Below are 144,179 nucleotides of genomic sequence, written 5' to 3'. Positions count from 1 at the left end.
GGTCGGCGGAAGGTGCACGTGCCCGTCGACCAGGGACCGGACCGCAGCGACGCACGGATGCACGCCAAGACCGTAGGATCATACGCAGTGCCGTAGGGGACCGCACCGCCACTTCCCAGCAAATTAGGGACACTGTTGCTCCTGGGGTATCGGCGAGGACCATTCGCAACCGTCTCCATGAAGCTGGGCTACGGTCCCGCACACCGTTAGGCCGTCTTCCGCTCACGCCCCAACGTCGTGCAGCCCGCCTCCAGTGGTGTCGCGACAGGCGTGAATGGAGGGACGAATGGAGACGTGTCGTCTTCAGCGATGAGAGTCGCTTCTGCCTTGGTGCCAATGATGGTCGTATGCGTGTTTGGCGCCGTGCAGGTGAGCGCCACAATCAGGACATGTATACGACCGAGGCAATCAGGGCCAACACCCGGCATCATGGTGTGGGGAGCGATCTCCTACACTGGCCGTACACCACTGGTGATCGTCGAGGGGCCACTGAATAGTGCACGGTACATCCAAACCGTCATCGAACCCATCGTTCTTCCATTCCTAGACCGGCAAGGGAACTTGCTGTTCCAACAGGACAATGCACGTCCGCATGTATCCCGTGCCAACCAACGTGCTCTAGAAGGTGTAAGTCAACTACCCTGGCCAGCAAGATCTCCGGATCTGTCCCCCATTGAGCATGTTTGGGACTGGATGAAGCGTCGTCTCACGCGGTCTGCACGTCCAGCACGAACGCTGGTCCAACTGAGGCGCCAGGTGGAAATGGCATGGCAAGCCGTTCCACAGGACTACATCCAGCATCTCTACGATCGTCTCCATGGGAGAATAGCAGCCTGCATTGCTGCGAAAGGTGGATATACACTGTACTAGTGCCGACATTGTGCATGCTCTGTTGCCTGTGTCTATGTGCCTGTGGTTCTGTCAGTGTGATCATGTGATGTATCTGACCCCAGGAATGTGTCAATAAAGTTTCCCCTTCCTGGGACAATGAATTCACGGTGTTCTTATTTCAATTTCCAGGTGTGTATATACAATGACTAACATTTCGTCACAGCTAGCTAATGTGCGAGGCGACGATTATCACTGTGGAAGACTAGAGCACAGTCCGATATATTATGGTGCAATGTGAACTGAGTCCCGATTCGACGTACTGAGACACTGAGATTGCGAGATTGAGCGATTGAGACAGCTCAGTCGGCGGCGGAGGCCTCTATGCACACCGCCCAGGGGGCGTTGTCAGCGCATAGCCTGGGGACGGGGGGCGTGTCCTGGTCTTCTCTTGTCATAGGCGCGCCTAGTTCAACGCCTGCTACACAATGTTTCCTAGTGCCGACCGGTGTACTGGCGAAAGCGTACGACAGCACATTCTTCTTCCCCCCACACCCCCACCCCCACCCTCCCATATGACGCACCATTGTTATGCAGTGCAGATGCGAGGGAGAGGGAGGCAGGAAGCTGAACGTAGAGATGAACCGGAAGGCATAGCTGTGAAGGACAGCGTACTGAGCAGAGGAATGTCTTCCAGAAAACACTACTGAGGATACACGTCCAGTCCTGAGGGCGTCTCCTTGGGCGATGACGGCGACGGTGGTTCAAATGGTTCAAATGGCTCTGAGCACTATGGGACTTAACATCTGAGGTCATCAGGCCCCTAGGACTTAGAACTACACTACTGGCCATTAAAACCGCTACAGTAAGAAGAAATGAAGCTAATAAACGGGTATTCGTTGGACAAATATATTATACAACAACTGACATGTGATTACATTTTCACGCAATTTGGGTACATAGATCCTGAGAAATCAGAAGAACCACCTCCGGCCGTAATAACGACCTTGATACGCCTTGGCATTGAGTCAAACAGAGCTTGGATGGCGTGTACAGGTACAGCTGCCCATGCTGCTTCAACACGATTCCACTGTTCATCAATATTAGTGACTGTCATATTGACCGAACCAGTTGCTCGGTCACCATTGACCAGACGTTTTCAGTTGGTGAGAGATCTGGAGAATGTGCTGGCCAGGGCAGCAGTCGAACATTTTCTGTATCCAGAAAGGCCCGTACAGGACCTGCAACATGCAGTCGAGCATTATCCTACTGAAATGTAGGGTTTCGCAGGGATCGAATGAAGGGTAGAGCCACGGGTCTTAACACATCTGAAATGTAACGTCCACTGTTCATAGTGCCGTCAATGCGAACAAGAGGTGACCGAGACGTGTAACCAATGGCATCCCATACCATCACGCCGGGTGATACTCCTGTATGGCGATGACGAATACGCGCTTCCAATGTGCGTTCACCGTGATGTCGCCAAACAAAAAAAATGACGTGTTGCCATTCGTGCATCCAGGTTCGTCGTTGAGTACACCATCGCAGGCGCTCCTGTCTGTGATGCAGCGTCAAGGGTAACCGCAGCTATGGTCTCCGAGCTGATACTCCATGCTGCTGCAAACGTCGTCGAACTGTGCGTGCAGATGGTTGTTGTCTTGCAAACGTCCCCGTCTGTTGACTCAGGGACCGAGACGCGGCTGCAGGATCCGATACAGCCATGCGGATAAGATGCCTGTCATCTCGACTGCTAGTGATACAAGGCCGTTGGGATCCAGCACGGCGTTCCGTATTACTGTCCTGAACCCACCGATTCCATGCTCTGCTAACAGTCATTGGATCTCGACCAACGCGAGCAGCAATGTCGCGATACGATAAACCGCAACCGCGGTAGGATACAATCCGACCTTTATCAAAGTCGGAAACGTAATGGTACGCATTTCTCCTCCTTACACGAGGCATCACAACAACGTTTCACCAGGCAACGCCGGTCAACTGCTGTTTGTGTATGAGAAATCGGTTGGAAACTTTCCTCACGTCAGCACATTGTAGGTGTCGCCACCGGCGGTAACCTTGTGTGAATACTCTGAAAAGCTTATCATTTGCATATCACAGCATCTTCTTCCTGTCGGTTAAATTTCGCATCTGTAGCACGTCATTTTCGTGGTGTAGCAATTTTAATGGCCAGTAGTGTACTTAAACCTAAGTAACCTAAGGACGTCACACACATCCATGCCCGAGGCAGGATTCAAGCCTGCGACCGTAGCGGTCGCGCGGGTACAGACTGAAGCGCCTAGAACCGCTCGATGGTGGGTCCAGCTCCATTGGGTCGGAGAGAGGCGACGGCGGAGGCGAGGGCGCGACGCCCATTGCCTCGTCCTGGGGTTCCGTGGTGGCACCGGCGGGCAGCTGCGAAGGCCGCTTGGTCCATTGTGGCCGTGAATCTGGGGGAAGAAAAGCGGAAGAATCATGGTGCAAATGATAAATGCGAATTTGATTCTGGTGATGGCGCTGCAAACCATCGGGACCTGCAATTAGATACACATATGCGCCAATGCGTTCCTGGATCTCGCCTCGCTCCCAGCCCTGACGTCTGCCAAAAACCCTGTAAAGAACAAGATCACGCGGCGCAAAGCGATACTTGCGGATCATCGGCGGCGCCGGATGCTGCGGTGGGTGGAGCAGTGGAGCAAGTGAAGCAGCGTCCGATGGCGGCGGCCATGCAGAAGTTCCGCCGGTTTTAGTCGGTCGCGTGGGTGTTAGCGATAGGAGGCGAGAAAGATTTGCAGCGTCTCTTCCCGTGTGTGGGAGCTGCGAAGCTTAGCCATCTGTTGTTTAAAAGCGCGTACGAAGTGTTCTGCTTTTCCGCTGAATTTGGAGTGGAGAGGAGCACTTGTTAGATGACGAATACCATTTCGTTCACAAAACTGTTCAAAGTCATGTGTCGTGAACAGAGGTACGTTGTCCGTAACAATGAATTCAGGCAATCCTTCAAAGCAAAAAATTGAGGACAACACTTGAATGGTGCTACAGGACATGGCAGAGTTTACAGGCACATCGACCGATGACATCAGCAGTTTGGTCCCTTAGGAACTTACCTACCACAGGCACATCAAATGGGAACTTCCTAAAAGAGTCTATCACAATGAGCCAACGAGTGTTCCAAAATGGTCCTGCAAAATCAGTGTGCACTCCTTGCCATGGCATTTGAGCCTTAGACCAAGCTGCGAATGTCTGTAGCGGAGCTGACTGGTTGTCCTCGCATGCGTGACACTGTGATATCATCTGTTCAATGTGGGCGTCCATGCCCTTTCAAGTACAGTGCCGGCACGCTAACTGTTTAGTGCGAACAATTCCCAAATGTCCTTGGTGAAACAGTTGTAACACCTCATTTTGCAACACTGTGGAAATGAGCACACGCGATTGTCCATTGTCAGATTGTACAGATTGTACTAAGATCACAACTTATTGAACTGAAAGGTTATGCCGACGTGCAAAATATCGGCGCACAGCTGACTTCTGGATGCTGTTCAATGAACGAGGCCAAGACGTGCGAATGTAATGCAACAAAATCTTCAGATCTGGGTCCACTTCCGTGACCTGTGCAATTTTTCTGTAGCTCAATGGAGAAGAATGCAGTAATTCAGTGTCCTGCGCATCGATTTGGCAACAAGATGCGTCAGAGGAATCAAAATCAAGAGTCGGAGCCGATCAGAAGGAGAGAAAGGGGCATCAGCATTGCCACGCTTTGCCACAGGTCTGTACACTGTTTCGTACAGATACTGGGATAGAAGCAAAGCCCATCGCTGCAATTTTTGAACAGGAACCGGCTTTGACGGATAAAACAAGGACAGCAAATGCTTGTGGTCCGTCGCTAAACAGAACTTGCGACCAAACAGATAGTGATGGAATTTTGTCACACCAGATATAATAGCGAGAGCTTCTTTTTCAATTTGTGAATAATTGCATTGAGTTGGAGTAAACAGCTTTGAGGCAAAAGCAACAGGTCTGTCTTGTGCACCAGTTCTGTGCGAAAGCACAACGCCGATTCCGTAAGAGGTAGCGTCTACTTGAAAAATCACTGGTTTGGCAGGATCAAAATGTACTAATGTCTGTCACAGAGCAAGGAATTTTTGACTTTCTGAAATGCATCGTAACACTCTTTGGTCTACACGAAAGGCACAGTTTTTCGACACAAGCACTGCAATGGGCCGCGATCTGTGAAGAGTTCGGAATGGAACGAATGTAGTATGTCAACTTGCCAAGCACTGACCGCATTTCAGATACATTGCGAGGAACAGGAGGTCATGGATTGCAAACAAATGAGATTGGAGGGGGTGCACACCCTTACTGTTTATCACATGACCTAAGTACTGTAGTTCTGTCTGAAAAAAAAAATCACACTTTATGAGACGACACTTGAGTCCTGCATCTGATCCTGCTCAAGAGACAACTTATTTACCTCGTTAGTGAACTTCGAGACTTAGTCTCAATTTCGGATTACTTGAGTTTCATTTTTGTGACATCATCTGGTGATTTATTCATGATATCGGATACCTCGCGGTACGTCTTAGTTAAATTTAAAACTTCTGTTTTGACTTCATCCATTGTTGTTGTGATCCGTGTATTTATATCTTCCTCTACGGCATCGAGCAATCTTATGCACCAATGATACGCGATTGCGGTATTTTGCTGTTTTAAATTTTCGGATTCTTATCTGAATTTATTTTCAATGCTTTCAGATTGTTGTCTGAATTCATTTTCAGTGCTTTCGGATGGTTGTCTGAATTTATTAACAATTTCGTCAGATGGTTGTTTTTTGTTTTTGATTCTCTCCGATTCTTTCACAATAACTGAACTTCGTTGCCAAACATATTCCTGTTGTTTTTGGCAATATCTAAACTTTGTTCTCTGACAATGTGATTCGCGCAATCAAATCGTCTAATGGGTAAACTGACCTTTCTGCCTGCATGACTGGTTCGCACATTTACTATTGTACATCCCCTCCCGCGAACAAGGCATTTACATTTTCTACTCCAGATTCTGAAATTCCTGTATGAGAATCTTCCTTCTGCTTAGTCGGCTTGACTGCATTGTCGCCATCTGCTGGTGTCTGATTTTGTTTTTCCTGATTTGCATCCGTGCTTTCAGGCTTTCCGATTTTTGTTGTAATCTCATAATAAATCACAGAAGTTAAAATTATTTGCACAAATCTAAATAATTACACACTTGCAAAAACAACAAAGAAACACATAAACACTGCAGAAAAATGATATACAATTACGAAAGATAAGATGGATGCTTAAGTAGAGAGACAGCAGAATAGATAACTGTCCATTTTCCCCACACGCTGTGCAAAGGCATCCATTTTGGTAACTTCTGATACAACAATGCTTTGTAAAACAATCTAGTACATGAACGATAGTGAAAGTAACTCTTTACAAATCTTACGAGAAGGAAAGTTGCTACTCACCATATAGCGTAGATGCTGAGTCGCAGATAGACACAACAAAAAGATTTTCACACTTAAAGCTTCCAACGAATGGTCTTTGTCAGCAATAGACACACGTACGCACACACACACACTCACGCAAACGCAACTCACACACACGCCTGCAGTCTCAGGCAACTGAAACTACACTGCGCGAGTGTGTGTGTGTGTGTGTGTGTGTGTGTGTGTGTGTGTGTGTGTATGTGTGTCTATTGTTGATAAAGGCCATTGGTCGAAAGATTTAAGTCTGAAAATCTTTTTGTTGTGCCTATCTGCGACTCAGCATCTCCGCTATATGGCGAGTAGCAACTCTCTTTCTCATAATATTGTTACATTCCATCCTGAATTTTCCATTGTTTGATCTTTACAAATCTTGTATTTCATGAGCCAGAATAATTATGAAAGAAGTAGCCGAAATACAAAGGCAGGTTAGCAACGGTGGCGTCTTAAATTTTTTACAGCGTGGTGTTTGAGGACTGGAATAATTCTCTTGTTTCCGGGATAAGCCCCGGTTAACATTAAAATTCTATCCTTACGCAGTATCTCCAGATTTGTAAATTAGTTCGTCCTCTCACAGACTGGATACGTGAAGAAAAGAACAAACATATAATTCACGTAAAATGATTTTTCCGCGCCCTACGCTGGGAACCAAAATGACGCGTCTGCTCACGCAAGATTACTAGTTGACTTTAAATGAAAATTGAAATTAAACACCAGAAAGAAAACTGTTAAAGCTAATTGGAGCAGACGGCCATTGTCGATGGTGGATGCATCTTTGTTAGTGCCCAAATTGATTTGTAGAAGAATGCTATTAAATTTAGAAATACTGTACCAGCATCAGTTTTGAAGGGTCAGTATTTGTTATTTACGGGCGAAATGAAATTGTAGCTTGGAGACTGTCGCCAGATAATTTAAGGTTCTGCTCTTCCATTCAAGTTTGCTAAACGCTTTGTGATTATTGACAATTAATGTCAGGGTCGCTGTAGAGAGTTTCAAATGAATACTTGATAGAATACTAATTATTTTTGGTCATTGCGCCTCCATACTAAGATCCATTAAGCTCGTATTGGTCGTTGGCTGGAACAATAAAGCATTAAAACATTTGGTGTATCATATATCTATTGGGAGAACTGTTAAAATGAAAGCTCGTAAGACTTAACTAGTATACATTAATTTTGGAGAAAATGACATTTTGTCTATGGACAGTGCGATTGATTATTTTGTAAAAATTGGCAACGCATGAACCAGTGTTCAGTGTATGCCGCCTTTAGAATATGAAGATTGTCATTATATGGCCGAAACCGGTTATGACTGTGTCATAGACATGTGATTGGGTCTATAAATAAAAACATTTACATTAATTGAATTGCAGTACATCCTATCAGTATAAAAGCTATAAATTATGTGGGTCTGTCCATATAATGCTTCACATGTACATAGTTAATGTCCATAAAAAAGATTAATCCTTAAAAAGTTAATCAAACTTCGAATTAAGGTGCAGGTTTGATTTCTGATGACAAAATAACGACAGAGTGCTTATGGTGCTTGATCATTGCATCACCATGCAAATCACTAACAACTCTCTGTAAATGCTCAGAAATTACTCGCATGATATAATTATAACAGGAAACCTGAAAGATTGGTCATTTTTCAAATTAAAATAAGATTTTAAACATAATGGTTCACTTATTATTGGCAAAAATGGTACAAATAAGACAAGTAGATGTATATTGTTTTGCTATCAGAAACGTAAGAAGGAAACAATTTAATATCGCTCTTTCATAGAGAAAATAATAACAACTTCATAGAACAAAGATTAGCATCACCTAAGTGGTTTGCATATGTTAATTTCCTGTAGATTTGTTTTCCTATAAGTACAATTAAAATAAATAGTTTTTCTACTTCTTCACTTCAGTTGCATAGATCTGCAAACAATCTTAAGTCAAATAGCGTTATGAATTATTACATAGGAGTCCATAGCCAGGAATATCTCTTGGCATTATTGTCATGCCCCCTAATGTCCATTCAGGCAGGCATAAGACTTCACCTTTGTGATTTTATTAAAGATATGTTACACAGCCCCTTCAAATATTGACACCAGTCTTCATCATTGTAACCTGGCATCCACCATTCACATACATGTATGTATTGAATTGGGAACCCAGAAACGACAGAGAGGCTTCATCACGTTTATAGCCCTCAGTGGTGCACAACCCCACAACAGGCTACAGCAGTCCACTCACCCCACCACCGCCCCACACCAAACCCAGGGTTATTGTGCGGTTCGGCCCACAGTGAACCCTCCTGGGAACATCTCATTCCAGACGAGTGTAACCCCAATGTTTGCATGGCAGAGTAATTATGGTGTATGCGTATTTGGAGACAGTGTTCGCGCAGCAGTCCCCAACATAATGTAACTGAGGCGAAATAAGAAGAAGCAGCCTGCATTTGTGGAGGCAGACGGAAAACCGCCTTAAAAACCATCCACAGGCTGGCTGGAACACCAGACCTCGACACTAACCTGCCAAGTGTATTCGTGCCGGGGACCGGCACACCTTCCCTCTCGGGAGGCAGTGCCTTAGACCACACGGCTAGCTGGGCGGGCTATTCACCTACATGCTATTCATACCAACTGTTACGAAAAACTTTAGAAAGATGCAGTAAATATTAGTCACTTGAATATTGTAAGAAAATTATTTGATTGAACAGTATTGCTTGTCATTTGAACATGGCTTTGCAAAACACATATTATTAATAGAGTCTTTCTGTGACATGATATTTATCTCATTAATTAGTCACCGATCTAATCTAGTTTGTGCTAGATAATTAGAGATAATAGCATAGTGTTGAAGTCTTTATTACTCTGTCAGTGCTTAGGATCATATTTAAGGGGAGTGGTATAGGAATGGGTGTCAAAATGTCACTTTTTAAATTTCTATCTTAAAAATCCTCTGCAGCTTTCTAAACAAGAAAATGTTTACTATAAGGAATTTGTACCAAAGAAAACCCCAAAATTAGAGGAATCCAAAAGTGGTTGCACACATGACAATGCTCTCATGTCATGCAGACAGTGGTTTGAAGAACAGAATTTGGTTCTCACTTGTTTGTTTTTTATTAATTTTTAGTTGCTGGTATTGACGAACCTATGAGAACATCATGGTTGCTTCAATTTTTTCTATACAGACAGTATAGTCATTATTTTTCCTCTAACATTTGTGGAATCTAACTAAGCTTATGGCATAATGATACATCTTGAAATTAGTTAAGGAATCAGATATTTGCTGTTTGACAAGTAAGAGCTCCTTCTAAATTTCTGAGTACAGTAGGGGGAAAATATTCAACAATTTCAATTCATGAACAACTTCACATAGATCGACAAAGCAGCTACAACAACTTTTTTAAAAAAGAAAGAAACACATAAATGTTATACCCAGAAAAGGCAGCAATTTGTACAGAATGGTAGTGCTCTGAGCTTGAAACACAAGTTCCAGATTGTGCACAATAAAATACATGATTTGATAAAGCTGTCAACAGAAAGACGCCACAGTCACTTCTTTTCAGATGCAACATTTCTAAGCAAGATAATCTACCTTCGAATGAAGCTGTATCATAGGTGATGAATAGTAAGTAGACACATAATATAGAAGCAATTGCGAAATGCCGTCTGCTTTATGAAACAGCTGGTCTTTTTAGAGTTTCCAACAACAATTCATAAGTTGTAAAGCTCAAAATTAGAATGAGAAACAAAAAATTAAAACAAATGATTTCAGAATAAAAATATATGAATCCACACACAGTTGTTTATTTCCTTTTATTCATATAATTCCAAAATAGAACTGAAATCATTAAGAAAACTGTTTCTCATGCATGTTGCCCATTGTCAGACACATCCTCTTAATAACCCTGCCGGCTGTACCCTTGTCATGACAGTTCAAGAGAAATATAAAAACATAGCTTGCCAACCACTCCTTCCACATAGTCCATAGGTTCAATAACTAAACATTCCTATTATCTGAATGACAAGTATTGCTCTTGTAACACACAGATGACTGTTATTTTGTGATAAACACAGATGTGCTTTGTGCATAACATATAACTGAGAAACACAACAGCTACATTCTATAGCTGAGAAAGCTCAGCTTTCTCCTTTAAAAAACTGTTAATCTTTCTGTGTTAAGCTTAACTTGAGTAAGTACAAATAATTTACATGCTTATGAGGGTAATACTAGATGGGAAACAATTTTTAATTATTTTCACTAAAAGATGGAAAGTTTTTATCCCAAAGAGAGATAAGAGTAAACAATATTTTCTGCTATAGGCATAGTATGGACGAGTGTACTCAGGACATAAATGTTCTATCAGACGTTTTGTCACATGAAAATTCATAATGTTGTTACCTAACACTAAAAAAGGTGTTATACAAACAGCGCCCAAGACTGGTGACTGGTGTGGTTTTTCGATCTGATTAGGTCTATTTTGGCACTGTATGCTAAATAAAACAAAATAGATGCTTCTAGTACTGCAGCAATACTAACACATGTCAGCTAAACAAGACAATTTTGACATGAATTATCATTTTCATGCACCTAGCTTATATAAACAACATGACAGTATAACATTCACGAAGCACTGGTATCAAATGCATATTATTACAAGCAAGCAGTGTATGTTAGGAAGCACAGAAATAGTCTCATCTGTCAATCACATGTTCCAGTTTCTCATTTACAAGATCTTAAAGATGAAGTATAACTTCCCTTGACAGACGAAATCTAGATATAAATTCAGAAACATTGTATGCTTCAAAATAACTGGGGCGCCGCCACAGTTTCTTTTCCTTTTCCCCGTACCCATCCCCCCCTTAAACCAACCAATTAACCAACCACTCTTCAGGTAAACCCGCTAATGCGACCCGAAATCGCCAATTCATAAGTCATCCCGAGTTTACACTCTGGTTAGGCGTTGGACAAAACATTTCCAGGGCTCTTCCTGGAATAGAGTTTAACCAGCTGTTAACCAGAGTTTGTACAACATACAACAAAAACCTAATGTATAAGGCAAATAAGCCTTAACCATTCTTTCATAAATATTGTTTAATGATTTTGTAAGTATATATTTTTGCAAGCAAATAAATAACGATCTTTTGAAATGTTGTTCTACTTCGCACCAGTTTACCACTCAAAATGATCAAGAATACCCGTGATGAAGTTGCTTTGTCCATTAAAGGCCGATTAGCACTGGCTGTTACATCATGTCGTCAAAAAATTTCACAGTGCATTTCAAGTGGCGGTTTCCACACAGACCATCAATGGACTGTCACGTCACTAAACCTCAAGGTTTCTCCACAGTTCAACGTAACAGTTGCGATATTCTATCTATTTTTTGTTACTCAGTGAGGTAGCAGCACAACAAGCAACCACCAAATTATACTGTTGAGTTTAGCATAATATTGTTAAAGCGAAAGCGAATCGTAATTGTTTACATTGGTTTCTACAATTGTTTCACAAACAGGAGTATGTGTAAGACAATAGATTGCAGCAACAAGAAGAAGTAGGCGTCACGTGGGTCTTTCATAGTTTTCCAAGGACCCTGGGGAGGCATGTATTGGCACGTTGCAGGACAATTTATTTACGATTCTCCTGTAGCCTAGAGATACGAGGTGTGGCTAGAAAAAAACCGGACTAGTACTGGTGAAACAATAAAACGAAAGCAATAAGGCTGAAAGTCGCGTGGCCTGTCACGTGACTCTCGCTCCGCCTACTGCTCGAGTTTCATCTGCCTCCTGCACTCAGTCTGCCCATGGCGTCAGTTTTAAGTAGTTGACGTTTTGTCTGTGCGTCGGAAAATGTTGAGTGTACAGAAAGAACAGCGTGTTAACATCAAATTTTGTTTCAAACTAGGAAAATCTGCAAGTGAAACGTTTGTAATGTAACAACAAGTGTACGGCGATGATTGTTTATCGCGAACACAAGTGTTTGAGTGGTTTAAACGATTTAAAGATGGCCGCGAAGACACCAGTGATGACACTCGCACTGGCAGACCATTGTCAGCAAAAACTGATGCAAACATTGAAAAAATCGGTAAACTTGTTCGACAAGATCGCCGTTTAACAATCAGAGCAGTGTCTGAGTTAACAGGAGTTGACAAGGAAAGTGTTAGGCAGATTCTTCATGAAAGTTTCAACATGAACAAAGTGTGTTCAAAAATGGTTCCAAAGTGTCTCACAATTGAACAGAAGGAACGCCGAAGAATGATTTGTTCTGACACCCTGGAAAACATTGAAAGTGATCCCACCTTCTTACAAAATCGATGCATTGGAAAACTCCTGGTTCTCCACGACAAAAAAAAGCACGAATGTCAAAATCGAAATTCAAGGCAATGATGATTGTTTTTTTTGACATCAAAGGGATTGTGCACATTGATTGGGTACCAGAGGGACAAACAGTGAATCAGCATTACTACATTAGCGTCCTGGCTACCCTACGTGAGCGAGTACGGAGAAAACGGAACGATTTGTGGAGAAAAAAAGTCATGGATCCTTCACCAAGACAATGCCCCAGCTCAGTGAAGACGTTTTTGGCAAAACACAACATTCCCATCTTAGATCATCCACCCTACTCACCTGATTTGGCCCCCTGTGACTCTTTTCTCTTCCCTAAATTCAAGTCAGCTTTGAAAGGAACTAGATTTGAGACTGTTGAAGCAGTAAAAGAAAAAGCGAAGGAAGTAACGTATGGACTTACCGAAAATGATCTGCAGCATTGCTATGAACAGTGGAAAATTCGTATGGAGCGGTGTGGAGACCGAGGAGGAGAGTACATTGAAGGAGATAACATGAAATTGTAAATAATTGTAAATAAATGTTTTTTCCGGCATCAGTCGGGTTTTTTTCTAGCCGCACCTCGTATTTACTGAAGACTGTCGTTTTCTTTTAAGAACCGAAAATGGCTGGTAAACGGCAGGAGACATGACCTTTTGCAGGATGATATCTTACATCTACTCAACAGTCCGCCTGCTTAGCTGAGTGGTAACGTGTTTGCCTATCATACAACGGGACCGGATTCGGTTCCCTGCCGGATTAGAGATTTTCTCCTCTCGTGGACTAGATGTTGTGTTGTTCCAATCGTGATTTCATCATCACGCAAGTCGCCCATTAACTTTCCAGGATGGGGCCTCCCAGCCATCAATTCCATGTGATCATTTTATTTCTACTCAACAATGTGGAGCTTTGTTGACTACACTTCCAGTCATATCGGTAAATTTGGAATGTAGGAAACTTGTGTGGGATGCAATGACATATTATGTAACACACTAAAAAACCTGAAGGTAAAATGACACAGATGCGATAACAATATGTCAAAAACAATAGGACTGCTATTATTTTCTATATATGTAAATGATGTAGTGAACAGGGTGAGCAGCAGCCTGCAGTTGTTTGCTGATGATGCTGTGATGTACCGGAAAGTGTTGAAGATAAGTGATTGTAGGATGATAGAAGATGACTCATACAAAATTCATAAGTGGTGTGACGAATGGCAGATGGCTCTAAATGTAGAAAGAAGTAAGTTAATGCAGATGAGTAGGAAAAACAAACCCAAAATGTTTGGATACTGTGTTATTAGTGTCCTGCTTGACGCAATCAAGTTATTTTTAAATATCTGAGTGTAACGTTTACAATGAAATATGAAATGGAATGAGCCTGTTAGGATTGTGGAACAGCAGGCGAATGGTCGACTTTGGTTTATTGGAATAATTTTGGAAAACCGTGGTTCATCTGTAAACCAGACCGCATGTAGAACGCTAATGCGCCCTATTCTTGAGTACAGCTCGAGTGTTTCGCATACATTCCAGGTCGGATTAAAGAAAGACATCGAAGTAATTCAGATGTGAACTGCTAGATTTAGTAGGGTCGAACAACATGCAACTGTTATGCATATGGTTCGGAAATTCAAATGGGAATCCCTAGAGGGAAAGCGACGTTCTTTTCGAGGAACACTGTTGAGAAAATCTGGAGAACCTACATTTGGAGCTGACTGTAGAATCATCCTGCTGCCACGTTTTTCGCTAGGATCACAAGGATAAGAAACGAACAATTAGGGCTCATGCAGAGGCATGTAGATAGTCGTTTTTCCCTCTCTCTATCTGCAAGTGGAACAGGGAAGGAAACGACCAGTAGTAGTACAGGGCACCCTCCACTACGCACTGTATGGTGGCTTGCGGAATATGTATGTAGATGTAGATAAAACTGTCTACAAACACAGAAGAAACCAATTCCATAATCGTTACTACATCTGAGTAGCATGACGAGCATCTTTAACATATTCGTTTTTGAAGCAAAACTAATTTACCAAAATATTCGTGTATTAGAAAGTCGAGTGATATAAAAGTAAGTGCGAATCAGTAGACACCACACAAAATTGGTATGCGTCAAGAAAAGCGCCTGCCATAATAAGAACAGGTAGCAACAGAAATATATGCTTCTCATGTGTGAAATATTGTTTTTATACATTTTTGCTTTCAGTAGATTAAGCTACAATTATACATATATTTACAAGGATTTCACCATGAATGTCATTGAAGTAGTCAGGTTTGGCTCCTTTTAAATTTATTTCAAGATCATTAATGTCACTTGACAATTTACTGGTGCTTGGTACATAAAAATATAATCACTATTTAAATATTATTCCATTCCGTTGTAGTAGGGTTTCGAATTGCTTTAGAATAAAAACAGTATTGGTTGTGAAGTTATTTAATGTCAGTGATACGTTTCACTCTGGGGAATCACCAGATTGTCTAGAAAAAACAAGAAACCAGTCAGTTAGTAACAGAGAGAGGAAAGGAAATGGTCCTGTCTTCCATGAATATTCAGGTAAAATGAATCAAAAGTAATAAAAAAACTTACATAAAAATCGTTGGGTACGAAACCCACCTGTCATATAGCCTTATAAAATGAAACGAGGGCGCAACTGCATATGTGAACCCTAGAATACAAGAGGTTAAAGCGAAATTTTAATAGTTTTGAGTAAATCAAAGTTGAAGTTTGAAAAATTATTTTTATTTGGGATAAAAAGATTAATTATATTTTTGTATTTCAAACTATTATTCAGCTCTTAGACATTCAATACCACTTGAAACCTTTCTTGATTTTCTTGATATTGGGTTTTTTTTCAAAATAATTTTTAAGAAACAATGTTTGCACTTCCTTCAAGAGGACATCACTTAGATCCCTTTACTTCTAAAGAAACAGAAAGGAAAAATGACTGCAGTCGCTTACCGAAATTCTTTTATTATTATAAAAAATTGTGAAAACACACTTTAACTGGTACAACGAAAAGTTCTTATGTGTATCACAACCTAATTTTCAATGTCTATATGATAAACGTTATCAGGTTCTGATTCTTCTTCTTCTTCAACAACTGGTGTGGTTGCTTCCATTGTCATATTATGGAGCATACCAATATGGAATTGATGGTGGACTAGTGGGGCAAATTGGAGAAGTTCCGTAAGACTGTCATATTTTTTCTTCTTCAGGGTAGGTTTCACACCCGCCAGCTGAAGAACTGGAAGCTGTACAGGAAGGCGACCTCGTCTGGAAATGCTTTGAATGACTCAATGTGTTCTTGTAAAACAGAGTGGTGGGACTTGACATTTTGAAATGAAGAACTTGCATTCCTTGGATTCCTTTTACTACTTTCAGAAAGAAAGTGTTGAGTTGCAGGATATTAATGAAATCCTCATCTTCCATAGGTTTTACAATAAATTTGCAAGTTGAAGATGCAACCAAGTCCATCCAGTCTTTTGGGACATACATGTATCTCTGGATTTTTTCACTTTAACTTCTATGAGCCTGAAATCTTGGCCATAGTCACTGTATGAATGGCCTGACACCAAAAAATGGTGTGTCATTGTTTCAAGTTGGGTGTTTCTCACGACATAAAGGCAAAATTTGACTATCAAATAGCTTTTGTTCTGCCTTTCACCGTCATAACTAAATGCTATTAAGTGTTTCACATTGGGAGGCAGATTAGTGATATACTTAAGAATGCAGCAAGCTATCTCTTGGCATTCTCTTCCAGCTTGCCCCTCATCCCATCATCCCACATGCACATATGTCCCATTTCGGTTTTAAGACCATGAATATCCAGGTTATATGTCCGTAACTGCCGCATGTATTAAGCTTTTGAATTTCCTACTTTTGGAGTTGGTATCGTGTTTTGAAGGTCGATACAGATACAGATACAATTTGTATCGTTATCATCTGTTTCTTTTTTTATATCTTTAACAGCTTACACTTTTCAAAGATGTAATTGTTTTTTGTTTCTGTAGCTTTTTTTCTCCATTGGAACTATTCTCTGTCACAGCTTGCAGCCCGTCACAAGCTACACTGGTGCCACTTTGGGGCCTGTGAAAAATTAGTTTGAATTCAGTGTGAAAAATTTTTCTGTAAAAACTTTGTTTCTCAGGCTTGATGTTTTTTCTTCTCCACAGAACTTTGTGTACAAATCACACATTTCAGATAAATTTAAGTCAATGTTAAGATATCTCACATTTGGAGACCTTTCCCAACTACAATGGCTTTGATAACAAGGGAAGTTTCTGATATGTTCCTTGATTATTTCGATCCTGTGGTAAGAAATTTTATTTGCTGGTTCCTTCCTTAGATCCTATAAAGGCACTCCACTAGCTGTTCCCTTTTCTTTACAATTACATTTCTCGCTCTTTTCTTTATCCGTCTAGAGTTTCGCGAAAAAATGTTTTGCATACTCTCTATCCACCTAGCTTATATATACATGAAACACCTTTTTCTTTTCCAGCTGTTTCTTTGCTCCTCTTCGCTGGCTCTAACACAATGGCTCCATCCAAAAATGCTGTTTGCTACTCCCAACTTCGAAGTTTCCAATATGAGTCAAAAATGCTTTCTCTTTTTTTGTGTTCCTACTTACATATTGGGTACGCTATTATTGTGTCACTGTAAATGAAACCTTAAGCTATTCATATGTATTGACAGCTGTCAACGTTTTTCGTACTCATTCTTTAACCATGCAGTTTTTATTTAAAAACTCATGTACAGTTGCAGTCTCTGTAAACACTAGTTGTGCTCTGACAGTAGTGCTGCTAATGTGTACTACTTCTTTTCCCTTAGCTAAACACACACATGGAATACCATTGAAAAATGACGAGAGACAAGTTGTTCTTAATGTTGTTCTCAAGCTTACACAGAAAAGTTGACTTTGGAATTTCCCAAAATTTGGGGGGGGGGGGGGGGTAGTAATGAGACATGTGGCTTTATTGCACATAAAATTCAAGTTATCATTGCACATATAAAATCTTAATTATCGATATTTTGCAAAAGATTGTTTATTAAAAGTTGCTTAAATTGAGAAAACGGTACAAATTAAATCTTTTGGAAAAAAGTAAACTATCAAATCGTCTTTAATTGGACTACATGGATTGTTTTCTTCCAGAGATGTGATATGACACGAGCCAAACTGTAAGCATTGTAGATCTATGGAAAAAATAATTTTCATGGCATCAAGCACACTGCACAAGTGCTGACTTTTTATGGTTGTAGCATATCACTGTAATCTGAAGGACTCAGTTCTTGCACCCCCCTTCTTCATCATCTCTATCAATGACATACCTCATTACATAAATCGTACTGTCATATGGTACACTGATGACACAACTCTGTTCACCTCACATCAGAATATCTCAGCTTTGGATAATAGTACACACAAAACACTTCAGCCTGCCCTCCACTGGTTCTTATTAAATAAAGTACTCTGTAATTCAGGGGAAACACAATAGCTTCTTTTAGGATTGCCCAAAGACATAAAAAAAAACAAATCTGCAAAACTGATAGGAATGCATTTTGGTCCCAAACTTAACTGTTGAGAACATGAATGTCAGGTGTGTAAAAAGATTTCAAGTGTCTCCTATCTCCTTCGGAAGCTTAGAGACATTATCATATGTATTTTCTTAGAGTAATACACTTTGGACTCTCCCAGTCACACACTACTTATGGCCTTCTAATTCAAGGATGCTCCTCTTGTGTTATCAAAATTATAAAAATACAAAAAGGAAAGTTATACATAATGTGTAAAACTGGTCTCAGAGAGCACTCTTTACTAGTCTAAGGCTACTGACAGTTGTAAACCTGCACATATACATCTGTATACCATTTGTAAAGAGCTGTGGTATGAAAGGTGTTGTCAGGGATTAAATTCGTGACTAGAACACTATAAAGAAGGCAGATTACGACATACCAAAGTACAGGCTAACAAAAGTGTAATTCACACAAAGCGAACACTTCAAAAAATCTTCAATAATGTATCACAAATCGCTCAGGCCATACCATTAATAATTCTTACAGAAAGACTGTACAACTGGTTATCAGATCAATTAGTACAAGCAAGTATGCTCACTGTTTATTCTGCTTATTTAGGTCTATCAATTAACAAGTACATTATGGTTACTAGCTCAAAAAATAACAGCTGCAGTTACTATCTAAAGAAAGTTGTTGTGCATCATTTGTATTAATTTATCAATTTTTTAATCAATGTATTCACAATTGCAATATACTTCGTATTTAGTAGCTTTGTATGTCAACTGTGTTCACTAAGTTAGTAACTACAATCACTGCATTCTCTATTTGAATATATTTTGTACTTTGTAGCTTTTTATGCTGTTAGTAACTATAACATCTATTAACACTGCATTACTGTATTAATATTTATGGTATTTACAAATTTCTTATATATTAATTCTAGGTTAGCCATCTATTCACAGTATATAGTGACAGAAATTTTTATTGTGGCATCTGCCACAGATGAAGCCTATTTCATCTCATATGATCACTGGTCAGTAAAGATTCTAAGTTCCTGAACTGCTGCTACATTTTGTACAGACTGAGTAGGAAAGAAAATACAGTTGCTTGTCATCATGTGTTGACAGGAAAAAGAGGAAGGCGGTGTTGAGCAAAACATCTGGCAGTGGTGTGGACACTGTATACAAAATAAACTGGTTTTGCTAGCCATTTCTACAGTTCCTTAATGATATTCATGTGCTACAGGAAACTAGAGATACTGTGCAAAAAAAAGTACAAAAATTATGCTTCCTTTTTTGTATTTCATACTGTACAGTAAAATTCATACATAGTTATTTCGCCACATTGCACTTGATTGTGCCTGGGATCAGCTCACTTGTCTGTAAATCATACCACTGGAATTTTCCTTGTGTGTTGTATTGGTTCCTTGTATTATCATTTTGTCTTCAGAAATTGTGGAGACACATGGCTGTAAAGGTTACAGTTCCTACCTCCTCTGGTTCCAACAACATAGTTTATAGAAGGACATGAAAAACTAAAGCAATAATAGTAAATGTGTTCGTGTGGTTCTGGGCGCTACAGTCTGGAACTGAGCGACCGCTACGGTCGCAGGTACGAATCCTGCCTCAGGCATTGATGTGTGTGATGTCCTTAGGTTAATTAGGTTTAATTAGTTCTAAGTTCTAGGCGACTGATGACCTCAGAAGTTAAGTCGCATAGTGCTCAGGGCCATTTGAACACCTAAATGTGTTCTCTACAACCAGTCGGTGATTGAAAATTCTTTCTTTTGAATCTTGAACATTCCTTGCTGGATATGGTTTCATAACGTTTTCCTGTGATGGAAAAGTGTCGTCTGCTGTGGTAACGTATGGTAGGGCCCTTGTCCATCCAGGCAAGCATTCAGCTTGTGGTAAGTTCAGTTTATTATTTTTTTAATTAGTTCACTTACAGGCCCATTCTTGTATACACCATCACGTGAAATTCTTCCATGGCAGCCAATCTCTGCATACAAAAAGCTGTAGCTGGCATCAACAACAGTAAGCTGCATGATGCTAAATGACACCTATGTCATTTTAAAATTCGCTCCTACTAGGAACAGGCCACTGTAGGACCATGGACTTCTGGTCAATTGCTCCCACACAATAGGGAAAGTGAAATATTTGTGAGAACGCTTATGCTATTCCACGCCAGTCGTTTTCAGTCAGCAGCATCTGAAAAAAAAAAATTTGATTTCAGGTTTTGTAACTTTTCCAGAGGGACGACTCGATAGACCACCAAGATGGCCACCGAGCGAGATCACAGGTATTTTCTTCGTCCGCTAAAAGAAATTATTTAAGAGTAAATAGTGTCAAGTTTCAATTTACTTTGTTTTGTATACTTGCTGTAGTGTCCTTTCTTGTCACACAAGTGAATACTTGCGTCCCAGCAGAGCTTGTTCCTGAAAAAAACTTTTTCTTTAGCTGAAGTCCCGATAAGCGCGACATAACCAAAACTTTTGCGTGACATAAACGCAAGAAATTCTATTCACGTTTTCTCGATATTACAAAATTCGTTTAAAAAAGACAGCTACTAATTTTATCAGTGTCTATTCTGGCAATAAAAGTGTAATTAAACGTTTCTAAACTGTATTTAACTAACACATTTCGTGTTGTTTACTAGTTAGATAGACGCGATCTAGGCCTAAATTTTCCAAGTTATAAACGTTTAAAAAAAACACATCATAACGTAAATTCTCTAAATCCAAAGTAATTACAAATTCATTCTTCTGTCATTGTATCTATTATTCAATACAAAAACAACAACCACCGCACATAAGACCTTTGTGTCGTTTTTTGCTTACACACAGCCAATCTTGCGTCCTTGATAAATTTAAAACATTCTTTAAACTTAATTATTCTTTCGAAACTGACCATGTGTGAGAAATGTGAGAGCTGTTATAGGGTAGTGAGTAGAGGGATTTATTGCCAATCTTGTAAGAAATATTTTCACAGGGGAGGGGGGGGGGTGATGCAGTGGGGAGAATGTTGGGAGAACAGAACAGGCTCTCTCTTGGAACTGCAGAGTATGCAGTAGGAACATTTTGATTGGGGAACAGGAAAGGAAAATCTGTACCCTTCAGGCACAGTTGGAGGAAGCAAGGAAGGAACTGATAAGGATCAAGGAAGATATGGGGGAGGAGGGTTGTTGGGAACTGGCAGCTGGTAGGAGGATAGGAAGAAAGAGAACGTGATCTGACAGTTTTATCATCAACACCAAAAACAGGTATCTACCACTGCCAGACTTAAGTGGAGAAGAGCTGCAGGTAGAACGAGGAACAAGAAATGTGCAGCACACTTCAACACAGGCCAAGAAGCCTAGGAATGTAGAAAGTGTTAGGAAGAAGAAAGCGCTGCTGCTAGGCTGTAGCCATAGGCGAGGTGTAGGCAAGGAAAGTTTAGGGGCAGTGTACCAGGCCACCAGTATCTTCAAGCCCAATGCAGGGCTAAGTCATGTCATAGAGGACCTAGGGTCTTTATGTAAGGACTTTACAAAAGAGGACCATGTAGTGATAGTGGGTGGGGTGGCAAGCAGTTTGGACAGGGATGGGGCATATGACATAGGTGGTGACCTGGACAAGATAGCTTCCCTGACTCATGGCACCAACATACACTTTGTTGAGCTGTCCCACCATCATGATCGACCACACCTTGATGGAGCTGTAAGGTGAATCAATGTGGGGTTAGGGATGGCTCCGAGGACAGCCTACTTTGCTTATGTTTCTCTGGTGCCCATTGGGACTATCTACAGATGGGGTTTCACTAGGCATGGAATACACCTAAATGGGATTGGGAAGGGAAGATTGGTACAGTTGATTCATGAAAGTATAAGGGGTGCATATCGGGCACATATGGCCAAATTCCTGTTGTCATAGGTAGGAAAATTAGGTCTTTTTTAGGATAAATCCAGACAACAGGTCCCCCGGCCTAAAGTGTATCTCCAGCACTTTAAAAAATACTGCAACAATCACTCACAAGACAGATTTTAACACTTCATATATAGCACATACCAGATGTCACAAAGAAAAACAAACCATTGGAAAGAGTAACATGGGGCATTTCACAGACTTAACAATCCTTCACCAAAACATGCAATCAATAAAAAATAAAATACAACTATTAGAAGTTGAGCTCCAATCTTTGAAATGCACAGTAGTTTGTATTACTGAGCACTGGTGTAGAGACACAGAAATCCCACATGTAGTATTATCACTGTATGAAAGGGCAAACTCTTACTGCAGAACTACTTCAAGGGGTGGAGGATCATGCGTTTATATCAGAAAAGGAACACAGTTCAAACCAAGACATGACCTCAGTACAGTAAGTGAAGACAAACACTTTGAAATATCAGCTATTGAATTAACAGGGCTTGATATCACCAAGAAATTAATCATTTTGTGTGTGTATAGATCTCTCAGTGGTAGTGTGGACACTTTTTTCAGTAAATTAACAGAAGTTCTAGATAAAGTCTCAAGTACAAAGATCAACATAATTCTGTGCAGGGACATTATCATCAACACTAATATCATAAATGAAATCGGCAGCGCCTTCAAAAACATACTTCAAAGTTTTGGCACATCCCTATTGGTCAATAGTGCAACAAGGGTTACTACAATGGCTGCATCAGTAATTGACCATGTGGCCACAAATATGAACAAGGAAAAATGTGATGTAGCTGTAAAAGATCTCAGACTATCAGACCAGCTCTGTCAAATAACAAGAGTAAAATCAGGCATCAAATCATTCCCTAAACTACAAGCCTACAAACGACATCTATCAGAAATCAAAATAAAAGATTTTTCAAAAGAACTAGAAAAACAAAGATTGGATGAAGTGCAAAGGGGAACCAATGTGAATATCAAATTCTCTAAATTCTCCACATTGTTTAAATTGAAATTTGAAAGGCATTTCCAAAAGTATGCATGTCTGTATCAACATCTCACAAAAACAGATGGATAACAGCAGGTATTAAGAATGAGATTTTCACTCTGCAGTGGAATGTGCGCTGATATGAAACTTCCTGGCAGATTAAAACTGCATGCCAGACCAAGACTCGAACTCGGAACCTTTGCCTTTGGCGGGCAAGTGCTCTGCTATCTGAGCTACCCAAGCACGACTCACAGCCTGTCCTCACAGCTTTACTTCCGCCAGTACCTCGTCTCCTACTTTCCAAATTTCACAGAAGCTCTCCTGCAAACCTTGCAGAACTAGCACTCCTGGAGGAAAGAATATTGTGGAGACAAGGCTTAGTTACAGCCTGGGGGATGTTTCTAGAATGAGATTTTCACTCTGCAGTGGAGTGTGCACTGATATGAAACTTCCTGGCAGGTTAAAACTGTGTGCCAGACGGAGACTCTGTGAGGACGGGGCGTGAGTCGTGCTTGGGTAGCTCAGATAGCAGAGCACTTGGCCACGAATTGCGGAAGTCCCGAGTTTGGGTCTAGGTCTAGCACACAGTTTTAATCTGCCATGAAGTTTCAGGTATTAAGAAGTCCTCGTCATAGACACAAAAAGATCTATAGGAAGATGGTGACTGCTGCAAAAAAGTCATTTAATGACAAAATAATATATAATACAGAGAATAAAAGAAAAGTAGTCTAAGATGTTATAAAAAAGGAAATGGGGAGAGGCAAACAAACGCTGAATAACATACTGCTAAGGGAGGGGAATAAGGCAATAAATGATCCGCAACACTTAGCAAACTATTTAAACGAGCATTTTTCAAGTATTGCAGAGAAGTTACAACAAAAATTCCCCACAACAAACATAAAATCTGTAAATAAAGTTGCACTAAATTCAATGATGTTGCTTCCAACCACAGAGAATGAAGCCAATAAAACTGTTTAAAAACTAAAAAATAAAAAGTAAGTAGGCTTAGATGAAGTATCAATGTGTGTACTGAAACAATGCATAGGGATTATAAAACGACCCTTAACAAATATAATTAGGGAATTTCCAGAGCAGCTGAAAAGGCAAGAGCTGTGCCTTTGCTTAAGAAAGGTAATGCAGAAGACATAGAAAATTACCAGTCCATTTCCCTGCTGTCAGCATTCTCAAAGATAATACAAGCAAATATGAAAGACAGATTAATGAATTACCTGAATAAATACAATCTTTTAAGCGAATCACAGTTTGGTTTCTTAAGTGGCAAAAATACGAAGTCAGCCATAGTAGAATTCACAAAAGGTGTACTTGATGCTCTTCACAAAGATGAGTGTGTCACAGGCATACTTTTTGGATCTTTCTAAGGCGTTTGATACAATCGACCACAAGGTTCTATTAAATAAATTAGAAGCATTAGGAATAAGAGAGGTACTAATGACTGGTTTCGATCATACCTAGCAAATAGGGTACAAAGAGTAGAGATAACACAGATTTCAAATAGATCTAAACATTTAGTAAAACACTTATCAGAACCAAAATACGTTAATATAGGGGATCCACAATGTAGCAAACTAGAACCAATACTATTCCTGATATACATCAATGACTTTCCCATTAGTGTTACTCACGGTGAAAAAATTTTCTTTGTTGATGACAGCAGTATTATAGTCACTGAGAAAATAAGAGAACTCCTTGCTGAGAAAGCAAATGAAACTCTCAAGGAAATTTATGATTGGTCAATAAGCAATAAAGTGACATTGAACATAAAGAAAACCAATGCCATGAATTTCACTTTGAAGAGGAAAAATGATAATGATAAATTAAATCGAGATGGCAGATAGACTGTGTAACAAATGCTCAGATTTCTAGGAATCAATATTGATTCTCAGTTGAAGTGGTGTGAACACACAAAGGTACTTCCAAACAGAATGTCTTCAGCATGTTATGCCCTTAGAATCGTATCATCAGTGTGTAACATGCAGTGTCTTTTAGTTACATATTATTCATATGTACACTCAATTCTTAGCTATGGCATTCTTTTTTGGGGAACAAATGCACAAAATATGAACACAGTTTTCAAACTCCATAAAAAATCCATTAGAATAATAACCAAAAATACTAGTTGAAGTCATTGTAAACATCTGTTCAAAATACTGGGGATTTTAACTGCTCCACATAAATATATTTATCAGTCTGTTGTACACACAAAAAATAACATTGATAATTACTGCACAAACAGCTCATTCCATGACCATGCAACAAGAGATAGACTCAACTTACATTTACCAACAAAAAATAAACATAAAACTCAAAACAGCATTTTCTACCAAGGAATAAAACTGAACGATAAATTAATAAAGGAGATTAAAGAAATTGCAAAAATACACTTATTTAAAAAGGCAGCTAAAAAGTACTTCTTATGCAATACATTTTATATATGGAAGGATTACTTAGATAAAACAGAGTAAGGGTTTGATAAAAAATCTTATGCAAATAAATAATAATAATAATGATTACAAAACATCCAACATTCCACATAACACCTTCACTTTATGGTTTTTTCCTTCTTTTTTTCCTTTCTAGAAACACTCTCCCCTCAAGCTATGCACAGCATAATACTAACACCTCTTCCTCTTTCTGAGCTCAACAACTCACCCATTATGGAGGGATGCTGTCTCAGTTTTTCAGGATAGCAAATGGGAAGTTGTGATACAGAAAATGGCCCAGAGATCACCTGTATGTGTGTGTGTGTGTGTGTGTGTGTGTGTGTGTGTGTGTGTGTAGTGAGTGACTGAGTGAAGTGTTGAGAAACAGTGTGTGTATAGTGTGTGCAGTGACTGATAGTGAGATATGATTGAACAGTGTGGCATTACATTATTTAATACATTATTTGTAAAAAAAAAGTATTGTATACCAGGAGGAAAATCTAATGATTGTCTCCTACTAGAAGTCTGTAAATATATGCATATATGAATTAGCTTATTTTAAATTGCTCTAAACTTGTAAATACTTTAACATGTCCTATATCCTTGTAAAAAGAGATATACAGATGAATAAACGACTGCAACTACTAATACTATGACAAAGAGGAAATTTTTGGCTCTTCTACGACGACTCCTCCACCGAGAAAATTAAGATGAGTGGGTCGGAAGCAAGCAGTTGCTTCCCAATTATAAGCAGAAGTGCTGAAAACACAGGAAAAAGAGTTTAGTGACGAATGCAGCGTCTACAGCCAGCATATGGCATCTATGCTGTGGAAACTGCCACAGGTGCACAGAACAAAACCTATAGCAAAGTTCAATGATGTGGCAATAAGACAGCAGCTAGCCTGTTTTCAGAGTTTGGAGTCTTCATTGGGTGTGGATGTGTCTGGCACATCAACAAGTACATTGATTCTCCTGGCACATTCATTACCAATCCTGACACCTACAACATTGTAGAAGAAGTGATTTTTGGTGATTTCTGTTGTAACATACAAAACAAAAATGACATGTTTCATTTACTTACCTTTGTATAATCTTTCACTACTTCCGCCAGTGTTCCAAAAATTTTAGGCACTATTTCCTTAGAAATGTGAAATAAAAATGCAAGGCTCTGAGATGCCAAAAAAATAAGAGTAACTCCAGTTCTTTGATTGGCTGTAAATGCTTTTCTAAAATGTGTGTGTTTTTTAACAAATTGCACAACCATGTTTGCCAGAAATTCAAAATTGCTAGATGACATCTGTGTGAAATTAGGGAAACCAGAGACATCTTCTCATTCACCTCCTGCAGCAAGTTATTCACGTCAGTTCTTCTATAACGTATTTTCGTCCACCAACGATGACGACACCTTTCACTTTCTTGGCGTGAATCTAGTAGCATAATTTGTATTAATAATGCAGCACGGCATACCATTACAGTTTCCTCCACATCAGACATAATGTAACAGACACGTAGCATTGCAGGCGATGCGAATACACAACGAGAAATGTTTGCCACCACTGTGGATGGAGACAGAAATATAGTCAGAAACATATTGTGGGAACACTATAGGAATTTCCAGTGGAATTGTTTACGCGCCATCGGTAAACTTCTTCACTTTTGCGGAAGTCCATAGTACCACAGTCATGTTGAAGGCCCACTAACATGCAGAGATCTGTCTGCACAAAAGCCTGTGTACATAACATATGCGCAGATCGATCGTTGCATGTGAATAGAAGAATTGCGCAGGTATGAAATGTGCGTAAACCTGTAAATAGGAGTTGGAAGTTTGACCGATATTGCGCAAATTTGAATGCACGTGTCAACTAACAAGTAAGTTCTGCAAGAATTTGCTTACATATTTACATTATAACAAAAAGTTGTGCAAGTTTTCTTTTGCAATTTGCTTGGGCATTTTAATTTCAGCGAATTGCTTCAATAAATTGTAAAAGTGTTTCCACAAGAGACGCACCGTGAAATTGACAAGTTGATGTTTAGAGTGTTGCACTGAGAAACCAAGGCAGCCACCACCTTTGTTCCATTATTATTATTATTATTGCTCTAGAACATAAATAGTGACGAAAATGAATATGTTAAGATAAAAAGAAATGTTTGGGAGATGAGCGAATATAGAGGTATACAAATTTAGCGAGAAACACTAATAGATGAAGTACAATCACACAACTTCACTCTGATTAAAAACTAGAATATATACACAGTTTTAAAAAATCTATTGTCTATTGCACAACAGAATATTCTAAACCAGGATACAAAATGCTGCAAGCTACCACACGTATTAATTGTTCTTCGGCTTTTGGAAACAATATTTATTACTGATATTAAAAAACTAATTCCTTCAAAAACAGGATACAAAAATGCTACAGACTAGATCATCACGAAATTTCATTTTAATTTCTCTTCGATATTTGCAAACATTATTTATAACAAACATAATGCATTTATGTTTCCGCTAAAATTAAAATTCAGCTACTATTTAAAGGCATCTCTACAGCCATTCAATTTTCCCTTTTGGTGAAACAACATAATTGGTTAATTTTTTTGCAATTCTTTCACTGGAAGTGGCCAAGTATATATGTTTATGTTTTCCCCCAATACATTTGTTTCGGATCATCTGTCTTTGTATCATTCTTCTATTCCACACAGACACTGTTACACTGTATTGAACACACAAAACTATGTGCTGGGACAAAATGATTTCACACGTTTTGGCGATGGAATTTTTTTAGGGTTTGTTTCACTCTGTTGAAAAAAACAGAAGACAAATTAAATATGGGAAACGAATATATATAAACATTTTTAGCTTTCTGTATGTAATTTATACATATTTTTGTGCAAATAGATGAGTACCTTGTACAGCATATTCGGGAGATGGCGGCAAAGATCATCTGTCAGCCTGGAGACAACCACAGAATGCTAGAGCCTGAGATCATCGCCCAACAGATGGCTGGTAGAAGAACGACCAGCAGCTACATATTGCTCATTGATAATTGTTAAGGAGTAACTGTGGCGCTATACATTTGTCAGCGAAATGGTTCAGCTATGTTTTTATGCATGAGGAAAATCAGGTACTGTCAAGGAGCAGTGAGAAATGCTTAAGAGGAAATAAGTTTGTATGTAGAGGGCTGGAAGATTGGGTTATGTACTTGGTGTTTGTTAGGTAACTTCAGCTGATGTCGTTAGCTTTGAATATTAATTAATCGAATGGTTGTATCGATTTATGGTGTAGGTGGGAAATTTCAGGAAATTTAGAAGTATGATTGAAAGTGTCTGTATTTCGGTGAAAGATTACAGCACAGGTATACAGCAGGATATTAAAAACTGAAAATAATTTAAAATGATTGCGCTCCTCGATTTATTTTGAAGAATTATCACAGTGATGCATTTTCAATTAGCAGACTGTGGCTTTAAGTTTGTTACTTGCAGTGTGGTTACAAGTTTTCTGACGATTTGAATCATGAATGAAAGAAGTACTGTTTAACTTCAACAATCAGACTGAACCTATTTGACTAAGAATTCCAGTTATGGCATATTCGTAGCACACCTAAAAGTGGGTATTGTGATTAATTGTTAAAGTTGACAAGGAGTTCTCTGAGGCATAGAGTAACGGCCATGCATGTATTGAATGGATTTAGTATTTAGGGCGATACATGAGTAGAATTTTGTGAATACTGAATTATTTTATTGTCAAGTGAAGTTCTCGATTTTTTGTAGAGGTTTGAAGGTTGTTACTAGAACACCCAGACCAGTGTGTTTTTTTTTTATTTTTGATAAAGTATACCTCACTCAGGGTTGCAACGGTAACATTTCGTGTTGGTCCAAACCCTAGCTGAACCATATGCAAGAGGAATTCCACTGCAACCAATATTCCTGTAGTTAATAGTGACAAGTGATATTCTCATTGCGTCTTGTTACCAGAATCGAGGATCTTTAATACCTGAAGTGGCTGAGAATTTTGCAGTTTATGTTTTAGATTGAGTTAAAAGTGGTGGTAGCACCTAGGATTTTCGTTTGATTTTTTTTTTACTTCACTTCCTTTAGAGTGGGTATTTACTTTTATTTGTCACACGATCACTCGTGGACGTTTGTGCCAGTATGTGGTCATTAAAGAGACTGGAATAAAGTGTTATTTTGTTTAAAAGACAAAATCTAGCACTTGCGTTCTCATTTAGCCTAATGTTACTAAATAATTGCTGTTTGAGACAAATCATTCCTTATGACAGAAACAAGCCAGATCTAATATGTGGAATATTCACAGGTAGAAGAGAATTGTCAAAATCAGAGCTTCTTGAGTGACAAATGAAAGCAGGATACATAATCCAAATACTATGAGTTAAAGAATTTTAACTTCAGAATCATTAAACTTATAAAATCACAGGAATTAAGAGTGAGCTACATATTTAAAAGTACAGAAAACACTAAGGACTGGATTATTTTTGTTCTGAAGTTGAAAGCTTATAAACATAGTTCTGTAACGTAAAGATAGAGTTTCTATCTATATCATCTATGGGCGCTACCATAGCAATAAAATAGATCACTGAATCTTCTGTTAAAATTAATAAATTTGAAACATTTTGAATTTTTGGTGAAGGTTGTACATGTCACTAAGAAGGTAGCAAAATGTATCACCTTTATTGTGATTTTATTAAAAGCTCAATAGGGAAGTGAGTGCTTTTAAGACCTGTCACGTATGTTACAGAACGGTCAGATGTATGTGTTGCTAGTAGTAACACTGGTCTTCAAATGATCAAACAACATTGAAGGTGGAATTATTTAGTCTGAGAATGTATATGGACAGTTGGGGTGGACTTTGGAATTTTGTGGAGTACCATCTTAACTAAGTATTGTGCTTGGATAAACCTTTGAATGAAGTACGTTTAATTGAATTATTGTTCATGAGACCTGACAGTTCGAGAATGTTTAACAGTGGGAAGATGTGTACAAGCACAACCTCTATTAGAATTATTAGACTGGTTGGATCATTTAAATAAATCGAGGGATAGAACTGAGACAAGGTTTTCCAGCTGTGTTGTAGTTAAGGATAATGTTTATGCTCCTAGGAAGGACAGTGAAATTTTTAGGAAAGAAACTGGGTATCATTACACTTATGATAAAGAGAATGATTATAATAATAACAGTAACTGCCGATCAGATGGTAAGGTAAAGCAAATATGTAGGAACAGAATGGATTGAACCGTTACAGTAATAACTGTCATAACCCAGCAAGGAATGTTTATCAGGTGTGCTGATATTATTGACTGAATATCGTACATTTTTTACTGATCATCCCTGCCTTCCTGCTGTTCGATGTATGATCTTGCAGTAACAATACTATAATGTATGAAGTACCATGTAGTTAATGAGGTTCGTAGTTAATACTTACAAATATAATAGGTTAAAGTTATGTAAAAGATGTACTTTGTGTAGTGTTTTTTGTCTTCTTATATTCCATGTGTTTGAAGACACTGAAACAACGATGGCAGACTGGCAGCACCATGGTAACATCAGCTTTGGAAGTTGGTTGCTGTATGCACTGACCCGACAGCCATGCCACACCAGAGAACGACGTCACTGGACTAGCATTTTTGACACAGAATAAATTATAACATTGTTAATACGAAAAAGAACTTATTACTATTGTAATTTAGCTCAGTTCATGTCTGTATTCAATTGAAGTCAGTCGTTGTATACCGTACTCTGTATATTGGCAAGAATTATTAATAAACCAATGGAGAATATAATTGTTATGAAAAGAAAAAAACCTGCTGTTAGAAATTTTCATTTTGGAAGTGTGCATTCTTCAAGTTGGTTATCAAAACTGAATCAAGATCCTAATCAGCTAAAAAGGAGAGATAAAGAGTTAAATAATACGCAACCAAGAAACATTGGAAATTCATATGACTGATCAGTTGGATTTGGTTTTTTCTTAAATATGTGATTAATTTCTTCTCATGCTAGAGAGTGAGTTTTTCTGAAAAGACTGGGAAAAGTTAAAGTTAATCTGAAAATTCTTGACAGTTTTTAAAGTTTATTGAAAGTTAATAGTGAAAAGCGAAATATTTTGACAGTTACATAACGCGAATTAGAGATATGCTTAATGCTATTGCACAGTTGACTGTTTACTAATATCTCTCATCGTCTTGACAACAGAAACTAATTGTAATATATCCAGACGCGAAAAGCAGCTTTAAACTGATGTTTTAAACATGAATCTTTATGAGATAAAAAGCTATTAGTGCCCGTTCGTGAATTTTGAAAATACGTAACTGTAAAATATTTAGAATAATTCTTCAGGAGAGACGACACTAAATATCGTCCCATTCAATATAATTGATAGCATGGTCGGGCTGATCTGTGGATACATTTATCATTTATGTGGCAAGCACATGTCCATGTGTCATACAGGGAAATAATCAAAGGAAACCCAATGGAAAGAATCGATATAGAAACGTTAGTATGAACAATTATCATTGCAATGATAATTGTTAAATAGAGTCATGTAATGAAACCAACAGAGAACAAGTTAGTAACTAGAACAATGGGCAATCTCGAAGAGGTATTTTGATTGAACATGTAACTAAAGTCATCAACCCATTCTAATGGCAGGACTGACAAGGGGGACTGAAGCGGTCAGTAATGCATTTCTCAGGTACAGTGACCAGCAATTATTAAGTGAAGAACTGACATTAGAAAAGGAAGGTACAAAAGGAGTCTTCACTTGTAGCACAAGATGTAGTTAACGATCAGTTAGCAGATTTTATGATAGATACTGATAGCCAAGTTAGTTTGATATCAAAGGACATCTGGGAAAAGAACAAAGATGGTTGGAATTGTTCATCCTTCCCTAAAATCAATGTCCAGGTCATAGGATTAATACAGACAAAATGTAAAAGGATAGATGAAGAGGTTTTATTATTATTCAATAATCAGGCTTGATTTTGCAATAGTCTGTATTGGTTGTAGTAGCTATACGCTTACCAGCACTATTGGGGAAGGACTGGTTAAAAATGCATGGTATAACATTGGATTTACTTACAGAAAGAGCACAAATGGGTAAAACTGAAGAAAAATGATGAACAGGATTGGTATACAGAAAATCTGAATAGCTGGAATGTCTATATTAATCAGGGTGTAGTTGATGGAATGAGGGATGGTTAAGAACGAAACAAAAATAAAGTTTAATGTAAATTGGAAAAGCAAGTAGATAAAAAGTGTGTAACTAGTTCTGGTTCAACCAAAGAGCAAACAGGTGAGTTAAAAACGCTCTTGATAGGAATGAGTTGGCTTCCAGCGAGAGACCTCGAGTTATTGCTGGCTATGTATGTCAGCTCAAAATTAAAAGGTATTAAATAATTTTAAATCTCCTTACCCTGTAGCTTTGAGTGTTCATGAAGCAGTTAGAGCTGAAATAAATCGAATGCTAGACTGGGGGATAATAGAAAGATCGGACAGTCTGTATAACAATCCTGTAGTGGCGGTACAGAAACCTAATGGAGATATTCGGTTAGTGCTAGATGCACAGACAGTAAACCAAATAATAGAAATTAAATGAGATCGGCCAATACCTATGGAAGAGATGTTGGTGAACGTCTGTGGTGTGAAGTGTTTAAGTTTGATCGATTTGACTTCCAGTTATTGACAGGTGAAGTTAGAGAGGGAATCTAGGAAATATACAGCGGTTTTACACAGACAGTAAACAAAATAATAGAAATCAAATGAGATCGACTAATACCTATTGAAGAGATGTTGGTGAGCTTCCATGGTGTGAAGTGTTTGATCGATTTGACTTCCAGTTATTGACAGGTGAAATTAGCAAGGGAATCTAGGAAATGTACAGCGGCTTTACACAGACAGTGAAGAAAATAACAGAAATCAAATGCAAACGACCAATACCTATGGAAGAGATGTTGGTGAGTTTCCATGATGTGAAGTATTTAAGTTTAATCGATTTGACATCCAGTTATTGGCAGGCCAAGTTACCAAGGGAATCTAGGAAATGTACAGTGTTTTTATTCGGTTGGAGGTCCTACCAATTTGAAGTTTTACCTTGCAGCAGATTGAAAGTCTCGGTGGCAGAATTAAGAGTCTTGGATTTGGCAATGGGAGACAAGTTATTATAAAAGGTATCTGTCTATGTTGACGACATTTTAATGGCGTCGAAATCATAGGAGGAATATGTTCAGTCAATAGAAGAAGTGTTACAAAGGTGATTGGCGTGTGGAGCAGCATCAAGTTTGAAAAATCACATTTTGGACGCAGTAAGATAAAGTTCTTAGGTCATATTGTTATCCCAATAGGTACACATCATGAAAAAAAAAGTTTATGCTACTCGAAAATTTCCAGAGCCTAGGAATAAGAAACAGCTGAAATCGTTTCTATAGACATAATATTTCAGGTCATGTTATGGACTGTGTCAATTTCAGTGTTTTGTTGATGTTAAAGATGCAGTGGTTGTGGAATGTCAGAGCGAGTGGGAAGCTCTTAAGAATGAATTATGTAATGCTAAGCTGTCAGGACACCCAGATTTATATAAAGAGTTTTGTATAGCGGTACATGCTTCAGATTAAGGCATTGGTTGTGAAGTGTTTCAAGGACAGCAGGGAAAAAATGGTGAAAAAAGTCACATAACCTTAATGTTTGCAAGTAGGATGTTATTCTACAACCAAAAAAGAGACGTTAGCTCTCGTTTGGACAGAAAATAAGTTCGAATATTTATTGTATGGTCGTAAGGTTATAATATACTAACACTATTTAGGTCTGAAGTTTTTGGTGTCCAGGAAATTATTGCATTCTCTTTTGATAAGGTGGGCATTGATCTTACAGGAGTATGGTCTGGAAATAAGATGCATGAAGGGAGAGGAAAATAAAGTACCAGATGCATTATCCCACCAGCCATTATGTATGGAGGGAGATATTATTTGTTTAGCAAGTGGGAGTCATTTTAAAGTGTGTAAGGTAGAATGTCTGGCAAAAGAAAAAGAATTGAGAATGAAGATGCACACAATAAAGGCATATCACCAGAAATATGAATGATTAGGAAGAGTGTGCAAATTTATTTATGTAAAAATATATAATTAAACAAATTAATTGTACTATGGACATATTTGATTTTTATAAACTTTGCAGTGAATAAATTGTCTTTTCTTTTAATTCACAAATTTCGTTAATTGTGAGCCAGTGGTGTCATGAACTTACGTCGAATCTGGTATCCTTGGTTATATTCATCTTCTTCTGCCATAAGTTTTTCTCTTTCTTGACTGTGTGTATAATATTAGTTCCTAATTAGACTTCCTCTTCTGATGCAGGCAGCTTGCTGACATGGCATTGGGATAATGCACGGAAGAAAAGAAAACTTTCGTGGTTTTGCAAAAAAGCGAACTCTCAGACTTCATATTTTCATAGGATTATTATTCAGCCAACACATTGTATCACAAGAAGTACGTCTTCTCGCTATGAGAACTAAAGACAGAGTCTATGTAATAACTGACAAAATAATTGAATGGAGTTTTTATCATTTCTTATTCGCCTTCTGGCGTAGCAAAATATATCTTCATCGACGCTTACAGCGGTCATGCTAATGATTATTATCATTGGATTTAAATTTTTGTCATAGGTTGTTGGGGCTTTTCCTTACGTACCGATACAAGGATCAGAAAAAAGCTATCCCTGGGGCTTGATAAGTGTAAATTGAAACAACAATGTCTAGGCCAAAATGGGGCTTTATTCAGTCAGAACAAGCATGGTTTAACTTGATGAAGGGTTTGTATTCTGAGATCGCATGTTAAGCAGTTAATATGGTACATTCATGAAAAGTATGATCAATTTGGGGTAAAGAAGTGTCTAGCTCATATTCAGAACTATTGCTACTTTAAGGGGATAGGTAGGAAGATCAGAAAATAACTGAAGTCTTCCAAAGTTTGTCAATAGCAAAGTATGCAAATGGAAGGTATAAGATTCAGGAATACCCATAACACCAGAACGTGTCTGGAACATGGTGGCCATAGACATCTACCAGCTACTCAATGGTCGTGGGGGAGTGAAATTGTAATTGTGATTTTGGGAATTTGGTCCAAGTTAGTAAAGTGAAAGCAGCAAGTAGGAAAGCTATTATACATATTCTACACAAAGACTATTTACCTAAGTTAGGAACACCAGACAATTTGATATACAATAATGGTGCTCGATTTGTATCAGATGAATTTAAAATTTTTATGCAAAAGAAGGATTTACAACATTTGTTAATAGCATTCTTCTACCCACCAAGCTAATCCGAGCAAGAAAGTATGAAAGAGTTAGGTCGTTTGGGAAGGACGTATTGTGCACTAAGGCACATGAAGTGACCTTTGCTTGTTAATAAATTCGAAACAATCTTAAACGAGCTTTCATATGACAGTACTGGGGTAGCACCCAATGAAAGAACTTCAGGAAATATCTAAGGCGATCGTTTAATGAATTTAACCCATTATCCATCTAAGGGGTTACAATGGAAAAATGAAATGGAAAGGTTTGTAAATGGCAATCTATGTAAAAATGTGGAATTCGTTCTGAGAGGCTTAATGAGAATTAAGAATGAGTAACTTCAAAGTTGGGGATTTAATAACGATGAAATCCCATTTGGAAAGGTGCAACAAAAACTGGAGCATCAAAAAGTTTTACCATTTCCATAATGTCATTTAAGATAAAAGCAGTGCTCCATCCCACAACAGTAATAGTAACTGAGTTTGGCTCTGATAAAGAGGTTGGGAAATATCATCTGACTGAGATAAAATGGTATGTGGTATCCTGTGTTCAGGCATTCCATGTCGAGAAACAGGACACCACAACAGAAACTAAGAATTGTGAGGAAGTCGATTTATTTAAAACTTTTTTTGTGTCTACTCAAGAAAATGTGAGAGATGATTGTTGTAATGGTATTAGTTTACAGGGTGAAATATGCAGAGAACTATTTTCGTTTGTAATGAAAGAACTAAATATATGAGAATTAGAATATTTCTTAATCATAGTATCCAAGAATAACAAGTAAGAGCAAAACTTAAATGTAATGAGGGTGTAATTAAAAGGATTAAGAAGCCAAGAACTATTGGAAATGATTGCAAGCTTTTGGACAAGCAGTGTAACAACATCCAAAAGAATAAATTCAAAGAATTTGAAATAGAAGCACAAACGCCTCGAGAATATTAGAAAGAGATTGATTACAATGGGTCAGTGGGAGGTTGTCCTCCTCACTGACGCCATGGGGCACCACTATGATTACTAAGTGCCAGGTTTTAGAACATTTATTTTTAGTACTAGTCTGTTTTGATTGTTGATTAATTAATCGGAATACTGGGAATTGTGTGTGGGGGGGAGGGGTGTAGATAGATAGTTGTGGTGCTTGTGTACAAGTTATGTACGTTCAAGTTAAACTCCAATCATAGTTATAGGGTAGTACACCTTCTCCTACAAGGAGTAATGACTAACATGATTTCACTGCACAGAAAAATCTGCGAGGAGGCAGTATACCTCACCAAGGTTATCTATTAGCTGTATATGAAGGTAGTATCTCTTCCCGAAAGAACAGATACCATTGATGACTGTGCAGCTTCTGTATGGTGAAATGATAATTAAATCGATATCCTAGCTGCAAACAGGCGTTGATATACATCATTTGGGACATGTGTTCGAGTCCTGATTGGGGCACACATTTTCAACATGTCCGCAGTGATGTATATCAACGCTTGTTTGCAGTTAGTGTGTCGATTTAATAATCATTTCATTATCTATTAGAATGAAAAAAATTAAATAATTGTGTGGCACTGTTGGCCGGGAGGCCCAAACCGGGAAAGTTCGGCCACCGAGTGCAAGTCTTATTTCAGTCGACGACACATTTGGCGACTTTCGCGCCGTGATGAGGGTGAAATGACGATGAGGGCAACACAACACCCAGTCCACGAGTGGAGAAAATCTCCAACCCACTCAGGAATTAAACCTGGGCTAGCCGCATGGTAAGCAAGCTAAGCAGGTGGACTATTAGAATGATAAGTGTAGAATAATGCATAACTGGAAAGTTTAAAATTTAGACTGATATTACATGTATGGTACACATGCTTTACAATAGAATGAAATGAGTGCTGCGAGTTAATAATTTCACACGTTTTAGCGATGTAATTTTTTAGGTTTCGTTTCACTTTATTGAAACAGCACAAGATAAAATGTGGAAAAGGAGTATATAAAACTTTGTAACTTTATGTATGAAATGTATGTCTTATGTGTTTGTGCAGATAGTGGAGTACCTTGCACACCATATTCGGGAGGTAGCAGCAAAGATCACCTGTCAGTCCAGTAACAACTGCAGAGTGCTAGAGCCAGAGATCATCGTCACCAGCTGGCCACTAGAAGAACGACCAATGGCTGTAAATTGCTCATTGATAACTGTTAAGTAATAATGATGATGCTGTACATTTGTCAATGAAATGGTTCAGCTACAGTTTTATGCCCAAGAAAAGGCAATTACTATCAAAGAGCAGTGAGAAACACCTGAGAGGAACTAAGTTTGTGAGTACTTGGTGTTTGTTAGCTAACTTGATCTGATGTGGCTAGCTATCGATATTAAATAGTTGAACAGTTGTATCCATTATGGTGTAGGTTGGAAGTTCCCAGAATTTTGGAAGTATGACTGAAAGTGTCTCTATTTTGGAGTAAGACTGCAGCAACGGCTATACAATGCTTTCAAATTATTGCACTCCTCGATTTATTTTGAAGAATTATCACAGTGATGCATTTTCAATTAGCAGAGTGTCAATTTAATTTTGATACTTGCAACATGGTTATGTGTTTTCTGAGGACTGTGAATTGTGAATCAAAGGAGTATTGGTTTACTTCAGCAATTGGACTGAAGCTATAACAGTTGGGGTTCCAGTTATGGTGTATTTGTAGCATTCCCATAAAATGGGTGCAAGGGTTGATAAAGGCATTCTCTGAAGCATAGAGTAATGGCTGTGAATGTGTTGGATGAGTCTTGTCCTAACTAGGATGTTGTGGATACTGAATTATTTTATTTTCAAGGGGAGTTTTCGATTTTTTGTAGAGATTTGAAGATTGTTAGCGGAACACCAAGACTGGTATTTTTTTAAATTTTGATATAGTTTACCTCAATTAGAGTTGAAATAGTAACATTTCGTGTTGGTCCAGACCCTAGCTGAATCATATTTAAGAGGAATTCCACTGCAACCAATATTCCTGTAGTTAATAGTGACAAGTGACTTTTCATTGAGTTTTGTTAACGGAATAGCGGATTGTTAATGCCTGAAGTGGCTGAGAATTTTGCAATTTATGTTTTAAATTCAGTTAAAAAGTGGTAGTGCCACCTAGGATTTTTGTTTGATTTTTTTTTATTGCTTCACTTCATTTAGGTTGGGTATTTACTTTTGTTTGTCACTTGATCACTCGTGAGCATTTGTCCCTGTATGTAGTCATTAAAGAGAATTAAATAAACTGTTATTCTGTTTACAAATCAAAATCTACTCCTCGCATTCTCATGTAGCCCAATGTTACTAAACAATTACTGTTTGAGTGAAATCATTCCTTTTGACAGAAACAAGCAGATCTTATATACTGAATATTAACAAGTACGCAAGAACTGTCAAAATCAGAGATTCTTGAGTGACAAATGAACACAAGGTAGGTAATCAAAGTATTGCGAGTTAAAGAATTTTAAATTCAAAATCATTAAACTGACGAAATCATAATACAATAATTAGTGCTATAGTTTGTGTTTAAAAGGAATTAAGAATCAGCTCTCTACTGAAAAGTACAGAAAATACGAGGGATTGGATTATTTTTGTTCTAAAGTTGAAAGTTTACAAACATAGTTTTGTAACATAAAGACAGAGTCATTGTCTATATTACTGATGGGCGTTGCTGTAGCAACAAAACAGATCGCTGAGTGTTTCTTTCAAAATTCATACATTTGAAACATTTTTCGATTTTTGGTGGAGGTAGTACACATAAGTAAGAAGATTGCAAAATATATCAACCTTTACTGTGATTTTACTGAAAGCTCAATAGTGAAATGAGTGTCTTTAAGGTCTGTGACTTACATTGAAGAGCGGCCTGATATGTGTACTGCTAGTACTGATTTTTGGCTACTCTATAAATTTACAAATAAATAAATTAAATTATTTCTGTTACAGGAACAGTTCTGGAATGCTACCTCTTACATACATATTTAGACAAAATAATTTCAGATCAAATTTGATCAAATTGTGGTATCTAATCTGCGGTATTACTGGACTATGTACAATACACAATTGCATTTGTTCCGTTAACGTGTTGATGTCAATATAGGAGGAACTACCTCGTTAAGATCAGTGCTGTTTACCTTAACGTAATAATAACACATAACAGAAATATATTTAAAAATTATATCGATAATAATCTCTGCAAATAGCTGCCATTTGTATGCTCAATTGCAGTTCCCCAGAATTTGAACTTCTGTGTAGCGAGAATGTTACCACTGCGTTCCTTAACATTACAAATCATAATCCTTAAGGCTGTTTAAAGAAAATCTCAGTTTCTTCTCTTAGTAAGGCTGGGTTCTATCTGCTAGCAACATGTCAGGTTACATGACGTTGTAGGCAGCAGTTCCGGACAGTGCAACCGCTGAAAGTTTGAAAAAAACTTCCAGCAGTTCGCAAGTTTGGCAAGTACTTGCAACAAGATGCAAGAATGCTTCCACTAACTTGCACAAGTGTTGCTGCAAGTAGATAGAAATTGCACAAGTCGACTAGCTGAGAGTGTTTCCACACAAAATAACCTGCAGAAGTGGGTTCGACTTACATAATTTCGCTTGCTAGTGGACATGGACCTTGACAGTTCAAATCACATTTGTCCAGAGAAATTAGAGCGTGTCAACAGGAGATCGCTGCAAATCGGGAACGCGAACCATGTTTGAATCAGCTGTTTGTTCAGTCTTGTGTTTCTCATCTGCGCACAGAGAATTTTATAATGGGAGATACTCTGAGTGATCTAGAGAGTTTGTTGCTCAATTTACTGGAATGTGTAGGAGGCACACAATGTTGTGGAAACTTAAGGGCAAGGAATACAGCGATCTAAATAAGAAAGCAGTTCCTCTTTGACAGAGAAATTATGAGGAATTGATCCTATGGAAAACAGAAAAATGGAAATAAAAAAAAAACCGTTACGGACTGTTTACCGCAAAGAGCAAAGAAAAGTAGCGAAATCTATTCGATCTGCTGTCTGGGACGACGATCTTATATAAGTTTGTGGTTTTTTCATCTCCTCTGCTTTCGGATGATTCCAATAAAGATGGATCTTATGAAACATAGTTTAGAACAGAACATCTTCAAGTTAACAGTAACTGACACTTGTCTTTTACAACTCTATTCACATATGTAGCATACAGGTAACAACTAAGAGAGGTAACTGCAAATAATTACACAGTGCTTTACCCACTACCTCTATTAGGTGCTACTGATAAAAATTATTGTCCGCCCCTGGTAGCTTAGTGGTCAGCGCGACAGAATGTCAATCCAAAGGGCCTGGGTTCGATTCCCGGCTGGGTCGGAGACTTTCTCTGCTCAGGGACTGGGTGTGTGTTGTCTTAATCATCATCATTTCATCCCCATCGACGCGCAGGTCGCCGAAGTGGCGACAAATCGAAGACTTGCACCAGGCGAACTGTCTACCCGACAGGAGGCCCTCGTCACATGACATTATATTATTATTATAGAAATTATTTCATAAACTGAGGTGCCACTAGCATGTGAATAACTAACCTAAATTTTCTCTCATTATGTTGACTACAACATGCATTGCTAGCATACATTCACTCAGTACTGTCCTTTGCCATAATCTTACATGGCACTGAAAAATTTGTTGCAAGGTTCTATGGAACCAAACTGCTGAGATCATCGGTCCCTAGGCTTACATACTAACTTACGCTAAGAACAACACACACATCCATGGCCAAAGGTGGACTCGAACCTCCGACGGGGAGAGCCGCGCGAACCGTGACAAGGCTATAGCTATCGCACATGGCATGGCATTGTAGTAAAAAGAAGTAGACACTATTAGGTCTAAAGAAAAGTGCAGTCAGAATATTGTGTTAAGCTGATAATGAAAGATATTTCAGCAATGCCTTCAGGAACCAGGGATTCTTGTTTTACTTCTTACAAGGAACCCCCTTGAATGTGAGGTCGCAATAGGCCAATGATGTTTACAGCTTTCGATACCCTACATCCTGCCTACCATGTAACCACAACATTGGTTGCTAAAGGCAACAAGAGGTTGGATTGGAGTTATTCAATGGTCAGCACAGCATGAGGCTAAGGAGTGTCGCTGAACTGCTTAGTTGACTAGAGACAAACAACAGTGCTAGCAGTTTTGATACAAAGCAAAGCTACAGCAATGATAAACAGCGCAAAGATTTAATTATATCTACAGCAACAGTTGCCAAAGATGACATTTTGACAGAAAGGAACTAAAGTAATTTCGTGGAGTGAGAAAGAAGTAGCAAATGAAATACTAGTGTTTCTGCAGTATGAGTCACTAGAATGCATGGTGTCACATATGCTCGTCATTGTGGACAATGTACATGAAGAGTACAATGATGACGATACATGCTTAACAACTGAAAGTTATACTAAAACAGGTGTCCAGCCATGCTGTTCATCATTCTTCTCAGACAGGGAGCCACAAATCCCGTCTCCAGTGAAACGAAGAAAAGGACAATTGTTGTCCAAGGAGTGGGTACTAAACACAATCGCGTACATGAAAGATTGTCCACAGTACAGTAAACAAATAATTATGAACAGATTGCTAATTTGTCCACAGCAATATGATCATGTAGCACATTAGAAAAACTATGGATATTCAAGAGAGGACAAGGGGCACTTTTTACAAAAACTGGTGTTTGCATGCTTCAAGGATGGTCGATATAGTTTACAGGATGTGCTAGCAGTTTTGATACAAAGCAAAGCTACAGCAATGATAAACAGCGCAAAGATTTAATTATATCTACAGCAACAGTTGCCAAAGATGACATTTTGACAGAAAGGAACCAAAGTAATTTCGTGGAGTGAGAAAGAAGTAGCAAATGAAATACTAGTGTTTCTGCAGTATGAGTCACTAGAATGCATGGTGTCACATATGCTCGTCATTGTGGACAATGTACATGAAGAGTACAATGATGACGATACATGCTTAACAACTGAAAGTTATACTAAAACAGGTGTCCAGCCATGCTGTTCATCATTCTTCTCAGATAGAGAGCCACAAATCCCGTCTCCAGTGAAACGAAGAAAAGGACAATTGTTGTCCAAGGAGTGGGTGCTAAACACAATCGCATACATGAAAGATTGTCCACAGTACAGTAAACAAATAATTATGAACAGATTGCTAATTTGTCCACAGCAATATGATCTTGTAGCACATTACAAAAACTATGGACATTCAAGAGAGGACAAGGGGCACTTTTTACAAAAACTGGGGTTTGCATGCTTCAAGGATAGTCGATATAATTTACAGGATGTGCTAGCAGTTTTGATACAAAGCAAAGCTACAGCAATGATAAACAGCGCAAAGATTTAATTATATCTACAGCAACAGTTGCCAAAGATGACATTTTGACAGAAAGGAACCAAAGTAATTTCGCGGAGTGAGAAAGAAGTAGCAAATGAAATACTAGTGTTTCTGCAGTATGAGTCACTAGAATGCATGGTGTCACATATGCTCGTCATTGTGGACAATGTACATGAAGAGTACAATGATGACGATACATGCTTAACAACTGAAAGTTATACTAAAACAGGTGTCCAGCCATGCTGTTCATCATTCTTCTCAGACAGGGAGCCACAAATCCCGTCTCCAGTGAAACGAAGAAAAGGACAATTGTTGTCCAAGGAGTGGGTACTAAACACAATCGCGTACATGAAAGATTGTCCACAGTACAGTAAACAAATAATTATGAACAGATTACTAATACGTCCACAGCAATATGATCATGTAGCACATTAGAAAAACTATGGATATTCAAGAGAGGACAAGGGGCACTTTTTACAAAAACTAGTGTTTGCATGCTTCAAGGATAGTCGATATAATTTACAGGATGTGCATGATAGTGACCTACTAAGTTATGAACATAAAATTGTGCACAACATAGATTACAATGATTTCAAGTGAAGTGGTATATGGTTGCATAACTTCAAACAACGCTATAGAATTGGAAGACGTGAGGTACGGAAATTCCAAAAAAAAAAAAAATAAAAGGTCAACCTGACGATGCACAGCAAGCTGCAGAATTGGTAGAAAAATTAAAATTTTTATATGAGATAAACAAACGTATCGCTTCGATCAGGAAGGAACTTGTTTTCAACTCTGACCAATTGGGATTTGAAGAGGAAATGCATATTGAAAGAAACGCTGGAACTTAGATGTACCAAGAGAGTAGAACGTTCTTCATTGTGTGTAGCTCCCAAGGAGTTCACCCTCGATCTCTTTAGTGTGAACCTTTGTGATCACTGTGGCTTGCCATTTCCTTTTCGGTGTTCATGGTGTAAGTTAATGGTTTGTTTTGAATTTTCTTGAATGTCGCCGATGTCCATTTTTTGAGGTGCATCTCTGCACCTCCGGGACACTTATTTTGCTGTCGTTTTCCTGATGCACAATGTGAGTCATTAGCGGTTAATATTTTTCCTGTCGTAATTATTACAGGTAGCACCCATGGTCTAGGGGTAGCACCTTCGATTACTAATCAAACCATCCTTGGTCCCGGGTTTGAAACCCACTGCTTAAATTTTGATTAATAACCAGCATTTACACCCAAAGACTTCAAGCAGAAGAAATCATCCTGATTCTGCCAACGGCCTTGTCAAAGAGGGCAAAGGAGCGGATAGAGGTTCAGGGCACTCTCTTGTCTTTGGGGTGGGAAACTGCCCCTAAAGGCAGAAGAATCAGTAATGATCAACAGTATGGGGATGCAGAAGGCAATGGAAACCACTGCATTAAATACACACAAAGTGTGTCCACAGGACATGTGGCCTGTAATTGAAAAGTGTCATGATGATCTCTACAATGGCAAGAGATTCCAGAACAGTCCCCTATTCGGATCTCTGTGAGGGGAATAGCAAGGAAGAGGTGACCAAGAGAAAAAGAATGAATAACCAACCAAAGTAGTTGTAGCATCGCGTTTTAGTACCTGAATAGTGTAAATGGAGTAGTTGTCTGTCTTCTGTTTTTGTTTTGAACGGCCAGTGTCGGTTGGTCTCAGCCAGTGTGCTCCCTGCCACCGTTGGATAAGCAGCTGCCAGCAGCCAGTCGTATACTCTTAGCTCACTTATTTGTTACATAGTTTAATTCTTAATTTCTTTGCGTGTTTTTGGGTACTTGCATTGTTTAATTCATAAATTTCGGGCCTATTATAGTATTTGAGAGTTGTAGCATCGCGTTTTAGTACCTGAATAGTGTAAAATCGCGTAGTCTCCTTCTTCCGCCGAGCAGTGTGTCAGCAGTGCGCAAGTAGCAGCATTACTGCATTTACTAGGCAATCTTGAATTTTAGTAACCGTTTAAATTTTGTGTCGAATTGTTTGTGCTCTCTGTAGATTAGTTCAGACGTTCTTTGCACAACAGTATTTAACATGGATAGGAACTGCTACTGCTGTGTTCGGATGCAGGCTGAGTTGGCGTCCCTTCGCTCCCAGCTTCGGGCAGTGTTGATTCGGTCACACAGCTTGAGGCTGTTGCCAATGGGCATCACTGTGGGGGCCCGGATGGGGGTTTGTCGGGAACGGCCAGCTTGTCCCATGCATCCCCCGATCGGACTACGGCTGTGGCTGCCTAGGATACTGCCCACATTGAGGCTGACCCCTCACCCGTGGTAGAGTGGGAGGTCGTCTCGAGATGTGGCAGGGGGCGAAAGACATTCCAGAGGGCTGAACGGAAGGCCTCTCCAGTTTGTCTGACAAACTGGTTTCAGGCCCTGTCTCTGGCTGATACTGATCTTCGGCCGGACATGGCTGCTTGTCCTGTTCCAGAAGTTGCCCCTCAGTCTGCAAGATCTGGGCAGTTGCAGAGGGTGGGCTTACTGGTAGTTAGGAGCTCCAATGTCAGGCGCGTAATGGGGCCCCTTAGGGATATGGCAGCAAGAGAGGGGAAGAAAACCAATGCGCACTACGTGTGCATACCGGGGGAAGTAATTCCAGATGTGGAAAGGGTCCTTCCGGATGCCATGAAAGGTAGAGGGTGCACCTGTCTGCAGGTGGTCGCTCATGTTGGCACCAATGATGTGTGTCGCTATGGATCAAAGGAAATCCTCTCTGGCTTCCAGCGGCTATCTGATTTGGTGAAGACTGCCAGTCTCTCTAGCAGCATCGTTGACAGGACTGACTGCGGACCTTTGGTGCACAGCCGAGTGGAGGGTCTGAATCAGAGGCTGAGACAGTTCTGCGACCGTGTGGGCTGCAGATTCCTCGACTTGCTCCATAGGGTGGTGAGGTTTCGGGTTCTGCTGGATAGGTCAGGCGTCCACTACACACAGCAGGCGGCTACACGGGTAGCAGGGGTGGTGTGGCGTGGACTGGGCGGTTTTTTAGGTTAGATGCCCTCGGGCAAGTACAGAAAGGGCAACAGCCTCAAAGGGTGTGGGGCAAAGTCAGGACATGCGGGGACCAAGCAGCAATCGGTATTGTAATTGCTAACTTCCGAAGCTGCGTTGGTAAAGTACCAGAACTTCAAGCACTGATAGAAAGCACCGAAGCTGAAATCGTTATAGGTACGGAAAGCTGGCTGAAGCCAGAGATAAATTATGCCGAAATTTTTACAAAGGCACAGACGGTGTTTAGAAAGGAAAGATTGCATGCAACCGGTGGTGGCGTGTTTGTCGCTGTTAGTAGTAGTTTATCCTGTAGTGAAGTAGAAGTGGATAGTTCCTGTAAATTATTATGGGTGGAGGTTACACCTAACAACCGAGCTAGGTTAATAATTGGCTCCTTTTACCGACCTCCCGACTCAGCAGCATTAGTGGCAGAACAACTGAGAGAAAATCTGGAACACATTTCACATAAATTTTCTCAGCATGTTGTAGTCTTAGGTGGAGATTTCAAGTTACCACATATAGACTAGGACACTCAGATGTTTAGGACGGGTGGTAGGGACAGAGCATCGAGTGACATTATACTGAGTGCACATCCGAAAATTACCTCAAGCAATTAAACAGAGAACCGACTCGTGGAGATAACATCTTGGACCTACTGATAACAATCAGACCCGAACTTTTCGACTCTGTAAGCGCAGAACAGGGAATCAATGATCATAAGGCCGTTGCAGCATCCCTGAATATGGAAGTAAATAGGAATATAAAAAAAGGCAGGAAGGTTTATCTGTTTAGCGAGAGTAATAGAAGGCTGATTTCAGACTACCTAACAAATCAAAACGAAAATTTCTGTTCCGACACTGACAATGTTGAGTGTTTATGGAAAAAGTTCAAGGCAATGGTAAAATGCGCTTTAGACAGGTACGTGCCAAGTAAAACTGTAAGGGATGGGAAAAACCCACCGTGGTTCAACAACAAAGTTAGGAAACTACTGCGAAAGCAAAGAGAGCTTCACTGCAAGTTTAAATGCAGCCAAAACCTCTCAGACAAACAGAAGCTAAACGATGTAAAAGTTAGCGTAAGGAGGGCTATGCGTGAAGTGTTCAGTGAATTCGAAAGTAAAATTCAATGTACCGATTTGACAGAAAATCATAGGAAGTACTGGTCTTACGTTAAATCAGTAAGTGGCTCGAAACAGCATATCCAGACACTCTGGGATGATGATGGCATTGAAACAGAGGATGACATGCATAAAGCTGAAATACTAAACATCTTTTTCCAAAGCTGTTTCACAGAGGAAGACCGCACTGCAGTTCCTTCTCTAAATCCTCGCACAAACGAAAAAATGGGTGACATCGAAATAAGCGTCCAAGGAATAGAAAAGCAACGGAAATCACTCAACAGAGGAAAGTCCACTGGACCTGAAGGGAGACCAATTCGATTCTACTCGAAGTATGCAAAAGAACTTGCCCCCCTTCTAACAGCCATGTACCGCAAGTCTCTAGAGGAACAGAAGGTTCCAAATGATTGGAAAAGAGCACAGGTAGTCCCAGTCTTCAAGAAGGGTCGTCGAACAGATGCGCAAAACTATAGACGTATATCTCTGACATCGATCTGCTGTAGAATTTTAGAACATGTTTTTTTCTCTTGTATCATGTCATTTCTGGAAACCCAGAATTTACTCTGTAGGAAGCAACATGGATTCCGGAAACAGCGATCGTATGAGACCCAACTTGCCTTATTTGTTCATGAGACACAGAAAATATTAGATACAGGCTCCCAGGTAGATGCCATTTTCCTTGACTTCGGGAAGGCGTTCGATACAGTTCCGCACTGCCGCCTGATAGACAGAGTAAGAGCTTACGGAATATCAGACCAGCTGTGTGGCTGGATTGAAGAGTTTTTAGCATACAGAACACAGCAAGTTGTTCACAATGGAGAGACGTCTACAGACGTTAAAGTAACCTCTGGCACGCCACAGGGGATTGTTATGGGACCATTGCTTTTCACAATATATATAAATGACCTAGTAGATAGTGTAGGAAGTTCCATGCGGCTTTTCGCGGATGATGCTGTAGTATACAGAAAAGTTGCAGTATTAGAAAATTGCAGCGAGATACAGGATCTGCAGTGGATAGGCACTTGGTGCTGGTAGTGGCAATTGACCTTTGACATAGACAAATGTAATGTATTGCGAATACATAGAAAGAAGGATCCTTTATTGTATGATTATATGATAGTGGAACAAACACTGGTAGCAGTTACTTCTGTAAAATATCTGGGACTATGCGTGCTGAACGATTTGAAATGGAATGATCATATAAAATTAATTGTTAGTTAGGCGGGTGCCAGGTTGAGACTCATTGGGAGAGTCCTTAAAAAATGTAGTCCAGCAACAAAGGAGGGGGCTTACAAAACACTTGTTCGACCTATTCTTGAGTATTGCTCATCAGTGTGGGATCCATACCAAGTCAGGTTGACAGAGGAGATAGAGAAGATCGAAAGAAGAGCGGCGTGTTTCGTCACAGGGTTATTTGGTAAGCGTGATAGCGTTACAGAGATGTTTAGCAAACTCAAGTGGCAGACTCTGCAAGAGAGGCGCTCTGCATCGCGGTGTAGCTTGCTGTCCGGGTTTCGGGAGGGTGCGTTTCTGGATGAGGTATCGAATATATTGCTTCCCCCTATTTATACATCCCGAGGAGATCACGAATATAAAATTAGAGAGATTCGAGCGCGCACAGAGGCTTTCCAGCAGTCGTTCTTCCCACGAACCATACGCGACTGGAACAGAAAAGGGAGGTAATGACAGTGGCACTTAAAGTGCCCTCCGCCACACACCGTTGGGTGGCTTGCGGAGTAAAAATGTATATGTAGATGTGAAAGGATAACGTTCTATCAGTTGGGGCGCTGAGTGTCAGAAGCTTGAATGTGGTATGGAAGCAAGAAAATCTGAAAAGGGAAATGCAAAGGCTCAATCTAGAAATAGTAGGAGTCAGTGAGGAAAAATGGAAATAAGACAAGGATTTCTGGTCAGATGAGTAAAGGGTAATTTCAACAGCAGCTGAAAAATGGAAGGATGGAAGTAGGATTCGTTATGAATAGGAAGGTAGGGCAAAGAGTGTGTTACTGTGAACAGCCCAGTGATTTGGGTTGTTCTTATTAGAATGGACAGTAAGTCAACACCGACAATGATAGTTGAGGTATACATGCCGAATGCTGCAAGCTGAAGATGAAAAGAGAGAGAAAGTGTATGAGGATATTGAAAGGATAACACATTACGTAAAGGGAAATGAAAATTTAGTAGTCATGGGGGACTGGAATGCAGTTGCAGGGGAAGGAGTAGCAGAGAAGGTTACGGGAGAATATGAAACGGGGCGAGAAATGACAGAGGATAATGTTCTGTAATAAATTCCAGCTAGCAAGATCGAATGCTCTGTTCAAGAATCGCAGGAGGAGGAGGTATACTTGGAAAAGGCTGGGTGATACGGGAAGATTTCAGTTAGCTTACATCATGGTCAGACAGAAATTACAGAATCAGATACTGAATTGTGAGGTGTATTCAAGAACAAATATAGATTCAGATCACGATGTAGTAGTGATGAAGAGTAGGCTGTTAAGTTCCAGAGATTAGTCAGGAAGAATCTATATCCAAAGAAGTGGGATAGAGCAGTACTAAAGAATGATGAGATACACTTGAAGTTCTCTAAGGCTATAGATACAGCAATAAGGAATAGCTGAGTAGGCAGTACAGTTGAAGCGAACAGACATCTCTAAAAACGACAATCACAAAATTTGGAAAGAAAAACATAGGTACAAAGAAAGTAACTGCAAAGAAACTGTTGGTAACAGAAGAAATACGTCAGCTGATCGACGAAAGAAGAAAGTTCAAAAATGTTCAGGGAAATTCAGGAATACAGAAATAGAAGTCTCTGAGGAATGAAATAAATAGGAAGTGCAGGGAAGCTAAGATGAAATGGCTCCATGAAAAATGTGAAGAAATCGTAAAAGAAATCATTGTCAGGATTGACTGAGCATATAGAAAAGTCAAAACTCCCTTCAGTTAAATTAAAAGCAAGGGTGCGAACATTAAGAGTGCAACGAGAATTCCACTGTTAAAAGCAGATGAGAGAGCAGATAGGCGGAAAGATTACATTGAAGGCTCCTATGAGGGAGAATACTTGTCAGATTTGATAGAAGAAGAAACAGGAGTCAATTTAGAAAAGGAAGGGGATGCAGTATTAGAATCAGAATTTAAGAGATCTTCGGAGGACTTATGACCAAATAAAGTAGAAGGGATAGATGAAATGCCATCAGAATTTATGGAATCACTGGGGGAAGTGGCAGTAAAACTACTATTCACTTTGCTGTGTAGAATGCACGAGTCTGGCGACATACTATCTGACTTGGAAAAAATATCATGAATATAATTCCAAAGACTGCAAGAGCTGACAAGTGCGAGAGTTATCGCACAATCACCTAAACAGCTCATACATCCAAGTTGCTGACAAGAATAATACACAGAAGAATGCAAAAGAAAATTGAGGATGTCTTAGATGACGATCAGTTTGGCTTTAGAAATGGTAAATGCACCAGAGAGGCAATTCTCACTTTGGTGCTGATAATGGAAGCAAGACTAGAGAAAAATCAAGACACATTCATAGTGTTGGTCGGCCTGGAAAAAGCGTTCGATAATGTAAAATGGTACAAGATGTTCAAAATTCTGAAAAAAACAGGGGTAAGCTATAATGAAGGATGGGTAACATACAATATGTACAAGAACCAAGAGGGAATAATAACCATGAACGACCAAGAACGAAGTGCTCGGATTAAAAAGGGTGTAAGATAGGGATGTAGTCTTTCGCCCCTACTGTTCAATCTGTACACCGAAGGAGCAGTGATGAAAATAAAAGAAAGGTTCAGGAGTGGAATTAAAATTCAAGGTGAAAGGATATCAATGACACGATTCACTGTTGATATTTCTTCCCTGAGTAAAAGTGAAGAAGAGTTACATGATCTGATGGAATGAACAGTCTAATGAGTACAGAATATGGATTGAGATAAATCGAAGAAAGACCAAAGTAATGAGAAGTAGCAGAAATGGAACAGAGAGAAATTTAACATCAGGACTGATGGTCACGAAGTTAAGGGATCCTACTACCTAAACAGCAAAATAACAAATGACAGACAGAGCAAGGAGGACATCAAAAACAGAGTAGCACTGGCAAAAAGGACATTCCTGGCCAAGAGATGTCTAGTAGCATCGAACATAGATCTTAATTTGAGGTAGAAATTCCTGAGGATGTACATCTGGAGCACAGCATTCTATGGCAGTGAAACATGGACTGTCGGAAAGCTGGAACAGAAGAGAAGCGAAGCATTTGAAATGTGATGCTACAGACGAATGTTGAAAATTATGTGGACTTATAACGTAAGGAAAGAGGAGGTTCTGCACAGAATGGCAGAGGAAAAGAATATGTGGGTAACACTGACAAGGAAAAGAGACATCTATTAAGACGTCAGGGAATGACTTCCATGGTACTAGAGGGGGCTGTAGAGGGCAAAATCTGTAGAGGAACACAAGAGATTGGAATACATCCAGCAAATAATTGAGGACGTAGGTTACAAGTGCTAGTCTGAGATGAAGAGGTTGGCACAGGAGACGAATTCGTGGCGGGCCGCAGCATACTAGTCAGAAGACTGATGACTCAAAAAAAAAATTGTTGACAACTTTCAAATTAGCCTTACGAAAGACTGACTTGCGACCTTGCACTCAAGGGCTGCCTTGTTTGCACAACGAGAGTGAATTAGGGGTGAACTGTAGAATGCACTACCACAATACTAGAAGCAAGACTTTTTGGGTAGATTACAAATCCACGTCTAGAATTCAGAATGGAGTTACATTTTGGCGCAAAAGCCTGCAAGTTGTTGGTAGTCTTCAGGCAGTGAAAATTCCTGCTAAGAAACAAACTAAACTACAGCTCATTGGCCACACCTATAATTTCTAAGAATATACTGAGTTTTACAAACGCCTAACTATAAAAATGTTATTTATAACTTGTCAGAATTGATTTATTACAGAATTGATACACTTTCCCTGCCATCGTGAAATCTTGCTTCAAGGCAGAGTAAATAGCTTCAAATGTGTTGGGTATGATTTCACTCAAAGCTCGTTTCGAAATTGCAGTTGAGAATTCTAGCTACTTTAGCTTCTTTCTGTTGCCTGTTCAGTATTATATGACAGATTCTGAACATCAAAGGGGAATTATGTGTTTCCAATCCCACCGGAAATAATTACGCCAATCGTCAATTTCCACCTGCAACTCGCGAACTAAATTTATATGCGAAAACTGCCTTCTCTTAAGCTGCCGATGTCTACATATACCATTTTGTTTCTTGCATTCTGTTTGCAACACGAGTTGCGAACACGGGACACAGAATTTTATCCATTGCGAATTCTTTGATAAATGAAATAAACTTTGAGGTTACAATAGCCTCGTCGCCTGCTCCCGAAATGTCTTTTCTACACAGACAGATTGCGAGCGAGCAGTAGACTGTACTTTTGTTGTGTTTACACACCACATATGCCTCGATTTATTGAATGCGCTTCCCTTTGTGCAGATATCTGCGCAGACATCATTGAATGTGGGAGCTGGGAGGGCGTATGGTATTCTGCAACTGTACATCAGCAAGTAAACAAACTTCTGCAGAGCAAAATGTTTGGGACATATATCGAGCACATTTTCGTATGATACACATACACACTCACACCATATATATATATATATATATATATATATATATAATCTCAAGACAAACTTTATTAAATACCATAATAGGTACTGGGAGGTTGGCAGCGGTTCAGTGTTGCAGAAACACATCCGCAGAGGGGAGCATCACATCCTCGACACGTTTTGATTTCTAAGTGCAGTTCAGAGTGTTTGCAATGAGAGCATTGAAGTGTTTAGCTACGATTAGCAATAAGTTTCAAACACAGTCCAACAATTTCATTTTTATACGGAAGTCGTCGCACTTCAAGTATTATCCTGATGGAATAACGTCGGATAAAGGTTAATATCGGAACAGTTGTACATGGTGGTTAGACTGTAGTCAACGAATGAATGTGCCATGGAACGCAGCAAATTATCACTTTGTTGTGTTGAAAACTAGAGTTTGTTGAGAACTGTTTTGTTTAGATATTTTGTAGCTTTTGTTAACAATAAGCAGCTCGGTGTTTACATAGCATACGTAAATGTAATTGAATAGCAGAATGGAATTTGCAGTCGTGCCTGAAACATAACAAAAACAAAGTTAGTTGTAAATATTAGTAATCTAGGAAGACACCAGAAGGGAATGTAATGTTAACATTAACATCGCTGAGATTTATCTTACAGAAGAATCGCCTTCTGCTATTTCCACCTGATAATATGTGCTATTAAAACCGGAAAACATAACGACAATATAAAAAATGGGTTAGATGAATACATAGATGAGGTGGTACCCAACGTGAGTTTCAGTCGCCGCGAGGCGTCTTCGGGATCACTATGTAGAGATTCTCAACAAGAATTGCCGCAATGAAATGACATTGAATTTCCAAATACTTTGTTCTCACGTACAGCCAACTCTGTTACCTTAAAATGCTTCGCACAATTGGTAAACAGACAGACGTTGCAAGCCACTGATACTGTGTACGGGAAACGCTGTGCAATGCATTGAACCGTACCTACTCACAGGAACTTCCGTACAAGGAATGAAAATATAAATAGAGTGGTCATAGTCCGTCTGTAGTTGAGATATTTCTATTAAATGCGTCAAACTCATTGTACATACAGCTGCTAGTACATTTCAGAACTGAGGGTCACAGCACAGCAGTTAAAAGCTCATTTTGTGTCAGTGGAATGTAATTCTTCACTTTGGTAGATTTATCGACTGAATCAGCATCTGCACGACTGGCGCTTCGTGTGACGTGTTCCAGACAATAGGTTTGGCAATGTGAACTGTTGATTTGTGCAGAGGTAACTGAACAGAAAAAGTGTTGAAGAGAAGAGCATCACCTCAGCAGGTTGGTGTTCATGCAAATCTGTGTAAATGTTGTTTCGTTCTTGTATCAGGACTTCTAAAAAATGTTTTGGCATAAAACTGCTAAATCCTTGGTAGAATTGACACTTTAATTTCACTGTGTTTGAACATTACTTAGTTAGCAACTAACTGAACAGCAGTGATAAATATGAGCTTTGTGTTTAATTTCTGCATGAGCTGTTGTAACTCCAGAGGATTGCTTCTAGCTCTTTCAAGAAAGTGTTGCTAGTGCATGTAGTCCTAGGAAGGAGATGGGCAGAATAAGAGAATATATCATAAATTATTTTATTGAATAAGTGGCCGAGTTGCTGTTCACCACAGATGCATGATCAGATCTGTTTCAAAATTATTTGATTCTTGGCAATTTAAAATACTTCACCAGTCACTGTTTAATTTAGTGTTTCAAAATACATTTACACACTGAAAGGAAGGCACAAGAGATTGATAAAAAATCTAAAAGCATATGTAATTGGAGCAGGAAAAAAATAGTATGTGATACAATGGGAAGTGCCCCCTGCAGTGCAATTCACATTGGTTTGCAGAGTAGGGCTATGAATGTAATGAAATAGAGATCATGTGACTAATGAGAAGAGTAATACATTCAGTACATAAGAACTTCGATGGCCTGTCATGTCTCAAATTTACCAAAGTCTGTCTTAGTTGGACCGGATATTACAGTGAATCAAATGCCATAGACCACAAGCTATGCTATACCATAACCTTTATTTCACCTTTGCTTTCATTGGTTTCACCAACTTGATCATATTTTCAGTGCCCATTTCACTGTAGGGCATTATTGAAGCATCATATTCCACCTGTCTCCTTTAACCCATGACATCATGGACAAGGCGGGCACCCATATTTCCAGCATATCCAATGTGGTGACCATAATGTCACTATGTAACACATGCTACCAAAAATAAAAATGACATGAGAATATTTCACCCCAGGAATACAGTGAAACTAATCGGACAACTGAGAGAAAATGGGGGTTTAGGGCAGGGACAAGCTAAATATATGACAATATGAAAAACAGTACCACCCCAAAACGAATATTATCCACAGTATCAAACACCTGACAGAGCACTACAAACACACAAACCACAGAATCCCACGTTTCACTTTACCTACATTGCTGAAATGAAGCCCTTGATATGAAGAAACCAAAATGCAACTCCAAAATGCAGTATTGTGAATTTCACTTGACCCATATAGCTCAAACAAAGCCTTTCATACCAAAAAGCCAACACACACACAACTCCAGAAAGTGAAACCACAAATTTCACTTTACCTATATAGTTCAAATGAAGTCATCGACGCCAAGAACCCAAACACAAGTCAAAAATCCCAGTATTGCAAATTTCACATAACCTTCAAAGATCAGACAAAGTTAACAATACTAAAACCTCGCACACAAATCCCATCCTCCTCCTCCTCCTCCTCCTCCTCCTCCTCCCGCCTCTTTCCCTGCCCCCCCCCCCTCCTACCACACACACACACACACACACACACACACACACACACACACACACACACACACTCTCTCTCTCTCTCTCTCTCTCTCTCTCTCTCTCTCTCTCTCTCTCTCTCTCTGACCCACCCACTCGCTCTTACTGCCAAGTGCTCAAAACCCATTTTCCCCAAAACCCTATTAGATGAAAATGCATCAGACGTGACAGTAATCCACTCCTCATCAGTATAATCTTCCAACAGCCCCACAAGTTCACTCTTACACATTCTGGAAGCCCAGTGCCTAAATAACAATCCCCACACTCTCAAACCAATCCAAGAACCACCCCTCCCATGCTAGTGCTTCCCAGATTTAGATTCGACGATCACCGTTAACACACCAGGCTCCGCACTTTGCCCCTGTACTTTACATGCCCAGAGTATACTTCCCTACAAATAAATAATCAATCTAACACACTTCTCACACTGACTCCTGTCTCATGCTCAAAAAAATTTAAAGAGGATCGGTAACAAAAGTAATATGTTAGTAAAACAATCTCCCTGGTGGCCAACTAGATCTCTCAAACTAGGTCCCCTGTCAGACAAATCACCAAATATTGTAATGGTGACACCATCACATGTACAGGTCCCTGATACGAGAGTTCAAGGTTCCAGTCAACTTCATAATTGCAATACAAGCATGACACCTCACGTAGTTGACAATCAAGCCAAATTGCTGCAATAATGTAATAGTTATCTTCATGTCATTGCCCAGTGCAGCACAGATCAAGTAGCCATTGAATTTCTCCATCATACCCTTACACCAACACTAATCACACCTAAGACAAATACGAACTCATAAAACCCTGAACCATAAATAAAAGTAACTCACTGGCCACAAAGCATGCTCTTCCAACAACCACCTCACACAGTGATTACTTCGAGGCAAATAACCGAATACCAGACATAACACAAATAACGTCAGACCTCAACGGCCACCATAAGAGCATGCCACCAAATACTACAACATGACATCTAAAAACATTGAAGCAAACTCAAAAAAACTTTGCCACAAAGATTTCACACAACACAATACCAATACATATGGGTCAAAGCAGACGAGTGGAATTGGACACTTCCCATGTCCCTATCTTAGATCTTGGGCTCAGCTATTCATGAGTCTGCTATCACAACAAAGATATTGAGGGGAACACTGTCACACTAGACACACAAAACTGGGATGCAAGGAACCTGGTGATGTCAGCTGACAACTGTGCTTCAACCATATCTGTGTGTAAGGGCCTGTTTGTTATTATCACATCTTTCTCTCAGCCTGTAATGTCAAATTTCTAAATCAAAGCAACTACTACTCCATCAAGCAGCTCCTCAGCTGTCTCTCATGAGACTGAATGCACGTTGTTTTAGTGATCCAGCAAATTGAAACACTCTTTGTTGTGCTGTGGATTGAATCCAAATTTTCCATGTGACACTAAGATGTGTGACAATTCAACTGTAGGGATAGACATGCACCAAAGCGTACTGTAGGGCCTATTTTTGTTAAGGATAGGTATTTTACCAAGTTAATTTGTCTATTCATGATGTATGTTCTACTCATATCGGGATTTTCCAATAATAAATGCACCAACACTTGAGTGTATGTGTGTCGTATTCAAATTGCACAGCTTTCTTCATGCTAATCAGCATGACTTGACATGTTTTCACTGCCATATTAAGATCAGTTGAAATTGTAACATAAAAAAAAAAACACATTGACTGCTGCACACATTGTTATGGAAGTTCCATCAGCAGCGTATGTTATCTGGTATGAAACTTTGCTGCGGATGGTGGCAACTGCCTTGTGGCAGTTAGCATGTTAACTATCAGAATTTTGTGCTGTATATGCCTGGTTTTGTCTCATCTGTTGGAATGTGTTAAATTCTGTAGCTTGTTAAGACTTTTGCTTTTTTAAATGATGGTGTCGCTCTAGCCTACTTTATGCTTGTTGTTAATAGCAACATGTAGTGTTAGCAAACAGTACTAATGAAAGCTATGCTGTCTTGTTGACTTGGACATATAACATTATTGTTTTGAATTTCTCCTCATATATAATCTTGTATTTTAGTAATTATTTGGTTAATTGTGTTTTCTGTAGATCATTCACATAACAATAATATGGTATAAGTACAAATGCTGCTGTCTAACTATTTATCATGCAAGCAATATTTTAAGGTAATAATTTTTCGTAGTAAACACAACCTTTGATTTCAATCGCAGAATAATTGCTAGAAAGTCTTGTTTTAAAAGTGTGCCATATAAGTTGTTGAGAATATCTTATTACTACCATTTGAAAGATGCATAGTTTCATCCTAGTTAAATTATTTGAACTTGATAGGTAAATTATGATAGAAATAATGTAGTGGACCCTCTCCTTTTTTCATAGTTTATGTACAGCATATGTAAATAATATTCATCAAAACACTCACTGTATACTTGTCTATTATCTAATTAATTATATGAAAATATAGAGGAAAACATTCCACATGGGAAAAATATATCTTAAAAACAAAGATGATGTAACTTACCAAACGAAAATGTTGCTATGTTGATAGAGACACTAACAAACACACACACAAAATTCGAGCTTTCGCAACCCACGGTTGCTTCATCAGGAAAGAGGGAAGGAGAGGGAAAGACGAAAAGATGTGGGTTTTAAGGGAGAGGGTAAGGAGTCATTGCTATCCCAGGAGCGGAAAGACTCACCTTGTGGGGAAAAAGGGACAGGTATACACTCGCGCATTCATTCATTCACTCACACACACACACACACACACACACACACACACACACACACACATCCATCTGCACATATACCAGGTATATGTGCGGATGGATATGTGTGTGTGTGCGCGCGAGTGTATACCTGTCCCCTTTTCCCCCTAAGGTAAGTCTTTCCGCTCCCGGGATTGGAATGACCCGTTCCACTCTCCCTTAAAACCCACATCCTTTCGTTTTTCCCTCTCCTTCCCTCTTTCCTGATGAAGCAACCGTGGGTTGCGAAAGCCTGAATTTTGTGTGTGTGTATTTGTATCTGTTAGTGTCTCTATCAACATACCAATGCTTTCGTTTGGTAAGTCACATCATCTTTGTTCTTAGATATATGTCTATAATCTAATATAGGTTTCTAAATTTACTTTGCAGTTTTAATTTTTATAATGAAAGGTGTGTCAAATATGGGTTGCATAAACATTCCTCAGACTGTTATTTGGCATTCACAGTTGTTGGCTTCACCAATTCAAAACCAGGTTATCCCTTTCAAATATAACATTCGCCATGGGCTACACTACAGATCAGACTGTCACTACAACCGAGATCTCAGGGTGAGTCCAGTACCACACACTTGCCCACATCACACCCAATTTGAGATCAGTAAACATGGTAACGGTGGTATATTATCTGGGAATCTGCAGTGTTGAATGTTCCTATCAACTGAATAGCAGCTTTTGTCAAATTATGAAACACAAGGGTGTCATTCAAATTTGTCAGAGCTGCGGAGCAGCATGTATATGTATTTTTGAAGACATTTGTGTGGAATATAAAACAGCAATCTTTATGGAATATATTAAAATTAAAACAGTCTTGATCTCAATACAACAATTTCTTAAAACCCTCTGTAGTTATAGAATAGTGTGCAAACAAACCTGTTAACCAAACCCTCTTTTGAGCTTTTGGGTAATTTATAATCTACATCTATGCTCTGCAAACCACTGTGAAGTGCATGGCAGAGGCTACGTCCCATTATACCAGTGATTACGGTTTCTTCTTGTTCCATACACATATGGAATGTGTGCAGCAATTATTATAATCTTATCCTCATGATCCCTATATGAGCAATACATAGGAGTTTGTAGTGTATTCCTAAAGTCGTCAATTAAAGCCGTTTCTTGAAACATTTTTAACAGACTTTTTCGGGATAGTTTACATCTATCATCAAGAGTCTTCCAGCTCAGTGCTTCAGTATCTCGATAACACTCTCCTATGGGTTAAACAAACCTTTGACCATTTGTGCTGCCCTTCTCTGTATATGTTCAATATCCCTTGTTAATCCTATCTGGTATAGGTCCCACACACTTGAGCAATATTCTAGCACTGGTCACATAAGTGATTTGTAAGTAATCTCATTTGTAGACCGATTGCACTTCCCAAGTATTCTACCAATAAACGAAGTCAACACTATGCTTTACAAGCGACTGAACATATGTGATCATTCCATTTCATATCCATACAAAGTGTTATACCCAGGTATTTGTATGAGTTGGCCAGTTTCAACAGCAACTCATTGATATTATAGGACAATGCATATTTTTTCGTTTTGTGGAGTGCAAAATTTTACATTTCTAAACATTTAGAGCAAGTTGCCAGTCTCTGCACCATGTTGAAAACTTATCAAGATCTGACTGAATATTTCTGCAGTCTCTTTCCAGATAGCACTTCTTATAGATAATTGCATCATCAGCAAAAAGTCTGATTTTACTATTAATATTGTCTGTAAGGCCATTAATATACAATATGACAGGGAGGGTCCCAACACACTGCCCTGGGGACACCCCAGGTCTGTTTGTGCACATCTGACGATGACTCGCCACCTAAGATGACATACTGTTTCTTCCCTACGAGAAAGTCCTCAGTCCTGTCACAAATTTCACTTGGGTACCCCATATGGTCATACTTTCAACAATAAGCATAGCTGCAGTACTGAGTCAAATGCTTTTTGGAAATCAAAATGTACTGTCTCTACCTGGTTGCCTTGATCCAAAGCTTTCAGTATGTTATGTGAGTAAAGTGAGAAATGGGTTTCATGTGATCAATATTTTCGAAATCCATTCTGGTTAAAGAGGTCATTCTGTTTGAAATACCTCATTATGTTTGAGCTCAGAATATATTCTAAGATTCTACAACAAATGGATGTCAAGGATGTTGGATGGTAGTCTTGTGAATCACTTCTGCTACCCTTCTTGTAGACTTGTGTGACCTGTACCTTCTTCCAAAATCTGGCTATGGTTTTTTGTTCGAGGGATCTATGATCTAGATTACAGTTAGAAGAGGTGCTAACTCAGCTGCAATTTCAGTACAGAATCTGACAGTGTGTCCATGGAGGCCTGCAGCTTTGTTCAAATTAATGATTTCAGCTGTCTCTCAGCACCACTGACACTTATACTTATTTCATTTATTTTTTCAGTGGTACAAGGATTAAATTGGGATAATTATTCTGGATTTTCCTTTGTAAAGGAACATTTGAAAACAAAATTAAGCATTTAAGCTTTCACTTTGCTACCTTCAATTTCAGTTCCTGTCTCATTCACTAGTAACTGGACATGAATTTAGGTGCCACTAACAGCCTTTATCTATAAATAGAATTTCTTTGGGTTCTGTGAAAGATCACTTGACAATATTCTCTCTGTGGTAGTCACTGAAGGCATCACACATTGCTCTCTTGACAGCCAAACACGTTTCATTCAGCATCTCTCTGTCTATAGCCCTTTGCTTTGTTTTACACCTATTATGCAGTAATCTCTGTTACTTTACAAGTTTCTTTACAGTGGCTGGACACCATGGAGGCTCCCTCCCATTATGAACTGTTCACTGGATACACATCTATCCACTGCATGGTCAACTATTCTCTTAAACTTGAGCCAGAGTTCCTCTACATGCCCCTGTTCTGTACTGAAAGTTTCAAGTTCCTCATTGAGATATGACACTACTAGATTTTTTTATCTAGTTTACCGAACATACATATGTTTCTGCTTGTTTTAGTTGTCGTACATACTTTGGTAATCGTTGTTGCCACAACCACCTCATGGTTACCGACACCAGTGTCAATGAGAGGTCAGGTCTGTTTGTTGCCATTAGATCCAATATATTTCTATCGTGAGTGGGGTTCCTAACTATCTGTTCTTGGTAGTTTTCAGGGAACACATTTAGTGAAGTTTCACATGATGTCTTATCCCGCCCACCACCAACGAAACTGTAATTTTCACAATTAATTGTTGGATGATTGAAGTCTCCACCAATATTTTAGTATGATTGGGGAACTTACGTATAAGTGAACTGAGGTTTTCTCTGAAGTTTTCGGTTACATCAGAAGATGACTCTGGTGTGCGATAGAAGGATCCAATTGTCACTTTATGCTCACCCCTGATACGGAGTCTTGGCCAAACAATCTCAAATGCAGCTTCAGTTTCTACCAAATGGATTTGAGTTTCTTGTCTACTGTGACAAATACACAACCTACGTTTCCCATTTGCTTATCCTTTCGATATACACTTAAATTTTCCCCAAAAATCTCACTGCTATCAATTTCAGATTTCAACCACCTTTCTGTACCTAGTATCACGCAAGCTTTCACTGCTTTTCATGAGAGCTTCAAACTATGGCACTGTGTTGTGAATGCTTTGACACTTTTCCATTAGGATTTTAATACTCTCACCCGTGGGAGGCATTTCTTTCAATCTTACACTCATACTTCTGGGTTTCCTACAGATATCATTATCTGGATTGGATGGAGAGTCGCCTAATCTAAAAAGCCCTTGTGTGCACCCCACACGAAGTCAGCTACCTGATTAGCAGCTCTCATGTGTAATGCACACCCGATCTGTTTAGAGGGACCCTACAATTCTCAACACTATGGCACAAGTCCAGGAAGTTGCAGCCTAGCTTGTCACAGAACCTTTGAAGTCTCGGGTTCGGTCCTTCCACTCCAAAGGGCCATGATCAGGTCTGAGGACAGTGCTGCAAATTGTGAGCTTCACTGAAACTCCACACACAAGGCTGGTCTTCTCAACCTTCTCTGCTAATCGCTGGAATGACGCAAGAATGACCTCAGAGCCCAGACAACAGGCATAATTCATTCCAGTGTGCACCATAATCTACAGTTGGTTGCACCCTGTTCCCTCAATGGCTGCTGGAATAGCCTCTTCAACATCCTGAATGAGGCCCCTAGTGATAAACACTGAGTGCATCTGGTGTTCTTTCCTGTCCCTTGCTGTGATTTACCTAAGGGGTACCTTCATTTGCCATACGTTTGAACTGCCAAAGATTAGATCCCTACTCTTTTGTGCTTGCCTCCTTGTGTTTGCCTCCTCCTAACACCAGACAAAAATAGGTTTTCTCAAAACAGGCGAAGTGAGTCCCACTGGCTCAGCTTCAGTTTCAGTAAAAGACAAGCACCTCTTGATGTGTAAAATGGTGTGTTGCAGTATTCCTGTGATGAAAAAATTGGAGCATAGGGAGAGGTAATTGACCTCCTTCATAAACAAATGTAAAATAGTGTATATAGATAGATAAAAAGACCGTTTATTGTATGATTATGTGATTACAGAACAGTCACTGGAAGCAGTTACTTCCATAAAACATGTAGGAGTACATGTATGGACCAGTTTGAAGTGAAACGACCACATAAAATTGATTGTGGGTGAGGCAGATGACAGACTGAGATATATTGGAAGAATTTTCGGGAAACATAGTCCATAAACAAAGGAAGCAGCATACGAAATATTTATTTGGCCAATACTTGAATACTGCTCATCAGTCATGGATCTGTACCAGGTAGGATTGATACAGGAAATAGCGGAAATTTAAAGAAGAGCAGCACATCGCATTACAGGTCCATTTAGTAGTTGCAAATGTGTCACGAAGATGCTCAGTCAGTTCCATAGGCAAACACTGCAAGAGAGGTGTTCCGCATCATGGTATAGTCTGCTGGTATAATTCCAGGAATGTGTGTTCCTAGAAGAGTGAATACAACATATTGCTTCCTCCTGTCTATATATCGTGAAAAGGCCATGGAGATAAAGTTAGAGAAATTCAAGCTTCACTGAGACTTATCAGCAGTTGTTCTTCCTGCGAACCATATGTGACAGGAGTGGAAAAACGGGGAAGTGATAGTGGTACACAAAAGACCCTCTGCCTCACACAATAAGATGGCTTGCAGACTATGTATTTAGATGTAGACAGTTGGGAAGAAATCCTGAAACCCACCAAGGACTGAAATCTGCATCTTTGCATTAGTCTAGACACAGTTAACGCTACCAAGTCTCTACTAATTACATAATTATAACTTATATTTTTTTTTGTTTTTGTAAGAAAATTAAGAGCCTTCACTAAACATACATGGAAAATTTTGTTTCATTATTTTTTTGTTCATTATTTGGAATTCCATAACAGGCAAACTTTAGGATATTGATGACAGTAGTCTTTGTGTTCTTTATCGTACTGTACTGACTTGTCGTGTTCATTTCACTTTTTTTCTCGTAAAAGGGAAATCGCTGAAGATGAATATGTTCCAGGCAATTAACAATGCAATGGATATAACACTCGATAAGGATCCCTCTGCAGGTATGACTCTCCTCTTCTTAATTTATATAAATTACTTTCAGTTTACTTTAAATGACTGTTTAAATACTAATGTTAGCTGAAGATAATAAGCTAAAATGGAGCAACTTCTAGATAAAATTAAGAAAGAAAATATAGCATTGTTTGCATGTAGATGTCTCTCACATTGTGTAGACTTGAAGACAGTGGTGTCTTATTTTCTATTTTTTTACCCCCTGTAACAATATGCAATTCTCGCATGCAGCAATTGCGCTAAAGTGTTCTGTATTATGTAAAGAAAACAACTTCACATTTTACAGTCATCTCTTCATATATCATAATGGCATTTATTGCTAATCGTAAAAGTCAAGTTCTTGTGAACTTGACACTGCTTGTTATGGATGCTTTGTTCATCTTATCTGGCTTGTTAGATACAGATTCTGAAGATAGCTAGTTTGTTTCTGAAGCTGGTAGTAGTTGTAATCATATCTTGTGGTAATTTTTAAAACAAAAAGAGAACTGTATAAAGTTTTTTACCTGTTACTACTACAAAGTGAATATTAAGTTCACTTAAACATGTTGCAGTTACTATTTTTCTTCTTTTTTCCCCCAGTTGTGTTTGGAGAAGATGTTGCATTTGGTGGAGTGTTTCGTTGCACACTGGACCTACAAAAAAAGTATGGCAAAGATAGAGTATTCAACACTCCTCTCTGTGAACAGGGCATTGTAGGCTTTGGAATAGGTCTTGCAAATGTTGGTGCAACAGCAATTGCAGAAATACAGTTTGCTGACTACATCCTTCCCGCTTTTGATCAGGTATTTATAAAGAACTATTCGCATGCTTGTGGCCAATTTATACAATGTTTTTGTTCTGTTTACTTGCATTTTTGGTAATGGTGTACATGGATGATCTTTTCTGTGCAAAGGTTGAGTGGGAACACTCATTAAGATTGATATACTTTTTTTCAGAAGAGAGAGAGAGAGAGAGGGGGAGAGAGTGTGATAGTGTTGCATTAATCGGTTGTCATGCATCAACTAAATGCGTGAGGCAATACTGACCCTACGACTTATCTTAGAAGCTAGATTAAGGAAAGACAAACCTACATTCCTAGCATTTGTAGACTTAGATAAAGCTTTTGACAATACTGAGTGGAATACTCTCTTTCAAATTCTGAAGGTGGCAGGGGTAAAATACAGGGAGTGAAAGGCTATTTACAATTTGTACAGAAACCAGATGGCTGTTATAAGAGTCGAGGGGCATGAAAGGGAAGCAGTGGTTGGTAAGGGAGTGAGACAGGGTTGTAGCCTATCCCCAATGTTATTCAATCTGTATATTGAGCAAGCAGTGAAGGAAACAAAAGGAAAATTCGGAGTAGGTATTAAAATCCACGGAGAAGAAATAGAAACTTTGAGGTTTGCCGATGACATTGTAATTCTGTCATAGACAGCAAAGGACTTGGAAGAGCAGTTGAACGGAATGGACAGTATCATGAAAGGGGGGTATAAGATGAACATCAACAAAAGCAAAACGATGATAATGGAATGTGGTCGAATTAAGTCGGGTGATGCTGAGGGAATTAGATTAGTAAATGAGACACTTAAAGTAGTAAAGGAGTTTTGCTATTTTGGGAGCAAAATAACTGATGATGGTCGAAGTAGAGAGGATATAAAATGTAGACTGGCAATGGCAAGGAAAGCGTTTCTGAAGAAGAGAAATTTGTTAACATCGAGTATTGATTTAAGTGTCAGGAAGTCGTTTCTGAGAGTATTTGTATGGAGTGTAGCCATGTATGGAAGTGAAACATGGACGATAAATAGTTTGGTCAAGAAGAGAATAGAAGCTTTCGAAATGTGGTGCTATAGAAGAATGCTGAAGATTAGATGGGTAGATCACATAACTAATGAGGAAGTATTGAATAGGATTGGGGAGAAGAGAAGGTTGTGGACAACTTGACCAGAAGAAGGGATCGGTTGGTAGGACATGTTCTGAGGCATCAAGGGATCACCAATTTAGTATTGGAGGGCAGCATGGAGGGTAAAAATCGTAGACGGAGACCAAGAGATGAATACATTAAACAGATACAGAAGGATGTAGGTTGCAGTAGGTACTGGGAGATGAAGAAGCTTGCACAGGATTGAGTAGCATGGAGAGCTGTATCAAACCAGTCTCAGGACTGAAGACCACAACAACAACAAGAACATCCGTTTTGTGATGGGACTTCACACAGATAATCAGACTCTCTTCTTTTTAGGAGCTAGAATAACTGGAATATTAGTTACTTTTTGGTGTACTCATAAATGACGAGCAGAAAAGTGAAATAATAAAAAGAAAAAACTTAATAACATTTGCATCTCATGTGCTTACTTGTCTCACAGTGTAAGTACACAAAAATAAAACTGTTTTCATCCTGATGTTTTGTTCCATATCGCACAGGGTGTAGCTTGGGTCATATTCCTCACAATGAAATAAACAAAAAAGGGCCATATTAAACTATGTCCTATGAAAACGTTCATTTTTAGGTTGTTAACAGAAAGTGCTGAGGCCACAGACTCATAACTAATGTTCAAAGTATGTACAAATTGCACCTTCATATGGATACTCTCAAGATACAAGTTAATATGCCAACTAGCTCCACAGATGACGAAGAGATTGAAGAATTGTATGATGAGATAAAAGAAATTATTCAGACAGTGAAGGGAGATGAAAATTTAATAGTTATGGGGGACTGGAATTCAATAGTAGGAAAAGGAAGAGAAGGAAAAGTAGTAGGTGAATATGTAATGTGGGTAAGGAATGAAAGAGGAAGCCACCTGGTAGAATTTTGCACAGAGCATAATTTAATCATAGCTAATACTTGCTTTAAGAATCATGGAAGAAGGTTGTCTACGTTGAAGAGGCCTGGAGACACTGGAAGGTTTCACATAGATTATATAATGGTAAGACAGAGATTTATGAACCAGGTTTTAAATTGTAAGACATTTCCAGGTGCAGATATGGACTCTGACCACAATCTATTGGTTATTAACTGTAGATTAAAACTGAATAAACTACAAAAAGGTGGAAATTTAAGGAGATGGGACCTGGATGAATTGAAACAACCAGAGGTTGTAGAGAGTTTCAGAGAGAGCATTAGGGAACAATTGACAAGAATGAGGGAAAGAAATACTGTAGAAGAGTGGGTAGATTTGAGAGATGACATAGTGAAGGCAGCAGAAGATCAATTAGGTAAAAAGATAAGGGCTAGTAGAAATCCGTGGATAACAGAAAACATACTGAATTTACTTGATGAAAGGAGAAAATACAGAAATGCAGCAAATAATGCAGGCAAAAAGGAATACAAACATCTCAAAAATGAGATCAACAGGAAGTGCAAAATGGCTAAGCAGGGATGGCTAGAGGACAAATGTAAGGATGTAGAGGCATATATCACTAGGGGTAAGACAGATATTGCCTACAGCAAAATTAGAGAGAGCTTTGGAGGAAAGAGAACCACTTGCATGAATATCAAGAGCTCAGATGGAAAACCAGTTCCAAAGAAAGAAGGGAAGGCAGAAACGTGGAAGGAGTATATAGAGGGTCTATACAAGGGCAATGTACTTAAGGGCAGTATTATTGAAATGAAAGAGGCCGTAGAAGATGATGAGATGGGAGATATGATACTGCTTGAATAATTTGACAGAGAACTGAAAGACGTAAGTCGAAACAAGGCTCCAGGAGTAGACAACATTTCATTAGAACTACTGATAGCCTTGGGAGAGCCAGCCCTTACAAAGCTCTTCCGTCTGGTGAGCAAGATGATGAGACAGGTGAAATATCCAAAGAAAGCGAGTGTTAACAGGTGTAAAAATTACCAAAGTATCAGTTTAATAAATCATGGCTGCAAAATACGAACACGAATTCCTTACAGACGAATGAAATAACTGGTAGAAGCTGACCTTGGGGAAGATCAGTTTGGATTATGTAGAAATGTTGAAACAAGTGAGGCAATACTGACTGTACGACTTATCTTAGAAGATAAAGGAAAGGCAAACCTACATTTCTAGCATTTGTAGACTTAAGAGAAAGCTTTTGACAATGTTGACTGGAATACTCTCTTTTAAATTCTGAAGGTGGCATGGATCAAATACAGGGATCAAAAGGCTATTTACAATTTGTACAGAAACCAGATGGCAGTTATGAATTGAGGGGCATGAAAGGGAAGCAGTTGTTGAGAAAGGAGTGAGAGAGGGGTGTAGCCTATCTCTGATGTTATTCAATCTGTATACTGAGCAAGCAGTAAGGGAAACAAAAGAAAAATTTGGAGTAGGAATTAAAATCCATGGAGAAGAAATAAAAACTTTGAGGTTTGCTGGTGACATTGTACAAGGTTCTTTCAGTAATTAGCGAGACAAATTGGTCTGGGGGAAAAACTGTTAGTAGGGACAGTTTGGTACTTTCACAACTCTTTAAGTTGGCATCACTGGGATGAGCCTTGGTCAGCTGATGTATCAGCATTGTTTAGTTTATAATCTCAAAAATACATTTCAAGACGGAAAGTCCACTTGAAACGTCAGCATTATGCGAATAACGTTCTGTTATTCATTTTTTACTTGCTGAAGGCGAGCAACCAGTGAATATGTACTGTATAATGTCTAAAGTTTATAATGAAGGTTTTATGAATCATCCAAATTTTTACAAGTGGGTAGAGCAGTTCAAAAATGCTCACAACTCAGTAACTAACAAACACTGTTCTGGCCGACCAGCTGCAGTTTGAATTTCCTCATTTGAAAGTCGAATTGATGACATTATTTGTGCCGACCGCCATGTGACTGTGCAAATTATAGTTGATAAAGTTCAAGTTAGTGCTAGTACAGTTCATAACATTATCTGTAACATGCTGAAGTACCGCAAAACATGTTCAAGATGGATCCCAAAGGAGTTGACACAGCTACACAAGGAAGCATGTTTGAGGAGTGTGCACAGAGATAAAGGAACATTATGAATGAGAAGGCAAGCACTTCCTCAACAAAATTTTAACTTGTGATGAAATTTGGGTTCACTGTTATGGATCAGAAGCAAAAAGACAAAGCAGGGAATAGAAGCACACCAACTCACCTGTCAAGAAAAAATTCAGAACCCAAGCATCAGCAGGAAAAGTCATGTTGATAGTGTTCTTGGATGCTGAATATCCAGTTTTTTGTGATTATCTCGAAGAGCAGTGTATAATGAACAGCCAATACTACTTAGATTTGCTTTTAAACAAGATGAAGCCAGCCATGAGAGAGAGATATTGTGGATCTCGGAGGAGAGGTGTGATTCTCCAGCAAGACAACTCATCCTCGTATTGCTCAAGTATCCCATGAAACCATCAACAAAATGGGCTGGGAAGTACTGCCTCACCCCCCCCCCCCCCCTTTACAGTCCTGGTTTGGTACCTTGTGACTTCCATTTGTTTGGTGCACTGAAGGAGGAGTTATGTGGGAAGAGGTTCCAGGACAACAAGGACTTGAAAAAGTTTGTGGGAAATTGGTTCAAACATCAAGATACAGAGTTTTTTGCAGCCAGAATGAAAATGCTTGTAGCACGTTGGAATAAGTGCATAAATTGTCAAGGGGTATTATGTTGAAAAGAAGGAAAGTATTGTTTTGTGAAAATAAACGCTTTTTCTCCGGACCAATTTGCCACTTTTATTATCGAATGACGCTCATTATTCTGTCAGAGACAGCAGAGGACCTGGAAGAGCAGTTGAACGGAATGGACAGTGTCTTGAAAAGAGGATATAAGATGAACATCAACAAAAGCAAAATGAGGATAATGGAATGTAGCTAAATTAAATAAGGTGACACTGAGGGAATTAGATTAGGAAATGAGACACTTAGAGTAGTATATGAGTTTTGCTGTTTGGGAGCAAAATAACTGATGATGGTCGAAATAGAGAGGATATAAAATGTAGACTGGCAATGGCAAGGAAAGCATTTCTGAAGAAAAGAAATTTGTTAACATCAAGTATAGATATAAGTGTTAGGAAGTCATTTCTGAAAGTATTTGTATGGAGTGTAGTCATGTATGGAAGTGAAACGTGGACGATAAATAGTTTGGACAAGAAGAGAATAGAAGCTTTCGAAATTTGGTGCTACAGAAGAATGCTGACGATTAGATTGGTAGATCACGTAACTAATGAGGAGGTACTGAATGGAACTGGGAGAAATTTGTGACACAACTTGACTAGAAGAAGGGATCATTTGGTAGGATATGTTCTGAGGCATCAGGGGATCACCAAGTTAGTATTGAAGGGCAGTGTGGAGGGTAAAAATTGTAGAGGGAGACCAAGAGATGAATACACTGAGCAGATTCAGAAGGATGTAGGGTGCAGTAGTTACTTGGAGATGAAGAAGCTTGCATAGGATAGAGCAGCATGGAGAGCTTCATCAAACCAGTCTCTGGACAGAAGACCACATCGACGACAACAACAACATAGGTACTAATTGAATTATGGGGTGTCAAATGAAAACCCTCAATTTAGTGTCATATGGTTTTGCAGACTTCCATGGTAGACTGATGAGTTCATCTCTGTGTTAAAAAAGCCTACTGCATAAACTGTTTGTTTATATGGCCACCTCAGATAATAATACATATGATTGCAGTTGAGGAACTGCTCCTCTCCTATTTATTCATCTGATGTGATAGATATCAACCTGTGTATTTTGAACATTGTTGATAAAATAGAGCCCAGTATATCTCGCTCTCACTCCCCCCTCCTCTCTCTCTCTCTCTCTCTCTCTCTCTCTCTCTCTCTCTCTCTCTCGATAACCTAAATAACCTAAATATGTCCATATGGGAGGTTATACCATGTGCTTTAAAATAACTACACAACTGAAGCTGGCCACTTCCGAAAAAGACAAACTAAAAGGGTCTTCTGATGCAAAGTGCAAATGCCAGTATGGCAGATTATTGCCATTAAAAGGTTTAATTTGGCTGTGGATCTTGTTGCAACTTTTGTTCTTTATTTTTATGAAAGAAAGTAAATGCAGCTTCTCTATGTTTTCAGATAGTAAATGAGGCTGCAAAGTGTCGGTATCGCAGTGGCAATCAGTTCCACTGTGGCAGTCTTACTATAAGAACACCTTGCGGAGCTGTTGGACATGGTGGACTTTATCATTCCCAAAGCCCAGAGGCATTCTTCGCACATGCACCAGGACTTAAGGTAATATAATACACAACTGATACTGCATGTTGAATAATACTGCTTTTCTAATCTTCTTTTTTCACCACACTTTCTTTCAGCTTATCTACATTTCTGAGACTGTTTGTTGCCATGTTCATCTAGAATTTGTAATTCATACACAGGAATTTTGCAGACAGTTGGATTTACTGCTTATAACTCCGCAACTAGTTTTTGAATCTTTGATCATAGGAAAATCAATGTTTCCGTAAACAAATGCAGGTAATTCGTTGATTGATTATTCTTTATGCTGTCAGTACTTATTTTCATGTAAGAATACTATGTCACACTGCCAATGAATAGTATTTCTTTACTGAATGTAAAGGTTCACTTTTTGAGTCATCAGTCTTCTGATTGTTTTGATGTGATCCACCAAGCATTTCTCCCCTGTGTCAACTCTGTTTGTCTCAGAGTAGCACTTGCAATCTCCACCCTCAATTATATGCTGGAGGTATTGCAATCTCTGTCTTCCTTTATAGTTTTTACCCTCCACAGCTCCCTCTAGTATCATGCCAGTTATTCCCTGATGTCTTAACAGATGTCGTACATCTTGTCCCTTCTTCTTGTCCGTTTTTTCATATACTGTATTCTTTTCCTCTCTGGTTCTATGCAGAACCTCCTCATTCCGTACCTTATCAGTCCACCTAATTTCAACATTTATCTGTAGCACCATATCTCAAATGCTTTGATTCTGTTCTGCTCCAGTTTCCCCATAGCCCATGTTTCAGTACCATACAGTGTTGTGATCCAAATGTGCATTCTCAGAAATTTCTTCCCCAAATTAAGACCTATGTTTGATACTAGTACACTTTTCTTGGCCAGGAATGCCCTTTTTGCCAGTGCTAGTCTGCTTTTAATGTCCTCCTCACTCCGTCTGTCATGGGTTACTTTGCTGCCTAGGTAGTAGAATTCCTTAACTTCATCTTCTTCGTGACTATCTATCCTTATGTTAAATTTCTCACAGTTCTCATTTCTGCTACTCTCATTACCCTTGTTTTTCTTCGATTTATTCTCAATTCATATTCTGTGCTAAATACACAGTTCATTCGATTCATCAGATCCTGTACTCTTCACTTTCACTGAGGATTGCAATGTCATCAGCAAATCTTACCACTGATATTCTTTCACCTTGAAATTTTAATACCAATCTTGAACCTTTGTTTAATTTTCATCACTGCTTCTTCGATGTATAGATTGAACAGTAGGGGCAAAAGACTACGTCCCTGTCTTACATCCTTTTTAATCCGAGCACATCGTTCTTGGTCTTCCAATCTTATTATTCCATCTTGGTTACTGTACAAGTTGTATATTAGCCATCTCTCCCTATAGCTTACCAATATTTTCCTCAGAATTTTGCACATTTTGCATCATTTGACATTGTCGAAGAGTTTTTCCAGGTCGACAGATCCTCTAAATGTGTCTCGATCTTCCTTTAGTCTTGTGAAAATAAAATGTCGGGTTTTGTTGAATTGTGTGTTAGAAACTGTAAGAACTGAGTCTTACTATGATTTAGTGTTAGTTTATTTTCTGCAAGCCATGAACTTATGTCATGAACTGCACTATTTGAACCGAACCAATGTTGCACACAACATATTTTACTACCAATCTAGTGTCATCAGTAAACAGAAATATTTTAGTTACCCATAATACTAGAATGCATATCATTTATATAAATAAGGAATAGGAGTGGCTCCCACCCCCCATTTGACTGTACCCCACTCAGACTCCACATCACAGCCATTCTCATCCTTGTGAATAGTGACCTTCTGCTGTCTGTTGTAAAAGTAAGAGGTGAACCAATTGTGAGCTACTCCCTGTATTCCGCAATGGAGCAATATTTTGTGATCAACACAATCAAATGCCTTAGTAAAATCAAGAAATATGCCTAGCATTCGAAAAATTTTGTTTAACCCATCCAGTACCTCACAGAAAAAAGAGAATATAGCATTTTCAATTGTTAAACAACTTCTAAAGCCGAACTGCAGATATGATAGCAAATTATGTGATATAAAATGATCAGTTATACTTACATACACAGCCTTTTCAATAAGTCTAGCAAACACTGATGGCATAGAAATAGGTCTAAGATTGTGCGCATTATTCCTTTCTCCCTTTTTATAAAGCGGCTTTACTACTGATTCTAGATATCCCGATAGAATGTTATCAGTCGCTTCTGCCTTATTTGATTTTAAATCTTCCAACGCTCTTCTAAATTCTGATTATAATACTGGATCCCCTATCTCTCCTATATTGACTCTCGCTTCTTCTTCTATCACATGAGACAAGTTTTCCCTCTCATATAGGCCTCCAGTAACCTTTTTCCACCTACATGCTATCTCCTCTGCATTTAACAGTGGAATTCCTATTGCACTCTTAATATTACCACCCTTGCTTTCAATTTCACCGAAGGATGTTTTGACTTTGCTGTATGCTAGTTAGTCCTTCTGACAGTCATTTCTTTTTTGACTTCTTCACATTTTCCATGGAGCCATTTCACCTTAGCTCCCAAGCTCTTTCTAAGTGACTTGTATTCCTGAATTTCTCTGAACATTTTTGTGCTTCCTTCTTTCATCGATCAGCTGAAGTATTTCTTCTGTTACCCGTGGTTTCTTCACAGTTACCTTCTTTGTGCCTATGTTTTTCTTTCCAATTTCTGTGATGGACCTTTTTAGAGATGTCCATTCCTCCAATTGAACTGCCTACTGAGCTATTCCTTATCACAGTCTCTCAGAGAACTTCAAGTGTATCTCTTCATTCCTTAGCACTTCCATCTCCCACTTCTTTGTGTATTGATTCTTCCTGACCAGTCTCTTAAACTTCAGCCTACTCCTCATCACAACTGAATTGTGATCTGAGTCTATATCTGTTCCTGGGTATGCCTTTCAATACAGTATCTGATTTCAAAATCTCTGCCTTGCCATGATGTAATCGAATTGAAATCTTCCCATGTCACCCAGCATTTTCCACATATACCTCCTCTCTTCTGATTCATGCAGTGCTATTAACTACAAAGATTCCTCATCACCAGCTTTTAACAACTATTCAAAATTTAGTTTTAGTGATACGATTTACAATTGTGGAATATTATGCACACTAAGTGTATCAGGTGTGTTGTCTTTAATGTCTTAGCTGCTTGTCATTATGTTTTCCATATGCTGACTTGTAGAAGACCAAATTTGGTTGGATGACCTTGTATCATGTGTCTGTCAAATGCCAGTTGTAGTGTGTCTTTACTCTGCTACCCAGAAACAAACAGAAATAACAGCAAAAGTTTCACACCACGTAAATCTAATGCAACACTAAATTGCTAGACTCTGCTATAATTGTAAGGGGAAGTACTGAAGAGTGAGGAGGAGGAAAATAAGAAAAAGAATGGTAGTAGGTTTACCCATTTGTACATGCCTTGGTATTACAATTTAAGAACAAGAAAAATAACAAAAAACATATCTTGTATATACTGGAATTTACATACTTGCAGGTCTAGCTTGACAAGGATGGGATAGGTGGTTACCTGTGGCCTTATAATAGGAACCATCTCAGCATTTTTCAGAAGTAATTCAGGGAAACACCACTTACGCTCATGGCTCTTTAGTGAGTATGTGTGTGGTGAGCACGGGTCTCCAATCTATCGGGGCTCCTACCTCCTGCTCTGTACTGTAATCTCTCATGTCTGGCTATCGTCCTTTCTCTTACTATCTTTCTCATGGTGGCAGCCTTTGATGTCAACCCAACTATTCTCTAGGTTTTACCTTCCTTTCTCTGAATATATATTCTTACATCACCTAAGTAATTTTTGCTTCCTTTCTGGGTTTGACCTTTATATTCTAATTTTATCCTCTAGTGTTGACCAACTGGGGAAGAACACCTTAAATAGTGCCTACAGCATGCAGTGTTAAACATCTGCACACAGTATCTGTGTAGGCTCTTATATACTCTTCAAAGCCAACATACTAGGACTTCCTGTGTCATCAGTGCCCCCAGCATTGATCATCATGCCAGATGGCCTATGCTGCAGCTGGATGGCACTGATGGGGAGAGCCCTTGATCAGAGTAGGTGGCATCATAATGGATGTTTTGCACCTGAAACATGTTAAATTATGCCAAAACAATGGCTGTCCTGATCCAACTGTCTCATTAGGCAAGTGTAGAAATTTCAATGGAGACAGTTATAAGCGTACTGCTGTCCCTACCCTAGCTACCACAAGAGATGAGGGACAAGGCAGATGTTTGGGAATGAATCATTCTATCCAGTTCTTAGCATGTACTCAAACTGATGAAGATACTTTTACAACAAAGCAGTTTTTTTGTGGAACATACTGAAGACAAATTTGAAGAAGTTGAATAATTGGGATGAAAAAACGAAATGAAATGTCGTGTGACGAGGGCCTCCCATCGGGTAGACCAGTCGCCTGGTGCAAGTCTTTTTAGTTGACGCCACTTCGGCTACTTGCGTGTCGATGATGATGATATGATGGTGAGGACACAACAACACCCAGTCCCAGAGTGGAGCAAATCTCCGACCCAGCCGTGAATCGAACACGGGCCTCCTGCTTGGCATTCTGCCTCACTGACCACTCAGATATGAAGGCGGACATTGGGATAAATGTGCACTGGATCATTATTGATTAAAGTGCCCTCTAGTGCACAGTCTACAGCTCTTCAGCCATATGATCGTCTGGGTGAGATACCAGTGACCATTGACCCGCACAAAACTTTGAATATGGTCCAAGGATTCATCTTTCACAAAGACCTTACGTTCCAGACAGACAGGAGCTATATTCAGTTAGTCATAATGTGTAGGTGTGATGGGAAACCTTAAGTCCCACCACCCATGAGGTACTTCTGAAACTCACACTTTTGGCATGTGTCATCCTGCTGCACAGCAGACTCACAGTGCGGTAAATGCGGGTATTCGCTCCACGAAGGTAGTTCGCGAGAACAATCACTTTTGTGCATCAATGGTGCAGAACACCATCCTCCACATTCACTGGTTTGCCCAGTCTTCAAGAAAGAAAATGAAATACAGGAATATAAATCTATTGACTGCCTCTTCCTCTTGGGACTCCTCTCCCCAGAAACCCCCATAAAGAGGCCTGACAGCAGTCAATGGCTGAAGGAACTGCAGCTTGTGGACTCAAGGGCTTGCACTCTTCAACTGCCCCCACACCCATCACGGATAGGCCATTGCAAGAATTCAAGCCATCAAAGACTGCGAAGGAGTGGGAGGAGAAAGGGACAAGGCTACTCCGGGGACCGCAGAGCCACCGTATTCCCCCACACTGTCAGATTCTGAACCAATGCTCATTTATGTAATTCCATTCCCATTGGTGGCAGACAGAGGTCCTGGGCTTAACCAGCCCTCCTAGCCCCTTCACGTCTAACCTCGACACCCATAATGTGATCATTAAGAGGAACCTGCCAGAACTGCAACACCTTATTTCCTCCTCTTGTGCAATGTGTGTTGCTCTACAAGGAACATTGGTTCCTAATCACTTCAGTGACACCCATTGTACCTTTTCAGCTATCAGTCTAACGATCTCTTCCCACGTTCTCATGGCTTCGCTACATGACAATCTTTGTGAAGTGACCACTTTCTGATGATCCTATCACTTCTTTGCTGCCACGAGACCGATTACCACGTTAGGTGCTTTGAAGAGCCAGCTGGCATTTGTATGGCTCTGCTATTACCTTCATCCCCCACTTCGTCAGAGTGCAACAGCGAGGCTGTGTTACACTTGAATGTGATCACCCACACTGCTGGAATTGCTATTCCCTTTTCTATAGGTCCCCTCTATTGCCAGTCAGTGCCGTGGTGGACCAAAGACATTGCAACAACTGTTCAGGATCATTGAAGAGCCTTGCAACGTTTCAGATGGCATCTTTCCCAGACCTACCTTATCACTTTAAGCATCTTTGTGCTAAGGCTCGCTATATATTTGAACACAGTGAGAAGAAATGCTGGCAGCACTAAGTCTCCTCCCTGGAAACTTATGCCTTTTCATTCCACGTGTGGGCCAAATTCTGTAGTCTGGTGGCCCAGAAAAGATTCACAACTGTAATGGGTCTCTTCCGTCAGATTGATTTCTGTCCTGACATATCAGCTATTACTGAACGCTTTGCAACAGCATCCTCTTCTTAAGCTGCTGCTTTCTGGGTGGCAAATTGACAAATTTTAATTCCCACTCTCTTTCTCCTCTTGGCATGTCAAATTATACAATGAACCATTCACTGACTGGGAGTTGCTTCATGCTGTTGGTTCATCTCATAATGTGACCCAGGGCCCTGATTCCATTCACAATCAGAGTGTACATCTTATTGTTACTCAACCGCTCCATTTCCTCATGATCTTCAACCATATTTGGCTCATTGGTGTCTTGCCTATCGAATGGCGAGATAGTATCATCGTTCTTCTTCTTAAGCCGGGCAAAAACCCAACATCCTTTGACAGTTACTGGCTGATTGTCCTCACTAATGCTTTTCAAACTGCTTGAGGGGATTGTTGCCTGCAAATTATGCTGGGTTCTTGAATCTCAGAGTGTGGTTTCTAGCAGGGACAATAAACAGCCAACCATCTGGTTAGGTTGGAAAAGACAGTCTGACAGACGTTTTTCTAAATGCCAATGGCTCACTGCAGAATTTTGTGACCTAAATAAGTCATATGTCACTACCTGGCACCATCAAATTTTACATACCCTCCATGGATGGTGCTTTGGAAGCTCCTTATTAGTTTTTATTCATCAGTTCAGTTGTTCTGGGTTCGGGTTGGTACTTCACTTAGCTCTCCATTGGTCCAAAATAACAGCATCCCACAAGGCTCCATGCTGACTGTCACATTCTTCCTCATTGCTATCAGTGAACGAGTGGCCTCTTGTCGGGCCACTGGTCAAACCCTGCATTTGATACAGCTCCCACTCTGCTTCCTTGGCTGAATGTTGGCTCCAGGATGCCATCCGACGTGCCTCTGCGTGCACCCTTTCCCTTTGTTTCCATTTTTCTCCTGCAAAAAGGTGGGTCGTGCATTTTTGTCATCATACCATGGTCCATCCTCACCCAGAACGTGGGTGAGGAGTGCTTGGACGTTGTTGCCCAATCCTGATTTCTGGTCTCCTCTTTGACATGGCTGCCCCACATTTGACAACTAATGACTAGCTACATGTGGAAGCTTAACACACTGTTTCCTTGCACACACCTCTTGGATGCGGATCATGCTGCTCTCCTTTGTATTTACTGGGTTTTGGTCCATTCATGCTAGGACTATGGTTGCCAGTTTTACAGTTTGGCGGCATCTTCAGCTTTGAAATTGTGAGACCCAGTCCATCATTGCAGAGTTCAGATGGCCACTGCCACCTTCTGGATTAGTCTCTAGACAGTCTACTTGCTGAAGTAGGGATCTTCACTCTTCAGTTCCGACAGTACCAACTCTTGCTCACCTATGCAATTGCCTTTCATCAGTTTCCTGATCATCTGTCAATCCTATTCTTTTTGCATATGAGGGGCATTGACCTGCTGACACCTGTCCTCAGGTCAGATTACCAGATGGTAGGCACCTCGCAACCCTCTACCAGAACCTGTGCTTATCCTCCTTAGAATGTATTTCCCGAGTTTTCTTGCACACCCCACATCAATTGGTATCCAGGCCACGAATTAGTACCAATCTATTTCAAAGACCTAAAGACAAAGACTGTTTGGTATGTGTTTCCTTCATTTCTTTAGGAGCATCTTGGTGCTATCTTCTTTTAGACTGATGGCTCTAAAACCATGGATAGGACGCATTATGCTTCTACATCTCCCACCAGTCAAGAACGCCATTCATTGCTGGAAACGTGTAGTGATTTTACAGTAGAGTTGATGGCCATTAACAGAGCCCAATGTGAGGCAGTCGAAACACTGGCAGAGAATGAGATTTAGTTGCTCCAGTCCTGGGTGGTACTTTGTAGCTGGACACTGGGTGTGTTGAGGATGGTAGACGATGTGAGAGAAGGCACAGTGGACCTGTTTCTGGACACGGTTGGGAATGTAGTTAAGGTCTGTGAAGACCTCAGTGAGATCCTAGGCATATTTGGAATGGGACTGCTTGTCACCAAAGGTGAAACAGCCATGGCTGTGGTTGTTCAGAAAAACTTCTGTCTGAAGTGGGTGGCAGAAATATAGGGTGTACCAAAAAAAGAATCATCCAATTTGGCATGTCTATATTTCTGAAACTAATAACCTTATACAATGAATTTTGTTTTTCGATGAATGGGAAATTTATAAAGTTTTCTTCCATACCTTTTCAGAGGTGTTCAATATGCCCCCCTTGAGATGCATGGCATGTGTCAATGCGGTATTCAGATTATTCCCCCACAGCAGTGAGCATGTCTTGAGTTACAGTTTCCACAGCTGCTGTTAAGCGATGTCTCAATTCATTCATTGTTGTTAGTAACAGGGGCACATAAGCAGTCTTTTATAAACCTCCACAAGAAAATAATCTATATACAGTCAGATCAGGTGAGCTAGGAGGCCAGTAATGTGAAGCTGAATCATTTGGTCCAGTGTGACTGATCTATCATTCAGTAATCCTTTGATTTAAAAATTCCCGAATTCCTGTTGGTAAAACTCAGAGTTTGTTCTTTCCAATGGCATACAGTTCATGCACATATCTCAAAATAACATAATAGTTAAAATTTTTTAAATCAGATGATTATTTCTGATACACCCTGTATTGTTGGTGGTTGGTAGGTTTGAAGTGAATGGAGGTACCGAAGTAGCCACTTCTGAGGTGGTGGCCGACATTGAGGAAGCTGGCTTGTTGGCTGAGGAGGACCAAGTGAAGCGAATGGAGAGATGATGTCGATGTTCCGGAGGAATCTGGATAGCATGTCCTCAGTCCAGATCACAGAGACGTCATCAGTGAATTTGAGCCCGGTGAGGGGTTTGGTTAGGAAGGAGTCCTCTAGATGGTCAATGAACGTGTTAGTGTAGGATGGTGTCCTGCAGGTGCCCATTTGTCTGTAGGTGATTCCGTCAAAGGATAAGTAATTGGGAGTGAGGATATAGTTAGTCATGGTGAACAGCAATGAGGTAGTTGGTTTGGAGTAAGTCGAGCATTAGTTTAGGTAATGTTAAATAGCACCAAGGTCTGGGCATTGTATATTTTAGTGTAGAGGGAGGTGGCATTGACAGTGATGAGCAGAGCAGGTGATAAAAAAAAAGCAGAAGCAGGATCTGTGGAGAGGCAGTGGAGGAAATGGTTGGTATCTTTTATATAGGAGGGTATGTTATAGGTAATAAGCTGGTGGGTCATTCCACAATGGCAGAAATTTGGTGGGGGGCACAATAACCAGTTGCAGTAGGTCATTCTGGCCAGCTAGGATTACAAAATTTATGCAACATGTAGAAAGTAGGAGTGCAGGGTGTAGTGGGAGTAGAAGCTACAGGTGCACAACTAATGATGTAGCATAGGATTTAGGTGGAATGGGGTTAGGGTTGGGATTGTGGAGATGTGGAGTTTAACAATTAATTAATGTAGCATCAACATTTTCAATTAACAGGGCATAAACCACTTACAATAAAATAAATACAATTTTCTGTTGCCCGAAAGAACTTAGGTAGAGCTAAAATATACAAGCAAAAAATATCTTTTTGACAACAACAGAATAAGATCATATATGGATCAGTTCAATCTGGCAATACAATGGGCCACGAGGCAGCAATGTGCGCTTCAAAATCTCTGGCACATTGCCATAACCAGAAATGCCAAAAAAAAGTATCAGTAATATAGCTTCCACCTATGGCTCTGAGCACTATGGGACTTAACATCTGTGGTCATCAGTCCCCTAGCTTCCACCTATACCTTGTTCTACAATCACTACAGACACTTGAGAACTAAGACACATGCTACAAACAACTCTATCAAGCTACCCATGGTTATTTATGCAAAACGTCGTAATACACAATCAACTTTCAAAACCATGGGATAAACAACTGATTCATATGTATGGTGAACAGAATCAACTTTGGTTTAATTTGCTTAGTCATGCCCACAATGTGTATTGACAATTATACCTGTTCTGTATAAAATCTCTCCCTGCCACATGCCCCTCGTGCCTTATGTACCTTAAATACAAACAAGACGTTACTCAGCACTTCTGTTCAGGAAATTGTTTTACAGGTGGTTACACTCTAACTTCTCAATACGATGCACCACTTAAATCATAAAGCCATCAGGCTACAAACATCAGTTGTGAAAGTACTCAGTTAGTTTTCTTATGACCAGCAGAAGCCATTCCTTTGCTATCCCTGTAATTGCTATGGGTCCTGTCAGATTGCTGCCCACATGGCAGCCCCGTCTGTGGTAACTGTCGTTTCATCTGGCAACCATCCCTTACCTACCAGGTCTTCAGACCCTCGGACTTGTCTTTACTAAAAACTTGCTGCTTCATATCACTCCAGCAACTGACTCTGCCACCATCCGTTCACACAACCATCTGCGCCATGGCAGCACTCTCAGCACTCATATGGTCTGCTGTGGTGGCCACCCTCTGCCAGTGCCAGTGCCACACACCAGTGACTGTAATCTCTGGCACAGGGGAAATGTCTGTGCCATTCAACAGGACACAGTGGTAAAGTCTTTGATGGCAGGTAAGATTATAAAATTGGGGTCTGTTTCTAGGTAATGGATTGCAGTTCTTTCTGCAGATGGAAGGGTGGTTTTCACACAGAGGGATTATGGAAATGATGGCGAGGCAAGGTTCGAGTTTAAGAAATTTTGGAAAGGTAACGGGGTGATTTGGGGAGTAGATCACAGTAGGATGGAAGAGTAAGCTGCGTCAGGCAGGATTTAGTTTTGGTTTTGATTTGTGTGTGATTGGTGGGATTAGTAACGAAAAAGTATTTCCACTGCAGGAACCAGGAGAAGGAGAGAAGGTCTTTAACAAGTCAAACATGATTAAATTTAGGAATGGTGCAAAAGATAAGACCTTTGGATAGACTTACCAACCGTCAACAGGACCTTTTCTTAGACAGCTGCTACCCATACCACACCAAAAAGTCCCTTCCATGCTGCATACCACCAATGGTCGTCACATATGTAGCAACACGCAGCCCCTCTCTAAACGAGCCAAGAGGTTCACTGAGGCCTTCACAGACCGTAACTCTACCCCCAACCTTGTTCATTAATTGATCACCCATGGCTTGTCTCACCAATCTAGTCTCTCACCTTCCCACTGCCCGGCCACAAAGGAGCACACCTCTCATGACTCAGTACCATCCAGGACTGGAGAAATTGATTCACATTCTTGACTAGGGTTTCAACTACCTCTCATTGTGCCCTGAAATGAAACATACATAATCTTCCCACTATTCTCCCCACTCCTCCCTGTGGTATTACGCTTCCTCTTCTGTACTTTTTGCCTCTCCCTTTCCTCTCCCATTGAGGGAGGTAGGGTCAGTGACAAGCACAGTGGACTCAAATTCAGGAGGATTATGGTTCACATCCCCATCCAGCCATTCTGATTTAGGCTTTCTGTGATTCCGAAGTTGCTCCAGACAAATATAGGGATGGCTACCTTGAAAAAGGTCATGACCAATTTCCTTCCCCATCCTTCAGAATCCGAGCATGTGCTGCATCTCTAATGGCCATGCTGTCAATGGGACATTAAAGTCTAATTGCCCTCCTCCCCAGCATAGCCTCTTGATGCTGCACATAGCAGCCCTAGACTGTCCACTGCACACTCCCACAGGCAGTGCCTAGCATCTTACCCCATCCGTACCCTGCTATCCCTCACCTTCCCTGCTCCACACCTTTTCCTTACCCCCACTACCCATCCCAACCAGATTGCTGCTTACATCAGTCACATTTGGGTGTTAGTGTCCGATGACAATGGCCATGTGTATGTGAGTTGTTCTTGTACAATTGTGTCTGTTTTTTGTAATTCCGGAGGAGGGCTCTGTCCAAAAGCTGAAATATTTCTAGCGTTATTTTGCATCGTGCCTGTGTGCAACTGGACACATCCTCTACTTGAAACGTAAGATACATATTAAACATGCGGTAGTATGAGTGCTGAAAAATTCTAACCATTATCCTCGTTGGGACATCGCATAGAGGCCTAATCCACCTCCTCAATTAACTCCTTGGTTGATTGAAAATTGAGCCAAAAAGTTATTTCTTCACAGGCAACGGTTAGTGCAGTACAACTTGTCAATATTATAATGGAATCTTGATGAGGAGAGTAAGGTAGAGGGAAAAGTAATTCTTAATTCTGAAGTTGTAAAGGAAGGTTATCTCTGCTCCAAACAAAATAAAAAAAAAACCTGCATCAAATCTCTATATCAGAGACCTTTTTTTCAGTTCAGATGTGTATAGTCAATGTCACAAAGAGTAATTCAACAAGGTGAACATTTAGGAATGTAAAATGACTTAAGAAGTATAGCAGTAAAGCAGCAAATAAAGGTAGCTGCTTAAACTGCTCTGTGTGCTATAGATGTTCTTAACATAAAAAAATAATTACATTTAATTGTAACACTCTATCTATTTTCATTTACATCCATACTCTTCAAACCACTGTGAAGTGCATGGCAGAGGGTATGTCCCATTGCAACAGTTATTAGGGTTTCTTCCTGTTCCATTGATGTATGGAGTGTGGGAAGAATGATTGTTCAAATGCCTATGCGCGTGCAGTAATTATTCTAATCTTAATGATTAATGGAAAATCTCATATAAAGATGTGAAACAAATACTAACAAAGAGATAGAGAGGCTGGCCAGTACTTACCTCAGCTCAGTACAGCCGATATACACAAAAAACAGAACCGAACATTTACGTTCCTAGCTTTCGGAACAAATGTTCCTTCATCAGGGAGGAGAGGGGAAAGAAAGGGAAGAAGGGAAAGTAGATTCAGTTACTCACAACCCAGGTTATGAAGCAACAGGGAAGTAGCAAGGATGAAGGCATGGTTGTCAGAGGGAAGCCAAAGATATTCTACTGTAAGTACTGTGCCAGCTTCAAACCAAAGAGGATGCATACAGAAGTAAAGAGGTATATAGTATAAAGATAAACACAACTATGTAGGATGAAAAGATGCGTGAATGGCTAAAGAGGAAAGGGAAAGAGGAGAAGACTGAAGAGTAAATGGGAGTGAGGTTGTTTAACGTAGGTTCAGTCCAGGGGGATGGCGGGATGAAAGGATGTGTTGGAGTGCAAGTTCCCATCTCCGCAGTTCAGAGGGACTGGTGTTGGGTGGGAGAAGCCAAATGGCACATACGGTGTAGCAGGTTCCTAGGTCCCTAGAATTATGCTGGAGGGCATGCTCCGCTACTGGGTATTGGACATCTCCTAGGCGGACAGTTCGTATGTGTCCATTCATGTGCTCAGCCAGTTTAGTTGTCGTCATACCGATGTAAAGGCTGTGCAGTGCAGGCATGTCAGTTGATAAATGACGTGTAGTTTCACACGTGGCCCTGCCTTAAATTGTGTATGCTTTACCAGTAGAATATCTTTGGCTTCCCTCTGACAACCATGCCTCCATCCTTGCTACTTCCCTGTTGCTTCATAACCTGGGTTGTGAGTAACTGAATCTACTTTCCCCTCTTCCCTTTCTTTCCCCTCTCCTCCCTGATGAAGGAACATTTGTTCCGAAAGCTAGGACCGTAAATTTTCGGTTCTCTTTTTGTGTATCTATCGGCTGTACTGAGCTGAGGTAAGTACTGGCCAGCCCCTCTATCTCTTTGTTAGTATTTATTCTAATCTTATCCTCACGATCCCTGTCTGAGTGAATCACAAGGGTTGTATTTTCGTAGAGTCATCATTTTAAGCTAGTTCTTGAAACTTTGTTTATAGACTTCCTCAGGAGAGTTTACGTCTATCTTCAATAGTCTTCCACTTCAGTTTCTCTGTGACACTCTCTCCCATAGATCACACAAACCTGTGACCACTCATGCTGCCCTTCTCTGTATACATTTAATATCTCCTGGTGGTCCTATTTGGTACAGGTCCCACACACTTGAGCTATATTCTAGAACCGGTTACACAAGTGATTTATAAGTAATCTCCTTTGTAGACTAAACACACTCCCCCAGTATTCTACCAGTAAACCAAAGTCTATAATCTGCTTTACCCATAAGTGAGCCTATGTGATCATTCCATTTCATATCCTTACAAAGTGTTACACCTAGGTATTTGTATGAGTTGGGCAATTCCAGTAATGACTCATTGATGTTATAGTCATAGGATACCACATTTTTTCATTTTGTGAAGTGCGAAATTGTAAAATTCTGAATATTTATAGCAAGTTGCCAGTTTTTGCACCACTTCAAAGCCTTATCGAATCTGACTGAATATTTATGCAAATATAACAATGTAACCCATCAGTTTTTGACAAAATAATTTAATCGAATAGATTAAAATCTACTTGCCAGGTGGAGACAGTAAACACACACAATATACAGTTTTAATTAGGCACTTTCAGAGCCAGTGGCTCCTTCTTCAGGCAGAGAGATTGAAAGGGAAGGAAGAGGGGTGGAACAAAAGGACTGGAGAGGTCTACAAACAAGGGTAGATTTTGGGAAAGTCTTCCAGAACCACAGGTCATGGGGGACTTACCGCATGGCGTGAGAAGGAAAGACTGATTGTTAGGGACAATCGTCTAATGCATCGGGCAAGATCTGAAAACCTGAGAGCTTAAAGGTGGAAGATAGAGTAATATGTAAGACAGAGATTAGCTTTAACATCATGCATAAGTTAATAAGAGTGAAAAGCTAAGTGCATTTTACCGAACAGAGGTGGGAGAGCGGTGATGAAAAATAGACGGGTAAGACAATGAAAGATGTAGAACACTAAAACGGAGTGAAGAAAAGAGTTGTTGCTGTGAAGAAATGCTGAGAGATAAGAAATTAATGTAAATTGAGGGCAGCTGGGTGGCAAGAACCAAGGACACGTTGTAGTGCTAGTTCTCACCTGTGGAGTTCTGAGAAACTGGTGTCTGGGTTAAAAATTCAGAGGATGAGTGTGGGGAAACAGACATCGAGGTCACGATTGTCATGTTGTAGAGTATGCTGTGCAACAGGATGTTGCATGTTGCCAGTATACACCCTCTACCTATGCCCATTCATCCTAATTGATAATTTGCTGGTAATCATGCTGATGTAAAAGGCCGAACAGTATTTATAAACAGCTGGTATATGATGTGTCATTTCACATGTGGCTCTCCCTCTGATAGTATGTTTTGCCAATTACCAGGCCTCTAAAGGTATGGTAGGAGGGTGCATAGGCAAGTTATGCAGTGGGGACGGTCACAGCAATAGCTGTATGGGAAGGAATGTTTGATGTGGAAAGGGTGGCTACTGTCAAAATGTAAGTACTGTTGTGTGTTGGTAGGTTTAATGTGGACAAGTGTGTTGCTGGCCTACATCCAGAAATAGGTACTTTCAATGTTAAACCTTTTAGAGTAACTCCAAGGGAGCAGGTTTCAAGAAACAGAAATTGGGATCTTAGTTTTGATAGTGCAAAAGCATGTTTTCAAAAAGAACGGATGTAATCTGAGATGGGATTCATCATGGAAACAGAAGAGAGTTTGCAGAAGAAGAAGAAGAAGAAGGAGAGGGTGGAAAAGTTAGAAAAATGGAAGAAAAGCAAGCAAAAAATTCTAAAAAACCATTAAAAATCCTTACGAAAATCGTTAATAAGAGGTAATGTGCAGGCGATCTATATGATACAAAAAGAAAAGAAAAAAGGGAAAAAAAAAATAATTGGGAAGTCCTGAAAACACACAAAATTTTAAAAACTGGGTAAACAGAAAGCAAAAGTCATAGAAGAAAATGTAAACTACTTAGCTTGGCAATTAAAGTGATGTAAGAGACGGCAATAAAAGTTGACATTAGTGGTTTGCTGAAAAACAAATCCACAAAAATGTGAAATGATTATGCGTAAACAAGATAAGTGGAGGGCGAGAAAGAAAATAGCTGTCAGATTTGCAAATGGATCAGTGAAAGGCTATCGGGAATAGTCCATGCAGTGTAATGAACCATAAATTGTTATATGCAAATTAATAAGTAACAGTGTAATTGTTGTTAATGTCCTAACATTGAAAGCCCCTGTTTTTTATGTAATCCTACTCTACACCAGGCTCCTTTACAGTTTCAAATACAGCAATCTCTTGCCCGTATCCTGCTAATCTGTGACTTGTATACCTCATCAGCCAATTTCCATTCCACAGCAATCTCTTGCCCGTGTCCTGCTAATCTGTGACCTGTATACCTCATCAGCCAATTTCCATTCCACCGTACTTCTCTCCTTCTACAAAATCCTGCAGCTATCTGCTCCTCATGTTTCTTGGATGCTATCAACCATCAATCCAACTTCAAACTACAACAACATGCAACTTCAAAGTGCAACAACATGTCAGACTTCTCCTCAGAAAGGTATCCCACCATCTCCTAAACTACCTGAACAGTGGTGTTTTCCTTCCTGCCCCTCTGCAGCTCCATAAACAGCCTCACCATCAGCAACCACTCTATTACAAACCGAGGTTGGCCAACCTCCTTAACATCCCACAGCTTTCACAGCTGCCCGCCAGACTAAGAATAACCCATAATCACAAGAACTAGTCATGAAAATACTGTGCCCTTAACATCTCTTCTAAGGCATTCTCCCCTCTTGAAGTATCTGTATTATATAACGGCCTCACTTTCAGCCCTAAATCTGCATTTGATCATGCTGCTTCGGTAGAGGATGTACATTCTTTCACATGTAATATCAATTGGAAATATCACTTTGAAAGCCAATACCAAAACCTTTCCAACAGCAAACCTGGCATTGAACCATGCCTTGAACAGTTCAGACCACGATCCCAACTTGATCCACCACCACTACCTCAAAATCATTCCTTGCAAGCCTTCCAAGAATTCCTCACATCCAGAATTGCTTCACAACTGTTCCTCAGGTCCCTACAACATGACCCTCACCTTTCCTTTGCATAACTCAAGGCTTTTCACTCCCTAAAAGCTGACGACTCCATCATTCCAGAATGAGATTTTCACTCTGCAGTGGATTGTGCGCTGATATGAAACTTCCTGCCAGATTAAAACTGTGTGCCAGACCGAGACTCGAACTCAGGACCTTTGCCTTTCGCGGGCAAGTGCTCTACCAACTGAGCTACCCAAGCACGACTCACGACCTATCCTCACAGCTTCAGTTTTGCCAGTACCTCATCTCCTACCTTGCAAACTTCACAGAAGCTCTTCTGCTAGCATTGCAGAACTAGCACTCCTTGAAGAAAGGATGTTGCGGAGACATGGCTTAGCCACAGCTTGGGGGATGTTTCCAGAATGAGTTTTTCACTCTGCAGCGGAGTGTGCGCTGATATGATTCTCATTCTGGAAGCATCTCCCAGGCTGTGGCTAAGCCATGTCTCCGCAATATCCTTTCTTCCAGGAGTGCTATTTCTGCAAGGCTTGCAGAAGAGATTCTGTGGAGTTTGGAAGGTAGGAGACGAGGAACTGGCAGAACTGAAGCTGTGAGGATGGGTCATGAGTCGTGCCTGGGTAGCTCAGTTGGCAGAACACTTGTCTGCGAAAGGCAAAGTTCCCCGTGTTCAAGTCTCGGTCCGGCTCACAGTTTTAATCTGCCAGGAAGTTTTGACTCAATCATTATCCTCCGAGCAGACTAAGGATTTATCACTGTAGTACTTGACCAAAAGGAGTATGTTAGTGAAGATATATGTCAGCTGTCTGACACCTGTACATACAGCATCTGCCATCAGCTTCCCATCCCTGTGATTCAAACTGACTTGCAGTCCCTCTTTAAAACCTCAGGCCCCTCACATGGACTAACACCTCAATCCATAGAACTTCTCACCCTCCCATACCACCCACCCCCACCTTTTACCTTCTTCCTAAGATCCACAAACCCTGTCATCCTGGCCATCCAATAGTTGCTGGCTTCAAAGCACCCACGGAATATATATCTGCCTTAGTTGATCATCACCTGCAACCCGCAGTACAAAATCTCCCCTCTTATATCAAAGATACCAACCATTTCCTAGATCGTCTGAAATGTGTGCCCATCCCACTCCCACCACACACCTTGCTTGTCATCATTGATGCCACCTCCCTCTATACCAACATCCCCCATGTACATAGTGTGTCTGCTGCTGAACATTTCCTCAGTCAAAACCCATCTGATTCCAAATCTATGACATTTTTCCTTCTCACCTCAGTCAACTTTATACTTACCATCAACTGTTTCACCCTTGAGGGGCAGGCATACAAACAGATCAGGGGTATGCATATGGGAACCAGGATGGCTCCTTCCTATGCCAACTTTTTCATGGGTCGCTTGGAGGGGGCTTTCCTGAGGTTCGTAAGTCTTCAGCCTCTGGTTTGGTTTAGATACATTGATGACATCTTCACTATACACACTAATGCTGAGGCTGACCTGCTATAATTCCTCAAATCGCTGAATACCTTCTCCCAATTAAATTTCACATGGTCCTATTCCGAAGCTCTTGCTACTTTCCTTGATGTTGATCTCTTCCTCACCAAAGGCCAACTATGTACTTACGTCCACATTAAGCCTACCAACAAACAAGAGTACTTACATTTTGACAGTTGCCATCCTTCCCATGTCAAAAGTTCCCTCCCATACAGCCTTGGCATCTGAGGCAAACATATTTGTTCAAATGCAGACTCTTTACACCAATACACCACCATTCTCACCTCAGTTTTCGCTGCACATAATTACCCCACTAGCCTAGTTCAAGAGCATATCACACCATCACATCCAATCCTGGTACTGCTGATCATTCCAAAAAAACAACTTCAGAGCACACCACTGGTGACTCAGTGTTATCCTGGTCTGAAATGTATTAATCAGATACTTCAACAGGGCCGTGACTTCCTAAAATCATGCCCTGAAATGAGATCCATTCTGTCTGAGATTATGTCCACCACACCTAGAATAGCTTTTTGTCACCCTCCCAAAATCTGCAATATTCTTGTCAGACCCTATGCTCCTTCTGCACCCATCTCCCTACTCTATGGCTCCTCCCCGTGTGACCGTCCCTGCTGCAAGACTTGCCCATCCACCCTCCTACCAACACCTATAGCAGCCCTAACTAGCAAAGCATATACTATCAGAGGGAGAGCCACATGTGAAATGACGTGTCATATACCAGCTGTTATACAGCATGACAACCGTGACCTCGGCACCTGTTTCACCACACATCATCTGGATTCTTCCCCCAGACACCAGTTTCTCAGAACTCCACAGGTGGGAACTAGTGCTACAACATGTCCTTGGTTCTTGTCACCTAGCTGGCCTTAATTTACATTAATTTCTTCCATCTCCTGATTTATTCACAGTATCTACTCTTTTCTTCACTCCGTTTTTGTGTTCTACATCTTTCATTGTCTTACCAATATATTTTTCACCGCCCCACCCACTCCCTCCCACCTCTGTTCGTACAATGCACTTAGCTTTTCACTCTTATTAACTCATACATGATGCTTAAGCAGTAATCTCTGTCTTGCATATTACCCTGTCATCCACCTTTACTCTGTAAGGTTTTCAAATCTCGTCCGATGCCGTCCCTAACAATCAATCTTTCCTTCTCATTCAGTGCGGTAAGTCCCCCCTGGCCCTCAGTTCTAAGTGACTTTCCCCTTTTCGTAAACCTCATTTTTCGTCATCCCTCTTCCTTCACCTTCAACCCCTCTGCCTGAAAAAGTAGCCACTTGCTCCAAAAGCTTGCCTAATTACAACCATCTTTTGTGTGTGTTCTGCTGCTGCTTGATGAGTAGATTTTTTATCTATCCACTTAAATTATTTTTGATTATTTATGCAGCTTTTTTCAGATAGTAACTTCATATAGATAACTGCAATAATCTTCTTCTAGAAGCCTCATCTGAGAGTAATGTGTGCCTGTCAGAGAAGCTTCCACATAGAAAATGGTATCATCTCCAAACCCCGTACCAGAAACAGAGCTGTGGCTTTGGGCATGTGCACTAGGTAACCGGTACTGCTGCCAAGTGTCATTGTGGCCAGGAGGCTAACCAAAATTGACAGCAGAACAGCGACAGCGACATAATGCACTTGTGAAAGAACACAGCTTAGTGGGTGACTCTGGACACATTAAAATCACTTTGGTCATACATGTGCAACTTTCTATGAGGCTTCTTGGAGAACACCATCGGAATGTGGGCACTTGCCATTGCTACTTACGGCAACTACTGCCTGCGAATGTTGAAGTTGTGTCAAAGAAATATTGTAAGGTTTACACAACATGATCCAGTGAGAGACCTGAGAGTCATTATTGAACAATTCCGTTATGTTACAGGATTTAGGATACGAGAGGACCAGTCCCATGGTCTGAACATACGCTCAACTTAAATCATTTTGGTTATCATCTGAGGTGGTCACTTAAAACAATTAGTTTGTGCAGCAGACATTTTTAATGCTGAGATGCTTTGTTTATGTATTGTGAGAGTCTGCAAAACCATCTGACACTTACTTGAAAATTATCAGTGGATTTGGCAGTCCATAACCTCCTAATGAGTGTTTTTAGTACTTTTTTGTAGGTGCAACTGTGTGTGTGTGTGTGTGTGTGTGTGTGTGTGTGTGAGAGAGAGAGAGAGAGAGAGAGAGAGAGAGATTGAGATTGAGATTGAGATTGTTCTCCTATCACAGCTATCTAAGAGCAATTGGTATCGTGTTGCTTATTTTATAGTCAGGCAACCTAACTTCATTTTGAAAACATATACATTCTTTCAATGCTGTTGTACAAGGCTCTCTGTATTTCTCTGCGCTAATTTATGTGTTTTGATAACTTGTGATCTTTTTTTATTTTATTTTATTTTTCTAATATATAAAATTTTTGATTACCATATTTATGTACCACAATTTTAAAAATTAAAATAAAAAAAAAAAAGAGTTTGTTGGTGCATCACTAGCAGGCTAAATTTATTTTACACAACAATGAATATGTAAGTGAACTATGAAAAAACACCAATTTTAAATGACCCATTGCTGAGTGAAACAGTCATTATTAGAAAAGAACAACTAACTTGATTAGCTGCATGATATGCAAAACAAATGTACTGTAAGTAAGAGTTATTACTCATCATTATCCACTAATGTTATCATTACTGGTATCCTTGGAGGAGTCTACAACAGAAACAGATTCATTTCCTCTTTCCCATCATCTTCAGTATCATTCCAGAGCATGTTATCTTCACTGTCATCTAGAGTACTTGGAATATATTATGATCGCTGGTGGTTCAGTGCTTTCCCAGGCAGCCGAAACCCAGTGTGCAATTGTGTGGGGCACAGCACACTTAATCTTTCCTCTCAGAATCAGTTCGCAGTTTGGTTTGCAAAACCATTTTTCATACTGTTTCTGAATATAATCTTTGAAAGGTTTATTGAGACTAATGTCCAGAGGTTGTAACACAGAAGTCATTCCTCCAGAAATAATAATGAGGTCAGGCTTGACTTTGGATCTTCTTTCTTACATCATAAGTGAGATGACCATGAAATGCATCAAGAAAAAGCATGGATGATAGTTTGGAAAGTGCACCAGGATGGAATTCCCATATATTTTGGAACTAGTCAAGCATGAAAGTTTATCATTCATCCCTTCTCTTGATTTTGAAAAATGACATCATTGGGAAACGGATTTTCATTCTTAGGGGTTTTAGAGGTTTGTTTTCTCCTTGAAGATTAAGAAAGAGGATGTTTGTGCCCATTTCTGTGATCCCTAGTGCTACAATTACATGCTGTTTTTCTCACCCAGGTGTTTTGATGGAAACTTCTTTTGTTCCCTGTTCATCAATCATGTAATTATGTAGCATATCAAACCATATTGGTGTCTCATCAGTGTTACCTATTTGGCCCATCAAAAAATTCTTCTCTTTCCGAAATGTGATGACATACTGCTGAAATTATTGAAGTTTTTCCTCAGAGTTGTGTGGAAGTTTTTAGCATGTATAGCATCATAAAGTAAGCCCACCCATTTCATAAAATGATCAACCCATCCACAGCTAGCCTTAAACTCATGCCTCGGCCTATTAAGAACTGCAGTCACCTCTTTTGCTTTGTTTCTAATGGTATCTCAAGTCACTGGTTGCCCATTCTTCCTCCTTTCATGGATGAATTCCAAAACTTTTACTTCAACATCAGGATGTCTTCCTTTGTGTAGACCAGTGAATTCGTTTCTAGTAACAGTAGTTGCAAATAATGCCAATTTTTGTTTCTTCCATAAGCAAACGTTACTCTCAGCTACGCTGGACTCGTCCCATCATCCTTGTAGTAACCAAAACCAACTGCGGGAACACCTTGGGCTGCGTATCGGAGCCGCCAGGTGGGGAATCCGCCGGTGGTGGAGCACGCACCACCAGGCAAACACAGGACGAGTCGGACGACAGACCAACGACAAATGACAACAACCGACCACGACACAACAAGGAAGAGATAAACAACGGAGGCTTGTGGAAACCACAACACCAAACGTAAATCCACTACTACTTGCAAATGTCAACAACGAGCAATGACCAGAACGCAGTACCGCCGAGATAGAAACGAAATCCAGGGCGAGTACCAGACTGACTGGACTAGGACAGAGCGGGTCACTATATACAAAACCGGAGGGAGCGGCTATCGGCCGCTGTCTACACGTGGCTTAGCGGTGGCGCCCTCGCTGTGCGGAATAGCCGCCGCGGAGGCAGAGCCCTCTATGGCCTGACCACGTCCATTTGTTCTGGCGCGTGTTCGACTTCCGCGGCGGAAGGTACTAGAATCCTGTTAGCTTATTTTTCAGTGTAAAGAATAATTTTACGCTTGAAAGTAGCTTCATATGATGATCTTCTCTGCTTGCCTTCCATTTCATGATTATGTAATGCAAACACACTACGTAGTAATAGGCCAATAATAATGAAAAGAAGTTGAGAATTGCAACAGTGCATTGTGACATGAGAAACAACAGATAAATGCCAATGGTGTTGCCTTGAATGACGGATTCAATTTTGTACTCAAATGTAATGTGCTGTCATATCTTATGTGCACCCGAATTTTGAATACTGCATATGGTAAAAGAAAGTGTGCTTTCGATTCACATAAATACAGTATTTCTCATCCTTTTCTCCCCTTCTATAACTAAACATACTAAATTTTAAAAATTGGTAGTCTGATTTTATTGTGATAACTTTTGAGTGTTATCTCCACATTTCTGTCTTTTGTTCAGTGAACTTTTAATGAAATTAAATAAAACACCCACAGAATAAAATGAACAGGTGTCATCTAGGAAGTGGCTTAATACAGCTAAGAGCCAGAACAAAGTAGCATAATAACAAGAGAAAGGAACATTGTGCTGATACTGAAGTAATGGGGCAGGAGATACAGTGATAATTACAATAAATTCACCTTAGATGCTACATGTTGTCACATCAGTAATCATTTGCTGACAAAATACATACATAATTTAAATAATACAAGGCAAACTAGGTTTGTATACGTAACAAGATTATGAAGAGGAAAGTTGCTACTCACCATGTAGCAGAGATGCTGACTTGCAAATAGGCACAACAAAAGGACAGTCACAAATGAAGCTTTCGGCCAGTAAGACCTTCATCAAAAATAGATAACAGGCACACAGGTTGCCTGAGACTACAGTCGTGTGTGTGTGTGTGTGTGTGTGTGTGTGTGTGTCTATTTTTGATGAAGGCATTACTGGCCGAAAGCTTCATTTGTCACAGTCTTTGTGTTGTACCTATCTGCGGCTCAGAATCTCTGCTACGTGGTGAGTAGCAACTTTCCTTTTCGTAATACTGTTACTTTCAACCCTGAATTTTCCATTGTTAGATTTGTATATGGACATATTTTGATTTTTCTCCTTTTACAGTACCTCTGTATAAACTTAAAAACAGAGAAGATGCAATAGAGTCAATGTGTAGTAAATGTGTAAATGTCATTTGAACTGAAAACTGCTCCGGAGCAAAATATCCTACTTCTCTCATCATCTGTTTCTTATGGTTTGGTATATGATGCTCTTAAGATAATTAAGCAGATGTTGTTCTTGTGGTCTTCAGTCCTGAGACTGGTTTGATGCAGCTCTCCATGCTACTCTATCCTGTGCAAGCTTCTTCATCTCCCAGTACCTACTGCAGCCTACATCCTTCTGGATCTGCTTAGTGTACTCATCTCTTGGTCTCCCTCTACGATTTTTACCCTCCACACTGCCCTCCAGTACTAAATTGGTGATCCCTTGATGCCTCAGAACATGTCCTGCCAACCGATCCCTTCTTCTGGTCAAGTTGTGCCAAAAACTCTTCTTCTCCCCAATTCTATTCAATACCTCCTCATTAGTTATGTGATCTACCCATCTAATCTTCAGCATTCATCTGTAGCACCACATTTCGAAAGCTTCTATTCTCTTCTTGTCTAAACTATTTATCGTCCATGTTTCAGTTCCATACATGGCTACACTCCATACAAATACTTTCAGAAACGACTTCCTGACACTTAAATCTATATTCGATGTTAACAAATTTCTCATCTTCAGAAACGCTTTCCTTGCCATTGCCAGTCTACATTTTACTTCAACCATCATCAGTTATTTTGCTCCCCAAATAGCAAAACTCGTTTACTACTTTAAGTGTCCCATTTCCTAATCTAATTCCCTCAGCACCACCCAACTTAATTCGATTACATTCCATTATCCTCGTGTTGCTTTTGTTGATGTACATCTTATACCCTCCTTTCAAGACACTGTCCATTCCGTTCAACTGCTCTTCCAAGTCCTTTGCTGTCTCTGACAGAATTACAATGTCATTGGCGAACCTCAAAGTTTTTATTTCTTCTCCATGGATTTTAATACCTACTCCAAACTTTTCCTTTGTTTCCTTTACTGCGTGCTCAATATACAGATTGAATAGCATCGGGGAGAGGCTACAACCCTGTCTCACTCCCTTCCCAACCACTGCTTCCCTTTCATGTCCCTCAACTCTTATAACTGCCATCTGGTTTCTGTACAAATTGTAAATAGCCTTTCGTTCCCTGTATTTTACCTCTGTCACCTTATGAATTTGAAAGAGAGTATTCCAGTCAACATTGTCAAAGGCTTTCTCTAAGTCTAGAATTGCTAGAAATGTAGGTTTGCCTTTCCTTAATCTTTCTTCTAAGATAAGTCGTAGGGTCAGTATTGCCTCACATGTTCCAACGTTTCTACGGAATCCAAACTGATCTTTCCCGAGGTCACCTTCTACCAGTTTTTCCATTTGTCTGTAACGAATTCGCGTTAGTATTTTGCAGCTCTGACTTATTAAACTGATGGTTCGGTAATTTTCACATCTGTCAAACCTGCTTTCTTTGGGATTGGAATTATTATATTCTTCTTGAAGTCTGAGGGAATTTCGCCTGTCTCATACATCTTGCTCGCCAGATGGTAGAGTTTTGTCAGGACTGGCTCTCCCAAGTCTGTCAGTAGTTCTAATGGAATGTTGTATACTCCCGGTGCTTTGTTTTGACTCAGGTCTTTCAGTGCTCTGTCAAACTCTTCACGCAGTATCATATCTCCCATTTCATCTTCATCTACCTCCTCTTCCATTTCCACAATATTGTCCTCAAGAACATCGCCCCTGTATAGACCCTCTATATACTCCTTCCACCTTTCTGCTTTCCCTTCTTTGCTTAGAACTGGGTTTCCATCTGAGCTCTTGATATTCATACAAGTGGTTCTCTTTTCTCCAAAGGTCTCTCTAATTTTCCTGTAGGCAGTATCTATCTTACCCCTCGTGAGATAAACCTCTACATCCTTACATTTGTCCTCTAGCTATCCCTGCTTAGCCATTTTGCACTTCCTGTTGATCTCATTTTTGAGACGTTTGTATTCCTTTTTGCCTGCTTCAATTACTGCATTTTTGTATTTTGTCCTTTCATCAATTAAATTCAGTTTCTCTTCTGTTACCCAAGGATTTCTACTAGCCCTCATCTTTTTACCTACTTGATCATCTGCTGCCTTCACTATTTCATTCCTCAAAGCTACCCACTCTTCTTCTACTGTATTTCTTTCTCCCAATCCTATCAATTGTTCCCTTATGCTCTCCCTGAAACTCTGTACAACCTCTGGTTTAGTCAGTTTATCCAGGTCCCATCTCCTTAAATTCCCACCTTTTTGCAGTTTCTTCAGTTTTAATCTACAGTTCATAACCAATAGATTGTGGTCAGAGTCCACATGTGCCTCTGGTAATGTCTTGCAGTTTAAAATCTGGATCCTAAATCTCTGTCTTACTATTATATAATCTATCTGAAACATTCTAGTATCTCCAGGGTTCTTCCGTGTATACAACCTTCTTTCATGATTCTTGAACCAAGTGTTAGACATGATTAAGTTATGCTCTGTGCAAAATTCTACCAGGCGGCTTCCTCTTGCATTTCTTAGCCCCAATCCATATTCACCTACTACATTTCCTTCTCTCCCTTTTCCTACTGTCGAATTCCATTCACCCACGACTATTAAATTTTCGTCTCCTTTCACTACCTGAATAATTTCTTTTATCTCATCATACGTTTCATCAATTTCTTCATCATCTGCAGAGCTAGTTGGCATTGTACTACTGTAGTAGGTGTGGGCTTTGTGTCTATCTTGGCCACAATAATGCATTCACTATGCTGTTTGTAGTAGCTTACCCGCACTCCTATTTTTTTATTCATTATTAAACCTACTCCTGCATTACCCCTATTTGATTTTGTATTTATAACCCTGTATTCGCCTGACCAAAAGTCTTGTTCCTCCTGCCACCGAACTTCACTAATTCCCTCTATATTTAACATCAACCTATCCATTTCCCTTTTTAAATTTTCTAACCTATCTGCCCGATTAAGGGATCTGACATTCCACGCTCCGATCCGTAGAATGCCAGTTTTCTTTCTCCTGATAATGGCGTCCTCTTGAGTAGTCCCCGTCTGGAGATCCAAATGGGGGACTATTTTACCTCCGGAATATTTTACCCAAGAAGATGCCATCATCATTTAATCGTACAGTAAAGCTACATTATGCAGATATCTACTGTGAAAGAGACAAAGAATTATTAAAGTTCTGTGAATTGATTTTTGTGAAAGTCTTGGATTTAAATAAGGAGTATTGATTTTTTTAAACAATGCCATGCCACTTCAGCTGCCCAGGCTTGTTTAAATTTATTGACACTGATGCTGGAAAGACTACGTGGAAGAGCACGAATCTGACTTCTTTCTTCATCGTTATCAGAGTCTTCACTAATTCTCATTGATATCATTGTTGATCAAGTGAGGTGGCACAGTGATTAGCGCACTGGACTCGCAATCAGGAGAGTGATGGTTCAAATCTGCGTTCGGCCATCGTGATTTATGTTTTCCATGATTTCCTTAAATCGCGTAAGGCAAATTCTGGGATAGTTCGTTTGAAAGATCTTTTTCCCCCCTCTAAGTAGGGACATTCACACTGATGGCTGGCTTAGAATGTGCAAAACAAATTGTGGGGACATATTGTGGATAAAGTGGTTGGAGGAAGGGAATACGTCCAGCAGGAATTAAGAGGTCAGTGATCACTATGTAAAAGCACTATTAGTTGATAGTGTAAGCTGCTACTGATGATGCTACATATCATAGGATGATTCTAAATAGCAATGTTTGTGATTTGAAACAAAGAGACTGAGAAATTAACTTCCATATTAAATATATGTTGTTGCATTTATTGTGTCACATCTGTGACAACCTTGGACGATGGAAGATATCTGTGAAATAAAACGAGTACACAGGCTTAAGGTAAGATTACTTTAACACTTATTAATATTGCTTGCTTCTGACAATGAGAAAACTCTAATTTCTTATAAGTGCTGAATGGTGTTGGGTGAACTTAATTTCAATGATTTTTGATATTTCATCAAAAGCAGTCAAATTTTTCATTAATAATGTTCCAACACAGTAGTACTTATATTCTTTGGATTTTTGTGTTCCAAATGTTATGTTGGACATGGAATGCCAGATTTAGGTGTGAAACATGAACTATTATTAATTGATTTCAAAGAAATATTTATTTGCCAATCACATGTGCTTCATGGTTACAGACCTCATATAGCATGTAGTATAGCTATAAGTTAAACATTCAGAATTACAGAAATTCTTCCGATATTCAAAATTTCACATTAGAGTGGTGTTGAACCTTCCAGACATAAAATGTGTATCAAAATGGAGCTTGAGGCCAACTGTCTGCTGTGTCAAGGGACCGATGACCGCATCAGTTTGGTCCCATAAGACCTTACCACAAATTTCCAAAAATTTCTGCTGTGTCGATTTAGTGGTGAGTGAACTTTGATGGAAGTTTACTTGTATGACCTGGAGATAGAGGTTTCAAGAAAAGGAGGTCAGTTAATGTTGTAAGATAGCAATGGTCAGTACATTAATTAAAGTTGGTGAACAGGAAAAGAAATTAGCTGTGGCTTTATCATTAGAACCATCCCAGCATTTGGCCGAACTGATCTAGAAAACTTTGGAGGAAATTTATACCCAAATAAGGGTTATTATCTGCAAGCCTTTTTTCCTATAAAAGTCCAGTCTCTTAGCAACTGCAACATCTAGCTCAGACCCAGATTCAAGCCCACCTACAACATGTTTCAGTAGTAAAATTCTTTTCATTAAAGGCAGTGAATTAAAATTTTATTTCTTTTGGCCAACACAGGAGTCGAAACATAAGATGTACTGATTTCATTGAGTAGGATATAATCTTCATGAACATTTACTGAGGCAACTAGTATAGGCTATACTCTGTGAAAGATTTTTAACTCCTGGGGGAGGGGGGGGGGGACTTTTATTTTCTAGATCAAATCAATTATTGTGAAGTTTCCAGATTCCCAAACTTGTCAGGCCGATATATTAATTGAAAATTTCTATTTTTTGAGGACATATTGAGGAACATTCACAGCCATGAGGTCACTAGAAATTGCGAGAAAATCATGTTTATTGAATTCTGGAAGTTCATGCAAGTGCCATAAAGGCTGTGGAAAATGGTTCACTGAATGGTTCTTGTTTGCTATCCAATTTTATTGGTTTTGACTAATGTTTGGTGTTGCAAACCAGTTTCAAGTCCAACCTCACAGATCTAGGTCTTTTGAACCACCATGATCAGTTTATTACTGTTTTCATATTTACCACCTAGGCTCACGAAAAAACTTCAAGTCCTCTTTTTTCATTGTTGTTTATAGTTTTTAAATACTCCTTCATCTTCTCCCCATGTTATCTTTTCCTTTCTTCTATCCATGTTGTTCCCGATTTCTTATTTCTTCTATATTGAAGGTTTCTAAATTTAGTATTTTATTCTTAAAAAGGTTTCTGTCTGTTATTTCTGATTCTTTGATATCGTTTCTTTCTAGTTCTTTCCTTATGTCTGTAATCCGTGCTATTGTCAATTTCTTCTTCCAGAAATACAGGAATATTTGTGTCGTGAGCCTGTTCTCATTCATTCAGTAGAGGTTTCCAAAAAATATTAATCTTCTTTTTAGCCATTACTTCTGATATTTTCTGTGTATTTTTGTAGATCCCCTCATTAGTTCTCATTTTGCATTTTGGAGCTATCTGTAGTTTGTAATAATGCAAACTATTATTATTATTTTTTTTAATTTTTTTTTTTTTTATTTATAGCCCAGGTCTTAGGTAATATCAAACTAAGAAATATGTACTTAAATATGAAACCAAAATTGTTGAAATATATAAACAAACATATAAGAAGCAATTATATGTAAAAAAAACATAAAAAATAAAAAATAAACTTCCTCCCCCCCCCCCCCCCCCTCTCTGGAAAAGTGTAAGTTCACAGATAGACTAGTCATCTATCTGCATTAATTCGTAATCAGTTCACCTCTGTTACAAAGAACTGAAGTTACAAAGCACTGAAGTATAAGTGTCTCCTATTCAAGTATTTGTCACTGTAACAGACTGCACAGTTAATTATAATATATAACGTGTGCAACTTTGCTTCCATAATTTTTTCCCCAACATTTGAGGCTTTAATGAAACAAATTGGTCACACATGTATCATTCAAAGTATTTTCCATCACTCGTCACTACTTTCTCCCGTCTTTCGGGCAGTGTACGAAACCTGTGTCGTAAAAATTGTTCATCTTTTGAAGCAATCCATGAATCGATCCAATTTGTGACTTCTTCATGAGATAGGAAGTGTTGGCAGCCAGGCCATGTGCCATTGATCTAAAAAGGTGATAATCAGAGGGAGCAATGTCTGGAGAATATGGAGGGTGGGGTATGAATTCCCATTTTAACATTTCCAAGTATATTTTGACCTCTTTTGCAACATGGGGTCGAGGGTTGTCATGCTGCAAAATCACTTTATCGTGCCTCTTGCTGTACTGAGGCTGTTTGTCTTTTAATGCTCTGCTCAAACACATTAATTGTGTTCAATAACGAGCACCTGTGATTGTTTCACTTGGTTTTAACACCTATAGTACACGACGCTGAGCTGGTCACACCAAATGCAGAGAATGATCTGGGAGCCATGAATATTCGGTTTGGCCGACGACGTGAGAGCATGGCCGGGATATCCTCATGATTTTTTGCATTTAGGGTTATCGTAATGAACCCATTTTTGTCCCCAGTCACAATGCGATGCAGAAATCCCTTCCGGTTTTGCTTCTGAAGCAACTGTTCGCAAACGCCATTCAACGTCTCTTGGTTTCAGCTCACACGGGACCCAAGTTCTTTCTGAATCATGCCCATAGCCTTGAGATGATTTGAAATGGCTTGCTGTGTCACACCCACTAATCGTGCCAATTCTTCTTGAGTTTGATGCGAGTCTTCACTCAGCAATGTCTCCAATTCTGCATCTTTGAAAACATTCTCTCTTCCACCACTATGCTGGTCTACGACGTTAAAATCACCGTTCTTGAAGCATTGAAACCACTTGAGACACAGTCTTTCACTAATAGCGTCCTTACCATACATACTGTAGAGCATTCGATGAGACTCAGCCGCTGTTTTCTTCATATTGAAATAAAACAGTAACACCTCCCGCAAATGACGAGAATTAGGCTCGTAAACTGACATTTTCAATCCAAAACAACTTCATGATGCAGAGACAAATCGACTAATGTTTGAATGAGCTTATGTTGACTGAGGTCCAAGCTAACTGCCTGACGTCTGCTATCTGTTTCTTTCGACCGCTACTTACCGTTGTCGCCACCTATCGGCAAACGGCGGAAGCAAAGTTGTACACCTTGTACTTTTCCAAATGTTCTGTTACCATACATGGTCTTTGTCCGATAGTACAGTGCAACCTTGTATAATTTGTCCCAGAATCTTACTCGTAGTGTGAAACATTTGTTAAGTGAAACAATTTATACTATATAAATTAATATAAAATACAGTAATGTGCTCCATGCAGAAAAAGTGCTAGAAGTTTTATCCTGTTCATGCCATTTATTCAAAGAAAATTATATGTACAGTATTATGTACTTTATTTATTATTCACGATACACAACTAATTCTTTTTGGCCAGGAAGCTATCTATAGTCATTTGTTTCTGCCAACAATTCAAGGCTTGGCGAAAATGCAACATAGCATTATCATCAAATAAATTTGTAGCGCATATTGTCACTGCTATATCAGAGTGATGATTTTCAATGTACAGTCCAACTGATTTCCATGCGTTCAGCATTTCTCTTATTGCACCAGAAGATTTCTGCTTTGCTGTTATCGCATCCTCCTTCTCTGAAGAATACCTCTCCACAACTTCTGCTGTTAAATGCACTGTAACTCCATAAGCTCTTCAGTGATCATTTCTTGGTTGTGATCTTTCACAAGCTCATTGATATCATTGTTATCCACTTCTAGTCCCATGCTCTTTGTCAAAGACACAATCTTGTTGGTTAGGGGCTCCATAGGTACTAACTCAAATGCCTGAGTGTCACATTCAACAACGCACTCCAGCAAAAGCTTCTTCCAAGCAGAAGTGAGAGTTATCTTGATAATCCCTTCCCATCCCTTTTTGATCATCTTGATGCAGACAACAATGTTGAAGTGATATTTCTGAAATTCTTCAAGGAGGTGGTCTTGTAGGCCTGAAGAATGGGGAGGAGCGTTGTCCATAACAAGCAAGTCATGGAGTGGCAGATTCATCTCAAGCAAATATTTCCTCACCAAAGAACCAAGTACTTCATTGATCCAATCAAAAAAAATCTTCTGTACTTTACACTTCTTGAAGGCTTGTAGAGTTTCTGAATGGTAAACAAGCAGCAGTTGATAATTTTCAAATTGCCACTTGCATTGGCACGGAATAGCAGTGTGGGACGGTCTTTCATTGGCTTGTAACCAAGCAATGCATTCTCCTCTGCTGTTATAAAGGTATGCTTCGACATCTTTTTCCAGAATAGACCTGTCTCGTCGCAATTAAAACCTGTTGTGGCAGATAACCCACAGAATCTACGAGCATCTTGAAGTTGCTGATGAAGTTCTCTGCTGCCTTTGTGTCAGAGCTGGCTGCTTTGCTGTGCCTCACAGCACTGTGGATGCTGGTTCTTCCTTAAATTTCTTGAACCACCCACAGCTTCCCTTAAACACCTCTTCGGCCACTGATGATCCTGGCATCTTCTTAACGAGGTCAGTGAAAATCATTCTTGCCTTCTCACAAATGATGTTAATAGTGTCACCTTACAATTACTATTCATTTATAAGGAGCAACCTCTCGACATTGTCCAGATTATGAAACCGTCGTTTAGATACTCTTGTCACTCTCTCTGAAGCATCTATCTCCTTAGCCTTGTGCTTGTTCTTAAGGGTAGTGCAAATAGTTGATGTAGACAGATTGTTTGTGCATGCTAAATCAGCAACACTCACACCACGTTCATGATTTTCAATGATTTTAAGTTTCATTCCCAATGTCATTTTCTTTCTCTTGTGGTTGTTTTCTTGCAGCTTTATTTTTGGGACATTTCTAAACAAAAAAAAAGACATTGTGTGAACACAAGTTTAGAAAACTTTGTGATCACAAGCTGCATGAAGACAGTAGCAGGAAGAGCGCTAAACCCAGACTGCAGTACATACTAAAGACATTTTCCATGTACCGCTGCTAATATATTGTTCAACATTTCACCCACTGTGCATGAATGGCTGGTGACATCACACTAAATTTTCATCACTCATTAAACGAGTCCTTTTTTTACAGTTTGTTTTGTTCGTTATGCAAATTGTGTGTTACAGGAGATGCTTGTTAAGCAAGGTTCCACTGTATATTTCTATAAGTAGAGAAAGATCACTCAATTTTGTAAGAAGTCAATGGCGCATATTTATACAGAGAGATTATGCTAGGAATAATATTCTCAGTGGGTTTTGTACACTACCCACTTTACCTGGAATAACACTGACCTGAACTGCATCTTCTGTTATTCCCACAGTCTCTCGGAGAGGCATACTTGAAGCCTCCAGTTTCTTGATAGTGTCTGTAAACCAGCTGAAGTGACTTTTGACGTATGAAACTGAACTGAGTGCTTCAGAACTGTTGAATGCTGACAAGGATTCACTCACAGACAGAGCAGGATCAGAAGTAGTGTTCTCCATCATTGACTTCACAGCTTCGAAGTGCTTGTGGTAGAAAATCACAGTTTCAATCCATGTTGTGCACCTTCTTGTCAATGACTCAGGAGGCAGAGGTACATCATATAGTCGCTCCTTGTAGCATTTTACATGAAAAGGACATTTCGAGAAAACCTTCATTGCTGATATGTATCTTCTGGGAATAGATGTTTAACTCTCCCTGTCACTCGTTGGACTGCATGAGCCATGCTTGTAACATGCATTAAGTTCGGATAAAATGTATTAAATGATTTCCTTGCTTTCACCATGTATGGAACTAATATGTGTACATAAATATGACCCTATGTCCATTGATGCTATCTGATAATAGTACTGAAAGTCCATGATTAACGAATCTAGCAATTATTGTACTATTTGTTGCCTCCAAATTTGTTTTACAATAAATTAAATAGGATTTAGATGCAGCCTCAGAGTCCAACTCACTCACAGTTAGATTAGTGATGACATGGCCTATCGTTACATCAGCAGAAATCCATATAGGTGATGTGCCAACATCAGCCCAATTGTTTTCTAATATGTCAGCATAGCAGGAATCTAGATAATTCTGTATGAGAGTGGACTCATCAGAAATGTTGCAGTTGCAATATTTCTGTAAGAAATGTTTAAATTCAGATACCCAAAGTTTGTTTCAGGGTATGTTCCCTGCCCAGTACAAAACACAGTTCTTTGTAAAATTCACTGTTAGATGTATAGGCTGCCCCTGCAACTGTGTTAAGTGGAATCTGTTTCTTTGAAGAATTCCGTTGTTTACTCCTAATATGTAGATTGCTTTGTAAATGTTGTTTAATTTGAAATTTCATTGTACATCCTACACGTTTATGACAAGTTTGACAGAGAACTTTGTCATCATCAGTGGGTAAAGCACTGTCAGTAGACATCCATGTTTGATGACAATGAAAACGCAATCGGAGCTATGGTTAATTTACATGCAAATAAGGACTGTCACACATTGTGAAGTGTTGAGAGCAAGAAAGGAAAGCATTTAAAACAATTCATTGTTGTCTGTATTGGACTGGTGCAATTTAGATTTGAGGTTATGGGATAGACGATAGTCTGAGAAACACAATAATAAAACTTAATTTTTTTTCCTGTTTTGCTATGTAATGAAAATGTATAGGACTTATAAAATTTGTAATAAACCCACAATAATAATAAAATATGAGAAATTATGTAATATAGTGTGAAATATGTATTATATCTCAAAATATGTAACTTAAAACTTTGAAATAAGGATCCTTTCGGTATAATTCACCATAATTTTAGTCTTTCTTATAACTACATATAAAGAAACAGAATATGTAATTACATAAAAGGCAGGCTCTATTTATTGTTATTATTATTACTATGGGTTGCCACTCAAATGTTGAGGTCAGGTTTAATCGTGTAGCAAAAAAGTTAGTTTAATTGACATGTCCATATTATGTCAGTATCACATCGTAGAATACTGATCTATCCTCTGATAATGTGTAGAGTGTGAGCACACAGGAAATGAACTTAAGTTATCACAGAATCTGGCATGTCATGTCCTGTGCATATCTTCTCACTTCTTACCCTATCCAAATTCCTTGCTTATGTGGGTATTGGATGGACTGAATATCTATCTATATCTCTCGCTCTGTCTGTCTGTCTGTCTGTCTCTCTCTCTCTCTCTCTCTCTCTCTCTCTCTCTCTCTCTCTCTCTCTCTCTCTCTCTCTCTCTCTCTTTTCACTTTCGTTCTCTTTCTGCTAGGTGGTGGTGCCACGGGGAGCAGCGAAGGCTAAAGGTTTGTTGGCGTCCTGCATAAGAGACAATGATCCATGCATCTTTCTGGAACCCAAGGTGCTATATCGGTCAGCAGTTGAAGATGTGCCAGTTGATGAGTACTTGCTTCCTCTGGGGAAGGCAGATATTGTGTTGGAAGGTTAGTTACTTGGGGATGGGGAATGATATGTCATCGTTGACACATATTTAATTATGTTTTCAGTTAATCCTTTACTTTCTCGTGATTGATGTGTTACATATCACATTGCCTAAGTAAGTTGCTAAACAGAGCAGTATTCTAAGAAACTGTCGTTTCATATAATCTTGGTACATTTTGTTTATCTGTGTAGGTAACACCTAATGATAGTTTCTGCTCATCATTGTAAAACTTAGTGATTCCTGCTCAAGATGGTATTGCAGTTGTGAAATCATCAATAGAAGTATTTGCAATTTGTATTTCACTTTGATCATTGCTTATTTTGTATATAAAGGTATGTAATTTCAAATGGATTGCCTCGAGACATATATTCAGTCTGGTGAACTCTTGAATGCAATTTAACCTCATCACATTTACTCAAAATTTGTAGATCTATATTCAAGCATAAAATCAGCAACATTCTACAGCAGAAGAAAACTTATTACTTCTGAGTTTGACAACTGCTTCATAACATGTACCTCACTAACTCTGTTCGGAAATGAGTGCAATATCAAGCTCCTATGCACACCATTTTTTTCCCAAAAGGGAAATGTCAGCATCTAATCTTGTAATCTCCTTTATCTCCTTTTAGTTGTTGTATAAAAAAATTATGCGTGTGTGTGATACAAAGAAATTAAAAATATAAATTGTTACTGAGTTTTCTGTCTTAATATTACTGCAGTTGAAGAATATTTTTTACCAGTCATGTTTTGCTTTTAATTATAAAGCATCTCCCATGATCATTTTGGTACCATATACATACAGGGGTTGGACAAAAATGTGGAAACACCAGAGAAGTGCATGCTTGGACATAAATGAATGTGCTAGCCAAGCCTGCAGGCTGCACTGTAGTATTTGACCAAGAACGGTCCATGTCCAGTGTCCTCAATCCGTTGCAAGTGTTCTGTGGAGTTGCAAGTGCATTATGTCAGAGCTAAGTGAATTCGAACATAGGAAAATTGTTGGTGCTCATATGGTAGGTGCATCTGTAGCCAAGGTAGCCGAAGTGTTTGGTATTTCAAGAGGCACTGTATCAAAGATTTATGCTAGATCCCAAAAAAGTGGAAAAACATCATCTGCAAAGTCACAACATGGACAAAATTGTGTTTCGTGTAATCATGCCAGATGGTCATTCAAGAACATCATGATGAAAAATAAGAAGAAAACAACTGCAAAAGTCACTTGCGAGCCTTTCAGCCCCAAAATAACATAAAGAGAGCTCCAGACGCAGGGAATTTTGTGGCAAGCTGGAGTTCCAACACCACTTACCAATGTTGCAAATGTTTGTAACAGAAAAATGTGCTGTGGAAGTCATAAAACCTGGACTATGGAGCAACATAAGAAATCAGTTTGGTTGGATGAGTCGTGTTTCACAGAAGGAATTTGCCTGGATGTGTCTGAAAGTTTCAGTCAGAGTCAATTATACTTCCTTCAAATACAATTTTTTTCCTCACTAGATGAATATGGGAAGAATTAATCAGTTGCCATAAGGCATTCTAATCTGTTACTCTCTACATAACAAAAGTTTACAGAATTAGTTCGTTACCATCACTACAGCCCATTTGCCATCCGCTGCTTGATAAATAACTCGTCTTTCAGAAGTAATTACATGATTGTGTGCCATTTGTCGTAGCGTAGTTTCACTCTAAGTGACAAGTTATATATTACCATAAATGTGTCTTACATAATTTCAGTACTTGTATTTATAAGGAGCAGTCTCATGGAAACAAGACAATTGGGAAAAATGTAAGTAAACTCTAAAGTAATCATCATAACTGTTGATACATTTATCCCATTGTGAGCGAAGACAGTCAGTGCCTTCATTGACAAATGTTTTTGGTTGCCTACAGAACGATGATGGTATCACAGAATATACTCTTTGTTTGATGCAAATCGATGGATACAGATGTCTTTCTTGGAGGATGTGTAAGGGCTTCCCAGCAAAACTTCTCCATTGTAGACAAAACAACCTTGGCAACTTGTGGGCAGGCCCACATCTTGCAGAAGTTTGGCCGGGAAGCCCATACACATCCTCCATACAGTCCCCATCTCTTCCCCAATGTAATTCACATATTTTTGATGCCCCGAAGAAAGACTTTCATGGCCGTCAATTTACTCTGGACAAAGAACAGCACACCTGGGTACAGTTATGGTTCCGTAGGCAATTGCAAACATTCTCCCATGAAGACATTGACTGCCTTGTGAGATAAATGTATTAACAGGTATGGCAGTTAATTTTGAAATAGTATATGGCTTAGTTACTTTTTTCCATCTGTCTTATTTTCACTTGACTGCTCTTTATATTTGCAAATCTGTGTGAAGATTGAAAACATACAACATTTTATAAACATTATTGTGGCACCATTCCGCTAGACATGTTGTAAATCACCCGAGCTACAGGTGAAGATCAAGATATGTGGGAAATAGTTGCATAGACAAGATATCCTTCAGAAAGTCCCACAGGAAGAACTCACAGTGGGTTAAGTCAGGAAATCTAGGCAGGCATTACATTAGTGCATCCTCTGCATTCTAACCGTCTCTGTGGGAAGCTATGATTGAGATACTTCCACTTATCTCTGTGGTAGTAAGTCATACAGCCATTGTGCTGTCTTATCATCATCTTTCAGATGTAGTGTTAGCCAGTTTCCCAACACGCCATGGAAATCATTCCGATGATCGTAGGTTCTTGGAAGAAAAAGGGTTCATAATCCATTCTCTTTCGAAATGGTACAAGGATACATTATTTTTAGTTTAAACTGGTTCATATTCTACAGCTGTGCATACTCAATAAAGATGAAGGAATAAATGTTCTGTTTACCTTGCTCGATATTCTCAGATTCTCTGCCTATGGTTTCTTTCTTCCCCCCCCCCCCCCCCCCTCCCCCCTCTCTACTGCTCGTGGTCTAGTGGTTGGCGTTTCTGCCTCTGGCTCACGAGGTCCCAGGTTCAATTCCCAACCAGGTTGGATATTTTCTCTGCCCGGGGCTGGGTGTTTGTGTTGTCTTCATCATCATCATCATCATCATCATCATCATTCACGACAAGTGACTAGATTGGACTACGAAGAAAAAAAAACTCGGACTGTGGAAAAAATTAGGACTTTATACAGGCTCTGATGACAGCGCAGTTGAGCGCCCCACAAATCAAACTTCATCTGTTTGTTTTTGAACAAAGGTATAAAAATTTTAAACAGGAAAATAATTAATGTACTTTGCACCAATATACACTGCCCAGTCTCATTAATGTGACCACCTGTCAAAGGCCGGAATAACGACCTTCTGCAGCACAGACTGCTGTGGGACATGCAAGAAGAGTGTCAATGAGGTTCTGGAAGGTACCAACATGGATGTGGAGTCATGCTGACTCCAGTGCTGTGGTCAGCTGTGCTAGGTTTCTTGGTTCAGGATCCACATCACGTACAGCATGATTGAGGTGGTCCCACAGACTCTTGATTAGTTTTGAATCTGGATAGTTTGGTAGCCAAGGGACTATAGTTAACTGATGCTGGTGCTCTTCGAAGCACACATGTACAGTGCGAGCTGTGTGGCATATCGCATCATCCTGCTGGTAGGTGCCATCGTGGTGAGGGAAACCAAACTTCACGTAGGGGTGGACATGATCCCCAAGGATAAATGCATACTTCTGTTGATTCATTGTGCCTTCCAGAATGAAGAAGTCACCAAGGGAATGCCGTCCGGCCTGGTCCCCATCCGACAATTGTTGCAATGTGTCTGTTTCATACATCTCACACCGTACACACCATTATTCATCTGTCATCTGGAAAGGCCACCAGTTGCGGTATTGGTGTGCAAATTCCAACCTTCATCTCACCTGTGAACAGCAGTCAGCATTAGTGCACCGCAGTTGCTCAGCATTGGTTTTGCCATGCATTGTATACTTGAAACATAGTGCCACTCGAACAGTTTAAAAACATAGCCTTTTTAGAAATGCTTCCATCTTTGGCCTGAAAGCTAATGATCATGCCCTTTTGGAACTTGGATAAATCACACACTCTTTCCACATTATGGTAATGACTGCACTATTTTCTGCCTCCCCTCCAACATGCATTATATACTCTCCACTGCTACTGCTGCCGCCTAAACCGAAAGTGGTATGTCACATCCAGGGAAGGTGTGACATATTACAAGAATCACTGAAGCTATGTTTTAAACTTCCCATTGATTTCTGTGCAGAAACTGAAACCTATATTTTGCCTTTGGGCAAAGATTATGATATAGATCAAGTTTCTAAATCTCATGTACCAGTCTTCTGAAACATTGACCACAAAGAGCAGTATATAAACTCAACTGTGCAATAGACTTGGGAGAACTGCTGATAAAGTTTGAGGTTGAGTTCAGTCTGAGTAGCCATAGTGAATGCACCAACAGCTGTACCACACTCCACTGCTAAGCTGAGAAGGCATGCTCACACTGTGGTGTTCACAAACTTGTTGTTAATGTCATTCTTATGATGAAAGGAAAATTTGTCATTTTTTGCACTGAAGTATGGGCGGAGGGAAGGGGCCAGATAAGGGAAAGCTGACTCAGTTAACAAGTTGTTGGTAGTGCTCCTCAAAACGATTGACACAAGAAGACAGCTGATTGTACACATGTCCCTTCTGCATACACCCAGTGCAGAGGTGTAGGATGGACAGAGCTGTACGACAAGATGGTTGACTGCTGCATGCTCGAATTCAGTGATCTGTTGACTCAGATGCCGTGCTTGAGCTGCAGGCAGTGAGTTGTCGGAATTCATGACATTCAAGTGTTGCGGCTGCTCACACCATGGCACCATCCATTAAGAACAACCCGCCACCAACGCAGCGAGAGAAGGCAACCTAGACATGCCTCTGGGAGTTGCCTTGGATTTGCGGCGAAAAGCCAATCTAGAAAGGGTTGCTATGTGCTTGCTTTGAAGATGTAGCAATCAAGAGACACAACCAGACAATTAAGAAGAGACCACCACTGTTTACCATCATTGCTCAAACAGCATGAAACTCTGACAAAATGTTCAAGCTGTGGAAGCTCCTGGGCTTCCTCATCAGAGTAGAAGTTTTCCCTCCAGACCTGGGTCCTAAACCCCAATCCTTGTGCCAAGGTAAGAGCCATGTGGCTAAGAAGTGTCACAGTGCACTAAGGTGTGTCAAGTGCTCACATGAGCACAATGGCCACACCTGTGACAGAAGAAAAGAAACGGCACAGAATTACACCTGCTGTAGTGGGCCATTTGTTGCCATCTGGCATGGCAGCCTGGCATTCTTGGGCCACAAGCAAGTCTCAGACAAGAGACCGTGGCTCCAGCGCAGAAGATATGCTGATGAAGTGGAAAATGGCAGCAGCCTATGGACTCGATAGACAGCACAACTGAGAAACAAGTCGACAACAGCAGTGCCTTCCACTGACCACAAACAGCTGGAATATCTCACCAGTAACAGTGGTGGGGAGGACCAGTAGCAAGTAGCAAGGCGGCAGGCACTGCCTGTGTCCGACAAGCACACCACATTGTTTGCAATTGCCGAAAGGGTAACTGCGAGCTTCACAGCTGCTGTAGTGGGAGAGGGGGCTGCTTTCATAGGTGCGCTGGGTGCAGAATGTAGGTGACCTGCTGGCAACTGTGTGCAGTACTTACACACAGTGCAAAACAGAAGGGGAGCCTTCCCCCACCACCACTCCATCCATAGAGTGGAAGGAGAGCGAGAGCACTGCCAACTAAGAGATGCGTGTCTTCATCTTTGCTGCCCAGCCAGTTATGAAGACACCAGCTGCCACAGTCGCCCCACTGCGGGAGGCTCAAATGGCGGCCAAAATCCATCGGTGGCAACAGGGCATGACGAGTGATGTCCACAGTGAAATACTGTGGGACATCACACAGTTGCCTGTAGCATCTGACAACTTCCCACAGAATATGTGACACAGGAAGAAGTAGTAGCTGAATGTCTCAGCAGACAGCGAAGTCGCACCAGTCAAGCTCTGCCATCACTATGGGGAGGAGGGGCTGGAGGTGGGGAGGGGGAGGTGGAGGCATAGCTCTTAGCTCAGCCAAAGAGGGGTGTTGCCAGAAAAGACACCGCATTCAACCCGGGTCTGCTGCTGTGCTTAGTAAAGTCAGATAAGAGCTCAGCAAGAGATATCCATAATGCTGCATGGCTCTGTCGCAATGATTTGACTGACATCTTTGTGACGAACATGAGCAATGACAATAGTAAAAAGCAGTTTCATGATACCAGGATGATCTGTCGCAGGTGGCAAGCAAGTTGACCAACTGCCCTTATTGCTCATCCTGACTGTAGCAGAGGTTTTTTCCTCATGCTATTTGCCATGGCACTTACTCCCTCTCTGCTCTTAACCCACTATCCTTCAAACATTTCTATCTGCTATCTTTCGATTGGCTTGAATCAGTGGGTGATGTGAACCAGATGTATATAGAACATCACAGACCTACATCCAGTGACCAATCAGTTGAAATACTAACCCATTGCAGAAGTGACGTAGTCACCATTCTAGTGCTGTGGTCACCATTACAGTGCAGGCATGGAGGGGCTCCCATCTTTGGAAGAAGGAGAAGAAGAAATAAAAGGAAGTTTGTTAACATGCTCCACTGTTTCCTCCCTTTATTCTGGGTCTCACTTGGGGAGAGCAACAAAACGGCTGTTTGCTGTTTACTTCTAGCACAAAGTATTAAATCCACTTGTCATGTACAGTAACAAAGTTGTGCATTCTCTTTAAAAGGGTCGAAACAGTGTCCATATTTTCCAGCATATTTTTGTCTGTTTCAGTATCAACTGAAAGAAAAACAGGGGCAATGTTTCAATTGTTCTGAATGAGATGTTTTGTCGTAGTAACTGATATACTGATGGTTTTGTGTAGTATCATTAAAGTTTGAATTTGTGGTTATTGCATTCCAGGGGATGCAGTGACTCTAATTGGATGGGGTACTCAGATACATGTTCTGAGGGAAACAGCTGAAATAGCAAAGAAAACAATGAATGTGAACTGTGAAGTCATTGACTTAGTTTCCATTCTTCCTTGGGATGTGGACACAGTAAGCAAGGTAAGTCCTTCATTAGTAATGTATGTTGTCACATTGTAGCTACAAGCGAGAACAAATCTGAAATCAGGGTTGTCGGTTAAGTTCAACACTTAGCACTGAAAGCACATTCATTATGGACACCAACATACATGCAGAACAGAGCTGCCTCCTGGATGGGAAGTGCTCTTACTTATGCACACATACAATATTCCAGAATCTGCAAATATTACAGACATAAGAAAGGTTGAGAATCTTCCAGAATTGATAACCAAGTAACAAATAACAAATATTTCCTGATGTTGGATTTGAATTGGCAACACGCAGCTCAACAACCAGTGATGCCAACTGGTTTCCTACAGTGTGTGTAGCACAACTCACAGCATTCCTCCTCCTCCTCCTCCTCGACATGCAGCGACGCGCTGTTTCAGAAGTTTCCAGTAAAAATGACTACAGGATTCTTGTGTGTGTGTGTGTGTGTGTGTGTGTGTGTGTGTGTGTGAGGGGGGGGGGTTAATGCTCACCACATCTGTGGTACTTTTGATAAAGCCACATGTACTCCCAGCTTGTTCTAAATTATGAGCAGCTCCGGGAGCTCAGCATTCGTTTGTTGAATATAGGCTTGACGAACACAGGTTTCCTGAGCTGCAAAGTGTTAAGTGCCACCAGTCCTCTGTAACTGTAAGCTTTGGGCAAGCTTCTGCAACCACGTGTCTGGAGTGTACCCTGCAGTGTCTACATTGAAGAATGGAAGATGCAGGAGATAAAAGCAACAAAACGTATTCCATAAGGCAAGGCAAAAAATATCCATAAAACAATGAGACCTGTACGTGCTTCAGCTCTCAGAAAGCCAATGCCTTTGCACAACAGAGGTTCATAGTGCTACCACTAACACCTGCATATGTAAGTGCTGCTCTGGCAGTGCTTTATTATGAAGCCTATAGCTCCCCCATAACATCAGGAAAGGCCACAGTTCCTGACTTTATAGATTTTCCAGCACCTCAACAAGCAGACTCTAGTAAACAGGCCAGCATTGGCACTATCACTGCCACAGATGTTCATCTAGCAGTCATACCAAATGGAAATTGCTGACCAAAGAAGAAAGCAGGTCATAAATTGTAAGGTCATATAAATCTCATTCTACATGACAGTTTCAGTTTTGGCTACAATGGAATGTGAAGCCTGCCTGGGAAAAATGTCTACTTCCCAGACTAAGCCTCCATCTGTCACATGATCCCCACTCCAGCAGAGAAAAAGGGTGAAAGAAGAACCTCACCAATAAAGTGGCCTCTCATACTACAGTGGAACATCAGTGGGTACAGCACACATGTGGAGGAACTGAAACTCCTAGCCCAGGAATGTCCCATGTGCTTGTGTTCACAAGAAACACATTTTAAACAGACCGGTGCTAGTGTGTTACAGGGATATGCCCTCCACCAAGAAGATGACCGTACTGGGGACACCCAAGGGAGTGCTAACTGTGTGTGTCAATAATGTGGACAACACTCTTGTACTCTATCCCTGGTTACTGACTTGCAAGCTGTTGCCCCTACAGTTCACGTGGGTCAAAATATCACTTTATGCTCTCTGTATTTAGTGCCACAGTGGGTGTTGCCTAATTGGAGCCCAGGGATGTAGGTGTTATGAATACTCAGCACCTCCACCAAGCAGTGGTCACTCTGAAAGCAGGGTCATCAGTAAAGTACAGCACATAGCACTGAAAGTATGTTTATTATCAGTGCCAGTGTACAGACAGAAGAGAACTGCCTCCTAGATGGAGAGTGCTGCCATGGACAGAGACTGCCGCTATTTATACAAACACAGAATATTCCAGATTATGCAAGTATGACAGACATAACAGTTTTTGAGAACCTTCCAGAAATCGTAAATTCTAAATAACAAACATTTGTTGGTGGTCATATTTCAACCGGCAATCCACAGCATGGCAGCCAGCAACACTGATTGCTACTACATAGTGAATGCTGTGCAGCTCGTGTCATTATTTGTTTTTACAAATGTGTGTGTGTGTGTGTGTGTGTGTGTGTGTGTGTATTTGGATGATTACTAGGGATGAATGGATGATGTCTTCTCTTCCCACGCAACTTGCAAAAATATTAATTACAGAATTGGTTTAATCAAAGCATGAAATGCACTGAAACAATAAGGGGAGGCTATATTTATAGTGTATGACATTTCAGTGACAACTGCTGGCTTACTGAAAACAGAAAGAAACCTTATAGAAATGAAACAGATAGGAAAATTCTGACAGAGTATATTGCAGCAGTGAATTTCATGTCAATATGCAACGTAACTGTTGGTAAAAAAGCTAGTTTGTAAATTCAAGTCTCAGGATAATATTATTGGAAATGGTCATATAATGTTTCTGGATATAATTGTGTGCAGTACTCGTAAAAGTCACTGTTAATGTCATCAGTGTCTTTTCTAAGAGGGACTGTATTTAAAATAGAAGATCCAGAATTTTACTTGAAAGATGAAAGATGTGTTGACCGCCAGAATGTGAGTCTGTAGAAGGTGAAAATCATTGTGTAGAATACTGAAAGTGTGTGCATAAATTTTATTTGGGAAAAGAATTACAAAAGAGAATTTAGAGTTAAAAATCATATGACATCATGCCATAACCATGTTTCAACTCATAGTTCAACAAAATCTGTGGAATCCTGACCCTTCTTATTCTGCCACGTGTTCTCCCACTCTTTCTGCATTTTATTATTTCTCCACTAGGCTTTCTTCTGATATTGTCAAATCAATTCCTGTCCAGTTAGATATAGTTCACCACATTTCTAAGAAATCTCATTTGTGTCCTTTCTGCTCTTCTGGTCTATTGTTTCATTAGTGTCCAACATTTATTTCGGTAAAGCAATATTGGTACTGCGATGCAGAATTTTGTTATTTTTTATGAAAGAGGGCATCTTTTTTATTTGTAGATCACTGTATTGTTATATTTGTTAAAATAAAAAATACTTTAACAAACTTCAGAAGTGTCTATTGTCTGTTATTCTGGAAGTTCCTCTTTATCGTGCCATACAAAAATTTTTGTAGCTTGGAAGCAACATCATGTTGCAGCCAAATGTGAAACAGAACTAACCATGTTTGACCCTCATGACTCCACACTGTAAACTTCTGGGTTATTGAACAATGTTATGCAATAATGGGTGCAGCAGCACTGTTTTTTAGTTTCACTTGGATACACATTTATTACTTTTGTCAACCAGTAGGGCAACGGCTAGTTCACTAAAGTTTCTGTTCATATATCAAGATAACCAGGCTAGACCACCCAATCAATGAATTTCAAAGGTAACTCTTGTTGTGAAACTCGTCTGATAATTCAAATTTATAAAAGCAAGCAGTTAAACAGTGTACGTTATTAAGATCACCATAAACATTTAATGTGGCACTGAAAAAAGCATTTACGAAGTGAAGTCTGTTAAACACAGTCTATGCTCCCAAGAACCAAATAAGTTTGCACAGTCATTTCACACAGATGCATTGTCAACAAGGGAAGCTATGCATAAATATTGTTCCCAAATGTGATGGCCAACAGGCTCTTATATCCTTTAATCTAAAACTTGAAACACAAACTTGCATCCAGCTGCATCAACTTTACTAAGTAATTGTGGATACTAACAAAGGGAAGTTAGTCTTATGGGTGCTGTCAGCAGACTGCAGATTTTTAGGAGGGAAGAGCTATTTATAAACTAGCATAAAGATATTCTGTAACATTGGAAATTGTATATTTGTTTATAAAACTGTGTGGTTGAAATTTTACTGGAATGGATGAGCTATACACACTAATAAAATTTACATAATAAATTGTTAGCTAATAAAGTAAAAAAGTTCACAGAACTGTTCTGTATGCCTATGCTGTGAATTACCTGTTTATGAGTAAAATTGCCATATTTGAAATTATGATAAATTGTGCTAATTCTTAATTAGTGGCTTAATTGTTGAGAAATTTTAGGGCAACATAAGTATAGAGGTAACCTTGGGAATTAAACAGGTATAATGGCACAAAAAATGGTAGTTTTGGGTTATCTAGTTTCAATACCAATTATCTGTTAATTTAATTAGTTACAGGAAAATGAAAATATGTTACTTTAAAATCTGGAGTTTTAACTTCCTAATGGTTGGTGTCAGAATATCCGAGGCTCCCAATTAGCTCAGTCAATATCTGCCATTACATACCGTTATGATAATTTCAATTATTCATTACTTTTAATTAACCTAGTTTCCAGAAAAGTTAATGTGCCATTGTAATCAGCATACTGGAAATTATCATTCAAGTAATGAATTTGCATGTAATATCAAATAATGAATTTGCATGTAATATGGTATGAATAATGTGTTGATAGATTTGCACAGGGGCGGGAGGTGGGGGCGATAGAACGTGTATGTTTGTTTCCAGAATGAGATTTTCATTCTGCAGCGGAGTGTGCACTGATGTGAAACTTCCTGGCATATTGAAACTGTGTGCCAGAGCGAGACTCGAACTCATGTATGTTTGCTGTTAGAATTGTAGCATGGACTTCCACTTACCTATGACATTCTTTAGTTACTGGACTTACTGATGACATTAAAAACAAATGAAATTGAAAATTTCCTGTTTCAGTCTGTGAAGAAAACAGGCCGTGTGGTTATTGCACATGAAGCTCCACTGACATGTGGCTTTGGTGCTGAATTAGCTGCAACAATACAGGTAAAGAATTAGTTATTAATTACATTGTTTTTTCTGTTTAGTATTTTTAAATATTACTTCAGAATTATCTAAGTGTCAGTTAGTCATACTTATGAAATGAATAGTGAAAAAGATACTCCTAGGATCTTATTCATCATGAAGATCAACATAGAGGCAGGTCACATGGCTGATTAAATTTGGGAAGTTGACATAAATTTTTCCAAACATCCACCATTAAACCATTCATTGACATCATAACTCTCTCATGTATGGTACGTGGTATTCAACTGTTGAACACCCGAATTGCATGATTGACACAGCTTATAGCATTGATAAGTTGATGTCTAGATGTGCTGTCTTCTTCATATGACCCACCTGAATGTTTCTGTACAAGAGCAGCTTATAATTTGTTTTAATAATTACTTTACATCAAGTGATTTTTCTGACATTTGAAAATTAGTTTCAAGTTCTCGTAATGTCACAAATAAATGGTTTCAAGATACATATTTTGAGGAAATTTATCTCAAGCTGATAAAAATCTATTTACAAAGTGGCAGTATATGAAAACACACAGAAATGCATAAAATTGCTGATTTCCAGAAACATGAGCATTATCTGGCAGAAGAGAGAGAGAATAGTAAGAGGAAAAAAAATTTATAAGGCTTAAGGTTGTGGGAGAACTAACTATTTCTGTACCCCTAGTTGACACTCCAACTGCAAGTGATTTTCCACTTTTTCTGTCCGAAATTATGGGCATTCTTATTCAATAATTGGAATAGTTATAAGGATAGTATTAAAAGGAATGCAACAAGGGAAAAAAAACTGAATTTAGAAGCAAGTTTTAATAGATAGATGACTTGCATAACGTGGGAAATGTGCAAATCATGTTCAACATTGCAAATGCACAAGAAGCTTACTAAAAAAAAATTCTGGGTGTGATAAAGCTTCAGCAAGGTTCTGTAAACAAGCTCACATTGCAATCTTTGTACCATATTCTGGTATCTTTCTATCCTTCCCCCATCAGAATTTCTTCTGGAACAGCATACAGCACATTTTCTACGAAGTTTCTTTTGTATTGGGCTCAGAAGTATGTGGGATATGACGTGCCTTTCTATCTGTCTTGTATGTGTTTAAGTAATGCTTGTATGTATTTTTTCAAAAGTCTCAATTACATTCATCCTAAATACCAAAATTGTTTTCTTCATGTTTGAATTTTTCTGGAATATAATAAATTTGTTAAATAGATACTGATCAATAAGATGCCAAATTTTTTGTTGTAATATTTCTTCTGCTGTTTCTGCCATGGTCTTGTAATGAGGAAGTTCTTGAACAGCTCTGTCAATTCTCCCATTTTATCGTTGTAATCAGATATCAGTTGAGGTTTACTTTTTTATTGTCTTCTTTTGTTTCTATTGTATTCAATGATGGGTTGAGTACAGTGCTCAAAGTACAAATTGTTTTTGCCATTTCAGGACCATGACTTCGCCTCTTTGAAAAGCTCTGATTTCTCCCTTTTTAAGTTTTATGGCTGCAAACAGTCAGTAGGTGTGATCCCGTAGATTTTCCCGGCACCGTATATGAGTATGCTCTTCACTGTTATGTATCTTCAATACACGATATTTCAGCGACCCATCTGGCCGCCATCTTCAGGTGTCTACTTGCTTCAAGAATTCCACAGATATCTATTCTGCATTGGACCAAATAATCAGCACATCCAGCTGATGTGTAAAAATTGTCAGTTGTTACAGAATAGCCTTTGTGTAATAGAGAATCCATTAGATGTAAAGTAGCTTTGGCAGACACAGTGTGTTCCTCATACTTATCCAAATATGGTGTACCTTTGCCAACATATCAAAACGAGATCTTTTCATTGGTATATACCATTGTTTGTACACTTTTCTTTGGAAAAAATCAAACAATGGAAAATCGAGAATGGAATGTAACAATTCCAGAGTGGGAAAGTTGCTACTCACCATATAGCGGAGATGCTGAGTCGCGATAGGCACAACAAAAAGATTCACACAATTATAGCTTTCGGCCATTAAGGCCTTTGTCAGCAGTAGACACACATACACACACACGTGCACACACACTCACGCAAACGTAACTTGCTCACATGTCTGCAGTCTCAGTTCTATGAGACTTCAGATGTGTATGCAGGTTGCATTTGCGTGAGTGTGCGTGTGTGCTGACAAAGGCCTTAATGGTCGAAAGCTATAATTGAGTGAATCTTTTTGTTGTGCCTATCGCGACTCAGCATCTCCGCTATATGGTGAGTAGTAACTTTCCTTCTCTGGTATTGTTTCTTTGGAAAAATGAATATATATCTATAAGAAGCTTATAAATATAAGGAGTTCTTAAAGAGTATATAAAAATCTTAAACAAGTAAAACAACTGCAATTTCATAAACTGTAGGCCTCAATAAAATATTTGTCACATAAAATACAAGAATAACTTACCTCCCTATTATTGTTGTTATCATCTTCTTCCCTTTCTCAGACATTATGTCTTCTGTTGTTGTTGTTATAATCTGAAATTTCTTGCATTAACATCCTCTTGTGCAGCACTGTTGATTTTTAGATCATAGTGAAATTTTTGCTTAGTTCTTTAAACTCTTCCTTTTTTTTTCTTCTTTGGTCCTCAATTTCAGTTATTCCCTCCATCTTTTCCGTAGCTGTTCTTCGGAAAGTGTTTGACTGACAACAAAATGCAATACCCACTGTCTTCTGTGCTCTCTTTAATAACTCATCAGCCAATTTTGTTAGCTTTACAATATCAGTTTCTAAACAAGCTCACTGCTTGTTTAATGATTTAAATTCTTCTTCAGTTTTCTCTTTCTTTCAGAGACACCTTCAGCTTCCTTGCCTTTTTTTGTTCTCAAGATACAGCATGTATCTCTGCCTAGTGTTACTTGCTGGACACACAAGCTCTTTTGATATTTCCACTTTTAGTAAGCCACCATAAAGACTGATGTGGTATTTGCTTATTCTCAATGAAATTTAAGAACACTCCTTTAGGTTTTCTACATCTTCCAACATTTTGTTTACTAAGAATCCTCTGCGTATGGAGGCTTGTCCATGTGACAATATCAGCAGAATTTTTACATCATCTGATATTTTCAAACAATATATTTAAAAAAATCCAATTTAGAATTCTGGGATATGGGATCAAAAGTGGAAAAAGTGGTGCATGGATCAGATTCTACAAAATTTCTGTACTGCAGGAGCAGGCTGTCACATTCATCTCAACAATCATTGTTGCTGTCCACCAAGTTGATGAAAATCATCCCCATTTTCTCTAGACAGGGCTTTTCATTTGACGCTGTATTTCTTGGGCCCAGACAACAAATAAGTCTAACTAGAGGATAGTTTACTAGACACTTTTCTACAATCTTTTAATAAATGCAACTGTAAACTTCATAGATTCATGTTTTACTTCCATTGTGCCTCTCTCTGTGACTTTGTTGCTATTTAGAAGTTCCTTCAATAATCGATCCCCAATAAATCCCAAGCTAAATTTTGATGTGTCATTCCAAGACACTTTTTAAAATGTGAACTGTGCTAATTTTGCTGAAGAACTGATTACTGTAAGTTTTTCTTCTTTTAACACATTGAATGTTGACAGTAAATTACAGATCAAAGTTGTCAAATCTGCAGCAAGAAATGGAAGCAGGGATTGTATCACTTTGATAGTGAATCAAAAATGTCTCAGTAAGTTTTGCAAAGCAAAGAAACAAGTTTAACTAAGCTTATCTTTTTGGATTTTGTATGGCAGTGAATGACTTAATTTCATACATAGACTGGAAGCCAAAGGAAATACAACCTACCCAGGAAAATAAGGCACAATTAAAACCTAGCAAAGTTGAAGCCTGTAATGCATATTTTTACGTGCAATGCTAAAAATGGTGGGAAGAACCTCTCTTAACCCAAGAAGATATCATTGATTAAACAGGTGTTACCAAAAAATAAATATTACCATATTTATGTAAAAATGGCATACTTAATATTTGTATGAAGAGGAATTAATTTGTTAAAGAGAAAGAGCTGTGTGTAGAAACCCCCAATCAGAAGACTTTTACTTTTGTTTAACAAGTGTTTAAATGCAGCCCATTGCCTACACTAGTGACATCGTTCTTCGGTTGAATGAAGCTGTCCCCACTATCTCTTAGTATTGTGCCTAAAAGTTTGAATACTCCATTTTGGCATACTTTAAGCAATGTTGTGCACTATAAAGTAATTGTAATTTTGGACCCATTAACAACAAACATGTGTAAAGGTCTGTCCTCTGGTGGTATTTCCAACCAAGTTTATCAGGACAGCCACAAGTCGCAGTCAGTATGTTTTATTTTTACCACTTTTGCTCTATAATTTTACAAGACCATCATTAGAAACTGATTAAAACACAATAATTGGGTGATTACATTGTTGGCAATGTAATCAGCCAACTACTGTATTTCAAACAGTTTCTGATGATGTCTCTTGTAAAGTTATGGATCAAAACTGGTAAAAAATAAAACCTACTGATTGCGACTTGTGGCTGTCCTGGTAAACTTAATTTCAGCAGTCATTGTTTCCCCTTCAGATGATGCTTGTGCTCTGCTATATTTCTAATTGTTGGTATAACAATAATGGAAATTCCTGGATGGAACAATAAGTAAAATACGTGAAAGGCAACCACTCAACTATAGCGGATTGATGGGTGGCAGCTTTACCCGGCTGGCCCCCATTTCCATAAACTTGCCTGTTCCTCCATCCTTCATTGTCTAATGCCTTCAGGCTTGCAGTCAGTGTCTTGTGAGCTAATTTGATTTCCACTCAGAAATTATCCATCTAGAAGGGAGTCATTCTTTGTCAGTCGTGCTTCGGACTGTGCCATGCTGTGGCCCACAGGCTCTGCTTCCGAGGCACCTCCTAGTCTACCCAACGCCGTGGATCTGCCCTCACAGCAGGGTGAGTGGCGGGTGGTAATGCATTTGTGTTGCTCGAGGTGGAGAAACAATGTAGAGACTGGCTGTCTGGCCTGACATGGACAGGCGGCTGCTCCTTTGGCAGGGTCCAAGCAGGCACATGAGCAGAGGGGTTAATAGTTATCAGGAGCTCCAGTGTTGGGCATGTTATGGAGCCCCTTAGGCAGACAGCATTCATGGCTGGAAAGAAAGCCAATATGCACTTGGTATGTCTGCCAGCGAGGCCTCATCTGAGATGTGGAGGTGACATTGCCTGCGGCTATCGAGCGTGCATGGTGCAGTCCTCTGCAAGTTGTGGCTCACATCAGCACCGATGATGCCTATCACACAGGTTCTGAGGCCATCCTCAGTTCATACACACGGCTGATGGAGGTGGTGAAGACTGCTGGCTTTGAGCATGGGGCGCAAGCAGAGCTCGCAATTTGCAGCATTGTTCCCAGAGTTGATTGGGTTCCTTCAGTTTGGAGCCAAGTGGAGGGTCTCAACCAAAGGCTTCGTTGACTCTGCAATGGTCTTTGCTGCAGATTTCTAGAAACTACGTTGTCGTGTGGGGATTTGTAGGACTCCCCTTGATCGGAGGGTGCGCTACACAATGGAAGCAGCTACTCAGGTAGCAGAGTACATGGAGTGCGCATAAGGGTTTTTTAGGCTACATAGTAGTTTGAGGTGTTCTGATGAACAGTCACCAGTTGATACGCAGCAAAGGAAGCCAGACAGTGTTCAGAGTAAAGACACTTTGACTGTCAAAATTTTATTAGTTAACTGTCGAAGTATTAATAACAAAGTTCCCAAATTTATTGCCATCCAGGAAATTTCTTGCTCTCAAATTATCTTTTGATCGACAGCTGGCTGAAACTCAAAGTGGAAAGCTCCGAGATATTTAGTGAGTCATGGAACATATATCGCAAAGAAAGATTAGAGGCCATAGGACGGGGAATGGTTATTGCATTTGATAAAAATCATTGTCTCTATTGAGGTCGAAGTTTAGCGTGACAGTGAAGTTATCTGGCCACATATAACAGGTGTAAGCGAAAACAGATTAATTCCTACTCCAATGTGACAGTTATAGAGTTATTGAAAGTAAGTCTACAGTCGGTAATGTGGAAGTACCCAGATCATGCAATACTAGTTAGAGGCGACGTTAACCTCCTGAGTAGAGACAGATGCCTATGGATTCATTGCAGGAGGTACAGACAGACAGTCATGTGAAATACTTTCGAACACAGTTTTCTGAAAACTGTCTGTAACAGCTAGCTCTGCAGCTCACACGCAATAGAAATGTCATAGCTCGTGTAGCTACAAATAGACCAAACCTTGTCAATGTTTCTGCTAGGTAGAGCAGATAAGCAGTTGTTAGCATCTCACTTAGACAGTGAATTGATATCGCTTAGTCCCAGTAAGATGGATGTATAGAATTTATGGGCAAATTTGTGGGCAAAGTTTGAGGATTTGTGGGCAAAGTTTAAGCAAATTATAGATTGTGGTCTGGAGAGTTATGTGCTTAGTAAGTGTATAAAGAATAGGAAAGACCCACCATGGTTTAATAACAAGTTTCGGAAGATGCTGAGGGAGCAGAGGCTGTTATACTCCAGGTTCAAAAGAGAACACACAAATGATGACAAGCAAAGGTTAGTAGAGATTCATTCATCTGTGAAAAGATCTATGCACGAAGCATACAACTGCCATAATCGTATCTTAGCAAAAGATCTGGCAGATAACCTGGGAAAATTCTGGTCCTATGTAAAATCGCTTAGTGGGTCTAAGGCTTCCATTCAGTTCCTTGTTGACCCATCTGGTGTGGCAGATAAAATAGCAAAATGGATGCCAAAGTCTTAATTATCACATTCAAGAAATCTTTCACACAGGAGAATTGTACAAATGTATCATTTGACTATCAGACAGACTCTTAGATGGACAACACAGTAATAAGCATCCGTCGCATAGAGAAACAGCTGAAAGATTTAAAAACAAATAAATCACCAGACCCACATGGAATCTCAGTTTGGTTTTACAAAGAGTTCTCTATGGCATTGGCTCCTTACCTAGCTTGCGTTTATTGTGAATCTCTCACCTAGCACGAAGTCCCAACAAGCGACTGGAAAAAAGTGCAGGTGACTCCAGTTTATAAGAAGGGTAAAAGAACAGACCTGCAAAATTACAGATCAATATCTCTAACTTTGGTTTGCTGCAGAATCCTTAAACATATTCTGAGTCTGAATGTAATAAACTTTCTTGAGACTGAGAAGCTAATGTCCACAAATCCCAAGGCTTTAGAAAGCATAGCTCTTGCGAAACTCAGCTTGCCTTTTTCTCACATGATATACTATGGATGAAGAGCAACAGGCAGATTCCATATTTCTAGATTCCTGCAAAGCTTTTGACATAGTGTCCCATTGCAGGCTGTTAACAAAAATACGAGCAAAATGATTTGGCAGACAGGGTGGGCAGGAAACTGTGGTTGTTTGCTGATGATGTGGTGTACGGTAAGGTGTCGAAGTTGAATGATTGTAGGAAGATACAAGACGACTTAGATAAAATTCCTAGTTGGTGTGATGAATGACGGCTAGTTCTAAATGTGGAAAAGTGTAAGTTAATGTGGACAAGTAGGAAGAACAAATCTGTAATGTTCAGTTACAGTATTACCAGTGTCTGGCTTGACATAGTCAAGTTGTTTAAATATCTGGGTGTAATGTTGCAAAGCAAAATGAGATGGAAAGAGCTTGTGACAACTGTGGAAGGGAAGGTGAATGGTCGACATCGATTTATTGGGAGAATTTTAAGAAAGAGTGGTTCACCTGTAAAGGAGACTGCATATAGAGTGCTGGTGCTACCTATTCTTGAGTATTGCATAAGTGTTTGTGATCCACGCCTGGTCGGAATGAAGGAAGAAATCAAAGGAGTTTAGAAGCAGGCTGCTAGCTTTGTTACTGGTAGGTTCAAACAACACACAAGTGTTCTGGAGATGCTTCGGGAACTCAAATGGGAATCCCTGAAGGGATGTTCTTTTCAAGAAACACTATTGAGAAAATTTAGAGAACCGGCATTTGAAGCTGACTTCCGAACGATTCTACTGCTACCAACATACATTGCGCGTAAGGGCCGTGAAGACAAGATTCGCGAAATTAGGGCTCATACAAAAGCATATATATAGTCATTTTTCCCTCTCTCTATTTTCAAGGAACAGGAAAGAAAATGACTATTAGTGTACAGGGTACCCTTTGCCACACACTGGATGGTGGCTTGTGGAACATCGATGAAGATGTAGAAGCATTTCATCCTAGTTTACCGAGCGAGGTGGCGCAGTGGTTAGCACACTGGACTCGTATTCGGGAGGACGACGGTTCAATCCTGTCTCCAGCCATCCTGATTTAGGTTTTCCGTGATTTCCCTAAATCGTTTCAGGCAAATGCCGGGATGGTTCCTTTGAAAGGGCACGGCCGATTTCCTTCTCAATCCTTCCCTAACCCGAGCTTGTGCTCCGTCTCTAATGACCTCGTTGTCGACGGGACGTTAAACACTAACTACCACCACCACCATCATCCTAGTTTGTTAGTCACTGTCAGTGGCTCCATACTGAAGCTTATATATTTACTCATATTATCTTCTCTGTTCCTTCTGCAATTCTGTTTTGAGAATTAAGCTCATCAGAGCTCATTTGTACATTATTCGTTAACTGCTTGTTGAATGAGGTTGGTATGTCGTGAAGATAACAATGTGGAATGGAACCCCAACCAGCTTCACAATGTGTTTTGTTAAGTCAATAATTCAGTGATCAAAGCTAGAAAATACAACCCATGAATATAGAGGTGTAACCACTGCCTGCATGAAAAAAGTATATCTGCATCATTACTTTCCAGTTCAAATATAAGTACATATCTTGAATTGCAGGCAGCCACATCCAAATGTCCACATTTTTATATAAAGATAACTAACGCCACTTTGGCTGTAGAAAGTTTATTGAAACCATGACCATTTTCATGGCAGTTTATGTGCATGCTCAGGTGATGTAAACAGGGATTGTGAAGGAAGTATTTCACAATTTTTCTTTGTACACAGGCTTAATTAAAACTATTACATGGAGAGAATAGACCCACAATTAATTAGTTATTTAATTGTGTCTAAAACATTATTTAATGCTTTTCTTTGAAGTCTCTGGTTGTCCTTCATGTCACTGTTAAAATTAAAACCTGGTAGAAGCATTCGCCAAATAGATAAACTGAGGTGTCCCTAAAATAAAATAAAATGAATATTTGGTGCAGAGAGAGTAAAATAAGCCCTTCAAAGCATGCAAAATTTTATATAAGCACCAATAAAAACATACCATAGTATCAGCTCGCTGAACTAAGTAGAGCCCTGTGCAAGCAACCATGAGGAAAATGCATTTGCACAGATCACCTCCAGCTGATGTTATGGTATTTTTTATTTGTGCTTGTATACAATTTAGCATGCTTTGAAGAGCTTTTTTTACTCTCTCCACAGAAAATAGTCTTTTTGTTTTGTTTTAGGGACACCCCCATTTGATCTATTTGACAAACACTTGTTGTAGCGGGTTTTAATATTATCATTGATGTGCATGATGGGGAGAGGCCTCAAGAAAGCATTACATAATGGTGTAGACACAACTACGTAAGTAGTTAATGTGTGGGTCTGTTCTACTCCATGTAACTGTATTCACTAAACCTGTGTAAAAAAAAAAAAAAAATTGTAAAATACTCCCTTTCCAGTCCCTGTTAAGATCACCTGAGGATGCGCCTAAACTGCCGTGAAACCGGACAGGGTTATAATAAACTTTCTACAGCCAGAGCAGAGTTTGTTGCCTTTGTATAAAAATCACACTTAAGTTAATGATATGAATATAATAGAGGGAAACATTCCATGTGGGAAAGATCTATATAAAAACAAAGATGCTGTGACTTACCAAACGAGAAAGTGCTGGTAGATACACACAATAAAAAACACACACAAATTTCAATCTTTCGCAATCCAAGGTTGCTTCATCAGGAAAGAGGAAAGGAAAGGGAAAGACGAAAGGATGTGGGTTTTAAGGGAGAGGGTAAGGAGTCATTCCAATCCCCGTAAAGACTTACCTTAGGGGGAAAAAAGGACAGGTATACACTCGCACACACCCATATTCATCTGCATGTATACAGACACAGGCAGACGTGTGTAAATGCAAGGAGGTTGGGCAGAGATGTCAGTCGAGGCGGAAGTACAGAAGCAACGATGTTGTTGAATGACAGGTGATGTACGAGGGGCGGCAACTTGAAATTAGTGGAGGTTGAGGCCTGGTGGGTAACGGGAAGAGAGAATATATTGAAGGGCAAGTTCCCATCTCCGGAGTTCTGATAGGTTGGTGTCAGTGGGAAGTATCCAGATAACCTGGATGGTGTAACACTGTGCCAAGATGTGCTGGCCATGCACCAAGGCATGTTTAGCCACAGGGTGATCCTCATTACCAACAAACACTGTCTGCCTGTGTCCATTCATGTGAATGGACAGTTAGTTGGTGGTCATTCCCACATAGAAGGCTTCACAGTGTAGGCATGTCAGTTGGTAAATCACGTGGGTGCTTTCACACGTGGCTCTGCCTTTGAACGTGTACAACTTCCGGGTTACAGAACTGGAGTAGGTGGTGGGGAGGGTGCATGGGACAGGTTTTACACCAGGGGCGGTTACAAGGGTAGGAGCCAGAGGGTAGGGAAGGTGGTTTGGGGATTTCATAGGGATGAACCAAGAGGTTACGAAGGTTAGGTGGACGGTGGAAAGACACTCTTGGTGGAGTGGGGAGGATTTCATGAAGGATGGATCTCATTTCAGGGCAGGATTTGAGGAAGTCGTATCCCTGCTGGAGAACCACAACACAGTCTGATCCAGTGCCGGAAAGTATCCGGTCACAAATGGGGCACTTTTGGAGTTCTTCTGTGGGAGGTTCTGCGTTTGAGGGGATGATAAAGTGGCTTTGGTTATTTGCTTCTGTACCAGGTCAGGAGGGTAGTTGCGGGATGCGAAAGCTGTTTTCAGGTTATTGGTGTAATGGTTCAGGGATTCAGGATGGAGCAGATTCATTTGCCACGAAGACCTAAGCTGTAGGGAAGGAACCGTTTGATATGGAATGGGTGGCAGCTGTCATAATGGAGGTACTGTTGCTTGTTGGTGGGTTTGATGTGGACGGACGTGTGAAGCTGGCCATTGGACAGGTGGAGGTCAATGTTGAGGAAAGTGGCATGGGATTTGGAGTAGGACCAGGTGAATCTGATGGAACCAAAGGAGTTGAGGTTGGAGAGGAAATTCTGGAGTTCTTCTTCACTGTGAGTCCAGATCATGAAGCTGTCATCAGTAAATCTGTACCAAACTTTGGGTTGGCAGGTCTGGGTAACCAAGAAGGCTTCCTCTAAGCGACCCATAAATAGGTTGGTGTACGAGGGAGCGATCCCCTCAGTTCCTTTCACCTATTAAACAACCATTTCGGCTAGTTCTAACATCTTTCTAGCCTAGAGTTTATAGCAACCACTAACTAGGGACGACACCATTCTTGGCTTGTTCATACATAACACCTTACTCAGAATTTCTCCTATACAGGCAAAACCATGAATCTCAATACCCCACCTTTTGTTGTGCAGCCATAATGTCATTCCCTCCAACCTGAAATTAACTGGAATTGCACTGTCTCCTGGTGTTACTGTCATTGTTCACTCGTCTCTGTTGGAGGAGGAGAGAGCTGAATTTTTATTTGGTAGTTAGTCACTTAAGTTTCTTCTTCTGAATAAGTCAGTCACGTCATTGAGATTCTATCCACCTTATTTTCCCTCTTCTGTCTCAAGCCACATGTGAGCATAAGACATTCTACTGTCATCTCACTACAGGATTTTCTTTCTCTTCATTTTCCTTGTTCCTCTCTCCTCATTTCAGTACACATTTCTTTGTCAAAATTGATCCATTTTGAAATCAACTAAGGCTTTGTCCTTTGTGACAGGCTTCCACATTTTTTCGCCTTAAATATTTCATGACATGACTCTTAATCTCTCATATTTTTCATGACGTTCTGTTGGATCATTTCTGTATTAGTTTAGACATGGTAATGTGTGTTACTCATTATAATACTGCCAGAGAGAGTGGGCAGAATGAGACAACTATAGACTGAGGTTAGCATGAACTTGTTTCTGCTCTGTTAGTAGATGTTTGTAATATTTCAAACTTTTGTATTGTATTTATTACAGGAAGAGTGTTTTCTACATCTGGAAGCACCGGTACAAAGGGTCACAGGCTTTGATACACCATTTCCATGTATCTTCGAGCCTTTTTACATTCCCACAAAATGGCGCTGCCTGGAAGCAGTACAAGCTGTCCTCAAGTATTAATGTTACTGTTTCTTCACCAGAAAAGGGGTATTCATTGGCAAAACTGCGTTAAAGTTCTTATTGTTATCTCTGTTTTCAGTGCATAACTTTCATATAATGAATACATGAAATATAGAAATTCTGAGCTCTAAAATAATCTTGTAAACTAGATGTTAATTGTGTCCACTTTAAATTATATATTTGTACTGTTGTTGTCACTGAAACTTTTATATGAATTTATTACTCCAATAAAATAAAAACTCCATAATTTTTCCCCTCCCTCTGTATTGAATGTTGTATCAATGAATGAGCATTACACATGTAACAGTGAAGGTTCTCTCAGCTGAAGTCAGTTGATATTAACAGAGTGTGTGTGTGTGTGTGTGTGTGTGTGTGTGTGTGGGTAGGTAGGTAGAATTGAATCATGTTGTATAATATGTAACTGTCATTGAAAATTTTGGCCGTGGTTGCAGTGGATCTACTATCTCATTATGCATTTGGATTAGGTACAGCTGTACAAAGTATAGAGAGTGGGAGGTGTATTGGTTTGCATAAACCACAACCAATGGCTTTGTGCAAAGATAACATCCTCCAATTTGCCGTGCAAAAAATGTTGATAAACAGCACTTGGCAATGCCATGGTAAACTACAGAGCTCTGTGTAGTTTCCCATCCACACATTGATATGAAACGAATAATAATACCAGGTGTACCGGTATGAAATGAGCGTTTTTTTTTTGTTTTGTTTTTTAATGAAGCACTAATTTTGAATTGAAAAGTAAAACCATTTTCTTCAAAGTACTGACCATTGCTTTCTATACGTTTTGACCACCTTTCTGGCAATTTGTGGACACCACGCCAACAGAAATGTTCATCTTTTGAAGCAAACCAATCAGACACCCAATTTTCGACTTCTTCATAGGAATCACAGTGTTCCTCAGCCAATGCGTGTCCCATTGATGAAAACAAATTGTAGTCGGAAGGGGCCAAGTCTGGTGAATACGGCGGGTGGGGTAGCAGCTCCCAGCCAAGTGTTTTGATTGTATCCTGAACCAGTTTTGCTTTGTGTGCAGGTGCATTGTCATGTAGAAAAATTACTTTGCCATGTCTTCTGGCCCATTTTGGTGTTTTTTTGATCAATGCATAGTTCAAATTGATCATTTGTTGTCTGTAGCGATTAGTATTCACAGTTTCACCGGGTTTTAGAAGCTCATGGTACACCACACGTTTCTGATCCCACCAAACACAGAGCATCGTCTTCTTGCCGAATCGATCTGGTTTTGCAGTCGATGTTGATGGTTGTCCCGGATTAACTCATGATTTTTCCCGTTTAGGATTCTTAAAATAAATCCATTTTTCATTGCCAGTAACAATTCGATGCAAAATTGATTTTCTTTCATGTCTTTGAAGCAAAATTTGACAAATGGGTTTTCGGTTTTCCATCTGTCTTTCATTCAATTCATGTGGCACCCATTTTCCACACTTTTGGATCTTTCCCATAGCTTTCAAATGGTCAGAAATTGTTTGTTGTGCAATATTTAGCATTGCTGCTATTTGCTTCTGCTATCTTCATCCAATATTACTTGCAATTCGGCGTCTTCCAACTTTTTTGGTGGTCTTCCACATTCTTGATTTCTTACATCAAAATCATTTCTGAAGCATTGAAACCATCTTTTGCATGTTGCTTCTGATAGAGCATGATCACCATATGCCTCGACAAGCATTCAATGCGACTCTGCAGCACTTTTTTTCAAATTAAAACAAAAAATTAATGCTTTCCGCAAATCATCACTTTCTGGTACAAAATTCGACATTGTTAACACGGTGAAAACATATCTTGTTCCCAGAATGAGATTTTCACTCTGCAGCGGAGTGTGCGCTGATATGAAACTTCCTGGCAGATTAAAACTGTGTGCCCGACCGAGACTCAAACTCGGGACCTTTGCCTTTCACGGGCAAGTGCTCTACCATCTGAGCTACCGAAGCACGACTCACGCTTGGTACTCGCAGGAGAGCTTCTGTAAAGTTTGGAAGGTAGGAGAAGAGATACTGGCAGAAGTAAAACTGTGAGTACCGGGCGTGAGTTGTGCTTCGGTAGCTTAGATGGTAGAGCACTTGCCCGCGAAAGGCAAAGGTCCCGAGTTCGAGTCTCGGTCGGGCACACAGTTTTAATCTGCCAGGAAGTTTCACATATGTTGTTGTTTGTTCCATGACTTGATGTATACTAAATATCTTTGACAGATGTCATACCAACCAAACAAAAAAAAAATTAAGGCTCGTTCACAACAAATGTTCCCTGTCGACACATTTGTATCTTAACGCTCATTTCATACTGGTACACCTAGTAGTGTCTTCTGCCTTAGAGCTCATTGGCAGATATGTAATCACCTGATGTGATGCTTTTTGTGGCTTAGGCACACACTTTACGTCATAAGGATGACTAACTGCTCATGCAGATCTTGCAAGAGTGTAGATGATTCATTCAGTAGCTGCAATTTGTCACAACATTTATTTTGGAACTGTTGTCTGCTTATTGTTAACACTTGCTTCTCCACATCTGGTATGTTAACTGTGCAATGTCTATCATGATCCAGTGTCTCCAAGCCACTGGAATAACTTGTTAAACTTTTTTGCAGTTTACCGTTTGTGACCCTGAAAACACACGCACACATCAATGAATGTCATGCTAGAAAATTATATCTGCTATTTCTCATATTGATTACTTGAACTTACTTTCTGTGTCTACACTGATACACTGCATGGAATCTCTAACTTTGTTTTCATGCTATCACGGCAATATGTTGCATTTGAAATGTCTGATGTAGGTTTTGACTGCACCTGTTACGACTGGATCATGAACAGTCAGTGGACTAAATACATGGACACACACAACAAATAAAAAATTAGTAGTGAATATAATCTGGAAGACAGCTTACACCAGTGGGCATTGAACATTTTTTACTGTACATAAACTTTTCTGTATCTCTGCACAGATTTGTTTCTGGGCGTAATTTTACAGTACTCCCCCACTCCTGTAACAATATGGGATATTCACAATATAACTTTCTTGATAGATGTATACAACATAAAAATTATTAATCTCTCACCATGATGATACTGCCTAAATAAAATGTGCTGGCTTATTGCTGCAGGAGGCTCACATTGTTTACAAAGATACATCATTTAGCTAGTATTGCTTCCCATGACCAGCTCACATAGTATAATGCACAGCACATTAACTCGGGAGGTGAGCCATGCCTGGAATGAATCTGAGATGCAGACTGGCAACTGTGGGCTGCTCACAGGCCAGCCAGAGTATGATTTTTAGATAGTTGCCCAAGCTTGTTTAGGCAAATTTTGGGCCAGTCCCCAAGTCGTGCCTCAGAGAATGCAATACACAAACCGTTAAAATTTGATGACATACAGAATTAAACTTCCTGGCAGATTAAAACTGTGTGCCCGACCGAGGCTCGAACTCGGGACCTTTGCCTTTCGCGGGCAAGTGCTCTGCCGCGAAAGGCAAAGGTCCCGAGTTCGAGTCTCGGTCGGGCACACAGTTTTAATCTGCCAGGAAGTTTCATATCAGCGCACACTCCGCTGCAGAGTGAAAATCTCATTCTGGATACAGAATTAAGTTTACTCGATGCACAGATAGGTGCAAACAACTTCTGCCCTTAGGTTACCTTGACGACAATGGCTTCAGGAAGAGCATCTAGCCACAAATTTAAATAATAAAATAAAATAAAATTTGTCAAATTCTAGAAAAGGTGATCCCAAACTAAAAGGAACAAATGGCAGGAGAAAAAAAAGAAAGAGGTGTTGCACTCTCAGACATCCACCGTGAAGTTTCATCAGTGTGGAAATAATACACCTGGTCACCAAACCTAGCCATCCATTGCATGATTGTCCATCAACCATACAGAGACAGATGTTCAGAAAAATCTTCATGAAAGCCAGAAACATCCTGCAAGTGACTCCATCCAAAACAAGGATAGAAAGTGGAAAGCATCAGCAGTGAATGATCCTCATTGGCCTCAGCCATCTGAAAATCTCTCTCCTGCCCCATGAGATTGCTTTCACTTTATAGTTGGGAGATTAGATGTAATATCCAAAAATGGGCATATCTGGCCATTACTAGCAGCTGCAAACGCAGAGGAATGTAAACTGTAGGCCACTTGCTCCGCTCCTGGCTCTGTCCCACACCCTGCACCAAGGGAGATCTTCAGACAGAACCGAAAGGTGGTGAGGACCATTTTTGGTCATCCATGGTGCACTTCTATGATGATATACCCAAACACATTTAAATTATTTGTTTTATGTTTTCCGTAATTTCTTTTTCTATTTTTGCACTGAAGCTTCTGACTAATAAAACTACTTAATTACGATATTATGTGGTATTGTCCAAAGATCATGGTGCATTACTGAAGTGCACAGCTTGCGTCGATGTCTTTTCTACAATCCGTACCGACAAATGGTTGGCACTGGTGAAGCCACACCATTGCTCCCAGCTACACAGCACCAGCACTTGGAGGCCAATATACAGCCCAGCAGAGTGAGGATCTGCACGGTTCATGACCTCTGATCCAGCAGATGACATTACCTAGTTAGGAGACAAGTGTTATTCATGCCTTAGAATGAACTATATTTCAGAACTTAGTGATATGTATACTTTAGGAGGAAGTTTAATAAATGTATGCATCATTTGATACTTTAATATTCAAAGACAGTTGTAAATTTTCAGCACATTCTTGTGATATAGTGAACTAATATTTCATATGTTGTAGTTCTGATCCATCATCTCCCAGAGCAGTCAAAGAATCCACAGTTATGACTGGATAGTTGTAATTTCATTAGGCCGTAACAGATTACAGTTATCATCTCTCTCTCTATCAAAGATGATTTGACTTACCAAATGAAAGTGCTGGCAGGTCGACAGACACACAAACAACCACAAACATACACACAAATTTAAGGGAGAGGGTAAGGAGTCATTCCAATCCCGGGAGCGGAAAGACTTACCTTAGGGGAAAAAAGGACGGGTATACACTCACGCACACACACACACACACATATCCATCCACACATATACAGACACAAGCAGACATATTTAAATATGTGGTCTTTAAATATGTCTGCTTGTGTCTGTATATGTGTGTGGATGGATATGTGTGTGTGTGCGAGTGTATACCCGTTCTTTTTTCCCCTAAGGTAAGTCTTTCCGCTCCCAGGATTGGAATGACTCCTTACCCTCTCCCTTAAAACCCACTTCCTTTCGTCTTTCCCTCTCCTTCCCTCTTTCCTGATGAGGCAACAGTTTGTTGCGAAAGCTTGAATTTTGTGTGTATGTTTGTGGTTGTTTGTGTGTCTGTCGACCTGCCAGCACTTTCATTTGGTAAGTCAAATCATCTTTGTTTTTAGATATATATTTCCTACGTGGAATGTTTTCCTCTATTATATATATATATATATATATATATATGGTTATAATAGAGGGAAACATTCCACGTAGGAAATATATATCTAAAAACAAAGATGATGTGACTTACCAAATGAAAGTGCTGGCAGGTCGACAGACACACAAACAAACACAAACATACACACAAAATTCAAGCTTTCGCAACAAACTGTTGCCTCATCAGGAAAGAGGGAAGGAGAGGGGAAGACGAAAGGAAGTGGGTTTTAAAGGAGAGGGTAAGGAGTCATTCCAATCCCGGGAGCGGAAAGACTTACCTTAGGGGGAAAAAAGGACAGGTATACACTCGCACACACGCACATATCCATCCACACATACAGACACAAGTCTGCTTGTGTCTGTATGTGTGGATGGATATGTGCGTGTGTGCGAGTGTATACCTGTCCTTTTTTCCCCCTAAGGTAAGTCTTTCCGCTCCCGGGATTGGAATGACTCCTTACCCTCTCCTTTAAAACCCACTTCCTTTCGTCTTCCCCTCTCCTTCCCTCTTTCCTGATGAGGCAACAGTTTGTTGCGAAAGCTTGAATTTTGTGTGTATGTTTGTGTTTGTTTGTGTGTCTGTCGACCTGCCAGCACTTTCATTTGGTAAGTCACATCATCTTTGTTTTTAGATATATATATATATATATATATATATATATGCAATGAATTTTCGCTTCCTAAGAAGTATATTATCTACAAGGTTCCGTAAATGAGTTTTCTTTCTCCAGAGCAAATAATGTCTTGGTATTTATAGATGAATGTATTTGAAACCAATGTGGTCAAAATATTTAAAACTCAATCTGCAACTGAAATCTGATCCACTTTGTATTATTGTTGCTCACATACAAGCACTCAGTCCATTAAACTTGTTCTATAGTAGTTCTATAAAATTCAGATAATTCCATAGAAAAAAGTATGAATCAGCCACCGTGATGCCTAAGAACTTAGTAGGTCAGTCATAACAAGAAATGCTGAAACCTATATCATTTTAGTCTCACAGACACCTAAAATATGGGAGAGGTCAGCTAGTATACCAGCTCTGTTGTAATTGATATAAAAACATTCAATTAAAATGGTGTGTACATAGTAAAGGCACATACAGTTCTAATTGACATCACTGGACAGTGTCCTATCGAGAAGGACATTAAAATAGCTTCACCTCTCTTCAGTAGCTCACAAGAGGAACAAACAACATGGCCAAACTGCTTACTTCACCATTCATAGCTACTTGTTCCTCCATCCTAGCAGCAGCCACTCTTTCTTCCATTATCACATGATCCAGTACCTCAACACCCAAGTGACTGGATGTAGTATGATAGCACACTATCCAGCATTGTCTTCTACGCAGGCATCTTTAACTGCATCTTAATTTCCTTTAATTCCATGTGCTCTGGTACTAAGCAGAATGACACCTCTGAGCCTTGTGTATCTACTGGGTACATACCACAGATGGTGTGGAGGACACTTAAACCATGCAGATGAAGATTTAGTGCAACAATAACATTTCATCTGATTCATTTCCCTCAATATTGCACATAAAGCTGCATAAAAAACCTGTAGTTATTGGGTGATGATATATCTCAAAAATAATTCAGAGTAGCAGATTTAATACCCATGTTTGTAACCCTCTCTGTAAACTATCATGTAGCTTCAGTGCTCTTACGAAATGCTATAAAACAGTCTGCAGCCTATCATTTCTGTACTATAATATATCTAAAATAATTCTGGACTTCCTTATCAATGAGGGTGCTTAACTACTATACCCTGGGCTGTGTACAATAATGTGGCTTGCACGAAGAACCATAGGCCATGCTTAGTGTTAATCCTAAATGGCTGTGCTGTTTGCAGTTGTTTCATGAATACTTGCTCCATTGGAGGAAGAGAAAAATTATAGAATGTCAGTACTTATGAGATCAATAGTTAGCTATATGCATGATGCATGGGAATCTTCTCACAGACGGGTGGTAATGACTCACTAACTTCAGCAGATAGGATGGAAATAAGGTTTGGTCTTAAACACCCAAAGCCAGGTTAATTCCTCCATGCTGAACAGTGTCATTACTTTCTCATATGGCTGCCTTGTTGAACCTTCAACAGTACATTCATAGTTGTCCACAAAAGCGTTGTAGAACTGCTGCAGAAATGTACGACTCACTCCATAATCTATGATTTGAGACACTTCCATATACTCCAGTCCTTTTAGATCATTGGCCATTACAGTTTACAGTGTGAAAAATATTTAAATTCTCTTAACAAAAGCTAGACACAGAAACCTCTAAAGAGCTTTGAAAATTTAGAGCAGTGTTCCTCATCTTTAGTGTGGGCAAATTAAAAATATTGTGGGAATGGTTAAAAGTGTCACATTCACTTTTCTCTGATGAAAATTTAAAACTCATTAAATCTGAACATTCCTCCAGTATCCTAATTATCAGTTTCAAATGATGAGCAATTGTTGGAAGTTCAATGGAGTAGAAGAATATAGCAGTCATCGACAAAAAACAAAAACAATGGATTATTTAATTGTTGGGTTCAAATTAATGATGTGAATTAATAGAGGGAAACATTCCACGTGGGAAAAATATATCTAAAAACAAAGATGATGTGACTTACCAAACGAAAGCGCTGGCACGTCGATAGACACACAAACATACGCACAAAATTCAAGCTTTCGCAACAAACTGTTGCCTCATCAGGAAAGAGGGAAGGAGAGGGAAAGACGAAAGGATGTGGGTTTTAAGGGAGAGGGTAAGGAGTCATTCCAATCCTGGGAGCAGAAAGACTTACCTTAGGGGGAAAAAAGGACGGGTATACACTAGAGCACACACACACATATCCATCCACACATATACAGACACAAGCAGACATATTTAAAGACAGAGTTTGGGCAGAGATGTCAGTCGAGGCGGAAGTGCAGAGGCAAAGATCCTCCCCACTCCACCAAGAGTGTCTTTCCGCCGTCCACCTAACCTTCGTAGCCTCTTAGTTCATCTCTTTGAAATCCCCAAACCACCTTCCCTACCCTCTGGCTCCTACCCTTGTAACCGCCCCCGGTGTAAAACCTGTCCCATGCACCCACCCACCACCACCTACTCCAGTCCTGTAACCCGGAAGGTGTACACGATCAAAGGCAGAGCCACGTGTGAAAGCACCCAAGTGATTTACCAACTGACCTGCCTACACTGTGACGCATTCTACGTGGGAATGACGAGCAACAAACTGTCCATTCGCATGAATGGACACAGTCAGACAGTGTTTGTTGGTAATGAGGATCACCCTGTGGCTAAACATGCCTTGGTGCACGGCCAGCACATCTTGGCACAGTGTTACACCGTCCGGGTTATCTGGATACTTCCCACTAACACCAACCTATCCGAGCTCCGGAGATGAGAACTTGCTCTTCAATATATCCTCTCTTCCCGTTATCCACCAGGCCTCAATCTCCGCTAATTTCAAGTTGCCGCCACTCATACCTCACCTGTCATTCAACAACATCTTTGCCTCTGCACTTCCGCCTCGACTGACATCTCTGCCCAAACTCTTTGTCTTTAAATATGTCTGCTTGTGTCTGTATATGTGTGGATGGATATGTGTGTGTGTGCGAGTGTATACCCGTCCTTTTTTCCCCCTAAGGTAAGTCTTTCCGCTCCCGGGATTGGAATGACTCCTTACCCTCTCCCTTAAAACCCACATCCTTTCGTCTTTCCCTCTCCTTCCCTCTTTCCTGATGAGGCAACAGTTTGTTGCGAAAGCTTGAATTTTGTCTGTATGTTTGTGTGTCTATCGACGTGCCAGCGCTTTCGTTTGGTAAGTCACATCATCTTTGTTTTTAGATATATGGATTATTTAATTGGATAGATAAAAAATTACTCACCAAGCAGCAGCAGAACACACACATAAAAGACTGTTAGAATTGCAAGCTTTTGGAGCCAGTGGCTCCTTCTTCAGGCAGAAGGGTTGAAGGGAAAGGAAGAAGGGTGAAGGAAAAGGACTGGAGAGGTCTAGGAAAAGGGGTAGACTTCGGAAAAGCCACCCAGAACCGCAGGTCAGCGGAAACTTACCATAGGGGTTGAGAAGGAAAAACTGATTGTTGAGAGTTGGATTGGGACACTTAGCTGTGAACTTAATACTACTGATTACAGAGGCAAACATTGTCACACTTACAACAGATTCCCGAGGGACTCCATTCTCTTGTTTGTATTTTTCTGGCAGAATGTTGCCATCTCAAAATCTAAAACAAAATGTGCCTAGACAGGAAAAACCATGTGAAGGTTTATAAGTGTCCCCAGAAGTCCAATCCGTTGAACTGTCTGAGGATGATATGCCTTCAAGTAGTGTCTTTCAAAAGGTGCAGCCAGATTGGGAAGTTGTCACTTAAGTTGATTCAGTGTGGTGGCAAAAAATGACACTGAAAAGATTGCTAGGACTTGCAAATGACTCTAAATTTTACATTTTTGTGCTTTAAGAGTCAAAGAACAGTAATAATCAAAGTTCCAAAGGCAACAAAATTAAATGCTGTAGTGTTGTAGTAAACAGTAGTCAGTTTCTAAAGTGTTTGTATATAGATCATTTACGAGCTTTCTATCAATTTAGAGGATAAGATTAACCAGTAGTAGTATCATATTTTACTAAGTGTATTATACTTGTGTAGCGAATGCAACTTAACCTGATCTCAGTCTCTGCTGTAGTGGCAGTTAAACTTATACAGGTAACATAACATCTCATTGAAAAATATTTAGTAAACTAACATTAAGTGAATGTTTATACATGTTTGTCCCATAAATAACGTACTGGTATGACAAGTCAGTCAGTTTTTATTTAATAAAACCACAAAAGTCGCATAACCCTGGTTTTTCATAGAACAGCTGTTGCTAAATAGTCCTTATAAGCATAAAAAATATCACCCTGAACAAGTCAGAAACTGCTGTAGAGCAGTGAGAAACAGATGACAGTGTCAAGACTGTCCAGGCTGTTTTCAAGTTGTGAAGCAGTTGTTTAGGAGGAGCATAACACAAGAAGTTCAAGAGATGCTTTATGTCTGCAAGTTTTAGTCTAGACAACTGGCAGTTTCACTGCTCTGGGAAGTGTGAACAAAAGTGTGCAGACATAAACACCCTGACCAGACAGGCAAAAGGTGTAATCTAAGGTTAGTAGTTGGCAGAGGCCCATTGTCTAAACTAATACCAGAACGACATGGGTAGCAAATGACAAGCAACTAGTCAATTTAAGCGATGTGCAGTGCTCAGCAATGTCACCTGTGGTTTAGGGTCTCTGGGGAAAGATCTTGGTAAAGAAAATCATGTACTGATTATCGAAGGTGCTGCGGACAGTTTGGAATTTTAACATCGAATACACAATTGCAGATAATATCAACACATATTGCTGATAATGCTCTTAAAACAAATATGAAGATTATGTCACACTTCGATCAAAATGACAAGCACTGGGAGAAATGTTCCGTCGAGCATGTAAATGCAGAGCTTTAGGAGTTGCTCAACAGAGTGGAGCAATTACACAGGAGTGTAAAGTGTGGCTGATTTGTTTCACCTCAAATTGTGTACGAGGTGCGGCTAGAAAAAAACTGGACTGATGCTGGAAAAAACATTTATTTATAATTATTTACAATTTCATGTTATCTCCTTCAATGTGCTCTCCTCCTCGGTCTCTACACCGCTCCATATGAATTTTCCACTGTTCATAGCAATGCTGCAGATCATTTTCGGTAAGTCCATACATTACTTCCGTCGCTTTTTCTTTTACTGCTTCAACAGTCTCAAATCTAGTTCCTTTCAAAGCTGACTTGACTTTAGGGAAAAGAAAAAAGTCACAGGGGGCCAAATCAGGTGAGTCGGGTGGATGATCTAAGATGGGAATGTTGTGTTTTGCCAAAAACGTCTTCACTGACAATGCACTGTGAGCTGGGGCATTTTCTTGGTGAAGGATCCATGACTTTTTTCTCCACAAATCGTTCCGTTTTCTCCGTACTCGCTCACGTAGGGTAGCCAGGATGCTAATGTAGTAATGCTGATTCACTGTTTGTCCCTCTGGTACCCAATCAATGTGCACAATCCCTTTGATGTCAAAAAAAACAATCATCATTGCCTTGAATTTCGATTTTGACATTCGTGCTTTTTTTTGTCGTGGAGAACGAGGAGTTTTCCAATGCATCGATTGGCGTTTAGTTTCGGGGTCGTAAGTAAAAAACCACGATTCATCGCAAGTAATAACATTTTGTAAGAAGGTGGGATCACTTTCAATGTTTTCCAGGATGTCAGAACAAATCATTCTTCGGCGTTCCTTCTGTTCAATTGTGAGACACTTTGGAGCCATTTTTGAACACACTTTGTTCATGTTGAAACTTTCATGAAGAATCTGCCTAACACTTTCCTTGTCAACTCCTGTTAACTCAGACACTGCTCTGATTGTTAAACGGCGATCTTGTCGAACAAGTTTACCGATTTTTTCAATGTTTGCATCAGTTTTTGCTGACAATAGTCTGCCAGTGCGAGTGTCATCACTGGTGTCTTCGCGGCCATCTTTAAATCGTTTAAACCACTCAAACACTTGTGTTCGCGATAAACAATCATCGCCGTACACTTGTTGTAACATTACAAACGTTTCACTTGCAGATTTTCCTAGTTTGAAACAAAATTTGATGTTAACACGCTGTTCTTTCTGTACACTCAACATTTTCCGACGCACAGACAAAACGTCAACTACTTAAAACAGACGCCACGGGCAGACTGAGTGCAGGAGGCAGATGAAACTCGAGCAGTAGGCGGAGCGAGAGTCACGTGACAGGCCACGTGACTTTCAGCCTTATTGCTTTCGTTTTATTGTTTCACCAGTACTAGTCTGGTTTTTTTCTAGCCACACCTCGTATCTCTAGGCTACAGGAGAATCGTAAATAAATTGTCCTGCAACGTGCCAATACATGCCTCCCCAGGGTCCTTGGAAAACTATGAAAGACCCACGTGACCCCTACTTCTTCTTGTTGCTGCAATCTATTGTCTTACACATACTCCTGTTTGTGAAACAATTGTAGAAACCAATGTAAACAATTACGATTCACTTTCGCTTTCACAATATTATACTAAACTCAACAGTATAATTAGGTGGCTGCTTGTTGTGCTGCTACCGCACTGAGTAACAAAAAGGAGATAGAATATCGCAACTGTTACGTTGAACTGTGGAGAAACCTTGAGGTTTAGTGACGTGACAGTCCATCGATGGTCTGTGTGGAAACCGCCACTTGAAATGCACTGTGAAATTTTTTGACGACATGATGTAACAGCCAGTGCTAATCGGCCTTTAATGGACAAAGCAACTTCATCACGGGTATTCTTGATCATTTTGAGTGGTAAACTGGTGCGAAGTAGAACAACATTTCAAAAGACCGTTATTTATTTGCTTGCAAAAATATATACTTACAAAATCATTAAACAATATTTATGAAATAATGGTTAAGGCTTATTTGCCTTATACATTAGGTTTTTGTTGTATGTTGTACAAACTCTGGTTAACAGCTGGTTAAACTCTATTCCAGGAAGAGCCCTGGAAATGTTTTGTCCAACGCCTAACCAGAGTGTAAACTCGGGATGACTTATGAATTGGCGATTTCGGGTCGCATTAGCGGGTTTACCTGAAGAGTGGTTGGTTAATTGGTTGGTTTAAGGGGGGGATGGGGACGGGGAAAAGGAAAAGAAACTGTGGCGGCGCCCCAGTTATTTTGAAGCACACGATGTTTCTGAATTTATATCTAGATTTCGTCTGTCAAGGGAAGTTATACTTCATCTTTAAGATCTTGTAAATGAGAAACTGGAACATGTGATTGACAGATGAGACTATTTCTGTGCTTCCTAACATACACTGCTTGCTTGTAATAATATGCATTTGATACCAGTGCTTCGTGAATGTTATACTGTCATGTTGTTTATATAAGCTAG

The 144,179-nt window shown here is 39.8% G+C and overlaps 1 protein-coding gene across 2 annotated transcripts; it reads left to right on the top strand.

The window, feature by feature from the left end:
- Positions 1 to 52,998: 52,998 nt before the first annotated feature.
- Positions 52,999 to 131,055, top strand: LOC124606984 (2-oxoisovalerate dehydrogenase subunit beta, mitochondrial). Of its 2 annotated transcripts, none has more exons than XM_047139124.1 (8): positions 52,999 to 53,198; positions 63,970 to 64,047; positions 64,637 to 64,839; positions 71,052 to 71,207; positions 106,553 to 106,724; positions 113,665 to 113,810; positions 118,414 to 118,500; positions 130,663 to 131,055. In XM_047139124.1, the coding sequence occupies exons 1-8, from the start codon at positions 53,075 to 53,077 to the stop codon at positions 130,801 to 130,803; spliced, it is 1,107 nt and encodes a 368-aa protein (XP_046995080.1). In that variant the 5' UTR covers positions 52,999 to 53,074; the 3' UTR covers positions 130,804 to 131,055. The 2 variants fall into 2 exon arrangements, with proteins under 2 accessions (XP_046995080.1, XP_046995081.1); XM_047139125.1 differs by lacking the exon at positions 52,999 to 53,198 and adding an exon at positions 53,302 to 54,190.
- The last annotated feature ends 13,124 nt before the right edge of the window (positions 131,056 to 144,179 follow it).

The sequence above is a fragment of the Schistocerca americana genome, chromosome 3 (assembly GCF_021461395.2).
Source record: "Schistocerca americana isolate TAMUIC-IGC-003095 chromosome 3, iqSchAmer2.1, whole genome shotgun sequence".
Taxonomy (NCBI): Eukaryota; Metazoa; Arthropoda; class Insecta; order Orthoptera; family Acrididae; genus Schistocerca; species Schistocerca americana.
This window is presented reverse-complemented; position numbering and strand designations above follow the sequence as displayed.

What these genes read in the sequence shown, in the direction of transcription:
- LOC124606984 (XM_047139124.1), top strand. Translation starts at nt 53,075, where the DNA reads ATGAGAGCATTGAAGTGTTTAGCTACGATTAGCAATAAGTTTCAAACA. An exon ending in ATGTGGACACAGTAAGCAAG is followed by an intron (nt 113,811 to 118,413) that starts GTAAGTCCTTCA and finishes TTCCTGTTTCAG; the next exon opens with TCTGTGAAGAAAACAGGCCG. An exon ending in AATTAGCTGCAACAATACAG is followed by an intron (nt 118,501 to 130,662) that starts GTAAAGAATTAG and finishes TATTTATTACAG; the next exon opens with GAAGAGTGTTTTCTACATCT.